Source organism: Myxine glutinosa, chromosome 6 (assembly GCF_964187855.1).
Source record: "Myxine glutinosa chromosome 6, kmMyxGlut1.1, whole genome shotgun sequence".
NCBI lineage: Eukaryota > Metazoa > Chordata > Myxini > Myxiniformes > Myxinidae > Myxine > Myxine glutinosa.
The window spans coordinates 169,819,297-169,963,475 of NC_136266.1; the positions used below are offsets into that span (position 1 = coordinate 169,819,297).

Below are 144,179 nucleotides of genomic sequence, written 5' to 3' on the forward strand. Positions count from 1 at the left end.
CGTCACGGGGAAGGACAACCCGGTGGCGGATTGCCTTTCCCGGGCCGCCGCCCACGCAGTCCACCTCGGCATCGACTATGCCCGGATGGCAGCGGACCAGGCCGCTGACCCCGACGTCCAGGCCTTGCGGACCGCCGTCACGGGCCTCCGCGTCACCGAGGTGGCGTTCGACGGCGCGGGCGCGGCCCTCTTGTGCGACGTCTCCCTCGGGCGTCCTCGCCCCATCGTGCCCGCGGGCTGGCAGCGCCAGGTGTTTGACGCCATCCACGGCCTGTCCCACCCGGGCGCGAGGGCCTCCCAAAGGCTGATCGCCGACAAGTTTGTCTGGCATGGCCTCCGGAAGGCCGTCCGCGGCTGGGCCAGGACGTGCCTCGCGTGCCAGCGCGCCAAGGTGCACCGGCACACCCAGGCCCCGTTGGCCCCGTTCACGGTGCCGGAACGCCGGTTTGACCACGTCCACGTGGACCTGGTGGGACCTCTGCCACCCTCGCGGGGTTTCACCTACGTCCTCACCATGGTGGACCGCACCACCCGGTGGCCGGAGGCCGTGCCCTTGGCGTCGACAACGGCGGCCGATGTCGCGCAGGCTTTCATCACCACCTGGGTCGCCCGGTTCGGCGCCCCCTCAGACATCTCGTCCGACCGCGGCCCCCAGTTCACCTCGGAGCTCTGGGGGGCGGTCGCGCAGGGGCTCGGGGTCCGGCTGCACCGAACCACGGCCTACCACCCCCAGGCTAACGGCCTGTGTGAGCGATTTCACCGCTCATTGAAGGCCGCGCTCCGGGCCACCCTCCGCGACGGCGGCTGGGTTGACAGGCTCCCCTGGGTCCTGCTGGGCCTCCGGATGGCGCCCAAGGAGGACCTGCGTGCATCCGCGGCGGAGTTGGTCTTCGGGCAACCGCTGCGGGTGCCGGGCGAGTTCCTCCCCGACTCCACGGCACCATGGTCCACGGCACAGCAGTGCTCCGCTCTGCAAGAGACCGCCCAGAGGTTCGCCCCGGTGCCAACGGCATGCCACGGGCACCCACCGACGCACATCGCCCTGGAGCTTCACACGGCGGAGTACGTCTTCGTCCGCCACGATGCCCACCGGACACCACTGCGGCCCCCGTACGACGGGCCTTTCCGCGTGCTGGAGACCGGGGCGAAGCACTTCACCCTGGACATCGGCGGTACTCCTGACCGCATTTCGGTAGACCGCCTCAAGCCGGCCCACCTCGACGTGGACCATCCACCGCCAGTGGCCCGACCCCCACGTCGGGGCCGCCCCCCTGCGGGCGGACCCCCGGCACCGCCCAGCCCCGCCGCCACGCCGCCCCCCGGTCCTGCACCCATCCCAGGGGCAGCCAGGGGCATCCCACCTGGCATCCCTGCACCCCGGACGCCACCGATCGCCAGAGGGCGCTTCGGCCGGGTCATTCGTCTGCCCCGCAAACTGGCCCTCCAGGTGCGCGGGAATTCTGGGGGGGCGCGTGTGGCGGACACAAAAGCCCACTGGCGTGGTGACATCATTCCGCGCACCAAGTGGGTGGTGGACACGCCCGAGGGGTAGGCGTGGCCTCATGATATACACCGGGCGCGCAGCCCGGAGCGCGCCAGTGTTACAGTGAGCTCCTGAAATAAAGACGCTTATAAGTTACCGCTTGTCCGCTTCCTCCTTGCTCGCAAGCAGCGCGCGTAACGCCGCGCTTTAACATTAACCATGCTGGGCGGTGTAATGGTTACATTAACCACGCTGGTCGGCGTAATGGTTACATTAACCACGCTGGGCGGCGTAATGGTTACATTAACCACGCTGGGCGGCGTAATGGTTACATTAACCACGCTGGGCGGCGTAATGGTTACATTAACCATGCTGGGCGGTGTAATGGTTACATTAACCACGCTGGGCGGCGTAATGGTTACATTAACCACGCTGAGCGGCGTAATGGTTACATTAACCACGCTGGGTGGCGTAATGGTTACATTAACCACGCTGGGTGGCGTAATGGTTACATTAACCACGCTGGGCGGCGTAATGGTTACATTAACCATGCTGGGCGGCGTAATGGTTACATTAACCATGCTGGGCGGTGTAATGGGTACATTAACCACGCTGGGCGGTGTAATCGTTGCATTAACCACGCTGGGCGGTGTAATGGGTACATTAACCATGCTGGGTGGTGTAATGGGTACATTAACCACGCTGGGCGGCATAATGGTTACATTAACCACACTGGGCGGCGTAATGGTTACATTAACCACGCTGGGCGGCGTAATGGTTACATTAACCACGCTGGGCGGCGTAATGGTTACATTAACCATGCTGGGCGGCGTAATGGTTGCATTAACCATGCTGGGCGGTGTAATGGGTACATTAACCATGCTGCACGGTGTAATGGGTACATTAACCACGCTGGGCGGTGTAATCGTTGCATTACCCACGCTGGGCGGTGTAATGGGTACATTAACCACACTGGGTGGTGTAATGGGTACAGTAACCACGCTGGGCGGTGTAATGGTTACATTAACCACGCTGGGCGTTGTAATGGTTACATTAACCACGCTGGGCGGTATAATCGTTACATTAACCACGCTGGGCGGTATAATGGTTACATTAACCACGCTGGGCGGTGTAATTATTACATTAACCACGCTGGGCGGTGTAATGGTTACTTTAACCACACTGGGCGGTGTAATGGTTACATTAACCACACTGGGCGGTGTAATGGTTACATTAACCACATTGGGCGGTGTAATGGTTACATTAACCACGCAGGGCGGTGTAATGGTTACATTAACCACGCTGGGCGGTGTAATGGTTACATTAAAAACGTTGGGCGGTGTAATGGGTACATTAACCACGCTGGGCGGTGTAATGGGTACATTAACCATGCTGGGCGGTGTCATGGTTACATTAACCACGCTGGGCGGTGTAATGGTTACATTAACCACGCTGGGCGGTGTAATGGTTACATTAACCACGCAGGGCGGTGTAATGGTTACATTAACCACGCTGGGCGGTGTAATGGTTACATTAACCACGCTGGGCAGTCTAATGGGTACATTGAAGGAGCTGCGCTCCAACGCGAGTCGAAAGAATTGACGCGACCAAAGACGGAATTCGTCCGAGTTGCTTTATTGAAACAAAACAGGTCAGGTATTCTCAAAAGCCCGTTTATCGGGCAGCAATATATATACACATTTATGCCCGGGCGTTTGCCCGGGAAAACCGAGACCGGGCATGCCCGAGTGTCAAGGGCGAGTCCTGGAAAGGCGAGTCTGGACATTCCCGGGTGTCCTGGACGCGGCCTGGTAAGTCGAGGCTGGGCGTGCCCGAGCGCTCTGGGCGAGCCCTGGAAAGGCGAGAGCGGGCATGCCCGGACGCTCTGGGCGAGCCCTGGAAAGGCGAGTCTGGACATGCCCGGGCGTCCTGGACGCGGCCTGGCAAGTCGAGGCTGGGCGTGCCCGGGCGCTCTGGGCGAGCCCTGGAAAGGCGAGAGCGGGCATGCCCGGGAAAGACGAGACCGGGCGTGCCCGGGAGGTTCGGGTGTGCCCGGGAACAGCGAGTCCGGGCATGCCCAGGAGAGGCGCGTCTGGGCCCGTCCGGACGAGCCCGGCATGGCGATCGCGCCCTGGCCGCGTCCTGGCAGGTGCAAGGCGATTGTGTACATTCAGCGGGAACCACTACACACGCCCCTCCAGAATCGACCTGCACCGGCAGGGTCCATTTAAGGGGGGTCCGGATGACCCGGCCGAAGCGACCCCTGGAGGGTCGTGGGGGGGGGGGGGGTCCGATCCGGTGGTGGGTGGTCGAGCGGGGGGAACTGTAGACGGGGGGCGGCCTCGCCGCCGAGGAAGGGCCAACCGTGGTGGTCGGTCGACGTCCACGTGCGCCGGTTTGAGGCGGTCCACAGAGATCCGGTCCGGCCGACGTCGACGACGAAGGACCTGTCGCCCCGTCGCAGGACCCGGAAGGGCCCGTCGTACGGCGGCCGGAGTGGCCCCCGGTGCGCGTCATGACGCACAAAGATGTACTCCGCTGTGCGAAGCGCCGGGGGGACGTAGGACTGGGGGCCACCGTGGCGGGACGTTGGCACGGGGGCAAATCGGCGGGCGGCCTCCTGGAGGTCCGAGCGCTGGTGTGCGGCGGACCAGGGACTGGTAGCGTCGGGCACGAACTCGCCCGGGACGCGGAGCGGCTGGCCGTAGACGAGCTCGGCGGCGGACGCCCGGAGGTCCTCCTTGGGGACCGTGCGGAGGCCCAAAAGGACCCACGGCAGCCGGTCGGTCCAACCGTCGTCCTGAAGGCCGGCCATGAGTGCGGCCTTCATGGAGCGGTGTAACCGCTCGCACAACCCGTTGGCTTGGGGGTGGTAGGCCGTGGTGCGGTGCAGCGTGACCCCCAACGAGCGGGCGACCGTGCCCCAAAGTTCGGACGTGAACTGTGGGCCGCGGTCGGACGAGATGTCCGCCGGTGCGCCGAAGCGCGCGACCCAGGTGGCGATGAACGCCTGCGCCACGTCGGCGGTGGTGGTGGAGGTGAGGGGCACGGCCTCCGGCCACCTGGTGGTCCTGTCGACCATGGTGAGCAGGTGGGTGAACCCCCGCGATGGGGGCAGGGGACCCACCAGGTCCACGTTGACGTGGTCGAAACGCCGTGCAGGCACGGTGAAAGGTGCTAGCGGGGCCTGGGTGTGGCGGTGGACCTTGGCCCGCTGGCAGGCCGTGCAGGCGTTGGCCCAGTCGCGGACGTTCCGTCGAAGGCCGTGCCAGACGAAACGCGCCGACTCCAGCTTCTGAGAAGCTTTCCGGCCCGGGTGAGAAAGGCCGTGGATGGAGGCGAAGATGCGGCGCTGCCAGGAAACGGGCACGATGGGGCGAGGCTGGCCCTGGGAGACGTCGCAGAGCAGGACGGTGCCCGCGAAGGGGATGTCGGCCAGGCGGAGGCCCGTGTCCGCCGCCCGGAGGGCCTGCACCGAGGTGTCGGTGGTCTGGTCGGCCGCCATGAGTGCGAAGTCCACGCCGAGGTGGACCGCGTTTGCGCTGGCCCGAGAAAGACAGTCGGCCACGGCGTTGTCTTTGCCGGCGACGTGCTGGATGTCCGTGGTGAATTCCGACACGGCGGTGAGGTGGCGCTGCTGGCGGGCCGACCATGACTCCGTGACTTTGGCCATTGCGTAGACCAACGGCTTGTGGTCGACAAAAGCCGTGAACGGGCGGCCCTCCAGGAGGTGTCGGAAATGGCGAACGGCCAGGAATAGACCGAGCAGCTCGCGGTCGAACGTGCTGTATTTTAACTCGTTCGGCCGGAGCTGCCGGCTGAAAAAAGCGAGTGGCTGCCAAACCCCGTCCACCCATTGTTCATGGACGGCGCCCACCGCGTAGTTGGAGGTGTCCGTAGTGAGGGCGATGGGCGCGTTGAGCACTGGGTGAGCCAGCAGCGTTGCGTCTGCGAGGGCCCGTTTTGTGCTCGCGAAGGCCGCGTCCATGGCCGCGGACCAAACGATGTCATGCTTGGCCGGCTTGCCCCGGAGGGCCTCGTAAAGGGGCCGCATGAGCTGAGCAGCGCGGGGCACGAATCGGTGATAAAAATTCACCATGCCGAGGTACTTTTGTAGGGCCTTGATGGAACGGGGACGCGGGAACGTGGTGATGGCCTCGACCTTGGTCGGCAGTGGCACGGCCCCGGTCTTGGTGATGCGGTGGCCCAAAAAGTCAACGGTCGTCGTGCCGAAGTGGCATTTGGCCGGGTTGACAATTAAGCCGTGCTCGCTGAGGCGACCGAACAGTGTTCGGAGGTGGAGGAGGTGCTCGGCGAGGGACGTGCTGGCGACGAGGATGTCGTCCAGATAGACGAAAAGAAATGGCAGGTCGCGCAGCACGCCGTCCATTAAACGCTGGAACGCCTGGGCCACGTTCTTGAGGCCAAACGGCATCCTCAAAAATTCGAACAGGCCGAACGGCGTGATGACGGCCGTCTTCGGGACGTCGGCCGCCCGGACAGGTACCTGGTGGTATCCCCGTATCAGGTAAATTTTGGAAAATATGACCCGTCCCGCCAAACGGGCGGAAAAGTCCTGCATGTGCAGGATCGGGTACCTGTCGGGGGTGGTAGCGTCGTTGAGGCGGCGGCAGTCGCCACACGGACGCCATCCGCCCCCCGGCTTTGGCACGATGTGCAGTGGTGAGGCCCACGCGCTATTGGAGCGCTGCACGATGCCGAGGTGCTCCAACGCGTCGAACTCGGCCTTTGCCACGGCGAGCTTGGCCGGGTCGAGGCGGCGGGCCCTGGCGGAGACCGGCGGGCCCGTAGTGGGTATGTGGTGCTCGATCCCATGCCGCACTGTGACGGCCGAAAACGTCGGCCGCGTGAGGGCCGGGAATTCCGCGAGCAGGCGAGCGAACACGTTCGCCGTCGGGAGGGCACACGCCAGTTCGGTCGGCGCGGGGCTGCTCATCGTGCACGCCAGGGAGCTGAAGGTCTCGGCGTTGACAAGGCGACGACGTTTGACGTCGACCAGCAGCCCGTGCGCGCAGAGGAAGTCGGCGCCCAGCAAAGCCATGGGGACGCAGGCGGTCACAAAGGTCCACTGAAAGTGCTGGCTGCCGAAGCAGAGGGTGACGTCGCGCGGGCCGAAAGTGCGTATGGCCGAGCCATTAGCAGCGACCAAAGAGGGGCCGCAAACGGCGTCCCGCCTGTCCTGCTCGGAGGCGGGTATGACGCTCAGTTGGGCGCCGGTGTCACAAAGGAAATGCCGCCCGGACGCTTTGTCCCGAATAAAAAGCAAGTTGCCCGAGTGGCCGGCGCTCATGGCTGGGAATGAACGCCGGGCCGGCCGTTTCCCGACTTGCCGAAAGTGCACGCTGGTCGGCACGTCCGAGCCTTGTGTCCGAACCTGGCATGGTAATAACACCACACCTGGTCAGGTGGAGGCCCCGGCCGTCGTGTCGGAAGCGGTTGGCGCGCCGTGGCGGCCGCCAGTTGCACCGGCAGTTCGGCCTCCAACCGCGCAGGGCGCTCGGGCGTCGCCTTGGACGGCGGCAGGCTCCAGGTAGCCGCGCCGATGTGTTGGCCCGTCGAGGAGATCTTATCGGCTTCCCTGGCGAGGGCGCGGGGATCGGTGATCGACGTGCCAGCCAGGGCAAGGCGTACCGGGTGAGGCAGCTGGTGAAGGAACAGCTCGCGGAACAGAAAATCCGGAGAGTGCTCACCGAGCAACGAGAGCATATAGTCCATGCGCTCGGACGGGCGCGTGTCGCCGAGCTCGGGCAGGTCGAGCAGGCGCCGTGCGCGTGCCGCCGGTGAGAGGGCGAAAGCGTCGAGGAGGAGCGTCTTCAACGCGTCATACTTGTCGGCAGCCGGCGGGTGCTCGAGGAGGCTCAGGGCGCGGGCCGCGGTGGCGGAACCGAGCGCTGCCACGACATGGTGGAAGCGGGTGTCGTCCGCGGTGATGCCTCGCAGGGCGAACTGGGAGTCCGCCTGGGCGAACCAAACAGCCGCGTGAGCCTCCCAGAAGGTAGGCAGTTTAAGAGTCACTGCCGTGTCCATGTCGGTAGGTCACCAGTGAAGGAGCTGCGCTCCAACGCGAGTCGAAAGAATTGACGCGACCAAAGACGGAATTCGTCCGAGTTGCTTTATTGAAACAAAACAGCTCAGGTATTCTCAAAAGCCCGTTTATCGGGCAGCAATATATTGTTACATATCGCGGATTAAGATGTTATTTACCGAGCGGTGGTATTGCCGCGACCGTTACAGGATCCCTGACTCACCCGATTCACCCAGAACTTTGGCCGTATCGCACCGCAGCTGCCCAATCTGGGAAAAGACTAAAACGACGAAATGCAAGAGGAAAAGGAATAAAACGAGAAGACGGACAGAAGAGTAATTGGATTTATTATTTACACAAGCAAAAAGGAGCAATCAAGGTTTATTTACAACACATAAGACGCAGGTGACACAGTGCAAATTTTAGCTTACCTACAGACTTAATTAAATACCCAGGGACAGAACAAACAAAACAAACTCACGTACACAAGAAGGGTGGAAAGGCAGGAGGTGGATGGCTGGAGGGAGAGGGAGGTCCAAGGGGGTCCTGTGGTTCAACCGGCGCGTTTAGCAGCCGCCGTTCCTTTTCGGCCCTGCTCCAAACCGCCGTTCAGGCCCCAAGGGGCTGTTGGGTGTTCTTGCTGCTGCGGCCTCTGCTGCGTTCCCAGGACTTGTCTGACTCGTTGGTCCACACCCTCAACTCTTTCTTGGTCCCTCACTCTTTACCACCGACTCCTCACCGCAACCAACGCAACCAACTGACCACCGACTCTACTGACTGACTCTTCACCACTCTCCACTTGACGACCGACTCTCAACCAACTCAGACCAACTCATGACTCACTTCCGTGCGCGCCTTTTATAGCGCCTCCAGCGATTAAGCCGCCGGCGTTTTGGACACGCCCATCGGGGTGCTCACCTCGGCCCTGGTTGGTCGCGCGACCCTCGGGCTCCGCCCTGGATGACGACGGGCGGGCACGCCCCTCTTCCCCTCTATGACGAGGTGGAGACACGCCTTTCTTCCCCGACTCGAGCCTCGTGGTCAATGGCGGTTATTGGAGGGGAGGTAATTGCGAATCGAGGGCTCAGCAATGACGAAAGGGGATGTGATAGGAAATGGAGGTTTTGGGGATGGGAATGAAAGGGGACCTATTCTCTTTCACTGGTGCAATGGAGTACTTCAATTAATGGGAGACACAGCCTTACCCGAGAACACAGAATAAGAGATAACTATCAACAGGGGTATTCTATTACTTGGCTGACGTGTATGCTTGTGGACTAATTATGGGATGCCCTTTCACCTTTACACAGCTCTGGAGGTAGGGGGGCGCAGAATAACCAATAATAATAATAGTACAGCACACAATCAAAAAAAATACAGTCCTCATCTCCGCAACAATATATACACATTTATGCCCGGGCGTTTGCCCGGGAAAACCGAGACCGGGCATGCCCGGGTGTCAAGGGCGAGTCCTGGAAAGGCGAGTCTGGACCTGCCCGGGCGTGTTTGGCTGCGGCCTGGCAAGTCGAGGCTGGGCGTGCCCGGGCGCTCTGGGCGAGCACTGGAAAGGCGATAGCGGGCATGCCCGGGCGCTCTGGGCGAGCACTGGAAAGGCGATAGCGGGCATGCCCGGACGCTCTGGGCGAGCCCTGGAAAGGCGATAGCGGGCATGCCCGGACGCTCTGGGCGTGCCCTGGAAAGGCGATAGCGGGCATGCCCGGACGCTCTGGGCGAGCCCTGGAAAGGCGATAGCGGGCATGCCCGGACGCTCTGGGCGAGCCCTGGAAAGGCGAGAGCGGGCATGCCCGGGAAAGACGAGACCGGGCGTGCCCGGGAGGTTCGGACGTGCCCGGGAACAGCGAGTCCGGGCATGCCCAGGAGAGGCGCGTCTGGGCCCGTCCGGACGAGCCCGGCATGGCGATCGCGCCCTGGCCACGTCCTGGCAGGTGCAAGGCGATTGTGTACATTCAGCGGGAACCGCTACAACATTAACCACGCTGGGCGGTGTAATGGGTACATTAACCACGCTGGGTGGTGTAATGGTTACATTAACCACGCTGGGCGGTGTAATGGTTACATTAAGCACGCTGGGCGGTGTAATGGGTACATTAACCACGCTGGGTGGTGTAATGGTTACATTAACCACGCTGGGTGGTGTAATGGTTACATTAACCACGCTGGGTGGTGTAATGGTTACATTAACCACACAGGGCGGTGTAATGGTTACATTAACCACGCAGGGCGGTGTAATGGTTACATTAACCACACTGGGCGGTGTAATGGTTACTTTAACCACGCTGGGCGGTGTAATGGTTACATTAAGCACGCTGGGCGGTGTAATGGGTACATTAACCACGCTGGGTGGTGTAATGGTTACATTAACCACGCTGGGTGGTGTAATGGTTACATTAACCACGCTGGGTGGTGTAATGGTTACATTAACCACGCTGGGTGGTGTAATGGTTACATTAACCACACAGGGCGGTGTAATGGTTACATTAACCACGCAGGGCGGTATAATGGTTACATTAACGACGCTGGGCGGTGTAATTATTACATTAATCACGCTGGGCGGTGTAATGGTTTACAACGTCCGTTCTGGGTCTGAGTCATATCATAACTAACTGGACGTGACATGTGCTGCTTTGCATGATGCTGAACGCTCATCGTTTGGAAAGAACAGATCACGGACAAACAAACGTCATTGCGCAAGATTTCATGGGCTGAATAACCTCCTTTCCCGTTAAAAATTCCTTGTAAGAGCGGCAAGCGGTCAACTGGTCACATGACCTTTGCATCATCAAGAAATTCCTATTTTTTGCAACTCGTCATAACTTGTAGCCGGCGAAGCCGGTGTTGTGAATGAACGCGTATGTACTAGTACCGACTGCAAAGCCGCAATGAGCCGGCGAAGCCAAAGCCCCTTGCCACTATTTTCCCCATCACTATGGCATCAGTAGGTTAGGTAGTTGGTAGTAGGTAGGTGTAGTAGGTACCGTACCTAGTTCAAAATGACACCATTTGCATTCTGGATGAGATTAAAATTGATAAAATTTACTTCTTGATTAATTCGGTGAATTCCGTCTCAACTTCGGATATTTCCGGCCGTGAAAAACTATCCCCTGCAGCCGCGAGATTTCTAAAAATTAATTCTTCGTCAATGTTAGAATATTTGACGCCGTTTTCAGCGTCCGAAACACGTAATAAGCTTTTTTGAAATATTTTTTCAAATGCTCGAATCTCATTGGTTCCGGTGTTTGGTGACGATTTTCATTGAAGATAACCTGGGCCCGTGCAGGTCGGGGGAACGAGGTTGGTCTTAAAGTATTTTAATTACAAATTAGAGGTGCATAAGATTGTGAATCAAAAAAAGACGGGTGAAACTGAAACAAACTCCGATTGAACTTTTTCGCAATTTTTTATGCACTTCCGCATCCGCAAGATGGCGGCCTCCATGGTGTGATTAGGTGCGTCAAAGCTTGAATTCTCAAAGGATCCAGGAAAATCTGGCTTTTCAACATAATACGTACGCGTTTATTGACAACACCGGCTTCGCCGGCTCTAAATGCAAAAAATGGTGTCCGGAAGTTTTACACAAGGGTTATGTTTAATAGACGCGTTGCTCGCACCGCACATAATGTACGCTACGGAACTGTATGACATTAAACAAGTTCCTTTGGGTTCCTATCTGAGATTAAACATACCTTATACATGAGTTTGCAGGGATCGGGCAAACGGTCAAAATTAATCTAATTTTTAAAACAGCAAGCTCTTCGGTACAAAAATGTACGTATTAAATAGATACTACCTGAGCGGACTGTGCAATTCCGTGAGACCTCAGTCGTAAATACCTTCGTGATCGGTAATAGGTTGATAAAAATCAGTCAGCACTAATATAAGTCGGTAAAGGTCAATCTGTCATCGTAATTATTTATTTTTGCAACAACAACAACAACAACAACAACAACAACATGGCGTTGCGGGCAGCTTGGGTTCGTGCGATGGCGATGATCGACTCGATGCTGCCTGCAAACTTGCAGACGGTTTGGAGACACCCTGCGGGTGAGAACGCTGACGCTTTAGGACTAGAGGAGGGTGATGACAACGCGTTTTATGTTAAGTTGGTGAATGATTTGTGGGTGTCGTTGAAGGTCGTTGTCTCTGCACTCCTCCATACCTGTCTTTGCGAGTTTGTTGATACCTCGAGGAGGAACTCCAGTGTTTCGTACACTAAATGTCGGCGTATTGACTATTGAGACTGAGAGCGACTTGACAGTTGGGAGAAAACGGTTGTCAGTTTCCCCTTTTATCCGAAGTTGGCCGTTCATAACGACATATGTATCACATCAACCACCAGGGATGTGTTCCATTACCAAGCAGATTGTAGAGCTCTCGCCAAGCGGCTTAAGCACTCCAAGGAAGCAGTTTATAAGGAACGGCTGGCTTGGCAAGCGACAGCTAGCTGATTACATCCGCCACCAAACGTTGATGGAGATTATGTTTTCACCCCAATCTGTCTGTCCGTCCGTTTGTGAACAAAATATCTCAAAAAGTTGTGGTTGGATTCGAACGAAAGTTGGCAGAGATGTAGCGTATGTGACGAGAACAATGATTATATTTTGATGAAGATCCGGATTCGGATCCGGCTGGTAGAATTTTTAAAAGTGATTCTTCGCCATTGGAAGATAGGGCCAAAAACTATACATAGCAGGATATCTCAAACAGTTGTGGACGGATTTGGACGAAACATGGTGGACAGGTTGTGTGTGTGACCAGGAAGAATCGATTCAATTTTGGTGAAGATCCGGATCCGGCTAGTAGAATTTTTAAAGTGATTCTTCATCATTCATTGACGTGGCCAAAAATGATACATCGGATGTCTCAAAAAGTTAAGGACGGATTTGGACGAAACTTGGTGGACAGGCTGTGTGTGTGAAAAGGACTCGATTAATCAATTCAGTTTTTCATGCTCTTTCCAATGGCGCAACTCTTATCGCCCACTAATTTCCATCCAAGTAGCCACCCAAAGTTTAGTTCAAGAAAAAAACAAACTTGAGGTCAAACTTCAACGAGAGACATCTTTGACCTCCTCCACCCCCCACTCTTTCCCTGTCTTTTCAACATTCTTCAAAAAAAACCTGAGATTCGAAGGATTTAGATGTATCTCTAGCGGCCATTACGAGGGTTTGTTGCCATTCTCCTCTCACCTGCCCATACGTGGAACTCAGTTTTCATCACTGGATTTGAAAACCTTCAAATCTGTTTATCTTTTTGTTTGTTGAAAAAAAAAAAACATCTAAAAACACCGGAAATTGAGAGATCTTTAATTTTTAGGTCAGGTCAGTCTTTTGGGACTACCACTGGTAACATGTAACCCAGTGCTACCTGCCACATGGTCGGGTTGTCAGCAACTAAATCGACGCCTCTCATTGGCTTTGCTGGTGGGTAGGGTGACTGGGACACTCTGCCAGGACCCAAAACAACACCTGGCAAAGGGTGGATGAGCTCCCGTAGTAAGCCAACCATCCAGTAAAGAAATGGTGTCTCCTAGAAAACACCCATCCGGCATGAACCTGTTCAAGTCATACCAAAGATTTTTAAGATGGTACGTGCTGCTTCCCTGGTGTTGGGCTAGCGGCTAGGGTGCCGGCTTAGGATCCTAGGATCCTGCGTTTGAATCCTGGTCGATCGCTGAATTAACGCCAGGGGGGTTGACTCAGCCTGTCATCCTTCCGAGGTCGGCCAATTGAGTACCAGTTCACTGGTAATTCCCTGTTTGTCGTAAAAGGCGACAAAAAGGGTTGGCGGCAGCAAGGGCATCCGGCCGTAAAACATTGCTTCAAAAAGGGGACCGATAAACAACAACAACCACGGTTCCCGAAAAAGGCCAACCCCCGCTTTGCGGGGAAAAATGGCCTCTAAAAGGTGGTTGGTTTTTTACGTGCTGCTTCCATGTTTGAAAAGGGATAGAGCACTGACGATCCTTTTCAGTTGGCATTCGTGGGGAGGAAGAAATTCCTCTTGAGGAAATGCCGCGCTCGCTGAGTACGGAGAGAAAAGCGGCGCCATTGTTATGATGTTGCTGGTACGCAGAGTATAGCGGGAAGTGACGGTAGTGACGGTACTTCCCCCAAGCTCAGTAGTTGTGTTGAGTGTGCGTGCAGCTCTACTACGAGCTATAGCCCAAGTATATAACAAAAAAATCTCGCAGAGCTGCTCAGTTTAACCTATACTAATATATACCCACTCAACACAAATCCAGTAAATGAGAGGGTGCCCCAGAGGGGCTCGATACACTTCATGTAATTTTACATTAAAATTGCTAAACTATGAAATGGTACTTTTTAATTCTCAATAAAACAACATCATCATCATCGTCTGATGAGATTGATTTCAATGCCGTGAAGCCGTGAACCAGGCTGCTGGCCTGTAATTGAAATTGGAATGTTGTAATTTGGCCGTCATCAGTGCAGCCACTTCCTCCTCAAGTATTTAAGAACTGCCTTTAGAGGCCATTTTCCCCGCAGAGCAGGGGTTGGCCTTTTTTTCGGGCACCTTGGTCCCCTTTCTGAAGCAATGTTTTGCGGCCGGATGCCCTTCCTGCCGCCAGCCCTGTTGGGCGCCTCTTGCGACACACAGGGAATTACCAGTGAACTGGTACTCAATTTGCCGACCTCGGAAGGATGACAGGCTGAGTCAACCCCCCTGGCGTTGATTCAGCGATCGACCGGGATTCGAACCCAGGATCCTAGGCATCCCAAGCCGGCACCCTAACCACTAAGCCAACACCAGGCTCTCTCATAAAGTATTTAAGCACCAAAGTATTTTCATTCATCCATCTATCTTGGCAAATGCTTTTTGTAAAAATAGAATTAAAAAATATTTTTTAGATTGAAATGATGCACAAATTGTTGTTGACATTATATTATTGCTGTGATAGCTTGCTGTAAAATGGAATGACTTTTATACCAAGTATTTCTGCACATTACTAACTTGTTGCCTTCATTCCTCAGGTCCTCAAACTGTGTTCTTCTGGGCACCAATGATGAAATGGGTAAAAGATGGCTGGAAGGGTTCATGGTGAAGGGATAGTGATGGAGGTGCATTTTCTCATGAGAATGGTCTTCAGCAGATGAAGATTATTGAGATAATATACCAGACTAAAGAGCACATACATGCCAAAGATAAAACATTTGAAGGAAAATAAATATTTAAAAGGAAAGTAAACGCAAATCTTTCTTTCTTCTTTTCTACAGGGACTAAAGCTTGTTGAGGAGCTGCAACGGAAATACACGCGTCTAGATAAATACACGAGACAACACCGGACCTGACTTGGGAACAAACAGAGCCAATTAGCTTGCGGAAAGCCACATTACTTTCCAAAAAAACAATTAATGCGGAAGCACTCGGTACCAGGTACAACTTACCATATTTCGCTGTTTGGTATGATTCGGCCCGGGACGAAATTGAATTGGAGCAGACGCTATAACCATGATTCAATTGAGATAAGTTTGCCAACTTTGTTTCATCCAAGAGCTATGTAATAGATATATGTTATATTTTTCCCATGTTTTTGGCTTGTTACCCTCGCCTGAGGGGAGGGTATTGCATTTGACTCCGTTTGTTTCTCTGTTTGTTTGTCTGTCTGTTTGTCCACACAGAATAAATATGATTTTCTCTGCAACAGTCGGTCCGATTGACAGGAAATTTTCACCATCGGTGCAACTCCACCTGTATAATTTTTAAAATAATTATGATGTCATAGGTCACGTGGTATGGGCACCATCTTGGAAAAACCGAAAAACTTTGCACGTCTATTTCCGAAAGCGCTGCATCGAAAAAATTGAGAAATGGCTCATTGTGAAGAACTCTCCATGTGGAATAACATGTTAATGATGATGTCATAGGTGCCTCCATTATGATGTCATAATTCGACAAGTACAAAACTTCATCCGATCAAGATGAAATTTCTTAAGCGTCATCTAGTGATGAATTGGGAGAGAAAAACAAAATGATGACGTCATCGGTCACTTGGTTCGGCCGCCATATTTGATTTAACACAAAAGTCTTTAAAAAAAACACTGAAAGCACGTCCTCTGCAATCTCTGATTGTTCTTTCTAGTTTTATATATTTAATTTGCCTCTAAGCTGTCTCGCCTTGGTTTGCATCTCGGCCTAGCTATAAACTGTCGTTCTAGTGTTTCACAGGCTGGGTGATTCATTGAGTGTGCCGTCCCTTGGATAGACGTTAAACGGGGCACCCCCATCTGCTAGCATTAGTTGGTGGACTTTAAAGATCCCATGGTGTCCTTCACGAAGAGTAGGTGACCTATTGCCAGCACCATAATGAAATTCCTGCCCTGCTCTTACTTCCTCGAACCTCTGGACCTCAGCATCAACTATAAACTTATAATGGGCAGACTATATTAAAGCTGTCTTCCAAAGTAAGTCACAGACTGGGCATCCTTTCTTGTGTGCGAAGTCCTTTTTTGGTAAATCTGAAACTAAATCGGAAACTTTCCCAGCTGGCAAGACTGGCGGAGCCTGGCGGTCCAGAGCCTGGCGGAGTACTGCTGTTCGCTTCCACCACTTCACTTCTATGTTGGGAAAGGGTAAAGCAAAAAAGAAAATTATGTCCCTGGAAGAAGCAAAGATGGCTGCCAGCAGACCACACGGCGTGCACCCTGTGATAGGAGGATGGTCTCGCTCTTAACTTGTGCCCTGCCCCTGCAGTGCTGTTAATCCTCAAGCCACCCACACATTCCTCAGCATGTTTCCAGTCCTCCGATCTCTGGCACACGGACACTCGTAAATTGGCTGCTGAATTTTTGGCCGTACACACAGGCACCTGCTTAAGGTCTCATCTGACCTGAGCTTGTCACTGTCCCCATAAAACTGAGGATCAGCGCTTCTGTACTGAACCAAAATCCACTCCCACAAGTTCCCTGGCGCTCGCCATTAATAGGTGCGGGCTGAAGCACGCCCGTCGTGCCTTGCACTCTGCATCTGCCCTAGGTTATCAACCAGCCCCCCCAGGCCAGTGTGAAACCACTGTAAATAATAATATACTATACAGGGGCGGATCCAGAAATTTTTTAGCGGGGGCTCCCTTGAGGTTAAAATAGTCACAGTTCGCAAAATCTACCACCAAGCCTTATTCAAGTCGATGTATTCGTCTTCCATTTTTTTTTCACTTGACAACATTTCGCTAAAAGATGTAAAATGACAATATTTTACAACAAATCTAAACACTGCGTATAAGGAATTGACACAGAGCTAGAGGAGAAAAGTAACGTGGCTTGGATTAGTTCCTGCATGAAAGAAAAAGATGCGTGCGATTGTCCAATGATGTCTCGCACGACAATCGTGTGACAAACTAGAAGGGCACTCGGTAGGGAGCTTACCTCTGCCAGGTTGAACAGGTTATGTTTTGTATCCCACTGATAAACCGGATCTGGATTCGGACCTGAACCAAAATCGAATCGGCTTCTTTTTGTCGCCTAAGCAACTCGTCCACCAAATTTAGTTATAAAACGTCCACAACCTTTTGAGATATCATGCGTTTTTGAGACATCTTGCTATATATCGTTTTCAGCCCAATCACTCAATGGTGAATAAATCAATTATAAAATTAAATAATTATCGTATCTGGATCCTGATCCGGATCTTCGCCAAAGTCGAATCGATTTGTCCTCGTCACAAACCCAACCTGTTCACCAAGTTTCGTTCGAATCCATCCACAACGTTTTGAAATATCGTACGATGTATTGTTGTTGCCCTATCTCTCCATGGTGAAGAATCGCTTAAAAAAAATTAATAATAATCCTCGTATCCGGATACGGATTCGGATTTTCACAAAATTCAAATCGATTCGTCATTGTCACACACCTGAGCACTAACTGTCCATAACTTTTGAGATATCCTGCTCAAAAACAGACAAGGGTGAAAACACAACCTCCGTCCACCTTCAGTGGTAGAGATAATTCTATTGGGGGAGGCAAATACATACCTCGCCAAATATGTGCGGATATTGCTCTTGTTTGCAGACACACATATCTTTGGTGATATTCCTGTTTAGTATTTGGCAGCAAGAGTTGAAACTCTTCTTTGATTTTGGGGTTTACTTTCCTTTTAATTAGAAGATGAGTGATACAATCAGATATATTTGTTTTTTTCTTAATTCTACACTCTATTTTTAGGGGCTAGTTATAGCCGGTCTGGCTGATCTTGCGCGACCAGCGGACAAGCTTAGTGCTGCACAGTCTGGCGTTTTGACTGCTACCGGTTTGTATTCCTCTCCTTGGTTTCGGAATCCCCTCCACCTGACTCCTGCTTACCTGTTCTCATGCATCGTGTTTGCCTTTTTGTGACTCCATTGTATGTTTGTTACGCTATACGTCCTTGTGTCCCACTTCAATTTCCTTCTACATATCTGCACATTTTAATGCAATTTTATTTTTGTATATATCTGCACTATGTATATATCTATATATCATTTCATGCCTGCCATACTATTGCATTTTTTATTATTCTTTTTTTCCTCCTTCATGCGCAATTAGCTTTTCTTATCCCAGCATGTCTTCAAAAAGTATGCCCAAACTCCAATATTGCTAGTGTACTCTGACATGAAGGTGCAGAGGTAACACACATACCTTTGAGCTGTCTGTGCAGGTTTCGATTTCCGAACGGACTATACACTGTCGATTTGGTGCTTCGCAGGCAGGGCGTTGCATCGCAGTGTGCCGTTCCTTGGATGGGCATTATACTGGGTGTCTCGTCTGATAGCATTGGTCGATAAAGATCACATGGTGTCTTTTGCGAAGAGTAGGCGAGATTTTGCTGGCACCCTGAAGAAATTCCAAATCCTATTGGGAAAGCCAAGGCAAATCACCCATTGTAATTCTTGCCATCATCATTCGATATCTCGTTTTTTAGCCTTTTGGTCCCCTTGTCATCTTGGCCTGCTTCACTTTCCAATCTGAGCACATGCTCATGATACTGCTCTTCCAGATTAAAATCCATGCATATGCAGTCGTGATTTGTTTGTTAAATATTACGAACCTGTTTATGAGTGGAGCCTTATCCTATTGTATAACCGTCATTGAGCCTTATTGTATAAATCTTCCACAAGGCATCTGTGAGTGTTTTATCCGCTCGACTGTAATGATATGCAGGGGATGTTAATACGGCATCTTTGTAATGACGTAAAATCGCCCAAGATTGCTCGGCACGCATGCACAGAATCCCCTAGTAACAAGTTCAACGGGGTGGCCCTGCACGTATTTCATGCCTGCCAGATAAGGATTGTAGCCTGGAACGACAGCAAAACTTTTAAAGAATTGCAAAATACTTGGAAATGCATTTGCAAGAAAGGGGTGCCTCTTCACAACAAAAGATTTGGAGAACTTCCCGATCAATTTGTCCAAACAGATGATGTGCACCCATGATACGCCGAAGGTTAGCAGACATGCAGTGCACGTTCTACGAAAATCTTCATCGCATCTCCCCTTGTTGACAAGAAACTCCCCATCGCATCTCTCCATCGCATCCTCCCAACATGCTTGTTGACATGAAGTGTAGGATTGAGGTGGGAGTGGGGCATGTCTGATGTATGGGCAGTTTATGCCATTATAAATATATATTTTTTGTTTGTTTCCGGGGCCACAAAATAAATTGTACTATAATTTTTTCAGCTGTTGGTGAAAGGAGAAGTGCATGGCGTGTGTGGCATGTGCATGAATTACAGATGTTGTGCTTGTACCGGCAGGTTAAAAGTGCCCGGCGAGCAGTACCGAGCCAGTTTAAACACACACAGTGCATGCGCAAAATGCCTTATTTAGCATTCCTACTTCATTTCATAAGTGCTGTTTTGCAAATTTCCTTTAAAAAAAAATAATATACAGGGTGTTCCAAAAAGGACAACTTTGGTTGTTAATATATATTTAATACTACAAATGATATTGTTGCGGATCTCGAGCCCGTCGACGTACAAAGGGGGGTTAGACCCTTTTCCCCCTCGGGCCTTCGAGTCCACAAAGCCGCTCCCCACTTTGCACTAGTGGGGGGCGGATTGCTGAGCAATTCCAGCCGCCAACCCCGTAAAGAGCGTGCGGAAGGGTCTCTGGTCAAATACCCAAGTACCTTCTATACACACGCCGCCACGAGGACGGGGGCTGGACCTCGCACGAGTCACGCTGGTCTGATACGCCCGAGTGGTTTGCGTGTCACGTGACTCGTGCCGTTAATTATTATGAACCCGATCGAGCGGTTTTATTTCGTACAATGTGAGGCCAATGGTGATAAAGACTTGAACGGCCAAATGGAAGCAAAGAACACAGGTTTATTTATAAATGTACAATGATCAGAGCAAAGAAGGGACACAGGGTAGAAACTTAATGTCCTTAACCTGATTCCCTAGACAAGGGCCCTCTCACTCACGCGGGGAAAGGAAGGAAGAGAAGAGAACGCGCTCAAGTACGGTCGTTTGTGCAGTTCGCCCCGGACAGCTCGTTGGGCGTTCCTTGAGGATGTTCGCGGTACCGACGTCGGCCTCCAGTCGTGCACGCACGGGAATCCGCTCAGCGTGTCCCGAAGGTAACGAGGCAAACGCGCACGTGCAGGGAGCCCAGGAAGGGAGATCGTTGGAGTCTCGGGCCCCGGGAGAGATCGTCCTGCGAAAGCGCTTATAACAGGGGCAGAGAGCAGGGGCAGAACGCAGACTACAGGGAGAGCGATGAGAGCTTCTTTCGTTCGGGGGCAGGGAGAGTTTGTGCTTCGACCTCGAGAGCTCAGAGACAGGGAGAGAGTCGCGCTGGGAGCTTGGCCACGGAGAGAGCTGGGAGCTGGCCACGGAGAGAGCTGGGAGCTGGCCACGGAGAGAGCTGGGAGCTGGCCACGGAGAGAGCTGGGAGCTGGCCACGGAGAGAGCTGGGAGCTGGCCACGGAGAGAGCTGGGAGCTGGCCACGGAGAGAGCTGGGAGCTGGCCACGGAGAGAGCTGGGAGCTGGCCACGGAGAGAGCTGGGAGCTGGCCACGGAGAGAGCTGGGAGCTGGCCACGGAGAGAGCGAGTTCGGGGACCCGGGGCCGGGTTTTATAGCCCCCCCCCCAGAGACCCACCAGAATGTTCCAAGCACCTCCCCCCAGGCCGCCGTTGCTGGCCACTCCCCTTTAGCTCCCATTGGCTACTTGCCGCTTACCGGCCACTCCACTTTAGCTCCTCCCTCGGGCCTCCCAGACTTGTTCCAGGCCCTAGCACATGGCATTCAAGCCCAATGAGGCCGACACTTACTTGCCTGCATCAACGCATACTAATACAGGAAAGGAGACGATACTTAACATTGAATAAGAAATAACAACTAAGCGAGGCTACATGTTGTGGTGCAACTAACAAAGAGGGGGTTTCCCTTTATTTCTCAAAACCACAACAATATTTAGTACCACAAATTCAAGATCAGATTAAAGATGGCCGACTGATGGCCATTTTGTTACTTAATCGTGTCCCCAACCATTTATCGGACATGCATGGACCTATTTTATTCAAACTTGGCACAAAAACAATACATCAATATACAGTCACGTGAAAAAGTAAGTACACCCCATGTAAAGTTTTGACTTTTTCAACATATTTCAACATACAGCTATTTGATCTTCATTTTAACAATATTGATAGATAAAGGTGATATAATATTAAAATATCATGAAACATTTACATTTTGTAGTCCATTGTATAATTTAAATAAACATCAATGCAAATTTCGCATGTGGAAAAAGTAAGTATACCCTTGGCTCTAATAGGTGGTATTGCCCCCCTTTGGCAAAAACAACCTCAAGTAGGCATTTCTTATAACTGTCTATCAGTCTCTGACATCGACTGGGAGAAATTTTTGCCCACTCCTCCATGCAGAATTATTTCAGCTGTGCGATGTTTGAGGGGTTTCTTGCATGCACAGCTCATTTCAAATCCCCACACAACATCTCGATGGGATTTAGATCCTGGCTTTGACTTGGCCATTCCAGAACCCTCCATTTCTTTCTTTTCAGCCATTCCTTGGTGGATTTACTGGTATGTTTAGGGTCATTGTCATGTTGCAAGGTCCACCTTCGGTTGAGCTTCAACTTTCCGACAGATGGCCTCACATTATCCTCAAGCACCCTCTGGTACAATGAAGAATTCATAGTGGATTTTATGATGGTGAGCTGCCCAGGCCCTGATGCAGCAAAGCTGCCCCAAACCATAATATTTCCACCACCATGCTTTACAGTTAGTATCAGGTTCTTGTGGTCAAATGCTGTCTTTGGTTTTCGCCAAACATGTCTTCTGGTACTGTGGCCAAATAGCTCTACCTTTGACTCATCTGTCCAGAGCACATTGTTCCAGAAGTGGCAGTCTTTGCCTAGGTGTTCATTGGCAAACTTTAGTCTTGCCCTGATGTTCTTTCTGGACAGCAAAGGTTTCCTCCTGGCACACCTCCCATGCAGATCAAATTTGTGCAGCCTCTTTGTAATGGTAGACTCGTGCACTTTGACATCAACAGTGGCAAGAGCTACCTGTAGGTCCTGTGATGACATTCTGGGGTTCTTAGAGACTTATTTCAGCATCTTGCGGTCTGCTCTCGGGCTGAACTTGCTGGGGCGGCCTGGCCTGAACAAGTTGGCCGTTTGGAATCTTCTCCACTTGTCGATGATCTCGCGGACAGTCGAATGATTGATTTAAAATTGTTTGGAGATCTTTTTAAATCCCTTCCCAGACTCGTAGGCATCTATAACCTTCTTTCTGAAGGCCTCAGAGAGCTCTTTTGATCTAGGCATGGTGACGCCGCACACTTCAACAACAAAGAGCAAACCAAACTAAATGTCTGAGGTTTAAATAAGACAGGTTCCTCCAAGATCCTCTCTAATGATTTTCTAATCATTTGCACCTGAGCTGGTGCTCCTGATTCTAATTTTAGGTATTTGAAGTAGTGATAAATGTAGGGGTGTACTTACTTTTTCCACATGCGAAATTTGCATTTATGTTTATTTAAATTATACAATGGACTACAAAATGTAAATGTTTCATGATATTTGTTATATTATATCACCTTTATCTGTCAATATTGTTGAAATGAAGATCAAATAGCTGTATGTTGAAATATGTTGAAAAAATCAAAACTTTACATGGGGTGTACTTACTTTTCACGTGACTGTACATGTGCAGAAGATTTTGTTTTGTAATCCAACCAAAGATGGCCGACTGGGGGACTTTAACTCCATACAGCAAAATTAATAAAACCATGTGTCTATAACATTTTATGTCTTTTTCTCCTTGTTTGCATGTTTAAATTTTATTTTTCGATTATTTTTCCTTCTCCTTTTTAATCTTGAAATGCCAGGGTAATTGTCTTTTGCTTGCATTAAATTTGCATCAACCATTTGTTTATTCTGTCTCCGATTTTGTATCCTTATCCCTCCCCAGGTGTTGTCTGGTCTCGGTATTCACTCGTCATCATTCCCATTAACTACAATCTATTTGCTGTTAACTGCTTCCTCGCCTGTGCTGGGGGCACTCAGTTGACCCGCATCTGGAGGTAACTCTGTTTGAATGCAAGTTTTTCCTAAATTGTCCCATGGGCACAGTGAATCAGGGCATTCAAATGTTATTGTCTCTTGGTAGGTTTTATAGCAGTTTGACACCTTTATTACTTCCACCATCGAATGTGGATGGAAATTGTTTTCACCCCTGTCTGTTTGTCCGTCTGTGAGCAGGATGTCTCAAAAAGTTACGGATGGATTCGGACTAAACTTAATGGACAGGTTTGGTTTGTGACAAGAACGAATTGATTAGATTTTGGTGAAGATCCAAATCCGGAGATGAGATTTTAAAAAGTGATTCTTCTCCATTGAGTGATCGGGCTAAAACCCATGTGCATCGCAATATCTCAAAATGTTGTGGACGGATTTGGACAAAACTTGGTGGCCAGGTTGGGTATGTGACAAGGACGAATCTATTCAATTATGAAGATCTGAATACCGATCCTGATACAATGATTTTTTTAAAAAATTTTCAATTGATTCTTCACCATTGAGTGATAGGACAAAAACGATTTTCTCAGATGATATTTCAAAAAGTTATGGACAAGTTATGACTGGGTGGATGAGTTGGTTAGGTGACGAGAACAAGCCGATTACATTTTTAGGTGTTTATATTATACTTCCTCTATGCTAAATCTCAGGATGCCATTGTAAAACAGCAGTGCACATGTGCAAGGTGATGTCATCAGAGCAGTGTCGTAAGAGCACCAATAACATGGTTACACAACCAACCCGCACTAGCGTGCACTTCCCCTTTCTGAAGTGCTTGTCATCGCCGGTCCCACAATTAGCACACCATTTCCTCTTCCCAGTATTTTCCTCCTTTTTTCAAACGGATGCACCCTCACATCTGAAAATGGATCTAAACTTGTCGTGACTCGTCCGAGAGTTCTCATGTACTGAACGAGAGTTCACAATCTTCTCTGTGTCTATGTATTGCTTTTATCACTATCTATTTGCCTTTTTTTTTTTTAGAATGTCTGTTTACTTGTGTGTTTCAGGCACAATCAGAGTTTGAAGAATCAGGAAGAGCAATGATATTGCCAGACTACCACGGCTCTCTTATGACTTCAATCTCTTGTGTGTTATTTGTTCTGTTACGCAGAGTACTGTAAAAAGTAGGTCTGAATTTTGTGCACAGTAAGAGATAAACACAAATAGTTTTATGGTGTGATAAAGAAGGAAACGAATGTAAAAGAAAGGAGGGTTTGGATGGGATAAAAGGAAAATCTCTTGCTGTGCACAGTGGGATTTATCACAGCTCTATACAGTTATTTGATGTACAAAAATGGCAATGCTGTAACTTTAAACATACATAATAAAGTTGTTCTGAATAATTATTCATATGTTTGAGGATGAGACTTTGACGGTGACAAGAATATTCTTGACGGCTGTTTTTGTTAGGATGGTAGTAAGGCAGGGGTCGATCACTCGGACAGTAGTTACACATCATATATGGTCTCCCTGGAAAGGTAGTAGCAGCATAAACAATTGATAGGTTTAAATTGGAATGGGATAGGTATCTATAGGAATTTGGGAATAGAGAAGTACATGGATATTATCAGTTTGGATGGGTGATGTTATACTACACGAGCGGATACCCGGCATTGCCCAGTCTATTTTTTTTGTGAGGGCCTAAAACACTTCCTCACACCCACTAAGGAATAGGGCCACGGATCATTTAATATTTCCTTTCACATCGCTACAAAGGCTGTGTGTTGCTGAATCGCTACAGAGTGATTTAGAAAAATCCAACTTTTTTTTTCCCAAATTTTTTTTGGCCTAAAACACTCACTGACACTCACTCAAAGTTTAACAAAGATCCGTTCAGCCATCTCTGACAATAATGGCAACACACACACACAAACGGCTCTTTTAGAGTAACCTATACATGTTAGTGATTTTTATGTCGGTGAGAGGGTCTTCTCAAACATTTGTGCTGTTGCTGTTTGTTCATTCGTTACACTGAAACCACCTTCACCCACAACTTCCCCAAAAAGAAATTGCGTTTTTTTTTTTTTGTAATGCTAGCGTATCAACAAGGCGATGGTCTGGCATTGCTAAAACCAAAGAAAAATAGAACGGAACACGGCAGAGCACATTACCTCCACCAGGATAAAGAGTTTACGTTTTGTATCCCACTGATAGGCCAGATATGAATATGAATGATCGTTTTAAGGCCATTTTTTCCCCGCTAGGGCAGGGGTTAGCCTTGTGGGCCCCATGACCTCATGGTTCCCTTTTTGAGGCAATGTTTTTATGGCCGGATGCCCTTCTTGACGCCAACCCTTAGTCACCTCTTACAATGCGCAGGGATATGGTGAACCTATTCTACATCGGGGTATACACCGGGATCATTCATCCCAGCAAACTGGTACACAATTTGCCGACCTCATGAGGATGACAAGGTGAGTCACCCCCCCCCCCTCCCCCCCCCCTGGCGTTAATTCAGCGATCGACTGGGATTCAAACTCAGGATCCTAGGATCCCAAGCCAGCACTCTAAGCGCTAAGCCAACACCAGGCTCTGGTCTGAATCTGGAAACCAAAATCTAATCAGCTTGTTCTTGTCACCTACCCAACTCATCCACCAAATTTTGTCATAATTCGTTCATAACTGTTTGAAATATCATGCTATATATCATTTATGGCCGTGTGTCTCAATGGTGAAAAATCACCTAAATAATTAACCAATTGTAGTATCTGGATCTTAACCAAAATGTAATTAATTTGTCCATGTCACGCACCCAGTCTGTCCAGCAAATTTCATCCGAATCTGTCCATAACCCTTTGAGATATCCTGACAGACAGAGCCAAAGCAACAGACAGGGTGAAAATACACCCTCAGTCGGTGGCAGAGGTAACAACAAAAGTTGGCTGATTGACCTGTCGACCACAGTGTAGCAGCTGACACAGTTTTGTTTGTTGTGGGAGAGGGAGAGGGGGTTCTGTGTCAGACTGCAGCTTCAGGCAAAACTTATCATGGAGTTTTGGAGCAGGAGCAGCATGGCAATGGCTTTGAAAAAAGGGTCTGCTGCATCACTTGTATAAAATGACACTGAAATGTCTGCTATGAGGTAACATCATAAGCCTTTAAAAGCCATACGTTTTATTCTCAATCATTTTCATAACTACCAAGACTGATAAAGATGCCAGAATATATCGCTAAAGTACCAAATTGGGAGATTGCAAAATCGCCAAAATGTACTTCTTTCTTTCTTCAGCCAGGCTAGTACAATAATGGCTCAAGCGATTACAATGATCGTAGTGCAAGGAAGCGACATCGTCTCTGGGGTATTGCACTCGCACCACACCATTTTCAAAGAATTCAAACTTGTTTGCCAATCAGCAGTTATTAGTCACCTACCGGTGTACACCGGAGGAGACTATAGGTTTGCACGCCGTCCCTCCGTCCGTCAGTCCGTCACGCAAAGAACAGTTCTCTGGACTTTTTTTTTCTAAACGCTTAATGCTAATGATTTCAAACTTGGTACATCGTTTCCTCATGATAAGTTACAGATCAAGTTCGAACTTCACGACGTTTCGATCATTTTTGACAAAGTTATGGCACTTTGAACTTTGGGAATTCTGATAATTCTGATGATCCTTAACTCAGTGCCATTTTACGTTTTAATTTCCTTTAAAAAAGATTTTCTCTGCAATAATAGGACCGATTGAGATCGAATTTTCACCATAGAAGGGACTCGGTCTGTAGAATATTTTAATGTTAATTATGACGTCACAGGTCACGTGGTTCGGCCACCATATTGTTCTCGGCTGAACAGATCAAGGCCAAACTTTGCAGGCAGAATCACATACCCATGACAAACAAAAGAGTCAGCGAACATGACGTCATGCGTCACATGGTTTCAGAGTTATGACGTTTTTAAGCATGAACCTTTAAAACTGAGCTCCTCCCTCATTTTTGATCCAATCAAGGGGAAACTTCACAGATCTGTTCAGCATGTCAGTCTACTAAAATGTCCTTTTGGAATTTGCGATAAGGCGCGTGGTTTGGCAGATATCGTTAATTAAACGAATATATTTTAAAAATGGATATCTCTTGTTTATTCTAGAGTTCTCCTCAAGCCGCACCGCACGCCCTCAGCCTCGTCTCGCGAATGTCAAGAGCGCGACAGCTCGCACTGACCGGAGTGGCGGAGCCAAGCCGAGCAACATATATATATATATATGCACATCGATCATTGATCGTGAACCGGAAAATATAATAAATTACTGATATTTAGCGACTCAAAAGGTTCTTTATCAACAACTTCTTTTCTCGTGCTTCTGCTGACCTGTCTGCAAGGTGTATAAATCGACGTCCCGAGTGCGAATCACAGGTGAGCCCGTCCTGAGGTAATTAGCGATTGGGAACGATTCAGAACCTGTGGATAAATAACCCTTGGTAATTTCCCCAACAGTTTTCCGGACGACAGACTGCCGGTCGGGGACATGTATTGCAGCGCAATACTCAGAATGCTTGTTCATGTAGCTGTTTGCACACACGCAGGGGAAACTCTGCCGTAATAAACTCTGCCATGGATTTCAAGGTAAATGCGGTATGCATAATTTACAAAGGAAAAGGGCCCAGAAGAAACAGGACTATTAACTCTCCCACCCTCCCTTCCCAAAACCCCAAAACGATTCACAAAAAAGAAAGAAAACCATGTCAGAATAGAATCCCACAAAACAACCAGGTAAGGTAGAAATGACACTAATCTTTTTACGGATTACCATCATGACATCTTTTTTGGTATAGGTGACTGACGCAGTCGGAAATTGGATGAAGACATCTACGTGGGAGGGAGTAGTAGCTTTGTAGTGTGGGTTGGTGTAATTGTGTATTATATTTGTTGTGTGATTGAGACGGAAAAAATGTCAAAGGATGTCGCAATGTTGATCTGTAAAAGGAGTGTGGTGTCGTATTGCAGTGACATTCCCTCCCTCCTTGTTTGGAGATTTCATCGCAACATTGTATATAAATATATATTTGTTTTGTGCTTTGTATATAATGTAACACCATGGTGATGTCCCTGTTCCTGCCCCTGCATGCTCTTCCTATCCTGACCCATGCTCCTTGGTCCTTGGAACATTTGTGTTCAGAAAAGAAGTTCATTTATGGAGAAAACAGCTTTTTGTAGGACATTAATGAAAGGAAACACTGTTGGCGGACTCACTGTGAAATCGTTTTCTTTTTTTAAGCCCATAATCAACTGGAGAGCGTTCAATTGGTACTTGATAATAGTTGTATGGGCAGTCACCAAGTTAACAAACAAATATTAGAATACAGGAGAGGTAAAATATTTATTTCTAACATTAATTCACCCTTTGACTGTTACTTATGACAACACAAAGAGTGTACCCCATGAATGATGAACTGGCAAATGGGCATTAAGTGCACAGACAGCAAGTGATAAATCCATAAAAGGTAACATTGAACAAGACAAATAAATAAATACGAATCAAACAAATATTGTTCTTGTAACGACACAGTAGTTTTGCCACCATCATTATCCTATCTTTAAAATAACACTTTCTTCATTCACCATCTGTGCATTTTGCTTAATGGTCCTTTGGGTAATATACCTACCAGTACCGGAAAATGGAAATAACATGAACAGCATAATCAAATGTGAATGGTTAAAGCAATGTAAATGTCTAACGCAGGACTTCAGATTTAAATTTTGTTTCGTTTTCGTCTGACTGTCTGCACACATTTCCATTTAGCTCTGTCTTTTTCTCTCACTCCAAGTGGTCATCATCTCCTAACATGCAAACAGATTTTATCCCGAGGATATGCATGGATTGTCAGGCTGGTGTGAGTGCTTAAGGAAGCTGCGACACTATCACAGCCACATTGAGCACTAACATCCAGAAGCTTTGTCACCTGTATTAAAGTCAAAACATCGCCGACTCAACATTGCAATTCATGATACCAATGGTTCGGGTTCACCAATAGGTAAACGTTACCCTCGTTGATACGCATGGAGCTACCATGCCACAATATACAGGTAGTGGACAAAAAATGGAAACACCAGGATAAATGGAAACTCCACCAAGCAACGGTGTGGCCCATGTGTTAATAAGCAAATAACATCCCAGCATGCTTAGGGTTATATATAAAGATGCTGCACAGGCCTGGTTGCTTATAATTATGGCTGCAAGGGGGAGACACCTCAATGCCCCCATCCACAGAGCTCATGTGGTCGCTCAATGGTTCGATGAGCACAAGACTGATGTTATACATATGTCCTGGCCTTCTCAGTCACCAGATCTGAACCCAATTGAGCATTTATGGGATATTCTGGAACAACGCCCCAGACAGCATTTTCCACCTCCATCAACCAGGTGTGATTTTATTGACTTTTTCGTGGAAGAATGGTGCCGCATCCCTCCTGCAGAATTCCAGACGCTGGTGGACTCCATGCCACTGCACATACAGGCCGTACGTGGTGGCCCAACACCCCATTAAGTGACTTTACATTGGTGTTTCAATTTTTTGTCCTTGACCTGTAGTTTTCAGATTTGAATCCCCTTAAAATCCTAACATCTTATGTGTGCCTGCCAATCTTGGAGTCAGCTCGTTTGCTAGTGAGACTGCACACTCAATATCAAACTAGCTGACCCCAAGAGTGGCAGCCACTTGCCTCCCTTCCACCACACAGGTGGATGTTACCACTTCGTTCTTCAATTCTCCAGTGTTGACAGGATAGCTCAAAGTGAGATTGATTTTTGAGTTGCCCACTTTAGGTACAATCCCCGACAGGATATGATCTGACTAAATAATTCTGGTCGTCTTTGGGGAAGCTTTGCATGGTAGAATACCTTGTCTGCTAGCATTTACTCGTGGCAGTTAGCGATCCCATAGAACCATCCGGAATGAATTTGAAATTACGTGCTGGCATGACAACAACCAGACTGGAAATGGGCACTGCCCGGGTGGATTACCCCTCAGACAAATCTTGATAACGAAATTCAAAATCTGATGCAACAATGATCGTTCTAATTTGCGAGGGCTAGGCAAGACAGGTTCAGGTAAGAATACACCTATTAAATAATCTTTAAAAGAATACTTTTATTGTTGCATTCTTTGTGATAGTAACTTGTGGGCTCTTACTCCTTTGTCCTCACCCTTCATTGGTAAGCATCTGAAAGTGTTGAAAGTAATAAATAAATAAAAATCAAGTGATAGCTGGCCTTTTTTTTTTTTTTTTTTTTTTCAACTGATTTGATGAGCTGACATTTTACCTTTATCTTCTCAAATGATTATAAAAAGAAATGTAACATGACCAAATTGAGATCAAAATAATTTGTGATGCGATATATTATTATAAAATTAAGGAAATTCAACACATGAAAAACAAAACATTTTCTTAGCAAGCACAAGGCCTGAGCCCTGCTCTGGCTTCTTCACTGGAATGCACAGTTGAGGGGACAATGCCACACGTAACCCCTGACCCCTCACCCCCTGCCGGCACCAGCCCTGCTTTCACGGCTCCGTACACCTCCTTGGCTAAGCATGTAAAAGCTTCTTCCACACCTTGGCCTGACAATGCTGAGGCTTCGGCATAGGGCAATCCCTGAGCAGTGGCGTAGGCCTCAGCTTCTTGTCTGCTCACCTAAAGATGTGTAAGAGAAAGACATTCTTATTATTCATAAAAAATCATCAGTAATTACTTATGACGTCACACTACAAAGGTGGTAAAATGCAACATGAACGTGATATAAAAGAAAATGGCAAATGTTAAAAGTAAAAAAAATCCAACAACTAACCACCAACATACGATACCTGTTGAAAAATTGCCATTCGGACATTTATATGTGGAATTCCTGCAGAAACATTTTATCATCTATGAGGAAATAATTTAGTATCCACATAAAAGGTGATGGAACAGAGAAAGGTACACTGTCTCTCTGGAAACATCGCAAAATTTAAACCACCAATTTATTTTCACAATCAACCACTGGAGAAAAGGTGCACGCTCTCAAACTTTGGGCTTCATCATCAGCCACAACCTCTCCTGGGCAGACCATATATCGAAGTTAGTCCCCAAAAAAATGACCTATAAGCTGCGGGGCATCCTTCGACATATCAAGTCCTTCCATGTTAAATCTGAACTTATCCCCATCGACAATGCCTTTGTGTGCAGCTTAATAAAGTGCTCTCCCTTTGTATGTTTACTAAACACGTGGCTCACCTGGATGCCGTAACATTCAAAACTCTCAATATACAGACTTGGCATTTAATATGGAATATCTTTTTTTTCTTGACTTGGCTTTACTTTCTGAACTCAGTATATCAATCTGGTGAGTTTCTTTTACCCTTCGGTGATGTCTTTGTTGAAAGAACCATGTCACTGATTGTCTTTCGCAGCAAGAAGTCAATAACAGGATTATATCACAGGTGGCGTGACAAAATGTAAGGACAGGTACATTTGACGATTGGCTTCACAATCAGGTATATAAAGGTTGTTGCGTTCTGTATTAGTGGAAAACAACTGCTGCACGTCCACAAAAGTTATTGCCGCTTCCTCTGGAGATGGTCCGTCAACTTGACAATGCTGTTTGTCACGGAGTGGTGGCTTTACGAAATTCTGGCATGAAACAGCGTGCTATTGCTCGCCAGTATGGTATCACTCAAGGTCAGGTGTCAAAGATCCTGAAACGAAATGCTCAGAGGGGTGTCCCTACTCCAATACCGAGACCAGGACGTCCACGCAGAACAACAAGGAGAGATGATCGCCAGCTGCACCGGTTAGTCCGCAATGGCCATACCAAGTCAGCTAATCGGCTTAGGGCTGACTGGCAGCAACTGACAAATGTGCCTGTATCCAGAAGGCTAGTCAACCAACGACTGGTTCAAGCAGGCTATCGTGCCAGGCGTCCCCTGAGAAAGCCACGCCTGACCAGACAACACAGCCAGCGCCGATTCCAGTGGACCAGAGAGCACCGTCAATGGCAGCCAGGACACTGGAATCACGTGACCTTCAGTGACGAGTCTAGATTTCTAGTCTATCGTAAAGATGGCCGCGTACGAGTGCGCAGACAAGTGCATGAAGCCCACAACAAAGATTGTATAGTGCCAAGAGTCCAAGCTGGAGGTGGTGGGGTGACCGTTTGGGCTGCTTTTCATGCAGGGGGCAAAACTGACCTGGTTGTTCTGAATAGAAACCTGAACCAGTTCAAGTACAGGGTCATTCTGGAAGAAACATTGCTTCCATTTGCTCGTGCAGCCTTTCGAGGAAACTTTGTCTTCCAAGATGACAATGCACGGCCTCATCGTGCTCGCATGATCCAACACTTTCTTGCTGACCGTGGTGTAGAGCATATGGATTGGCCTGCCATGTCCCCAGATATGAATCCAATAGAGAACTTGTGGGCAGAATTAACGCGTCAAATCGACCACTTGGACCAGCAGCCGACCTCTGTGCATGAATTGCAGCAGGCTATTGTCACTGCATGGCAAGCGATTCCTGTCCAAACCTTGGCAAATCTCGTGAACAGCATGCCTCGACGTGTACGTGCTCTCCTGAATGCTCGTGGGGGTTACACGAAGTACTGAACTGTAATTTTACTGTCCGTAATCCCAGTCATAATTTAGCTTTTGTTTTTGTTGAATTTTTTTTTGGCTAATGTGCAAAATAAAGAAATACTTCTGGAAAACGTACAGAAGTTTAACACAGTACTGTCCGTGAATTGAGTTCGATATCGGTTTACATCACTTTCAAGGATCAATTTATTTGCTTCGAAATGTCAAATGTGGTTTTTGTTTCTTTTAAAGGTCACATTAACAAAATCTAGAATAATTTCAACATAATTCCAATGAACTTTTGGTTCTAAGTCATCTTGAAAAGTAAGTTCACCCCCACAAAAAAAATATTCCATATTAAATGCCAAGTCTGTAATTGGTGTCTTCCACAAATAAGCAGAAGCGCAAGGCCTGCTGCTCTCATTGCAGACGGGTTCATGGATTTTCTGATTTCTAAAACCTCTCCTTTGGTTTGGCTCACTGGACCTTTTCATCCCACAATGGTCCCCTTCCTACCCCCGTCTCCCCTACGTCACACAGGTTTCTCCAGTAACCCCTGCCTTGTGAAATTCCCAAAATCCAGGCTTACTGGTTGGATCCCCAGCCTCACATCTGGCTGAGCCGTGGAAACCAAGGCCTTCAAGATCATTGGAATCCCTACGATGAAGCTGAGTCTATGGCCCATAGGCTAATCTCTTCGCCATCACAGACAGGTTGATGGTCCTTCTGTCTTTTAGCACCTCCTTTCTGGTCTTGCACCTTGCACCCTCTGCTCTTTCCGTGCGTTGTGCCCCCACACCCTCCAGGTTTCTACAGGGCTCACATGGTCCGCCATCAACCCCCTTCTCGTGAAACTGCCTAAATCCAGGATCACTGTTCACCTCCACTCATTTGTTCCTCTTCTTTCCCACCTGTGGAATCAACTTCGACATCCTCTTCAATCTCATTCTTCCACGTATTCAAGACGGCTGTTCACTACCATCTCAGATAGTCCCCAATCCAAAACCATGTTCTTTTCTACCTTTGTTAACCCCACCACCCCACACCAATCCCTTCTTCCAAATTTCCAGTTTTCCCTACTGGGAGTTTCCCTCTGTATCCATCTTGTTAATCCCATGCATCCATCTTGTTAATCCCATGCATCCTCCCTTACCCGCATTAATCTCCAACACCATAGTTTGGTCCGCCTCCCCCTGGTTTGGCGTTCTACCCTGCTGTTACTATTTCCCTTACTCTCCACTGTTCCTTTTGTCCTGTTGCTTCCTGATCCGTTAGGTGTACTAGTACTAGCCCTTCCATGAGCCTCAACGATGCATAAAAATAAAAAGATGGGCGATTTTTTTTTTTGGAAAACTTGATGGAATCAAATGAAACTTGCATGTGCAAAACTTCAAGGTCCCTCATTAATCCCTGGAAGGTGCAGCTTCATAGGTCAAATCCTCTCGGAGAAGTATATGATACATACATACTTGCTCCATTACATATGGATTGGCTTATGTTGTGTGTGTGTGTGTGTGTATATATATATACGTATATATACGTATATATATATATATATATATATATATATATATATATATATATATATATATATATATATATATATATATATACGGTATATATATATATATATATATATATATATATATATATATATATATATATATATATATAAATAAAACACTGTGTGTGTGTGTGTGTGTGTAATGTTACCGATAGACTCCTAAACGGAGAGGCTTACGTGCTTGATATTTGGCATAGACATGGCCATTGAGCCTGGGATGAACATGGCCGAACTCAAAATATTTGACGATCCATATTTTTTATTCATATTTACCTCAGCGCATTTCAGCGCACGGAATTAACGGAATCAGGGCAGGTGGGCGCTGATTCGCTCAGAGCGATCACGTGATGACGCTATGAAACGCTATGAACGCTATGACGCTATGAACGCTATGAACGATATGATGAACGCTATGACGCTATGACGCTATGAAACGCTATGACGCTATGAAACGCTATGAACGCTATGAACGCTATGACGCTATGAACGCTATGACGCTATGAAAAAAAAAATCGCTATGACGCTATGAAACGCTATGAACGCTATGACGCTATGACGCTATAAACGCTATGACGCTATGACGCTATGAAAAAAAAAAATCGCTCGCTTTACCAAGGGGCTCGCTCTCCCCCCGTTCCCCTCCCCTCCCCTTCCCCCTCCCCCTCCCCTCCCCCGCCCGGCAATGCCGGGTACTTCTGCTAGTCGTCCATAAGGATGGCTTGATATGGCATGGTGGCATGGAGCTATCGTCCATAAGGATGGCTTAATATGGCATGGTGGCATGGAGCTATCATCCGTAAGAATAGCTTGATATGGCATCGTGGCATGGAGCTATCGTCCATAAGGATGGCTTGATATGGCATGGTGGCATGGAGCTATCGTCCATATTAAAGGATGGCTTGATATAGCATGGTGGCATGGAGCTATCATCCATAAGAATAGCTTGATGTGGCATGGAGCTATCGTTCATAAGGATGGCTTTATACGGCATGCCTGGCATGGTGTCATGGAGCTATCGTCCATAAGGATGGCTTGATATAGCACGGTGGCATGGAGCTATCATCCATAAGAATAGCTTGATATGGCATGGTGGCATGGAGCTATCATCCCTAAGGATGGCTTGATATGGCACGGTGGCATGGAGCTATCGTCCATAAGAATAGCTTGATATGGCATGGTGGCATGGAGCTATCACCCCTAAGGATTGCTCGATATGGCATGGTGGCATGGAGCTATCATCCATAAGAATAGCTTGATATGGCATGGTGGCATGGAGCTATCATCCTCAAAGGATGGCTTGATATGGCACGGTGGCATGGGGCTATCATCGCGAAGGATGGCTTGATATGGCACGGTGGCATGGAGCTATCGTCCCTAAGGATGGCTTGATATGGCACGGTGGCATGGAGCTATCGTCCATAAGGATGGCTTGATATAGCATGGTTGCATGGAGCTATCGTCCAGAAGGATGGCTTGACATGGCACGATTGGCACGGTGGCATGGAGCTATCATCCCTAAGGATGGCTTGATATGGCACGGTGGCATGGAGCTATCATCCTTAAGGATGGCTTGATATAGCACCGTGGCATGGAGCTATCATCCCTAAGTATGGCTTGATGTGGCATGGAGCTGTCGTCCATAAGGATGGCTTGATATGGCACGGTGGCATGGAGCTATCGTCCCGAAGGATGGCTTGATATGGCACGGTGGCATGGAGCTATCGTCCATAAGGATGGCTTGATATGGCATGGTGACATGGAGCTATCATCCATTAGGATGGCTTGATATGGCACAGTGGCATGGAGCTATCATCCCTAAGGATGGCTTGATATAGCATGGTGGCATCCACCTCTCGTCCATTAGGATAGCTTGATATGGCATGGTGGCATGGAGCTATCATCGCTAAGGATGGCTTGATATGGCACGGTGGCATGGAGCTATCATCCCGAAGGATGGCTTGATATGGCACGGTGGCATGGAGCTATCATCGCTGAGGATGGCTTGATATGGCACGGTGGCATGGAGCTATCATCCCTAAGGATGGCTTGATATGGTACGGTGGCATGGAGCTGTCATCCCTAAGGATGGCTTGATATGGCATGGTGGCATGGAGCTATCATCCCTAAGGATAGCTTGATATGGCACGGTGGCATGGAGCTATCGTCCCTAAGGATGGCTTGATATGGCACGGTGGCATGGAGCTATCGTCCCTAAGGATGGCTGGATATGGTACGGTGGCATGGAGCTATCATCCCTAAGGATGGCTTGATATGGCACGGTGGCATGGAGCTATCGTCCCTAAGGATGGCTTGATATGGTACGGTGGCATGGAGCTGTCATCCCTAAGGATGGCTTGATATGGTACGGTGGCATGGAGCTATCATCCCTAAGGATGGCTTGATATGGCACGGTGGCATGGAGCTATCATCCCTAAGGATGGCTTAATATGGCATGGTGGCATGGAGCTATCTATATCTATCTATAATTCCAGTAATCTCTGTGTGTATGTTTGTATGTTTGTATGTTTGTATGTTTGTATGTCTGTGACCGCTGTTTCTCGACAACCACGGGTCCGATATACTTGAAACTTGCCAGGTATATTGCTGGGGACCCGAGGATGTGCCTTTTCAAGGTTTGAAATTAATCGGACAAGTAGTTACCGAGCTATGGCGATTTAGCCGTTCGCCGTTCGCTTTGGCGTTGCGAATGGACCAAACCATTTCATGTAAATAGAGGGGGGGGTTCTGTGGTCGTTGCGAATGGACCAAACCATTTCATGTAAATAGAGGGGGGGGGGATTGTCACTGTACTCGCAAGCCGTTCGCCGTTCGCTTTGGCGTTGCGAATGGACCAAAACATTTCATGGACCAAACCATTTCATGTAAATAGAGGGGGGGGGGGGGGATTGTCACCGTACTCGCACCCACGTACCCACGTACCCACGTACGGGCATTGCACCCACGTACGGGCATGCCCTAGTATATATAAAACACAGTTTGTGTGTGTGTGTGTGTGTGTGTGTGTGTGTGTGTGTGTGTGTGTGTGTGTGTGTGTAATGTTACCGATAGACTCCTAAACGGAGAGGCTTACGTGCTTGATATTTGGCATAAACATGGCCATGAGCCTGGGACGAACATGGCCGAACTCAAAATATTTGACGATCCATATTTTTTATTCATATTTACCTCAGCGCATTTCAGCGCACGGAATCAACGGAATCAGAGCAGGTGGGCGCTGATTCGCTCAGAGCGATCACGTGATGACGCGATGACGCTATGAACGCTATGACGCTATGACAAAAAAAATCGCTATGACGCTATGAACGCTATGACGCTATGAACGATATGACGCTATGATGCTATGAAACGCTATGAAGCTATGAACGATATGACGCTATGACGCTATGACGCTATGAAAAAAAAAACGCTATGAAACGCTGTGAACGCTATGACGCTATGAACGATATGAACGCTATGACGATATGACGCTATGAAAAAAAAAATCGCTATGACGCTATGAAACGCTATGAACGCTATGACGCTATGAACGATATGAACGCTATGACGCTATGAACGCTATGACGCTATGAAAAAAAAAATCACTATAACGCTATGAAACGCTATGAACGCTATGACGCTATAAACGCTATGACGCTATGACGCTATGAAAAAAAAAAATCGCTCGCTTTACCAAGGGGCTCACTCTCCCCCCGTTCCCCTCCCCTCCCCTTCCCCCTCCCCCTCCCCTCCCCCGCCCGGCAATGCCGGGTACTTCTGCTAGTATATATATATTGTTACGGATCTCGGGGGTCGGCGCTCCCCTTATCAAGGGGGGATTAATCCCCTTGTCCTTTAAGCTGGCCGTCCCGAGTCCTGGAGCTGTGACGTCACTTCCGGTCAGCACTGAATAGGGTGGTAGGCCAAATTGTTCCTATTACCTAATTACCAGCGCCTTCCGGGAAGCGAGGAAATGAGCCCCGCCCGAGCCGCGGCGTTAGTGGATACGCCGAGCGAAGCGAGCCGCGACTCAGGCCGTTAACAATGACTAACCCGATTCTGAGCGGTTTCTAATCGTGCCACAGGTACTCAATGGAAAGAAAGGACGGATGCGATCGGATTAGGGAAAAACCAAGAAAGAACAAGGTAAATTTATTTTCAACCAAAAAGAAGAGGAACGGAAAGAATGTACAAGAAGAAGAAGAAGAAGCAGGATACAGGGCAGGCTTAACTACACAGTCTTAACTTACGACCCCGGACAAACACACACTCACACGGGATTGTAGCTGGTAGGGTGGAAGGTCCAGGTAGTTGGTCCAGGCGATGAGGTCCAGCCTCCAGGTGAGGCTCCGGTTCCGTGGGCGAAAACCCGGCAGGCAGCTTCGCGCGTATCGTTCACCCGCGAGCGGACCTTACATATAGCGGGGGGAGGCTCGTGTCCTTCAATAAAGCGCCTTTTGTAATCGAGCTCGTATACAATGCGCTCTCCCAACAAGTCCTTCCAAAGAAGCCCATTTGCCAGCGTGCGCAGTCCTCAAGTCCTTCGCGCAAGAAGTCCCCGAAAGAAGTTCGTAAAAGGGCTTTGCGCTCACGCTTATATATCGCGCTTCAAGATCACTACGCACTTCATCAAGCCACGCCCGCCAGTGATATTTCATCAGCCCTGGTTGGCTGGTGGGGGCTTACCGGCCACGCCTTTGATGACTAGTTGACAGGCCACACCTTGTCCTTGGCGCTCCGCCCCCTTCTTCCTCGAGCCGACCGCATGGTCAATGGCGGCGCCTGTGCGAACGCTAACCAAGGCGCGTAACAGAATTTGGAGAGAGGTCGCAAAATGAACAAAAGGGCCTACTCCTTATTTGATTGATGCAACGCAGATTCAACTATTGGAAACACGGCCTTATCTAAAACACATAATAAGGAAATAACTGAGTTCCTATGGTGGCCTACGTGTTGCTTGTGGACTAACTAAGGGTGCTACCTTTAACCTTTACTGTCATATTTACAAGTGATTATTATTTACAAAAGTGTGGGTTCTAAAACCGCAACAATATATTATTTATATATATATATATATATATATATATATATATATATATATATATATATATATATATATATATATATATATATACATATATATATATATATATATATATATATATATATATATATATATATATATATATATATATATATATATATATATATATATATCGTTATGTCGGTGGGGTAGAAGAAGATCTAGAGTCAGGTAGATCTGAATGGGTAACATGCTTCGTCTGTTGCGATAGGGAATCTACCTGTAATAAGTTCTATGTTAGTCTGGTTTGTCGGGTAAGAGTATCCTGTGAACATACCAGGATGTTCGAGTGTTAGATAGTGTAGGGATCAAGATAAACCCTTGTGTGTCACACCTGGTAATCAAACCTTTGTCCCTTATGGCAACGCACACCTGTAAACACTTAGATAGGCCCTTTATTGCACACAGTAATTAAATTCCCTTCCCTGACAATGACTTTGGAAGAAAACGAACAGGAAACCAGGACAGGACACCGCCGATGATGGCTGCCGCCGGTCGCATCACGAACTTGCATAGCAACATGCCCAGGAGGCCTGTGATTGGTCAGCGCAGTAGGCGCGAACCTCCAGCCAACCAGTGCAGGAGGCGCGAAGACGCAACAAAGAAGGAGGTTGTTCATTGGAGGGAAGTCGCTGGAAGGTTCGGTGGCTGGCGGGAAGCTACGCCATACTGATTGGGGAGCACGCCAAGACCGACATCACAGGCCAGGCCATAAAAGGGGGCGCTGCACGACATTCGTGCGCTTGGCTCAGAGAAGCAGCTCTCTTGGGTTTTATTAGCGGTGCAGTCGCATTCCTCCCTGTGGCTTTCTTCATCAAGACGCTGTTCTCTCTCCTGTCTCTCCTCGCGGTGGACCTCCTGTGGAGATCGCTGGCAGTGCTTTGGGCCGTGTGGTGCTTTTAGGGCGTTGGACGCGTGGTCCTTGGAGCGGTGCTTTGGAGCTTGGAGCGAGGGACCTCGTGGTGTGCCGCTGAACAGACGAGGCCGGGGCGAGCGGATCGCACGAAGCCTGGTGGCGCACGAGCGGGGGCCGGACACCAGCTGCATTGGTCGACGGACGCAAGACGACAAGACAGATAAGGACGCACCATTTCACAAATACACGACGAATGTGTTTCTTTGGTAACTCATTCCCTCGTCTCGTATCTGCAGTCTGGTGTGTGGGATCCCAATTTAGAATTAGAATTAGTATCGCGTTTACCTGTCCCTACCTTTTATTTTAATAAACCCTTGTATTATTTTCTCATTCCCTTCCACTCTGGTATCCGTTCGAGTTCGTTCCCCTTCCACAGTTACGAGCTCCCGCTTCTTCTTCTGCCCTTCTCCCCTTCCCGCGTTTGATAGCACAATCCGTATTGATCGTCGCCTCAGTTAAAGCCGTTCTGGTCTTCCGCGGTCCCTGGTATTAACCGGAAGGGTCCGCGCGACAACTGGTAGTCAGGAGTGGGATTGAACCCTGAGTAAATTTGGTGTCAAGGAGTGTGGAGAATTTGGATGAAAATTTTTCGTAGTCTGAGGCGATAAATTTGCATCGGTGCGCGGGACACGAACAGCGCGTCAGTTAAAATTTAAATTTTATTCCTTGTAAGAGCCGCGCGGGGTAGCGCCCTCCTCTTTACGGATGGAAGAGGTAAGCAAGATGGAAGAAGGGATGGAAGATGCGGGAAGCATTGGGAGTGAGTCGGAAGTAGTGGGGGTAGAGAGCAGTGGTGGAGCTTCCCCCGCCGTTGGGACGGCCCCGATAACCGACCAGATTTTGGATCGATTGCTTCGGGAGATGAGGGCTCAGAGTGAGCAGAGTGAGCGATTGGGAAATCAAATGAAGGGAATGAGTGATAAAATGGATGGGTTGAAGGGAGAGATGGAGGGAATGAAAAATGAACGAAAAGGAGAGATGGGAGAAATGAAAAATGAATTGAAGGGAATAGACAATGACATGAAGGGAATGAAAGGGGAAATGAAGGGAGACTTGAAGCGAATGATTAACAAAATGGATGCCGGGACGAGTGAGTTGGAGGAAGAACGAAAGAATGGTGCCGATGGGGCCCAGGAGCCGGGAATGGCAATTAAATCAAATTTACAGGTGAATGTGGAGTGCCAGGAGGTAAATGGAGGATGTTTCCCACATGCTGGCCTGGAGGTTTATCGGGACCGCGTGGATGCCACAACGCCTCAACAGGGGGATGAATTTGGAGTGGTGCAGCATGAGGGCGGTTGTGCAGTGCAACAGGGGGTAGAGTTATTGGGGGTCTGTGTGATAGAGCCGGACCGGGTATTTATTGGGAAAGGCCTGTCGGGGCCAGAAATGATTGGTGATGGGGATGATGATGAGAATGATGTGACACAGCGGCTGGAGACCTGGGACAGTCCCGTGGAGGTAGAGTTTGACCAGGCCCAAAGGAGCTTGGGGGAGGAGGTGAGTCGCTCTGAGGAGGCGGTTGAGGTGACCGAGGGGACCCTCACCATGCACTGCGGTTTGGCAACAGAGGCTCCGAAATTGAAGAACCAGTTGGGGGAGTGTGTTGGCTCTGGGCTGGATTTGGACAGAGAGGGATCGGGAGATCGAGCCTCTGGAAATTTGGTCCCCGTAGGGAATTTGGACTAGCTGCAGGGAGGGGCAGAACAACCTGTGGTAGAGGTTGTTACCTGCAGCTGCGGTTTGGGATGGGAAATCAAAATTTCTAAAAGGAAATTTAAAGTTAAATTAAAATTGGAAAATGATTTGGCACAGCCGTGGTTGGATTTGCTCCCCCGGCTGTGGAATTTGGACAGGGGGAGGTCAATGGGGATGGCCTCGGGCAAAAGTTGCTCCTTTAAAAATTTGGGGATGCCAGCCAGCTGGGGGGCTGTGCTGGCGAGATTTGAATGTGGGGTCCAGCCATGGGTGTCGTGATACGACCTGGGCCCCATAGGGGTCTGGTGGAGTGTGGCGTCCCTTGTCCGTCGGGGCGCCGCCCGAGCGGGTGGCTCGGGCCGACAGAGTCACCGGACCCTGGTGGGGGTTAAGACCTCCGGGGGGGTCCGAGGTGGTTTCTCAAGCCTGGGATGGCATGTATTGAGGACCACTAGGGGGAGGTGTTGTGGGTCGCGCTTTGGTGGTGGCATCGCGGACAGCCAACTTGGGCCTGATGTGGTGACCACCCGGGCATGCGGCCTGACACCCTCTCCCTGAGACTCTGGGACAGCCAGCATGTGGTGACCTGCCATGCTGTGCTGGGCTATGGACGCGGGTCAAACCGAATGGACAGGAATGGGATAGCCCACCGGACAACCATTGGGGCATCTGTGGAACGTGATGGTGTGAGAGTGACCTTCCACAGATGTTCCGTTATGATTTATGGACTCTCAGTTTGGGAAGAGAGCCATGGGAATGTGATCGGGAATGTGTAACGAGCCGAGCATAGGGGCTATGCTCGGTTGGCATGTGTATGGCAAAGCATCTTTCTTTGGTGGGTTTAGTAAAATGTGAAAAATGTTTGGCATGGGTAATCTGAGGGTTAGATGAAAATTTGAAGGTGGATTTTGTTAGGAGAAATGGTGGTCACTGCACAGTGACACCATTATTGATCGAGGTGTGCTAGACCAAAGTGTGGGAGGCTGTGATAAAATTGATAGGGTAGCAGGACACAGCCTTCAACTGGTCGCGGGGGCGACTGTGCTGATATTTGGGACGCGGAATCATGGGGATGTAGTTGTGTGGTCTGAGGGTCAACGTGGTGCTATGGTGTCCGAGGTGTGTGGACCATGTCTTCTGGGGGGGTCTCCTGGTGAAGCATGGCTGTTGACTGGACCTTGGTGTGGTCAAGTGTGGGTGGGCACTGGGGGCTGCATGTGGTCGGACTGGGGGATGATGTGGAGGTGCAGGGGACGTGGCTGTAGGGATGCCACGCACTGCGACCGTGCCCCCCAGGGCCGAGGTTGTGCGTGCGGTAGTGTTGTTGGCAGCAGGTGCTCACCACATTGGCCAGCTGGGGCTGGTGCAGCTGTGTTCCTCGTAGGGGGGCCGAAGGATGGATAGTGGGTCGCACCCTTATGGACACTCATGGGCCATGTTGGCGTTTCGACTGCTCGGCTTGTCCCGATGACCCTTGCACGGTAGAGGTGCAGAGCTGTCGTGGCCACAGGTAGTTGTGTAGTGATAATCACCGTTGGATGCGGATCCACATGCCTGCCAGTATAGTGGGGACAAAAGAGGAATTTGGAAGAATTTGGTAGGCCCAATGATAAATTTTGGGATTTTGTGGTTGGATGGCACTTTGGACCTGACCAACCGCAGTTACCTGTACATCAAGGTAGAGGTAAGGCCTGGATGCGTACTGTCCCAAACTTCAGGACTTGCTTATGTAAATTTGGGGACATGTAATTTGGAGTTGGGAGGCGGGTGCGAGTGATGACATGGTCAGTGAGGGGGATGGATTGTGTGCCACAGAGTTTTGTAGGTGGCGTTTGTGTTAGTGTTGTGGTTATGTGTTTTCATGTGGTTGTGGAGAATGGAAACTGAGAATGAGTGGTGATTATTGTGTTTTGGAAATGTGTAATGATTCAACTGTGAACGGGGATTTCACATAAGGCAGGCCATGGCAACTCTTGTAACATCTCTTTGGTACCATCTTATCTGAAACGTGTGAGAATTGAATGGCAGCGGGGGAGGAAATGTGTTTTGGGATCTTGTGGGTGGGGAAGGTGTGTGTGTCCGCAGGTACAGATCAAGCTCGGAGGTTCGATGCCTGCGACCCCCCTCTGCGGCAATTACCCTTGGCAGCCAGTGGTATCTGGAAATTGGAGCTCGTCGGTGGAGGGTCTGGTTGGGCGCCGTGGGGTAAAGGAGACCCCCGGCGTCCTGTGGAGCTGCGCGGAAGCAGGAGGCCAGGAAGGAGCCTGGGGTGTGGAGACCCTCACCGGTGGGGTAACGGCGGAAAGGGCTGTTGGGCTGTCACGGGGCCAAGAGGTAAAGGGGGGGGGGGGGCAATGAACTTGTAAGTCGGTTGACTTGTTTTGGGACTGCGGGCACCACAGCCGAAGCGCCCCCCACCATCTTAGTGTGTGGTACCTCCCCGCTGCCTAGTTGCGACATGCACACACGAATGACATCAATGCCATGGTCCTGCAGGGGGGGGGGGGGGGGGGGGGAGGGGGGGAACTTTTATGTCGCCAAGGAACTTTAAGCAGAAACCGAAAAACTTTTGCCAATGAACTTTAAGCAGAACCTGTTGGGGACCTATACAAGAACAGGTGAATAGAAAAAAAATCTTATTCTGCTGTTTTCTTTCCGTTAAGGTGTATTTAAGCCTTTCACCAAGTGAAAAAGACAAATATGAGAGGGAACACTTTTGTATGTGCCTCATACTAATTTTCACCATCCAAATAATTTCCCCACCTTCATAAAGAAATTACATCTTTTTCTTCTTTCCCACTCTCCTTTATACCAAACCCATGTTTTCTGCTGTGCAATAATGCCAGCTTTAATGCCAGCAATTGCCAGCTGGCATTATTGCTGGCATTATTGCCAGCTGGCATTATTGCTGGCATTATTGCTGGCAGCAACTGCCAGCTGGCATTATTGCTGGCATTATTGCTGGCATTATTGCTGGCTGCAATTGCCAGCTGGCATTATTGCTGGCATTATTGCCAGCTGGCATTATTTCTGGCAGCAATTGCCAGCTGGCAGCTGGCTGCCAATTGCCAGCTTTAATGCCAGCAATAATGCCAGCTTGCCAGCAATAATGCCAGCTTTCATCAGATCAGGTTCTCAGTCCAGATTCAGATCCCAGTGCATCGTTGCTAGCTGGGCCTATTTTTCCAGTGCTGCACGATAGCGACAAAGGTACGCGTGGGGTGCTGATGGTTTGGTGTGCAGACATACCAACATGGCGTAAAATGAAACGATGAAAACACATTGGCTGAGAAAGAAGGAAAATCGTGTGAGGATGTACAGAAAGTGAACGCAAGTGTTTCGTAAGGATAACGGATAATTCCAAGCAAGGAATATGAGAGAATCAGGGGCACCAACCTGCCTCTCTTCTGCTTTGTCAGCCTTGTGACCGAGGAGCAGGAGCAATGGCCGTCCGGGTTGTCCGTGCATCCGTGCCTCTGCGAGCCATCTTGGGCACGATTCGAATGTTGCTCTGGAAGTCACATCGAACACGAGAATCCCCCCAACAGAGCTGCGGTAGTATGACTGGGTGATGGAACTGGGGTAATGGAGAAGGGTCGAGTGAAAAGGAAAACAATATCTCCAGTGCAAACACACAATCATCTGTTGTCAATATGTCCTATAAGAACATCTAGTATGAATGGAGAACACCACTGATCCAAAGAACAACAGCAATCCTTACTATACACCGATCCATTTAAACGCCTGCATCTCCTCCGCCGAACGCTGATGGCCCTCAGCAATGGTGGTGGCATTCCGTGAGCGGTCGACCAAATACATGCATACAGTATTCACAATCGTTGTGCCTTCCATTTCAGTTTCCCCTTCAGTGTAAAGGAAGAATCATCAAATATATATCGCAAGGTTGCAGCCGATAGCTGTCACGGACGGGCCTTCAGAAGGCTATAGCACTGTAAGGGCCTCAGGCTTTTGGCCTACAGGCCTCAAATGGCTTCTTTCTCTGAAGCGATCGTGTTGTTGTGAAGGTAATATGTGAAAATAATATGTTGAACACCACCTCCGTGTTTTTTTCCTTGTCCGAAGTGATCGTGTTGTTGTTGTTGTTGTTGTGAAAGTAATATGTGAAGATAATATGTTGAGGTAATATTAATTTTTTCCCAGATCGAGCCTGTTATGCACGTATTTATCCGACCACTCACGGAAGGGTGCCCTTGATATCGCCATCGCTGGGGGGTCATCTGCACTCTTCAGAGGGGATACAGGCATTCAGTGTGTGTGTGTGTGTGTGTGTGTGTGTGTGTGTGTTCGTTTTGGGGTTTGCTTGTTTGTCATGCTACTCCTCCTACAGTTCTGGGCTGATTACATCCACATTTGCTACATAGGATCAGCAGGACCCTAATTAGTGTATATGGGTGTTTTTATCTTTGCCGGTGGTCTTAGGGGGGCTGGTGTGGGACGCTATTTCTCTATGTAAATGTGTATCATGTAGCGCCCCCTCCAGGTGGGAGAGGGTATTACAAGTCCCATCCTTTATACTACAGTATTCCTGTCCGCACGTTTTTCAGTGCAGTGAGGGGTTTTGAATTATAGGCAATAGGTATGTTTTTGTTTCATGCACGTAACCCGGGTTATCCTTATTTTATTTTCGGGAGCGAGTTGTCAGTTGCCCATACACGGCCCAAGTAAAGGTATGCCTCAGAAGAACGTGTTTTAAGGTATGTATCAGTAGAATGTGTTGCACGCTTGGACCAAGATTGCCCATAGGGCAGGTACTCAGCTATGGTTTGATAAGCAAGAGTTCAACTGAGATGAGATCCTGAGTGAGGAGATTACCCAATACAGGTCCCTTGTGTTTTGACAGATCCATCACCCATCCTAGCGTTGGTGTTGCTGTTTATGTCAAGAACTCCATTCCTCACTGTGCATTGCCCACACTAACCTGTCCTAGCCCTCCGGATTACCTCTGCATACTTACACAGTACTTCTCCAACAACAATAACAACAACAACAACAGCCATTTTATGACTATTTCCCCTTTTTTCTCATTGGTTTGGTCCAACGATGGCATTCCTTCAAACGGATCTATCCATTGCGTCAATTTTGTCCATACCCAAACATTCCTTATCTTTCTTGACAGTTGGCATCCATGTCTAAGAGGGCGTCCTCTCAGCTTCCTTCCTTCTACGACAACCCGCATTGCTTTCCTTACACCTTCATATTCTGACTTTTGTTGCACATTCCCAGGTTCTTCTTCACTAGTATTGAATTTTAATCTCTTCCTGATTTCTGAGCTCAGAATTCTTTCTTTCAGAGACAATCCATTAGTATCATTCTCATCTCTATTTTTCTCCACTCTTTTTACATCTTATATCCACATTTCCCACGTTTTGCTTCCATATTGTATATCAATACTGGTCTGGAACAGATTTTATAAACTCTAACTTTTACAGGTAATGGAATATGTTTCTGTGCTTCGTGATGCCACAGAGTTGTCTCCACACTCGACTCACTTTATTCTGCATCTGACAGCTACTTATACTCCTCCTGGTGCCTCCATTTTGTCTCCAAGGTAACAGAAACGTTTGTCATTTTGTAAATTAAAGTATGAGCTCAGAAGCATTTATTTTTGTTCATATTTTTCTTGAAATAAATGATCCTCACATACTTTACACGTAAAATTTCTGCTTTTGTCGACAAATTTACTGGGATTAATTCATTTCAGATGAAGTCTGTGGCTGCTGGTTGCATAATTGCCGGGAGTGTGGTTGAGCCGCTGATGGAGTGCCCCCTGTTAGTTACAACAGGAATTTTGAATTTGGCCGGGGTTATGGCAGTAGCTCACGTACTCTTTGCGAAGGACTCCGTGTGATCTTTAACCGCCACCAATTAATGCTGGCAGGTAGGACTTAAAGGTGAATATGCATACATCTAGGCCATCATGCCAGCCTCCATTTCTTTCCAAAGAAACCAGTGCACCTCTTGTGACACCATTTCTAACACTGCTTGCATTGAATCAAATTCCTTCTTTTTTCCACAAATTGAACAAAGCCATTGTCCACTTCCTTTTCTTTCTCCTTCTTCGCCACTCTCTTTTGTTTTATAAATTTCTTTATTCACTATTATTTTATATATGTTGTAACTATATAAATTATATATGTACCACTATTATATATGTAATATATTATATATATTACATATATACGTATATATTATATATAATACGTACATTACGTATATTACATATTACGTATATTACGTATATTACATATTACGTATATTACATATTACGTGTATTACGTATATTACATATTACGTGTATTACGTATATTACATATTACGTATATTACATATTATGTATATTACATATTACATATATTACGTATATTACATATTGCGTGTATTACGTATATTACATATTACGTATATTACATATTACGTATATTACATATATTACATATTACGTATATTACATATTACGTATATTACATATTACGTGTATTACGTATATTACATATTACGTATATTACATATTACATATATTACATATTACGTATATTACATATTACGTGTATTACGTATATTACATATTACATATATTACATATTACGTATATTACATATTACATATATTACGTATATTACATATTGCGTGTATTACGTATATTACATATTACGTATATTACATATTACGTATATTACATATTACGTGTATTACGTATATTACATATTACGTATATTACATATTACGTATATTACATATTACGTATATTACATATTACGTATATTACATATTACGTGTATTACGTATATTACATATTACGTATATTACATATTACGTATATTACATATTACATATATTACGTATATTACATATTGCGTGTATTACGTATATTACATATTACGTATATTACATATTACGTATATTACATATTACGTGTATTACGTATATTACATATTACGTATATTACATATTACGTATATTACATATTACGTATATTACATATTATGTATATTACATATTACGTATATTACATATTACGTATATTACATATTACGTGTATTACATATTACGTATATTACGTATATTACGTATATTACATATATTACGTATATTACGTATATTACATACTAGCAGAAGTACCCGGCATTGCCGGGCGGGGGAGGGGGGGGAGGGGGAGGGGGAAGCGGAGGGGAGGGGAACGGGGGGGAGGGGAGGAGAGGGGGGGGAGGGGAGAAGAGGGGGGGGAGGGGAGAAGAGGGGGGGAGGGGAGAAGAGGGGGGGAGGGGAGGAGAAGAGGGGAAGGGGAGGGGGGAGGGGAGGGGGGGAAGGGGTAGGGGGGAGGGGGAAAAGGGAGGAGGAGGGGGAAAAGGGAGGGGGAGGGGGAAAAAGGGAGGGGGAGGGGAGAAGGGGAGGGGGTAGGGTGGAGGGGGAAGGAAGGGGGAGGGGAGGACGGAAGCTCTGACGCTCGGAAGCTCGGAGGACGGGGGCTTCTGCTTCTGCTGCTAATCCCTCCCCCTCCCCCTCCTCCCTCGCACAAATTACACCGTGAAGGCCCAATGGCCATGTCTATGCCACAAATCAAGTATGTGAGCGAGTCGGGCGCACTGAATTGAAAATATATAGAACGCTCATACTCCGTGAAAAGTGAAGCCAACTGGCGGCGGGGATGGAACATCACGTGATCGCTCTGAGCGAATCAGCGCGCTGCTCTGCCACGGGTCAGAATCCGTGTATAATATCCTCGCTGAAAAAAAATCTATGTGAAACATGCTACTATCTATGCTAAATCATGCTAAATGCTAATCATGCTAAAATCTATGCTACTTACTGTGAGTTTATGGCAGCAAGGAACATCACGTGATCGCTCTGAGCGAATCAGCGCGCTGCTCTGCCACCGGTCAGAATATTCCTCGCTGAAATGCGCTGAGGTAAAAATATGGTAAAAAAATATTATGAAATTTTTTTTTTTAGGTCAGCCATGTCCTTCCCAGGCTCAATGGCCATGTCTGTGCCAAATATCAAGTACGTGAGCCTCTCCGTTTAGGAGTCTATCGGTAACATTACACACACACACACACACACAAACTGTGTTTTATATATAGATTACGTGTATTACGTATATTACATATTACGTATATTACATATTATGTATATTACATATTACGTATAATACGCATATTACGTATATATTATATATGTATATATTATATATTACATATATATTATATATGTAATTGTATATGTAATTTATATATTTACCACTTCAACTATTATTTTATAAATGTTGCATTTTTTTCATTGTAAAATTACTTTTGCTTCTTTTTCACTTTAAGCATTTAATACTAAGTCATCAGTGTACAATAACTCACATGGGAAATGTAACCTTTCATTCTTCTTCAATTCTTCCATCATCTTTATAGACAGTAGAGGACTTAAAACTGATCCCTGGAATAATTCTTTCTTGACATCATAATTTTATCAGATCCAAAGTTGGTTTTTATCATACAGACTTGGCATTTAATATGGAATATTTTTTTTGTGGGGGTGAACTTACTTTTCAAGATGTCTTAGAACCAAAAGTTCATTGGAATTATGTTGAAATTGTTCCAGATTTTGTTAATGTGACCTTTAAAAGTAACAAAAACCACATTTGACATTTCGAAACAAATAAATTGATCCTTGAAAGTGATGTAAACTGATATCGATCTCAATTCACAGACAGTACTGTGTTAAACTTCTGTACGTTTTCCAGAAGTATCTCTTTATTTTGCACATTAGCCAAAAATTTTTTTTACAAAAACAAAAGTTAAATTACGACTGGGATTACGGACAGTAAAATTACAGTTCAGTACTTCGTGTAACCCTCACGAGCATTCAGCAGAGCACGTACATGTCGAGGCATGCTGTTCACGAGATTTGCCAAGGTTTGGACAGGAATCGCTTGCCATGCAGTGACAATAGCCTGCTGCAATTCATGCACAGAGGTCGGCTGCTGGTCCAAGTGGTCGATTTGGCGCGTTAATTCTGCCCACAAGTTGTCTATCGGATTCATATCCGGGGACATGGCAGGCCACTCCATATGCTCTACACCACGGTCAGCAAGAAAGTGTTGGATCATGCGAGCACGATGAGGCCGTGCATTGTCATCTTGGAAGACAAAGTTTTCTCGAAAGGCTGCACGAGCAAATGGAAGCAATGTTTCTTCCAGAATGGCCCTGTACTTGAACTGGTTCAGGTTTCCATTCAGAACAACCAGGTCAGTTTTGCCCCCTGCATGAAAAGCAGCCCAAACGGTCACCCCACCACCTCCAGCTTGGACTCTTGGCACTATACAATCTTTGTTGTAGGCTTCATGCACTGGTCTGCGCACTCGGACTCGGCCATCTTGACGATAGACCAGAAATCTAGACTCGTCACTGAAGATCACGTGATTCCAGTGTCCTGGCTGCCATTGGCAGTGCTCTCTGGCCCACTGCAATCAGTGCTGGCGGTGTTGTCTGGTCAGGCGTGGCTTTCTCAGGGGACGCCTGGCACGATAGCCTGCTTGAACCAGTCGTTGGTTGACTAGCCTTCTGGATACAGGCCCATTTGTCAGTTGCTGCCACTCAGCCCTAAGCCGATTAGCTGACTTGGTACGACCATTGCGGACTAACCGGTGCAGCTGGCGATCATCCCTCCTTGTGGTTCTGCGGGGACGTCCTGGCCTCGGTATTGGAGTAGGGACACCCCTCTGAGCATTTCGTTTCAGGATGTTTGACACCTGACCTTGAGTGATGCCATACTGCCGAGCAATAGCACGCTGTTTCATGCAGTAATTTCGTAAAGCCACCACTCCATGAGAAACAGCATTGTCGAGTTGACGGACCATCTCCAGAGGAAGCGGCAATAACTTTTGGAGACGTGCAGCAGTTGTTTTCCACTAATAGAGAACGCAGCAACCCTTGTATACCCGACTGTGAAGCCAATCATCAAATGCACCTGTCCGTACATTTTGCCACGCCACCTGTGATATAATCCTGTTGTTGACTTCTTGCTGCGACAGACAATCAGTGACATGGTTCTTTTAACAAATAAATCACCAAAGTGTAAAAGAAACTCACCAGATTGATATACTGAGTTAAGAAAGTAAACCCAAGTCAAGAAAAAAAATATATTCCATATTAAATGCCAAGTCTGTAGTTCTTGATTAATTTTATACATTCCCGTAACTATTTTTTTAAATATTAGGGGTTAACAAGGGGAGATGCAAAAAAAAGGGCAAAATGGAGAAGATTGTCATGGGGCCCGCAAGGCTAACCCCCGCTCTGCCAGGGAAAATGGCCTTAAAATGCCTGTTGTTGTTGTTGTTGTTGTTGTTGTTGTATTCACGTAACTATTTTTCCAATTTCTTCAGGCATGAGTTTCCTTCTGAGAGCCCATTTAACAACTTTTCTTGATAAATCGATCATAAGCTGTTTCTAGGTCAACAAAAACATGATACAGTTTCATTGACTTTGCCAAATACTTATCTTGGCATTGCCTCAAAAGAAAAGTCACTGCTCATGTTTAATTCGTTTAACTCCTCTGCAAGATGAACACAACAAGAGTGGAATTGCTTTGCAGTGCAATGTCCCCTACTGGTCCCAATGAATGTTCTTGTGTGGAACGGTTACCACTGGAACAGTTTCGGACCATATCACAAAGGTGGCCTCCAAAGCTAGTGACAGACTGGGCATCTTCCATTGTTCGAAGTCATTCTTTGAAAAAACAATCAGAGTAACTCACAGCCGATATAAGGCCTTCGTCCATAGCTCAACCCGAGTACCCAAACATCATCTATTTATCTCCTATTATCTGTGGAATCAAAGAAGTCTCAATATTATTGGCATCATTATTAAAGTAAAACACCTGTTCACCCCCATCTCTTATCTTCCCCCATCCCAAACCTTGATCTTTTCTACCCCCGTTAATTCACCCCAGATCCACTTTTTTGAAATACCGACTTCTTTCCTGGAAGTCCTAGCAGTATCCTTGTGTTTTATACTTCTCCCACCTCCCACCCTCCTTCCCATCATCTCTTCCCACGCCTCCTCCCCCAAGCCCTCTCCCTGCCACAGATCTCCCGATGTCCCTACTCTCAAATGTTGTGCTTGTGTGCTTCCCCCTCTCTCCCCATCTTGTCTACCGCTCCCATTATTATATGTTTTACTTGTCCGTTTTTTTTTTTTTTTTTGTGTGTGATTAATGTTAGCTCTTACACGAGCCCCGATCTTGTATACAAAAAAATAACAATAATAATCTCCTCTAATTCAGCCGAACACAAGGCCTGATGCTCTTGAAATTTAGAAAATCAGTGGAATTTCTTGATACTGCATCTGCTCCTGTCTACCTCCTGCTCTCTCAAGCTCTAAAAACCCTCCCCTACAACTATTACCCATGATCTTCTCTAACCACTTTCTTTTTAAACTCCCACAATTCAGGTTTACCGTGCACATGAGCTCTTTTGTTACTCGTTTCCCCCGGATGTTGAGCTGCCTCCCTGACACTGCTCAATGTCATTCTCCCCTCTGTTTTCAAGCCGGCAGCACACAGCAACCTCACGTCACCCCATCACTTTCCATATATTTTCTACCCAAAATAATCTCACTTATCCTAACCCATCCTTCTTCTTGCATCTTAACCTCCCGTCGTCCCTTGCTGTCTCGTCTTTTCCTGTGTGTTAATTCACCTCGTCTGGTGTCTCCCAACTATCCTCCAACTGCTCGTTCGTTGCCTATCTTGTATCAAAAAAATTGAAAACATGCCAATGAGGAATAAAATTACAGAAAGAGTTACTTTACACTGGAATGGGAGATTTTTAAATTTTAAATTACCGAAATCTCTCTTGCCCAGCTGTATCCCACAATTGCAGTTTGACCCTTTTTCCAGGCTCGAGCTCCAAGAGACGAGAGAAAAAGTCGACTCCAACAGTTGGGTCTGACACCTGTTGACAGAGGAAGGAACAATTCGGCAAGACAAGAAATACATCTCGATATATTTGAGGATGAATCTAAAGTCAGGATGAGAAATAAGGTGAAAAATGGAAGGAAGTCAAAGAGTATAGTTCAGCAAGGTAAAACAACATTTGCAGGATATCCTGTTAGGGGTCATATATTTATTTTGTGTCCATGGGAAGGAAAGGAAAGGTGAGTTTAGATCAGTGTGTACATGGTACATATAGTGGTCAGGGCTTTTCCAAGTATCACCAAATCCTGAGCCATGATCTTTATTTATTACCGCCATTAACCCTTTCTAACCAATCGCCATTAACTCTGGGGGAGAATGGGGTTACCAGATGGTCCTTTCGGAGAGAGAGTGAGAGTGGATTGAAAGACATATTTCAGGTGTTTGAGCAGCTTGTGATTTTGTCAAGGTCTGAAGAGAGGGAAGAGACCTGCCTGTCTTAAGGATAATATCATGGCAGAGGGTGGAGTAATCAGCAAAGAGATAAAGAGGATTTTCCAGAACCTCAGGAAATAAGACTGCACCCAGAACACTGCCTTGGGGGCACTGCAGCCTTGACAGGGATGAAAGGATTCCTTTGAGAGCCACACGTTGGCTAGGAGAGGAAGTCGGTAGGCCACGTGTGGAGTTGGCCTTGGGTGTCATAGGCAGAGAGATTGGAGAGAAAGACAGCATTTCAGACTGTATCAAAAGCACATCCAGAGAGACAGCTCTGATCTCATGTCTGACATTGAGGGCCTCCATCCATCCAGTGAGACAGCTCTGATCTCATGGCTGACATTGAGGGCCTCCATCCATCCAGAGAGATGGCTGTGATCTCATATCTGACATTGAGGGCCTCCATCCATCCAGAGAGACAGCTCTGATCTCATATCTGACATTGAGGGCCTCCATCCATCCAGAGAGATGGCTCTGATCTCAAGTCTGACACTGAGGGCCTCCATCCATCCAGAGATATGGCTCTGATCTCATGTCTGACATTGAGGGCCTCCATCCATCCAGAGAGATGGCTCTGATCTCATGTCTGACATTGAGGGCCTCCATCCATCCAGAGAGATGGCTCTGATCTCAGGTCTGACATTGAGGGCCTCCATCCATCCAGAGAGATGGCTCTGATCTCAGGTCTGACATTGAGGGCCTCCATCCATCCAGAGAGATGGCTCTGATCTCATGTCTGACATTGAGGGCCTCCATCCATTGTTGGGAGAGTATAAATCAGCATCTGCAAGGTCAGACTGAAACCAAGCTGTGATCTGAAATGAGGTTGTTGGAGAAGAGGAAGGATTTCATATCAACTGTGATGATGGATTCCATGACTATGCTGATGATGGGAAGTAAGCTGATACATCTGTCGATTTCAAAGCAGATGGAAAATGATGTGGGACAAATGGTAGGGTGAAAAGGCAGGGAGAGGATGTGTAAAAGCAGCAGAGCAGAATTTTAGAACACGTGAGCTGATAACATCCAGATCAGTTGCAGACTCAGAGTCGAGGATTGAATAAACCTTCTCCACCTTCTCAGATGCAAAAGACAGAGTCCAGGAGCAGTTGGGTATGATAGGGCAGGATGGGTACCAAGAGTGAGGGGTTGGGGGGACAAGATTTGGAAGCAAACACAGAATTGAGGCATTCGGCCTTCTCACGAGCGGAATAGGCTGTGATGCAATTTGAATAGGGGGAAGGGATGGAAGGAGAGCATATTCCAGAGACGGACTTAACAAGGCGCCACCCGGTTTTAGAGGAGGGAGACGAGTTTGAAAGTTCATTTTTGAGGTTAGACAAATATTGTTTTCTGGATCTCCTGCGAGTGGGCACACACTTGTTGCGGACTTTTTGGAATGCACCTAGATTGCCTTCGGTTGGATTTGCCTTCCAGGAAGAGAAGGCAAGTTCTTTCAGAGCAACTACCTCAACACAGGATTCAGTGTACCATGGGTGGAAAGAAGGGTAGGATAATTGAAGACGAGATGGAATGAATCTGTGCATGAGAGCGAGCAGGTTTCTGTTGAAGAATTTCCAGGCTGAGTAAACATCAGGGGCAGTAGATATGGGAGACCAGTCCTGAAGAGAGATGGCTGCTTGCAGTTCTTGCCAATTTGCCTCAGTTAACTGCCAGGCCAAACTCGCCGACTTTGAGGCAGCTTCTGAAAATAGCCAGAGCGATGTTGACTTTCACAAGCATATGATCAGATGAACCAGTTGGAGCAGAGGAAGAGCAGGAGACGTTTTCAGGGAAGTTTTTCATCACCAGGTCCAGAAGGGAGGATTTGCCATCGAGATTAATCCGGGTTGGAATGTTCACAGCTTACATCGGTCCCATGGAGTCACAGAAGTCCTTTGCTGAAGCGCCACGGCTGGTGAGAGAGGAACCCACACCCAGCCAAATTGCATGATGACAATTGAAATCACCACATATGAGGAAGAGAGAGTTGGGATGTATGGTTAAAAGTTTGTCCATGTTGTCTGAGAGAGATGTAGATGGAGTCGTCACTGTTTGGAGGACAGTACAATACACAGACGAACAAGAGGTGGAAGCGGAGGGTAAGTCTCAGCCAGAGGTCCTCATGGGAGACGGAAGGTGTAAGATCAGTACAACTGCAGTGAGAAATGGAGTCATTGATGTAAAGTGCAACTCCACCACTGCGGTGTGGTTCATGCCTATCAAATCAGAGCAGACAATAACCGGGGAAAGACACTAAGGAGTCAGGGACATCTTGTGGGAGGAAGGATTATGTTGAACCGATGATGTCTGGTTTAACGGCAGTGGCCTAGATTGAGAGATGTCAGGTTAGAGCGGAGACCTTGGATCATTGAGGACCACACAATTAGAGACAGGGAGGTGGAGGTGTTGGGAGGGTGCAGGATGGGGGATGAGGGTTAAGGTTTGTGGGGGCAGGATGAGGCTTTAGGGGGGAGGAGGGGTGGAGTGGGGTGCGTGGGAAGGTTTGAGTGTATGGGGTTTGTGGGAAGGTTTGTGTGTATGGGGTGTCGGGGAGGGTTTGAGAGGGTGGTGTGAGGGGGAATTATTTAGGGGATGGGATGAGGGGAGGCATTGAGAGGGTGGGGTGAGGAGGGATGCAGAAAGGGGGGACATGAAGCTATGAGGATGCTTATTCTGATTCAAAATTCCAAACTTTGACAAACAGAGATAAAGATGATGGGATGGGAGACAAGATCACTTGGAGGGGTGGAGGGCCAGACCAAAAGATCATTTAAGGCATGTAAAAATATTGTGCTGTATGTGCGGGGGATGGTTGGTGGACCAAGCACTTAGCTGACAAACAGCTCTGCAAAATAATCCTCGTGAAGAAGAAGAAGAGACATATACCGTGGTGGAGAAAGAAAGCACTTGTGACATTTCTGAAGGCGATTCACAGGTTGAAATGCATTTTTTAAATGAATTTAATGCATTAAAAGGAAGAAGAAGCGTTTATATTTAATGTAGATTCCGTTTGGACAAGAGGGGGGGGGGGGGGGGGGTGTAAAACCAGAAACAGAATGGAAATTCAAGTGGGAATGACAATCGTTATGGAGTGAAAAAGGATAATGTTAAAGAGGTAGAAGCAAGATACCCGGGAAGAAGGAAGCAAAACGAGGAACACGGAGGAACGGGAAATTCAAATTCAAATTCACATTTTCTATCCGAGGAAAGGTTGTGTTAGGCCTGGAACAACACAAAACGAATTAACATGAAATATTCCATGGGATACAACAGCACCACCTAGCCGAAGACACAACAACGCAAATACATGACAAATCCGGTTCGGAAAAGTCAGCTTTAGTGGGGCGGAAATGAGCAGCAGCTAAGATTTTCAAATATTGGTTTCTTTTGTGAGTTGGCGCACCATCATGACCAACCTATCACTTCTGGATGTTGTGGAGACCAATGCTCGGAATACTCTTCGCAAAATTAACCGAAAGACTAGACGTGCAGTGTTTGCTCAATCTTGCTGCAGACAAATATGCTGCAGACAAGACCTTTGATCAGTATTCCAGCATTACTCATTTCGTTGGCCTTGCTCTCAACCCTTCCTAGAATCCAGTTACCCTTTGCTGTTAATGGAAGAAGTTATTTTGGTTTTTTTCTCTCAGTTGTAGAATCATCTGACAGTGTCAATCCAATCCTACTCTTCTTTCCACCATTACAAGATAGTAGGACACTGCTCTACAAAAAGTGTTTGTTTCCTCCGCCACCGAAGGTGGATGGAGGTTCGGTTTTCATCCCTGTCCGTCTGTTTGTCTGTGAACAAGATATCTCAAAAAGTTGTGGACGGATTCGGATGAAACTTGGGGGACAAGTTTCATATGTGACAAGGAAGAAATGTTTCAATTTTTGGGAAGATCCGGATTCGGATCAGATAATTTTTTAAGTGCTTCTTCATCACTGAATGATCGGGATAAAAACGATATATAGCACGATATCTCAAAAGGTTGTGGACGGATTCGGATGAAACTTGGTGGACCTGTTGGGTGTCTGACAAGACCGAATGAGCAGCAGCTAAAGTGGATCGGGCGAAATCGGGCGAAAAGATCGAGAGATCGGGTGGATGAGTGGATGATGGATGGATCGGGATCGGGTGGATGATCGGGTGGATGACTTGGTGGATGAGTTGGTTCGGTGACAAGAACAAGCTGATTAGATTCTGGTTCAGGTCCTAATCCAGATACGGCCTATCGGTGGGATACAAAACATAAACTGTTCACCTGGCGGAGGTGTGCTCTCCACTGAGTGCTGTTCTAGTTTCTTCTGCACTTGCATGGAAGGTGGTGGATGCTGCAGGTTGCTGAATCATGGCTGATTAGGCTGAACAAATTTTAAACTTCCAAAAAAGTTCTAAAACCACACTGGATTTCAAAGTTTAATATAGAATGTGGTAAAATCATCTAAAGCACCTTGACATAGGTATTTCGAAACGTGGCGAAATGTGATGAAGTACAATGTTGTTTTTATTGCACAGCTTACTGAATCTGCAATACAAATAAGGGAAACACACCTGCACAAACCTTCCCTCTGTGAAGCGACGAAGCAGTGAAGATTTGCCCACAGTTGAGTCTCCCACCAGGATTATTCGAAACTGGTATAACCAGATTGCCTCCATATCTGTTGTGATAGAATGATGTTACTGAAAAGCCACCGCAATGGAACAATCACGTAAAGGCAGCGATGCTTGTTTGAAGTTCCCTTTCTTTAAAACTCCCCAAAGATTGCTCGTTCAACAACAAGCTGCAAACTAGAACGGCACTCGGTAGAGAGCATACCTCCGCCAGGTGAACAGTTTATGTTTTGTATCCCAGAGTAGACCAGAAAATCACAATACTGAACAATCACATTTAATCAAAATCATCCGTCGACAACTTTTTGAGATATCCTGCTTTGTATCGTTTTTGGCCCGATATTCCAATGGTGAAGAATCACTTAAAATATTCTACGAGCTGGATCCGGATCCGGATCTTCACCAAAATTGAATCGATTCTTCCTAGTCAGACACACAACCTTTCCAACAAGTTTCGTCCAAATCCATCCATAACTTTTTGAGATATCCTGCTATGTATCGTTTTTGGCCCAATCCCCCAATGGTGAAGAATCACTTACAAAAATTCGAGTAGCCGGATGCGGATCCGGATCTTCACCAAAATTGAATCGATTCTTCCTAGTCAGACACACAACCTTTCCAACAAGTTTCGTCCAAATCCATCCATAACTTTTTGAGATATCCTGCTATGTATCGTTTTTGGCCCCATCTCCCAATGGTGAAGAATCACTTAGAATATTCTACGAGCTGGATCCGGATCCAGATCTTCACCAAAATTGAATCGATTCTTCCTAGTCAGACACACAACCTTTCCAACAAGTTTCGTCCAAATCCATCCATAACTTTTTGAGATATCCTGCTATGTATCGTTTTTGGCCCAATCCCCCAATGGTGAAGAATCATTTAAAAAATTCGAGTAGCCGAATCCGAATGTGGATCTTCACCAAAATCTAATAGTTTCGTCCTTGTCACATACGCTACATTTCTGCCAAATTTCGTCCGAATCCGTTCACAACTCTTTGAGATATTTTGTTCACAAACAATCAGACAAACAGGGGTGAAAACATAACCTCCATCCACCTTTGGTGGCGCAGGTAAAATGGAAGTGTTGTAGGAAGAGACCTTACCATTTAATATACCTTACCGAAGTAGGTGAACTAACGCTGGCACCATGACCAAACTCCTGCCCTGGGAAGGCAATGGCAAACCACCCAGAATAACCCTTGCCGATAAACTGCTTCAGCAGCAACAACGCTGTATGAAGAATATGGTATATTGTGGCGGACACGAAAGCACTGACGCGGTGACATCACCCCGCACACCAAGTGGGGATGGGCCTGGGCCCTGGGGCCACGCCAGGGAGAGAGGCGTGGCCTCACGATATACGCGGAGCGCGCAGCCCTGAGCAGCTTAGTGCTGCAGTTTGAGTACTTTGAATAAAGACTCTTTTATGAACCGCGTTGTCCGCTTGCTCTTTGCGTAAGCATTAGCGTGCGCAGCATCGCGCTTCATATGGTGACCTCGACGTTGGATCTGCCGTAGCGATCCTTCCGAACACGACGCCATTGCAATGGCCAACGACAAGGCAATGGCGATTAAACTTCCCGAATTTTGGGAGGCCCAGGCCGAAGTCTGGTTCGTTCAAGCCGAAGCCCAATTTCAGCTTCGGCGCCTCACCAACGACGACCTGCGCTACTGCCACGTCGTCGCCTCCCTCGGGCCCGGCACGGCCGCTCGAGTTGTGTCCGTCCTTCGCCACCCACCGGACGGCCACAAGTACGAGGCACTCAAGCGACTACTCCTAGCCACGTTCGGCCTCACGGACGACGCACGGGCCGACCGCCTCCTGGATCTCCCCGAGCTCGGCGACACGCGCCCGTCGGTCAGAATGGACCATATGCTGTCACTGTTGGGTGACGAAGCCCCCGGTTCTCTATTCCGGGCGCTTTTCCGTCGCCAACTTCCAGCGCAGGTTCGCCTCGCGTTGGCCGGGACCGGGCTAACGGAACCCCGAGCATTGGCGGCCGAGGCGGACAAGTACTTCGCCGCTTCGGACACGCGGGCGAGAGTCGGCGTGGCCGTCACGGCCCTCGTGGCTGATGCTGCTAATGCTGCTGATGCTGCTGTTCCACAGCATCAGCTTATACAGCATACGCAGCATGCTGATACGCACCTCGTGACCGCCGCCACGCCCCGCCCACCGCCGCGGCGAAAACCGCCACCGCGGGGAAACCCGCCAACTCCACCGGCCTGGCGGAGCCAGCCGCGCTCCTCCAGCTCCACCACCTGGTGCTGGTTCCACGCCAAGTTTGGCCACGAGGCTCGGCAATGTCATCCGCCATGCTCCTTCAACAGGTCGGGAAACGCCCGGGCCGGCACTCAATAGTGGCGATGAGCGCCGGCCGTTCGAGCAGCCTGCTGTTCATAACGGACACCTCATCCGGGCACCGTTACCTGTGCGACACGGGAGCGCAGGTGAGTGTCGTTCCCGCCGGCACGTCAGACAAGCACGCCGCGGGCGGGGGCCCAGCGCTGCTTGCCGCGAACGGGACGCCCATCCGTACGTACGGAAAACGCTGCCTCTCCCTGCGGTTCGGAGGGCAGGTTTTCCGATGGACGTTCGTCACCGCCGACGTGCCCATGGCACTGCTTGGCGCGGACTTCCTGTGCGCTAATGGGCTCCTGGTCGACGTAAAGCGCAGACGTCTTGTCCAGGCCGAGACGTTCAGCTCGCTCGCTTGTGCGCTGCCCAGCTCGTCGAGCAGCTCAACGAGCGGCTTGCCAAGCGGTTTGCCGAACGGTTCGGTTCCGGCCACGTTGGTCTGTACGCTTCCGGCAGCGGACGCATTCACTCGCCGGCTTCCCGGCCCTCACGCGGCCCACCTTCTCGGTGGGGGCCGTCAAGCACGGGGTGGCCCATCACATCCCCACCGTCGGGCCACCGGTCTACGCCCGGGCACGCCGCCTCGAGCCGACGAAGCTGGCGGTGGCAAAAGCGGCGTTCGCTACCCTGGAGCGACTCGGCATCGTTCGGCGCTCAGAGAGCGCTTGGGCGTCGCCGCTGCACATCGTGCCGAAGCCCGGCGGGGGATGGCGACCGTGCGGGGACTATCGCCGTCTCAATGACGCCACCACCCCCGACCGCTACCCCGTCCCCCACATTCAGGACTTTTCCGCCCGTTTGGCGGGCATGTCCTTCTTCTCGAAGGTGGACCTCATACGCGGCTACCATCAGGTCCCCGTCAGGCCGGAGGACGTCCCGAAGACGGCGGTCATCACGCCATTTGGACTCTTCGAGTTCCTGCGGATGCCCTTCGGTCTGAAGAATGCGGCTCAGGCGTTCCAGCGACTGATGGACAGCGTCCTGCGCGACTTGGATTTTGTCTACGTCTACCTGGACGATATCCTCGTCGCCAGCGCGTCCCGCGAAGAGCACCTACGCCACCTCCGCACGCTCTTCGAACGCCTGGGCCAGCATGGCCTGATTGTGAACCCCGCAAAGTGCCGGTTCGGCGCCGCCATAATCGATTTTCTGGGGCACCGTGTCACCAGGCACGGAGCCGTCCCCCTGCCGGCCAAGGTGGAGGCGGTGAAGGGGTTTCCGCGCCCCCGCACGATCAGAGGGCTGCAGGAGTTCCTGGGCATGGTGAACTTTTACCATCGGTTCCTGCCCCGTATCGCCCAGCTCCTGCGCCCCCTGCACGAAGCTCTCCGAGGTAAGCCGGGCAAAGGCGACGTTACCTGGACCGAGCAGATGGACACGGCGTTCACGGGCGCGAAGCTCGCCTTGGCTAACGCCACCATGCTCGCGCACCCGGCACCCGATGCACCTATCGCCCTCACCACCGACGCCTCGGACTACGCGGTGGGCGCGGTGCACGAGCAATGGGTGCGTGGAGCTTGGCAACCGCTGGCGTTCTTTAGCCGGCAGCTTCGCCCGCCCGAACGCCGTTACAGTACCTTCGACCGCGAGTTGCTCGGGCTTCACTTGGCGGTCAGGCACTTCTGCCATCTGCTCGAGGGCCGTGCGTTCACGGCCTTCGTCGACCACAAGCCGCTGATCTTCGCGATGGGCAAGGTCACCGAGCCGTGGTCGGCCCGGCAGCAGCGTCACCTCTCGGCCGTGTCCGAGTACACGACGGACATCCGGCACGTCGCGGGGAAGGACAACCCGGTGGCGGATTGCCTTTCCCGGGCCGTCGCCCACGCAGTCCACCTCGGCATCGACTATGCCCGGATGGCAGCGGACCAGGCCGCTGACCCCGACGTCCAGGCCTTGCGGACCGCCGTCACGGGCCTCCGTGTCACCGAGGTGCCGTTCGACGGCGCAGGCGCAGCCCTCTTGTGCGACGTCTCCCTCGGGCGTCCTCGCCCCATCGTGCCCGCGGGCTGGCAGCGCCAGGTGTTTGACGCCATCCACGGCCTGTCCCACCCGGGCGCGAGGGCCTCCCAAAGGTTGATCGCCGACAAGTTCGTCTGGCATGGCCTCCGGAAGGCCGTCCGCGGCTGGGCCAGGACGTGCCTCGCGTGCCAGCGCGCCAAGGTGCACCGGCACACCCAGGCCCCGTTGGCCCCGTTCACGGTGCTGGAACGCCGGTTTGACCACGTCCACGTGGACCTGGTGGGACCTCTGCCCCCCTCGCGGGGTTTCACCCATGTCCTCACCATGGTGGACCGCACCACCCGGTGGCCGGAGGCCGTGCCCTTGGCGTCGACGACGGCGGCGGATGTCGCGCAGGCTTTCATCGCCACCTGGGTCACCCGGTTCGGCGCCCCCTCAGACATCTCGTCCGACCGTGGCCCCCATTTCACCTCGGAGCTCTGGGGGGCGGTCGCGCAGGGGCTCGGGGTCCGGCTGCACCGAACCACGGCATACCACCCCCAGGCTAACGGCCTGTGTGAGCGATTTCACCGCTCATTGAAGGCCGCGCTCCGGGCCACCCTCCGCGATGGCGGCTGGGTCGACAGGCTCCCCTGGGTCCTGCTGGGCCTCCGGACGGCGCCCAAGGAGGACCTGCGCGCATCCGCGGCGGAGTTGGTCTTCGGGCAACCGCTGCGGGTGCCGGGCAAGTTCCTCCCCGACTCCACGGCACCATGGTCCGCGGCACAGCAGCGCTCCGCTCTGCAAGAGACCGCCCAGAGGTTCGCCCCGGTGCCAACGGCATGCTACGGGCACCCACCGACGCACGTCGCCCCGGAGCTTCGCACGGCGGAGTACGTCTTTGTCCGTCACGATGCCCACCGGACACCACTGCGGCCCCCGTACGACGGGCCTTTCCGCGTGCTGGAGACCGGGGCGAAGCACTTCACCCTGGACATCGGCGGTACTCCTGACCGCGTTTCTGTAGACCGCCTCAAGCCGGCCCACCTCGACGTGGACCATCCACCGCCAGTGGCCCGACCCCCGCGTCGGGGCCGCCCCCCTGCGGGCGGACCCCGGCACCGCCCAGCCCCGCCGCCACGCCGCCCCCCGGTCCTGCTGCCGGAGGCATCCCAGATGGCATCCCTGCATCCCAGACGCCGCCAGTCGCCAGGGGGCGCTTCGGCCGGGTCATCCGTTTGCCCCGCAAACTGACCCTTCAGGTGCGCGGGGATTCTGGGGGGGCGCGTGTGGCGGACACGAAAGCACTGACGCGGTGACATCACCCCGCACACCAAGTGGGGATGGGCCACGCCAGGGAGAGAGGCGTGGCCTCACGATATACGCGGAGCGCGCAGCCCTGAGCAGCTTAGTGCTGCAGTTTGAGTACTTTGAATAAAGACTCTTTTATGAACCGCGTTGTCCGCTTGCTCTTTGCGTAAGCATTAGCGTGCGCAGCATCGCGCTTTAATATCAATATATATATACGTTGTTATGGTCACATGACCGTACCTGCCCATTACCTGCATGGCGGTTAGTGGTTTAAACCCAAGTGCCGCTCCAAATCCTCCCTCCCAGATTTAGCCTCGCGATTCCGAAGGGCAGCTTGGTGTTAACTAATGGTGCCTTGTCTCCCAAATTCCCAACTACCCACATATAATATGGGAGAATCGTTTGCATGAAACACAAACCGATTGCAACCCACATACACAAAGGAGTGACGACGCACCAGTGCTTTGCGAACAACATTGAGGAAAGCCCGAACTTTCTTGACAATGTCTGGTTTTCTGATGATGCCCATATCCTTCTTTACGGGGATGTCAGCTACAACTGAAGGATCAATATCTGAAGGACAATGTCTACAGAGGAAGGCCACAATCCATTGAAGAACTCAAAGCAACAATTATCAATGAAATTCAAATGTGGGGAGCATGTCCTTTATGCGCAGTTGGTCCGGGTCTATTTAAGGTAATCTGTGCCAAAAGTTGTGCCATCTTTTTTTGTTTTGTTTTCTTCAATAGAAGATCGAGGCTCGTGTAAGAGCTAAAGATCACAAAAAGATCACATTGATCACAAAAAGACAAACTTACACATAAAACACATGACAAAGGAAGCGGGAGAACAAGATGGAGACCAGGGACATCTGGATATCTGTGGGAGGGAGGGCTTGGGGGGAGGAGGAGGGGGGGGGGAGGTGGGAGTGGGAGAGGTAAAAAAAAACACATGGACACTGCTAGGACTTCCAGGATAGAAGTCGGTATTTCAAAAAGGTGTATCTGGGTGAATTAGTGGGGGTAGAAAAGATCGAGGTTTTGTATGGGGGAACATAAGAGATGGTGGTGAACAGCTGTTTTGACGACCTGGAGGGAGGAGTGAGATTCAAGAGAGTGAGGGAGTTTATTCCAGAGGCGGGGTTGCCAGAGGCGGGGGAGGATGTGTGGGGAGGGGAGAGGAGGGTGCATGGGGAGGTGAGGAGAGAGGAGGGTGCGTGGGGAGGGGAGAGGAGGGTGTGTGGGGAAAAGACAGAACGGTATGTGGGGAGGGGGAGGAGGATGTGTGGGGAGGGGGGAGGGGCGAGGAGGATGTGTGGGGAGAGGAGGGTGTGTGGGGAAGTGAGAGGAGGATGTGTGGGGAGAGGAGGGTGTGTGGGGAAGTGAGAGGAGGATGTGTGGGGAGAGGAGGGTGTGTGGGGAAGTGAGAGGAGGGTGTGTGGGGAGAGGAGGGTGTGTGGGGAAGTGAGAGGAGGATGTGTGGGGAGAGGAGGGTGTGTGGGGAAGTGAGAGGAGGGTGTGTGGGGAGGTGAGATCTGCTTCATGAGAATAAATCAAAAATCAACTTTAGTATTTTAATCATCTAGTATATTGTCCTTTTATATAAAAAAAAATATTGTTAAGTAAAACAAGGGAGAAATGGAGGTGTAAAAGAAAGCAGTTGTCAAACCGTTTCCCTTTTGCCCCATTGATTTCAATGTTAAATTGGGGTTATCCCAAAACTCTCATTTTCATACTACTGGTATGTACATACAACCTGAACAAATTCCAAATTCCTGAACTCTCAGCCAAGTATCCTGTGTCGGAGTGATGATTGCCCAGGATTGTAACCCTTTCCAAAGGAACTGCTTCGGCACATCCGATGCTCTGTAAAAGAGTATGGTGGATGAAAACATGAATTATGCAACATCCTCAGTTACATCAGATTTCATTTCGTTTATGCAGAATATGAATGTGCGCAAGAGTGATTGTAACAGCAGTAAACTTTTTACGGCGTAGCCCATCGGGCAGAGCCGTCAAGAACAGTGTTTGTTCGTCTCTATGTATGTATTTATGTATGTATGTCCCCTCAAACGTATACCAATCAGAGCTTAGGATCTGGTCACATGACATGGTGATGTGATTACGTCTGATGTCATTACGGCGGTACAGCGGCTGACTCTTCACGCACCGCCATTTTGATTTATATGCCGTTTATGCCAAACATATCGTCGAACCTGTCATATAATCACAATCGCCATGCTCTACCTTTACGCTTTTCATTCAGTGTGAAACACAAACAAACCGATTGTTAAAACGACCATCAAATAGCGAAAGCATCGGCGTTATGGCTCTTCCAACAAAACCGTACGTCCCCAACCCTTGTGGGGTATAATCTAGATTACAGTAGATCTTCGCTCAGTTCTGTAAGTAAAACTTACCTCACGGATGTCGGGATTCTTTCAAATTTCTTAGTTTAATGTTATAAGCAGCATTAGCGACTGTTTAAAAAGCTAATCATGTGTGTTTGTGGTTTATAATCTTTTACAAGCCCGGCTACGCCGCTGTTCGACTTTTGGTCTTGTTTTTATTTAAAGAAGCCATTTAAGCAGATCCTTCTCGGATAATATAATGGACTAACACACAAAAGGATGTATAATGGTGACATCTGATTGCAAAAAGTTTATAAACGTGGAATGGTAACGTTTGTTTGCAAACATTTAAATTGGCCTCTAAACTAGCTTATTGTATGATGTAAATCTTACTTCACTTCACTTCACTTCAGTCTTAATCCTCTGCACACCACATGAAGAAAAATCAGCCATCACTTTTTAAATAAAATTTCAATATTAAATAATTCACACAAATGTAAGCTATTATTTTTTGTAATAAATTAATTTGAGGAGTTGTTGTCGTGTTCAGGGTGAATAACACCGCCTCTGAAAGGATGGACTGAACAGGCGTTAACTCCCTCAGACTGTGTCAATTATTGCGGACTTCACGCTCATGCGCGGGGACGGAGGAGAATCATGGGAACCTTTAAGCTTTAATAACCAAACGGGTTTATACCCGAACAAAACAAAATAACTGGAGATGAATTCAACAATAACTATATACAATGAGGTAAAATAAATCTAAAGAAAACCAAGGAGCCTCATATCGGACACAAGCACAGCCAGGGAAAGGGATGAAATTGCGTGATTTATGAATTTGAGGAGTTGGGTGGTAGCGTGGTAGCTCCACTCCTCTTGTGGTAGTGGTGTAGGGGAGGATGGCCGCAGAGCAGGTGATGTGATTGGCAGGACGATGGGCAGGATGATGAGACAGAGGACGATGAAGAGGAGATGAGGATATGAGCAGGACGATGAATAGGCAGCAGGCAGACGAACACAAACACAGGTAATCTGAACCAAAATCGAATCAGCTTGCTCTTGTCGCCTAACCAACTCAACCACCTAGTTGTCATAATCTGTCCATAACTTTTTGATATACCATGCTATATATCAGTTTTAGCCCCATCACTCAATGGTGAAGAATCACTGAAAATTATCTGATCCGGATCCGGATTCAAATCTTCATTCAAATTGAATCAAGTCTTCCTTGTGACACACCCAACCTGTCCACCAACTTTCGTCCGAATCTTTCCGCAACTTTTTGAGATATCCTGCTATATGTCGGTTTTAGCCCCATCTATCCCCCAATAGTGAAGAATCACTTGATAAATTCTTGGAGCCAGATCCGGATTCGAACCTTCAGCAAAATCTAACAATTTCATCAGTGTCACATACCCAACATCACCACCAAATTTCGTCCGAATCTGTGCACAACTTTTTGAGATATCCTGTTCACAAATAGATAGACAGACAGGGGTGAAAACATAACCACCGCCCATCGGCAGAGGTAATGACAGATAACGGAATGCAGGACATTAATTAAAAGGTCAGAAGGCATGACGGTTTTAAACACACACACACACACACACACACACACACACACACACACACACACACACACACACACACACACACACACACACACATGAGGATAGATCAACAGTGTCTATCTCGACATAATAGTGCCGCATATCTAATATCACATTTAATTACTTACTGCTTATGCTAAACATTCACAAAGGAAATAACTATGCGAAATTAAACAACTTCCCCATATAAGTCATTTACACAACACCATGTCAGGGGTTTGAGACCAATCAAACAACCTTAGTTAAGAAAGCCCACCGTAGCACCAATACAGGCCGCGAGAAGCCTTTCGGTTGCCAAGCAAGATAACAGATCGGGAGGCTTTGAAAAGGAGGAACAGGGTGAAAAAACAAGCAATCCAGAATGACCAGTCTGTTGGAGCTCTGATATTTTTGAGAAATCACCCGAGAAGAGGAAATGAAATACAGGACATGTGGATTGTGGAGCTGTTAGGAGTTCCAAACGATACCGAGTTATCGAGAAGGGGGGACGGGGGACGACGACAATGTCTATGTTGTGGAGAGTCTAAATGGAGACTATTATCATAAAACTGTACATGGATCAAGGATGCTAGATTCAAGACGGTTCAGGATATATACCTGAAGGGTGAGTCAGTCACATGGGAAGGAACGACGACTGTTCCTGAAGAAGTTGCTCACAAGGATGAGGGGGGCATGTGGATGTGGATGTGGACGTGGAATCTACACAAAGACATAGATCCAGTGGTGGATTTGTCTTGGGGTCCCGTCGCTGTTAATTGTAGTGAGTCTGGTTGAGCTTCAGACACAGGAAGCTGTAACCCAGACGCTGTAGTAGAAACTACACAAAGAGACATGCCAAGGGAATCCATCGAGAGGTAGCAGAGCAGCCTCAGGATAACGAATCCTCTAGTGGCCCAGGCAGTCGCATGCCTGAACCAGATCATAACCAATGACACTTACTGCTAGTGATGAGGACAATGAACACGTTACCATACGACGGAGCACCCACTCAACAGTCGACGTCAAAAGTAGTCCGGATCACCTTCCCAGATTAATAGTTGGTCAAGCGATGAGGGCGGATGTCAATCCGAGTGTGCTGGATAATAAAAGCCAAACACAGTTTTTGGCCAAAATACAGCCTTACTCTGATTGAATGTATGATACATCGCGAATCATGGTGTCTTTCCGTGCGTTTGTCTGTCGCCAATTTACGGCAGCCGCTCTCCTCGTTGCATTTGAAAAGCTGCGTACGAAAGCAAAGCTCAACATTCACTTTTTTATTGTCTCTTCCAGTAATCTTTAAAATCAACTTGGACATCTGGATTAATGTAAATTTAATACAGATCTTCATGAAGCAACACACAATTTACAACAGCTATATTTTGCCCTCTTTTTAGACAAATTCAACCGCCGCCGCCCGATGTTGCACAACCATTTCGTGGTGAGCGGTATAAGAAGCTCAGAGCTTTGGCTCTGAGTGAAACCAACAGTGCAGCTCAATTAATCTTTTTTAAGTTTCTGAAATAATTTAAATTGATAGGTTAGCTTAAACCTCCCCCGTCACCGGGGATGGATACTTTTGCTAGTTATATGATAACGTTGCGGTAAAAAATGACAATATTCAATCAAGGAAGTACGAGGGTAAATCAAAAAGTAAAGGCAATTTTTTTGCACACGTATTGCCTTTACCTTTTGATTTACCCTCGTATAAGAGCTGTAGGTCACCCCGAATGCAACGTGTACTGTATATAGTAAAGTCCCGAGCCCGTTGAATTGATGGTCCGATCTTTGATCTTTGGGGTCTTGAGTTCGAGCCACTGTCGTGCTGTTAAATAACACCAAGTGGGTTGACTGAGCCTGTGATCCTTCTAAGGTTCACAAAATGAGTACCAGCTACTGCAAACAGGGGGCACTGCATCAGCGGCACAGCCATGCTCACAGCAATGATGCAACCAGCAGCCATTAGCAACATCTTCCATCCTCTATTGACTTACAATTACATTTTGTTGCATCGTAAATAAGTTTGTAAATAGGTTTGTACAAAGAGACCACGTGACACTGCTGTCATCCTGCGGTTTAGCCATTTTGTGTAAAATGTTAGTGCAGCCGAATTGTCTGTTATTTTGCTTTATCAACTTTTTGTTTCATGTGTATTTTGTTATTACCCTCGCCAGAGGAGAGAGTATTGCATTTGGGTCCATTTGTCTGTTTGCCCGCACATAATGTGCTAACGTAGGCCACATACGCCATCTAGTGGTAGCCAGCAGTACACGTCATCATTTTTCAACCAAGTACCTATATAAAGTATGCACAATTAGAATGTGAGTACGTCTACAAAATACGTACTGTAAAACCACGCAAAACAAATCCGGGCAAGGGTCTGCAATCTTTGATTGCTCCTTCTGTTTCAATGATGTAATGATTATAAACCAACTCTTGTCGTAGCCAAGAAACTCTAAAAACTCAAGGATTTGCAGTTAAATCTACATGTACTCGGTGAGTATACTATTTCACTATTTTTTATACTATTTTTAAGTCGGTGTAGGATATTTAATACAAATATTTAGATATTTTGAATGTAATTATTGGCATTTATATGTTGACCGAAGCATTTCAACCTTTTAAACGAATTTCTTTTGTTTTTATTGATTCACCAATGCAAATAGATAATCGATTTCTTTTTCTGTCTGTACAATGTATTTGTTACTATGTGAAATTATTTATATTGTAAACTTGACATTATTAGTCCTTGGACTACAGTCATGTACATTATTTCTTTTTTTAATTTATTCTAATAAAACCGAATTGATTGATTGATTGATTGATTGATTGAGCACCAAATGTACTTTCATTTTCAATGTGTTAACATAAAAACAAATACTACAACCCTCCAGGTGGCAGTTGGGGGGTAAGAAAGAGATATTTCACATTAAGGTGTTTCAAAATCGAAGTTCAGCGTACATGACAAATTCATATAAACTGTTCCTTAATTTCACTGTGTGGCGGACACGATGGCTCGCTGGCGCAGTGACATAATTCCGCGCACCAGTGGGTCTCAGCCACGCCCCAGGTGAGGCGTGGCCTCCGGATATACACGCGGGCTCGCAGCCCCGAGCACGGCAGTGCTGAAGAGGGAGCATCGAATAAAGAGCTCGACCTAACCTAAAGCGTTGTGGCCTACCTTTGTTTAACGTGTGTGCCCAGCACGACACTGGTGACCCCCACTGGTTCAGCCGTTGCTGTCTCCCGAACGCGCCATGGCCATCAACGCTGTCGCGATAAAGCTCCCGGAGTTCTGGGAAGCGCAGGCCGACACCTGGTTTCTACAGGCCGAGGCCCAATTCCAGCTCCGGGGCGTCATGGCGGACGACACGAGGTTCTTTTACGTGGTTGCTGCCCTTGGATCCGGCACGGCCGCCCGAGTCGTGTCCTTCCTCCGGCACCCGCCGGACGAGGGCAAGTACGCGGCGCTCAAGCGACTTCTCCTCGACACGTTTGGCCTCACAGAGGCCGACCGCGCTGACCGTCTTTTGGACCTTCCCGTCCTCGGCGACACACGACCGTCCGCCCGCATGGATTACATGCTGTCCCTGCTCGGCGACGGCCGCGCGGATTTCCTTTTCCGTGCTCTCTTCCTCCGCCAGCTACCTGTACAGGTACGGCTCGCGCTGGCCGGTTCGACCATTACGGAACCGCGCGCCCTGGCCAGGGAGGCGGACAAGTTTTTCGCAGCCCACGACGCACGGCCGGCATATAGCATGGCTGTCGTGGATCCCGGCGCCGCGCACGGCGCGAGTGGTTCGGATCGCCACGTGGCATGGCGTTCGGATCCTCCCGAACACGGCGCAGGTTGTTCGGATCCGCGCGTGGCCGCCGCCACACCCCGCCCCCCATCGTCGTCACAACTGGCGCAACAACCACCACCGGGCCAGACCTGGTGCCACTTCCATACCAGGTTCGGCTACAAGGCCAGGTCCTGCCGCCCGCCTTGTACTTTTGGCAGGTCGGGAAACGGCCAGGCCGGCGCTCGCTTCCTGCCATGAGCGTCGGCCATACGGGCAGCCTTCTGTTCATAACAGACACCTCCTCGGGTCGTCGCTTCCTGTGGGTCCTGCCCTGCATCGCCCAGCTCCTCCCTGCCTCCGCGTCCGACAAGCAAGCTGAGGGCCGGGACCCTGCTTTGCTTGCCGCCAACGGCACGCCCATCCGCACGTTCGGGAAGCGTTGTCTCTCACTGCCGTTCGGGGGGCAGCGCTTTCAGTGGTCGTTCGTTACCGCTAGTGTCCCCATGGGCCTACTCGGAGCGGACTTCCTCTGTGCGCATGGGCTGTTGGTGGACGTGAGGCACAGACGCCTTGTCCAAGCCGAAACCTTCAGCTCGCTTGCTTGCGCGCTGAGCAGTTCATTGAGCAGCTCCCTGGGCGGCTCACCGAGCGGCTCGCCAAGTGGCTTGCTGAGCGGTTCGGTCCCGGCGAGGTTGGTCTGCACGCTTCCGGCAGCGGACGTGTTTACCCGCCTCCTCGCCAGTTTCCCGGCCCTCACGCGGCCCACCTTCTTGGCGGTGGCCGTCAAGCACGGGGTGGAGCATCACATCCCCACCGTCGGGCCACCGGTCTACGCCCGGGCGCGCCGCCTCGACCCGGCGAAGCTCGCCATGGTGCAGGAGGAGTTCGCCACGCTGGAGCGACTGGGCATCGTCCGGCGCTCCAACAGCGCATGGGCATCGCCGTTGCACATTGTGCCCAAGACCGGCGGCGGATGGCGGTCGTGCGGAGACTACCGCCACCTCAACGATGCCACCACCCCCGACCGCTACCCGGTCCCTCACATCCAGGACCTTTCCACCCGGTTGGTGAAAATGTCCCTCTTCTCCAAGGTGGACCTCATCCGCAGATACCACCAGGTCCCCATCAGGCCGGAGGACATACCGAAGACGGCCGTCATCACACCATTCGGCCTCTTCGAGTTTCTGCGGATGCCCTTCGGGTTGAAGAATGCGGCCCAGGCGTTCCAGCGGCTTATGGACAGCGTCTTGCGCAACTTGGACTTCGTGTACGTCTACCTGGATGACATCCTCGTTGCAAGCGCGTCCCGTGAGGAGCACCTCCGCCATCTCCGCATGCTCTTCGAACGCGTGGGCCGGCATGGCCTGATCATCAACCCCGCCAAGTGCCGGTTCGGCGTCACCGAAATCGACTTTTTGGGGCACCGCGTCATCAGGCACGGGGCCATCCCCTTACCGGCCAAGGTGGAGGCGGTCAGGGGTTTTCCGCGCCCCCACACGATCAAAGGGCTCCAGGAGTTCCTGGGCATGGTGAACTTTTATCACCGTTTCCTGCCCCGCATCGCCCAGCTCCTGCGCCCCCTGCACGAGGCCGTCCGGGGGAAGCCGGGCAAAGGCGACATTGCCTGGACCGAGCAGATGGACGTGGCGTTCGCGGGTGCGAAGCTCTCCTTGGCTAACGCCACCATGCTCACGCACCCGGCGCCCGATGCACCGATCGCCCTCACCACCGACGCATCGGACTACGTGGTGGGCGCGGTGCACGAGCAATGGGTGAAGGGAGCTTGGCAGCCGCTGGCGTTTTTTAGCCGGCAGCTCCGCCCGCACGAACGGCGGTACAGTACCTTCGACCGCGAGCTGCTTGGGCTCCACCTGGCGGTCCGGCACTTCCGCCATCTGCTCGAGGGCCGCCCGTTCGCGGCCTTCGTCGACCACAAGCCCCTGGTCTTCGGGATGGCCAAGGTCGCCGAGCCTTGTTCGGCCCGGCAGCAGCGTCACCTCTCGGCCGTGTCCGAGTACACGACGGACATCCGGCACGTCGCGGGGAAGGACAACCCAGTGGCGGATTGCCTTTCCCGGTCTGTCGCCCACGCGGTCCACCTTGGGATCGACTATGCTCGGATGGCGGCGGACCAGTCCGCCGACACTGCCGTCCAGGCTTTTCGGACCGCCGTCACGGGCCTCCGCGTTACCTGAGGTGCGGTTCGACGGCGCGGGCACAGCCCTCTTGTGCGACGTCTCCCTCGGCCGGCCTCGCCCCATCGTGCCGGCTGGCTGGCAGCGCCGGGTTTTCGACGCCATCCACGGCCTGTCCCACCCGGGCACGAAGGCCTCCCAGAAGCTGGTCGCCGACAAGTTCGTCTGGCATGGCCTCCGGAAGGCCGTCCGCGATTGGGCCAGGACGTGCCTCGCGTGCCAGCGCGCGAAGGTTCACCGCCACACCCAGGCCCCGTTGGCCCCGTTTACTGTGCCCGAACGTCGGTTTGACCACGTTCACGTGGACTTCGTGGGACCTCTGCCCCCCTCGCGGGGTTTCACCCACGTCCTCACCATGGTGGACCGCACCACCCGGTGGCCGGTGGCCGTGCCTTTGGCAGCAACGACAGTGGCAGACGTCGCGCAGGCGTTCATCGCCACTTGGGTTGCCCGGTTCGGCACCCCCTCGGACATCTCGTCCGACCGCGGCCCCCAGTTCACCTCGGAGCTCTGTGGGGCTGTAGCGCGGGGGCTCGGCATCCAGCTGCACCGCACCACGGCCTACCACCCCCAGGCCAACGGCCTGTGCGAGCGCTTCCATCGCGCCATGAAGGCCGCGCTCCGGGCCAGCCTCCGCGACGGCGGCTGGGTCGACAGGCTCCCCTGGGTCCTGCCGGGCCTCAGGACGGCGCCCAAGGACGACCTGCGCGCATCCGCGGCGGAGTTGGTCTTCGGACAACCGCTGCGGGTGCCGGGCGAGTTCCTCCCCGACTCCACAGCACCATGGTCCGCAGCGCAGCAGCGCTCCGCCCTGCAGGAGACCGCCCGGAGGTTCGCCCCGGTGCCGACGGCGCACCACGGTTGCCCACCAACGCACGTCGCCCCGGAGCTTCGCACGGCGGAGTACGTGTTCACCCGCCACGACGCCCACCGGACACCGCTGCGACCCCGTACGACGGGCCCTTCCGCGTGCTGGAGACCGGGGCGAAGCATTTCACCCTGGACATCGGCAGTACTCCTGACCGCGTCTCCATGGACCACCTCAAGCCGGCCCACCTCGACTTGGACCACCCCCCGCCAGCGGCTCTGCCCCCGCGTTGGGGCCGCCCCCCGGCGGGCGGACCCCCGGCACCGCCCAACCCCGCCGTCACGCCACCCCCCTGCCCTGCACCCATCCCAGATGGCATCCCGGCACCCCAGACACCCCCAGCCGCCAGGGGGCGCTTCGGCCGGGTCATCCGGTTGCCCCGCAAGCTGACCCTTCAGGTGCGCGGGAATTCTGGGGGGGCGCGTGTGGCGGACACGATGGCTCGCTGGCGCAGTGACATAAATCCGCGCACCAGTGGGTCTCGGCCACGCCCCAGGTGAGGCGTGGCCTCCGGATATACACGCGGGCTCGCAGCCCCGAGCACGGCAGTGCTGACGAGTGAGCATCGAATAAAGAGCTCGACCTAACCTAAAGCGTTGTGGCCTACCTTTGTTTAACGTGTGTGCCCAGCACCACAACTGATTATTTATTAATTGCATCGATTGCTCATTAGATTCATTGGTGCTCTTTGTTCATTGATTGTTTGTAATTCAAAAGTCAAAGGAAGAGTTGCATAGAAGAGTGCTGGAATGGCCAGATAGCTTGCATGTGGCAGGGATTGAAGGTTAATGCTAAAAATATAGAGGTAATGGTGTAAGACTGGTATAGAGAGAGTGAAGATTGTAGATGTAAGGGGTGGAGAGCGGACAACTAGAGGAAGCGGGAGATTGGGAAGCAGATATCCAGGATAGAGTAAAGGCAGCAAGGGCAGAATGGAAGGAGGTCAGTGTAGTCATCTGTGATGGAAGGATACCAAGAAGATTGAAGATCAAAATGTACAAGACAGTGCAGAAAGTGCAGAAAGTGCAGAAACATGGATTTTGAGAAAAGGGGAAGACCTCAAACATCCGGGGCCTTCGCTCAAACTTGACTGATCTCTCCATACAGGTTGCTTCTGACAAACCAGACGTGATCTGCTTAACAGAAACTTTCCTCCTTCATGATGTCTCTGATTCCTTGGTATCTCTCCCAGGTTACTCCCTCCTCCGGTATGATAGACCTGAGCCTCGTCCTGGAGGGGGGGGGTTGCTATCTTTATAAAAAAAACTCTCTTTCTCACTCGCCCTGCACTGCCCTCTCTCCACCTCACCCCCAGGAATACCTTTGGCTATGGCTTCCCCTTCACTCCCACCTTTTGTTCATATGTGTGTTGTACCGTCCACCAAACAGTGATGACTCCATCTACATCTCGCTGTCTGATAACATGGACCAACTTCTATATACCCATCCCAACTCTCTCTTCCTCATATGTGGTGATTTCAATTGTCACCATGCCAGTTGGCTGGGTGTGGGTACCTCTCTCACCAGCCATGGCTCTTCAGCAAAGGACTTCTGTGACTCACTGGGACTGACGCAATCTGTCAATTTCCCGACCTGGATCTCAATCAACGGAGCATCTTCTCTTCTGGACTTGGTTATGACTAACTTCCCTGAAAATGTCTGCTGCTCTTCTTCTGCTCCAATCGGCTCATCTGACCATGTGCTTGTTAAAGTGGACATCTCTCTGACCATTCTCAGAGAGCCTCCTCAGCATCGACGAGGCTGGCATTTCACTCAGGCCAACTGGCATGGTCTTCAAGCAGCCATCAATCATCTGGACTGGTCTCCCATCTCTACCGCCTCTGACATCAACTCATCCTGGGAATTCTTCCAAAGTAAACTGCTCTCTCTCATGCACAGATTTATCCCATCTCGTCTTCAGTTGTCATACCCTTCCTCCCGTCCATGGTACACGGAATCTTGTGGTGAGGCTATTGCCCAGAAACAACTTGCTTTCGTCTCCTGGAAAGCAAATCGAATGGCAGGAAATCTCATTTCCTTTCACAAAGCCCGAAACAAGTGTGTGTCCACCCTCAGGAGAGCCAGGAAACAATATCTCTCCGTTCTCAGGACAGAACTCTCTTATCTGTCTCCCTCTTCCAAATCCTGGTGGTGTCTGGTCAAATCTGTTTCTGGCGTTTGATCCCCCTCCATCCCCTCCCTCACCTCAAACGGCCACACGGCTGACTCCGCGCGTGAAAAAGCTGAATGCCTCAACTCTGTGTTTGCCTCTAAATCTTGTGTCCCAAACCATCCCTCTCTGTACCCACCGTACCCAGTCGTACCCAGCTGCTCCTGGACTCTGTGTCCTTTCCTCCTGACAAGGTGGAAAAGTTTCTGTCAACCCTCGACTCTGATTCTGCAACTGGACCTGACGGCATCAGCCCACGGGTCCTAAAATCTTGTTCTTCCGCTCTTTCACTCCCTCTCTCTGTTCTCTTCACACTCTCTTTTGCTCAAGGTCATCTGCCATCTGCTTGGAAATCTGCCAACATCACCGCTTGCACAAAAAAGGTGCAAAAACAGATCCCAGCAACTACAGACCAATCAGCCTTCTCTCAATTATCAGTAAAGTCATGGAATCCATCATTGCTTCAGATATGAAATCTTTCCTCTTCTCCAATGGCTTGATCTCTGATCATCAATTTGGTTTCAGACCTGGTCACTCTACTCTGGACATGCTGCTACTGCTTTCTCAGCAATGGATGGAGGTCCTCAATGCCAAACAGGAAATTAGAGCTGTCTCCCTTGACATATCACGTGCCTTCGATACGGTCTGGCACCCCGCTCTGCTCACCAAACTCTCCTCTGTTGGTATCCATGGAAATCTCCACGCATGCCTGGCGGACTTCCTCTCTAGCCGTAGTCAACGTGTGGCCCTGAATGGGTTTCTCTCATCTCCTCTTCCTGTTCAGGCTGGAGTTCCCCAAGGCAGTGTTCTGGGCCCTGTGCTTTTTCTGGTCTTCATCAATGATCTCTCCGACTCTCTTGAAAATCCTCTCTATCTCTTTGCTGATGACTCTACTCTCTGTCGCTCCATTCTTCATCCCTCAGATTGGCAGTCTGCAGCCTCCTCACTCTCTGCAGACCTGGACAAAATCACAGACTGGGCAAACAAGTGGAACATGTCTTTCAATCCTGACAAATCTCACACTCTTACGATGTCTCTCCGAAAAGACCGACTGGACAACCCTCCCATCTACTTTCTGAATAATCCTCTCCAAGAAGTTCTGTCACTCAAACTTTTGGGTCTCACTATCTGCCATGATCTTTCCTGGGAAAACCACATTTCAAATCTGGGCTCCAAACCCAGTCGCCGACTGCGCATCCTCCGTCGTGCGAAGTCCTTCCTTGGCACACCTGAGCTCCTCACCACGTACAAGGCTTTCATCCGCAGCTCAATGGAATACTGCTCTCCCCTCTGGGCTGGTGCTCCTGCCTCACACCTAGCTCGTCTTCACGCTGTTGAAAGCAAAGCATTCAGAATCATTGGAATCTCCCGCGATGAAGCTAACTCCAAGGGCCTCTCACTCACTCACCGCAGGCAGGTTGGTGGTCTTTCCGTCTTCTACCGACTCCTTTCTGGCCTTGCCCCCCCAACTCTCTCTGGGCTCTATCCCGCAAATATTCCTACAGGTCGCACAAGATCTGCCTGCAACCCTCTTATGGTTAAACTGCCAAAATCAAGACTCTCTGCTCACCTTCACTCCTTCATTCCTCTTTTCTCTCGCCTCTGGAACAAACTCCCTCACTCTCTTCAATCCCACTCCTCCCTCCAGGTCTTTAAAACAGCTGTTCACCACCATCTCTTATCTTCCCCCATCCAAAACCGTGATCTTTTCTATCCCCGATAATTTCACCCCAATTCCACTTTTTGAAATACCTACTTCTGTCCTGGAAGTCCTTGGTGTCCTTGTGTTTTATACTCCTCCCCCCCCCCCCTTCCCACGCCTCCTCCCCCCAAGCCCTCTCCCTCCCACACATCTCCCTGCTCTTAAATGTTGTGTGCTCTCAAGTGTTTGTGTGCTTCCCATTCTCTTGTCTTCCGCTCCCTCTTTTTATATATTTTGTTTGTCTGGTTGATTTGTTTGTGAAGTAAATGTCAGCTCTTTCACGAGCCTCGATTCAGTATACAAAAAAAACAAAAAAAAAGAGGAATTCCTGCAGAAGACAGAGAGGAGAATACTTCGGTGGATTCTCAGCATCACAAAGAGAGCGGTTGAGGAATGATGAGATAGTAAAAAGAGCTGGAGTTGTATCACAGAAAGGATTAGAGAGACTAGGGTGAAGTGGGTTGCACACGTGATTTAAAAAAATGATGAAGGACCAATCAAGAAAGCATGGAATGAGCCGATTAGAGGGAAAAGATCAAGGGGAAGACTGATATTAATGTGGTGGGAGGTAGTGGAAAGATTTGGAGAGTGTGGGATTGAGAGAGGACCCAGGTAACACAACACCGTTGGGCCAACGTTGGAGCAACGTCAGCACTTTCGTTGGACCAACGGTGTTGTGTTAGCCTGGGAAGATACGGAGGACAGAGGGGGATGGAGAAGGCGGATCCAAGTGGGCGACCCCAAACTGTTGGAATTAAAGTGAAGAAGAGTAGTAGATGTTATATGTAACAGAAAATTATATTAGCCACAGATTAAACATGGCTACATTGGATGAGTCTCCAATTAAATAGGGTTTCAGGTTATCTCAAAGGTTGTCCTGTGTGTAACAACTCAACGGCATTGAAACGGAAATTCAGACTGAGTTTTGTTTCTCCTGATCTCTATTCGTCATGCTGTTCATGCCGTTACACGTGGATAACACGAAAAAACGTTCTGCCTTGTTCAGCCATCGGCAATCTATATAATAATCTCTGCCAGTCTGAAACTTTATCCATTCAGGGCAGAGCTTGGCTTACTGCTCTGACTCCACCCACAATTGTAACCTGAAAACAAAAAGGACATCATACATCCATCATTTTGATTGTTACTTATTGGCATCAGGCTTCAGGCCTAGGGGCTTAGGCCTCAGGCCTCTGGTGTATGTATATTTGAAGACTGAACAATATGCATCTTCCATCATGAAAGAAAGGTACTGTTGTGGGGGATGACCCTTTGTGGGGTAAAACTGCTTAGCATAGTTCAGTTACCCCTTGATTTTTGGTTACAATAAGCATAACGTAATACTAATTGTGAGGTTAGACCTGCGTCGCTACAATGTTACTTGTAGACAGATGTTTGTTTTCCCTGCCCTCCAGTTGTTTTTCTCCTGAACTCCTGGCTGTGTGTTTTTGTGTTCTTTTCCTCTGTTTAAATGTTCTTCAAAAAGTGCACACAAGAGCCTTGGGAGGTAGTGGAACCCTAAGTGGAACTCCCCACCCCCACATTCCCCCTCCCCACAATTCCCCCCCCCCCCTCCCGGCTTTAAGAAGGTCCAAAATAACCCGGCCTGATTAGGGTTTAAACGCATTAAACCTTTATTTATATTTAATTATATATTTTAACACTGTGGAACACAAATCGGCTTCATAATACTTCCAGGAATCATGCTATATATGGATTTATAACATGAGGACGTGGCATGTGAGAAGGTATCAATAAAGCCTCCATCTCCTAAACTGCAACTCAGCATCGTCTTATTCGTGTACTAGGTGGAGTACCCGTCCCAAGCGATGGGAAAAGTTTGAGTTAATCTATCAAATTAAATAATATTTCATTGGCTTTAAAAATATCAATTGTGTTGCACTCTTGGTTTCACTCAGAAACAAGGCTCTCATATACAGTACTTATACCGCCCACCACAAAATGGTGGTGCAACATCGGGCCGCGGAGGTTTGATTTGTCCAAAAAGAGGGCAAAATATCTTGGTTGTGAAATAAAATCCGGCATCAACATAACTCATGCCTGTACTCCTGTCATTTCAAAAGTGAATATTGAGCTTTTCAAACGCAGTTCGGGAAGCGGCCGCCATAAACGGGAGACGGACAAACCCACTGGCAGACGCATGGTTTACAATATATAATAGATGACTTGTATTCCAAGGAACGTCAACACAGAAAGAGAGCATTTGGTCCATCAAGTATGTACAATAGTTGCCAACCTATGACTTTTTTCCTATACAGTCAAAGCTTGTGGAAGAGCTGGAACACGAAACAGAGCAGGATGCAACAGGACATAAGAAACAGTAGTGAGAGGGTGGGAACCAAGTGGTGTTGAAGAACAAAATAAAGGGAGAATTGGACAAAAAATGGGCTAGGGAGGAATGGATTGGACAGGATGGATACAGAAGAAAACTTATTTCCCCTTCCACCAAATCTTCCATATCCCCCTCTCTCTCCCTCCCCTTCCCCCCCCCCCCCCCCCCATTCTCCCTTCTCCCCCACTCCCCACAGTCCCACACTCCTCTCTCTACATGCCCGTGCACTACGCTTTTTAAACGGCTTTAATTTACTTTTCATGTTTTTTTATTGCTTTCGCTCAGGACCAGCGGTCGTTTTTACACGACCCACGGGACTCAAATGCAAGAGAGAGAAAAGGCAAGAAGAAGGCAAGAGAGAGCAAGAGAAGGCAAGAGAGAAAATGTTGGTCCGATTGTCCTTTTATTGGACCGTCTCGTGACGTCATCTGTGCCTCTCCACCAATGCCAGCAGATCACCACTGCATGCTCAGCTCTCCACCAATCCACACGCAGGCCCCTTCTGACATCATCAGTTGAACCTTGCCAATCAACGAGTTGCTTCCTCCGAGTCCTTCCTTCACCAATCAGCGAGTCCCTTCCTACCCCGGCCTTCCCGTTGGTCAACTCCCGCCCAATCACTGTCCTGGGCGTGGCTCTCGGCCTGCCTGAGCTATGTATGCCTGCCAAGTCGGGTTTGTCAGCCCTAGTGTTTGATGCCTGGCTTCCGGTTGGTTTTTTATTGTTATTTCGTGCCGTTTAATGGCAATGCTAACTAGTGTCTATGGTGCGGTGTCATAAAGGACAAAGGATAGATCACGGAGGTTTGACTAACAAGTTAGTAGTTAACATAATTCCTATACTAGTTAACATGCCCCATTCCTTGTAATGGGGACAAAGATACACCTTAATCCGACATTCGGGCTAGACATTTCCTCTACTTATTACATGGTGGTGGTTCTTCTTCTTCTTCACGACAGTCGGAGCATGTTACCAACACAAATCTACCTGGTCTAAAGTATCTCTACCCCACCGACATAACAATATTATAGCAAATCGATGCGGTATATTAGAGATTCAAATAAATGTGTAAAATTACTGTAACGGGTGGGGAACATCAAAATTATATACTAAACAATAATATATGTATATGTATATATGTACATATATATATATATATATATATATATATATATATATATTGCATGCACACACATATATATATGTATATATATATATATATATATATATATATATATATTGCATGCACACACATATATATATGTATATATATATATATATATATATATATATATATATACATATATATATATATATATATATATATATATATATATATATATATACATATATACATATATATATATATATATACATATATACATATATATATATATATATATATATATATATATATATATATATACACACATATACTGTATATATATATATATATACACACATATATATTGTATGCACACACATATACTGTATATATATATATATATATATATATATATACACACATATATATTGTATGCACACACATATACTGTATATATATATATATATATACACACATATATATTGTATGCACACACCACACATATATATTGTATGCACACACACACATATATATTGTATGCACACACACACACACACATATATATATATATATATATATATATATATATATATATATATATATATATATATATACGTATATATAATTATATATATATATATATATATATATATATATATATAATTATATATATATATATATACATACATATATATATGTTGCATGCACACATATGAATACACACACACACACACATATATACATATATACACCTTTTCAATAAACACTGTTGCACTCCTGCGATTTTATTTACCGGCGTGTCTGCCAATGTGATATCATGTAATCACATGACGATGCTGTGTCATTAAGTGAATCGGTGCTTTTAGCGTACCTTGTAAAAAGAGAGACTCAAACGGGGAATGAGAGGGGATACAAAGACAGAAGGACAGCAAGAGAGGACTGGCGGACAGCGTGAGGATGGACAAACGGACCGAGCGAGAACGAAAGATAAAGCGAGATCCGCTCTCTTCCTCCTTGGTGCTGAAACCGTCCCTCCAGTGCGGCTCGCGTGACGTCAGCACGGAGAGAACAGTGTTGTCCGACGTCATTTCGTGCAATGCAACATTTATACATTTTTCGTTAAAAATGTTTTTTCTTTGCCTCGAATGAATAAAGTACGGCATTTTAGGAAGTGGGATGGTGTGTTAAAGGAATAAAGGAATCATGCTCAATGAATGATTTATTTATTTATTATCCTCATTTATAACACTCAAACGATGTGGAATTACGTTACCGTACACCGTTAGTGGTTAAACATGTGACTGAGAAAATGGCACAATGCATGGAATGGTATGATAAAGAGAAATGGTGACGATTATAGGTGAGGAGACGAAGAGTAAGAGGAGAACACGTGGGTAAATACAATAACAACCTGCAGACATTTCCTATTTGGAGGTTTATATAGCTACTTGCAGCCAATATGATACAAGCATTAAGTTTACAACAGATTGGAGGTTAATTTATCGATCAAGCGACCGTTGCTTCTTTGGTCAGAATATTACACAAGGCTGATGAATTAAAGGTCACATTTTGCTCCTTTAATACAAGAAATAGATGCATAGACACATTTTTGGAAGGAATCCATAGCAGATTCTCATGAATCATCCATTGTCCATCATTTTGGAGTTTAGACCATCTATTGTTCTACCAATCCATTGTCCATCTGTTTGGAGTTAAAGACCATCTATTGTTCTACCAATCCATTGTCCATCTGTTTCGACCATCTATTGTTCTACCAATCCATTGTCCATCTGTTTGAAGTTTAGACCATCGATTGTTCTACCAATCCATTGTCCATCTGTTTAGAGTTTAGACCATCCATTGTTCTACCAATACATTGTCCATCTTTTTGAAGTTTAGACCATCGATTGTTCTACCAATCCATTGTCCATCTGTTTAGAGTTTAGACCATCCATTGTTCTACCAATACATTGTCAATATTTTTGAAGTTTAGACCATCCATTGTTCTACCAGTCCATTGTCCATCTGTTTAGAGTTTAGACCATCGATTGTTCGACCAATACATTGTCCATCTTTTTGAAGTTTAGACCATCGATTGTTCTACCAATCCATTGTCCATCTGTTTAGAGTTTAGACCATCCATTGTTCTACCAGTCCATTGTCCATCTGTTTAGAGTTTAGACCATCGATTGTTCGACCAATACATTGTCCATCTGTTTAGAGATCAGACCATCTGTTGTTCTACCAATCCATTGTCCATATGTTTAGACTTTAGACCATCTATTGTTCTACCAATCCATTGTCCATCTGTTTGATGTTTAGACCATCGATTGTTCTACCAATCTATTGTCAATCTGTTTAGAGTTTAGACCATCCATTATTCTACCAATACATTGTCCATCTGTTTGAAGTTAAGACCATCCATTGTTCTACCAATCCATTGTCCATCTGTTTAGAGTTTACACCATCCATTGTTCTACCAATACATTGTCCATCTTTTTGAAGTTCAGACCATCCATTGTTCTACCAATCCATTGTCCATCTGTTTGAAGTTTAGACCATCGATTGTTCTACCAATCCATTGTCCATCTGTTTAGAGTTTAGACCATCGATTGTTCTACCAATACATTGTCCATCTTTTTGAAGTTTAGACCATCGATTGTTCTACCAATCCATTGTCCATCTGTTTAGAGTTTAGACCATCCATTGTTCTACCAATACATTGTCAATATTTTTGAAGTTTAGACCATCCATTGTTCTACCAGTCCATTGTCCATCTGTTTAGAGTTTAGACCATCGATTGTTCGACCAATACATTGTCCATCTGTTTAGAGATCAGACCATCTGTTGTTCTACCAATCCATTGTCCATATGTTTAGACTTTAGACCATCTATTGTTCTACCAATCCATTGTCCATCTGTTTGATGTTTAGACCATCGATTGTTCTACCAATCTATTGTCAATCTGTTTAGAGTTTAGACCATCCATTATTCTACCAATACATTGTCCATCTGTTTGAAGTTAAGACCATCCATTGTTCTACCAATCCATTGTCCATCTGTTTAGAGTTTACACCATCCATTGTTCTACCAATACATTGTCCATCTTTTTGAAGTTTAGATCATCCATTGTTCAACCAATACATTGTCAATATTTTTGAAGTTTAGACCATCCATTGTTCTGCCAATACATTGTCCATCTTCTTGAAGTTTAGACCATCCATTGTTCTACCAATACATTGTCTGTCGATCTTCTTGAAGTTTAGACCATCCATTGTGTCTACCAATACATTGTCAATATTTTTGAAGTTTAGACCATCCATTGTTCTGCCAATACATTGTCCATCTTCTTGAAGTTTAGACCATCCATTGTTCTGCCAATACATTGTCCATCTTCTTGAAGTTTAGACCATCCATTGTTCTGCCAATACATTGTCCATCTGTTTAGAGTTTACACCATCCATTGTTCTACCAATACATTGTCCATCTTTTTGAAGTTTAGACTATCCATTGTTCTACCAATACATTGTCAATATTTTTGAAGTTTAGACCATCCATTGTTCTGCCAATACATTGTCCATCTGTTTCGACCATCTGTTGTTCTACCAATACATTGTCCATCTTTTTGAAGTTTAGACCATCGATTGTTCTACCAATACAGTGTCAATTTTTTTGAAGTTTAGACCATCTATTGTTCTACCAATCCATTGTCCATCTGTTTGAAGTTTAGACCATCGATTGTTCTACCAATCCATTGTCCATCTGTTTAGAGTTCAGACCATCCATTGTTCTACCAATACATTGTCCATCTGTTTGAAGTTAAGACGATCCATTGTTCTACCAATACATTGTCCATCTTTTTGAAGTTTAGACCATCTATTGTTCTGCCAATACATTGCCCATCTGTTTGGAGTTTACACCATCCACTGTTCTACCAATGCATTGTCCATCTTTTTGAAGTTTAGACCATCCATTGTTCTACCAATACATTGTCAATATTTTTGAAGTTTCGACCATCTATTTTTCTACCAATATATTGTCCATCTTTTTGAAGTTTAGACCATCGATTGTTCTACCAATCCATTGTCCATCTGTTTAGAGTTTAGACCATCCATTGTTCTACCAATACATTGTCAATATTTTTGAAGTTCAGACCATCCATTGTTCTACCAATCCATTGTCCATCTTTTTGAAGTTTAGACCATCGATTGTTCTACCAGTCCATTGTCCATCTGTTTAGAGTTTAGACCACCCATTGTTCGACCAATACATTGTCCATCTCTCTTTAGAGATCAGACCATCTGTTGTTCTACCAATCCATTGTCCATATGTTTAGACTTTAGACCATCTATTGTTCTACCAATCCATTATCCATCTGTTTGATGTTTAGACCATCGATTGTTCTGCCAATACATTGTCCATCTGTTTAGAGTTTACACCATCCATTGTTCTACCAATACATTGTCCATCAAAGTCTAGGCTCTCTGCTCACCTTCACTCTTTCATTCCCCTTTTCTCCCGCCTCTGGAACAAACTCCCCCACTCCCTTCAATCCCACTTCTCCCTCCAGGTCTTTAAAACAGCTGTTCACCACCATCTCTTATCTTCCCCCATCGAAAACCTTGATCTTTTCTACCCCCGGTAATTCACCGCAGAGTCCTTGCAGTGTTCATATGTTTTTATTCCTCTCCCACCTCCCCCCAAGTCCTCCCGATGTCCCTGCTCTCAAATATTGTGTTTGTGTCCTTCCCCCTCTCTCCCCATCTTGTCTGCCGCTCCCCTTGTTTTTTGTGTTTTGTGCGTCGGTTTATCTTTTTGTGTGATTAATGTTAGCTCTTTCACGAGCCTCGATCTTGTATACAAAAAATTAAAAAAAATTAAAAATTTTAAAAAAATCAAAAGAAAATCCATTGTTCTACCAATACATTGTCAATATTTTTGAAGTTTAGACCATCCATTGTTCTGCCAATACATTGTCCATCTTCTTGAAGTTTAGACCATCCATTGTTCTACCAATACATTGTCTGTCGATCTTCTTGAAGTTTAGACCATCCATTGTGTCTACCAATACATTGTCAATATTTTTGAAGTTTAGACCATCCATTGTTCTGCCAATACATTGTCCATCTTCTTGAAGTTTAGACCATCCATTGTTCTGCCAATACATTGTCCATCTTCTTGAAGTTTAGACCATCCATTGTTCTGCCAATACATTGTCAATATTTTTGAAGTTTAGACCATCCATTGTTCTGCCAATACATTGTCCATCTTTTTGAAGTTTAGACCATCCATTGTTCTACCAATACAGTCAATATTTTTGAAGTTTAGACCATCCATTGTTCTGCCAATACATTGTCCATCTTCTTGAAGTTTAGACCATCCATTGTCTACCAATACATTGTCTGTCGATCTTCTTGAAGTTTAGACCATCCATTGTGTCTACCAATACATTGTCAATATTTTTGAAGTTTAGACCATCCATTGTTCTGCCACTACATTGTCCATCTTCTTGAAGTTTACACCATCCATTGTTCTACCAATACATTGTCGATCTTCTTGAAGTTTAGACCATCCATTGTCTCTACCAATACATTGTCAATATTTTTGAAGTTTAGACCATCCATTGTTCTGCCAATACATTGTCCATCTTCTTGAAGTTTAGACCATCCATTGTTTTGCCAATACATTGTCCATCTTCTTGAAGTTAAGACAATCCATTATCCATCTGTTTAGAGTTTAGACCATCCATTGTTCTACCAATACATTGTCCATCTGTGAGATACATACATGGCAGATTTGTGAGAATACATACATGGTAAATTTGAGAGATACATACATGGCAGATTTGTGAGATACATACGTGCTTATTGGTCAGATACATACATGGCGGATTTGTGAGATACATACATGGTATATTTGTGAGACACATGTGGTGGATTTGAGAGATACATAAATGGCGGATTTGAGAGATACATACATGGCGGATTTGTGAGAAACCTATGTGGTGGATTTGTGAGATATATACATGGCAGATTTGTGAGATACATACGTGGTATATATGAGAGATACATACATGGTGAATTTGTGAGATACATATGTGGTGGATTTGTGAGATACATATGTGGTATTGTGGTATATATGAGAGATACATATGTTGTGAATTTGTGAGATACATATGTGGTGGATTTGTGAGATACATATGTGGTGGATTTGAGAGATACATATGTGGTGAATTTGTGAGATACATATGTGGTGGATTTGTGAGATACATATGTGGTGGATTTGAGAGATACATACATGGCGGATTTGTGAGATACATACGTGGTATATTTGTGAGACACATGTGGTGGATTTGAGAGATACATACATGGCGGATTTGTGAGAACCTACGTGGTGTATTTGAGAGATACATACATGGCAGATTTGTGAGATACATACATGGTATATATGAGAGATACATGTGTGGTAGATTTTTGAGATGCATATGTGGCGGATTTGTAAGCCTATGACATGCAAGAAAAGGTATACATTTATTTCAAGAATTGTACACTTACATATCTAATAATTAAATAAAGAAAATTTGTCAGATGTCTGTCTGTCTGTTAGCGTTTTTTTTTTTTTGCAAAGACCGCTGGGCCGCCAACCACTAAATTTGGCACACAGACCAAGTCCGACCTGGGGATTGCCCGAAAGGTATTTTCATCCACCACCTCAGCCTTTAAAGACCCTGAAGACCGCTAAGACCACCTTGTTTAGATGCTTGAGAGATAAGTTTACATGCTTGTGGTAGTTCATATGCAGCATTTGGCTGGTGGTTGCATCATTTTCTGGGGGCGCGGATGTGTCGTTGATGCAATGCCCTCCCCACCCCCATTACCAGTCAGGTGTTACTCATTTTACCGACCTTGGAAGGATGACAGGCTGAGTCAACCCACCTGGTGTAAATTTATAAGCGTGGCAGGGGCTTAATCTCAGGACCCTGACATCTCAAGCCAGCCACCTTAACCGTTAAGCAAACACCAGGATATTACAGACTTCAGAAAATACTTTTTGCATGCTTGAGAGATAAAACCCCTTAAGGCCCTTTAAAACCCCAAATACCATTTAAACTCCTAAGAACCTTTAATGCGTTTAAAACCCTGAATACCCTCAAGAACCACAGGACCCCAAATCATAGATCCATAAGACCCCAAATACCTGTATGTCCCCAAAGACCTCGAAAATCCGTAAGACCCCTTTATCCACTGGCATCGCCTCAAATCCCAAGAAGAAAAAGACATAAAATGTCATCGGCCCCGTGGTTTTAGTAATTGTGCTGTACGGAGTTAAAGGCCGGCAGTCGGCCATCTTTGGTCGGATTACAAAACAAAATCTTCTGCAAATGTATACTCTCATGTATTATCTTTTTGCCAAGTTTCAACAAAATCGGTCCATGCATGTCCGAGAAATGGTTGGGGATGTAGTCAATATCGGTTTTTTTTACAACTAAAATGGCCGCCAGTCTTCCAGTCGGCCATCTTTGATCAGATCGCAAAATAAAGTGAGGAGCACATGGACCATCTGTGTATCACACCGTGTATGATACAACATCAAAGTGTATTAAATAACCGTTCCCCAGTTTTTTATAAAGGCAGTAATTATATTAGTTCATGGTGGAGGCGATAACTCGCCTAATTTTCATGCGAAGGATATTGTGGGATCTTTAACGTCCTCCAACTAACGCTGGCAGACAGGGCACCCACTTTAACGTCCATCTGAGGAGGAGTTGCCACACAAATGACGCAGACGTGTGCAGATAGACACAATCCGTGTGCACGTGCAGTCAGACATTGCCTTCTCGTTTTGGATCGCTTCTCGTTTGGACCTCCCCCTCTCGTTTTGGATGCCATAGCGGATGGTCGTGGACCGACATTTCCTTCTTGCGTTGGACCCCCTTCTCGTTTGGATTCCTTCTCGTTCTGGACCCCTCTTGCCCTGGACTTACCTTGCGTTCTTAACCCTGGACCCTTGCTCATTGGGCGACGACGGACGGTGGAGAGACGGTGGAGCGCTGACGATTCTCCTCCCCTATGTTCACGTGCGAGCGACGAGCGTACAAGCAAGGCTTGCCGCTGCAGCGTAGCTGGCCGAGCAGTGTGCGAACAGGGCGCGTCGAGGCCTGGTTCGCACCAACGACCGGACAGCCTTCTTCCCGCCAACTCCGGAGCCACGACGGGACTACGTGCTTCGAGCCTGACGATCCCTGACACCCCATCCGATTGAGATAAGCCCACACACACACGCACGGCCCTTAATTTTTAAAATATATTCTCCTTTGTTTGTTTTAGACGTCTGGTGTGGGAGCGCTCCATTTTAGAATCATAGTTATTTAACCGGCGCGTTTCATTGTTCTCGGGTTCCGTTAATAAACCTATTATTTTTGTACATCCGCCTCGGTTTGAGTTAATTTGCAGGGTGAAGACGCCTGCGTGGAGCCCATACAGGTCAGTCGGTATTCTTCTTCCTCCTCGTGTATCATCCGCCATCAATTTGAGTTGAACGCCTCCATAACGCTCGTTTCCAGCCGTGGCTCACTCTCGGTCCTAACTGAGAGCAGTCACACGACAATATATACTACATCCGCAATATCCGGTATTTTAACCAATTTCAATGGTTGCTATAATACAGAAAAGCATGTAGAATCATACTAACGTAATCATAAGACTTTAACCCAACGAACAAAAAAAATACCTATTTTACAAATAAAAAAAGAACTACTAACTACAAAAAAAAAATAAAATACCCCCCAGACCTCCATTTTTTAGTCGTGAACAAACTTTGGTACATCACAGGTGAAAAAGGTTGTGGTTTAGTTACATCAAAATAGTGTGTGTAGTTTCAGAGGAAAAATCAATGTCCTATTTTGGGGAGCAACCCCCCCTTTAACAACATTAGACCCGGATTTTTTTTAATGCCGTGAATAAACTTTGGTACATCACGGGTGATGAACGGAACGTTGTTGTCAAGTTTCATTGGAATTGTATGTGTGGTTTCTGAGAAGAGAGCAAATACCTATTTTGGGGGGGTCAAACCTAGATCCACTTTGACCCCTGGTAGACCTCATTTTTTTAAAATGCCGTGAACAAACTTGTCATAACATACCAAATATAATTTGCGCCAAGTTTGGTCGCAATCCCATCAGCGGTTTCAGAGAAGAAGTTTCAAGTGTTTTCGGACAGACTGACGGACAGACGACGCGCCATTGCATAAGCTCTCCTGAACTATATTCCAGGTGAGCTAAAAAAAATAGTGTCTTCTATGATGATTAGAAAGAATGTTAAGAATTGTTTTTTTGTATACCATGCCCATTATCGTGGAGGAGCTGGAACATAGAACAGATCTCTAAGTAACAGAACAAAACGAAAGGGTTGAGGAACAAATAGAGAGAGACTTCGAAGATAAGGGACATGGAGGAAATGAGGTCTATGGGAGGACGCATGGGATGACCAAGATGGATACAGCCGCAAATAACCCTGAGGAAGGAAAAACTGGAGATTTGGAGAGATGTGGGCTTGAGGAGTTGGGGTTAATGAGGGAAGTGTATATATATTATGGGGAAGTGGATAGCAAGTATGTTTAACTTCCTCTTGTCGATAAACGGCCACACTTGTGAATCATAGCAAACAGTGGGAGGGAGGATCACCAAAAGGTATCTGTCCTGCCCTCGGACCGGTCTTTACAGGCTTTGAATCTGCATCCAGCTATGAACTGTCACGTCCTGGTAATTCATAGGCAGGGCGATGTAAAGCCGTCTGCCATCACAGTGGTCATTGGTGGATGTTAAAGATCCATCAGTATCCATCTTGTTACCTTGCACTCACGAAGCAAAGACAATTATTTAATTTTTCTAAGTGATTCTTCACCATCGAGAGATCGGGTGAAAAGCGATATGTAACATGATATTTAAAAAAGTTTTGGACGAGTTATGACGAAACCTGGTGGATGAGTTGGTTAGGTAACAAGAACAAGCCGATTAGATTTTGGTTCAAGTCCGAATCCAGATCCAGCCTGTCAGTGCGATACAAAACAAACTGTTCAGCCTGGCGGAGGTGTGCGCTCTTAGGCCAGTAATAATGTGACTTTATCTCACACTAATTGCAACATAAGCAAACTCAGCTGATTTGTGTATCCTCAATATGTCCTGAATGAGGAAAAAAAAGTGTTAAAGAATTGCATGGGTGGAAAGTTTTGAAAAATGCATAAATATGATCCTACCAAAAACCGATTTTTAGCCCTTTCTGTTAGATTTGACTATGCTGTATTTTTTTCCTTGAAGCAAAAAAACATACAGAATATCAGTGATGAGAATTTATTATGATCACATCATCACACTGATCAACAGCTGTATCCTGAAATTCAAACTATAGTTTTGGATTAGTCTTTTATAGTTGTGTAGGAAGCGGCATTTTCAGACGATTAAAGTTGGCTAAATTAGTTTTTTTTTTTTTTTTTTGCATACAGAATCGAGGCGCGTGAAAGAGCTAACATTTATCACACAAACAAATCAAATAGACAAACAAAATATATCAAAAGAGGGAGCGGTAGACAAGATGGGGAGAGGAGGGGAAGCACATAAACACAACATTTGAGAGCAAGGACATCTGGAGATCTGTGGGGGGGAGAGGGCTTGGGGGGAGGAGGCGTGGGAAGGGGGAGGGCGGGTGGGAGAAGTATGAAATACAAGGACACCAAGGACTTCCAGGAAGGAAGTTGGTATTTCAAAAAAGTGGATTTGGGGTGAAATGAGCGGGGATAGAAAAGATCAAGGTTTTGGATGGGGGAAGATAAGAGATGGTGGCGAACAGCTGTTTTAAAGACTTGGAGGGAGGAGTGGGATTGAAGAGTGAGGGAGTTTGTTCCAGAGGTGGGAGAAAAGAGCAATGAAGGTGAGCAGAGAGTCTTGATTTTGGCAGTTTAACCATAAGAGGGTTGCAGGCAGATCTTGTGCGACCTGAAGGAATATTTGGGGGACAGAGCCCAGAGAGAGCTGGGGGGGCAAGGCAGGAGAGGATTCGGTAGAAAACGGAAAGACCACCAACCTGCCTACGGTGAGTGAGTGAAAGGCCCTTGGAGTTAGCTTCATCGCGGGAGATTCCAATGATTCTGAACGCTTTGGTTTCAACAGCGTGAAGACGAGCGAGGTGTGAGGCAGGAGCACCAGCCCAGAAGGGAGAGCAGTATTCCATTGAGCTGCAGATGAAAGCCTTGTATGTGGTGAGGAGCTCAGGTGTGCCAAGGAAGGACTTCACACGACGGAGGATGCCCAGTCGGCGACTGGCTTTGGAGGCCAGATTTGAAATGTGGTTTTCCCAGGAAAGATCATGGCAGACAGTGAGACCCAAAAGCTTGAGTGACAGAACTTCTTGGAGAGGATTATTCAGAAAGTGGATGGGAGGGTTGTCCAGTCAGTCTTTTCGGAGAGACATCGTAAGAGTGTGAGATTTGTCAGGATTGAAAGACATGTTCCACTTGTTTGGGTCAGTGACAGAACTTGGGATGATGACCTTGGGAACAAGTGACAGAACTTGGGATGATGAAGCCCAATGTTTGGGTCAAAGTTATGGATATCATTGTATGCCTGAGGTTACAAGTTTTCAGATTATCTTAGTATTGTTACGTTTGTGGGGGTAGGTGATGAAATACCATAGTGGAGATAGAACTGTGTAGGGTAGCATGGACCGCGTGCAAGTATTAAACCAATCTCGTTGTATTTAAGTAGAAAAACTGTGAGCTTAAGATCGTTTATGTGTCTTCACATGGGGGGTGGAGCTCATGTTAACTAGGTAGGGTTAAGATTAGTTTCCCTGGTATGTGATTCCCTCCTGTGGTTTATCCTGATGTTTTAATAACATCGGCCATAAAAAAAAACCCTCGTTACGTCTTCAAACAACAACAACCGACATAACTGCTAACAGAAACCCGAACATTCCCGAGCAGACAAAACCCCGTCTCCAATGAATCGCAATCGACATGAAAGCCCGCAAACATGAACACGATAGGAAAAAGGCCCCGGCCAGTAGAGGCGGAGAACCGGTGGGCGGTCAAGAGGGTCGTGAGGTCCCGCCCCCGAAGTGCATGATTGGTCGGGGTGACGTCAGGGCTGGAAGGTTCGAGGAGGAGAAGTGATAGAATCGCATTCTCTTTCGGGCTGGCTTTCGGCTGGGGTGGTTGCTTCGTCTCGTGTGCGCTTGAGAAGAGAACTGTTCGGAGCTCAGACCCTTTGCGATGTTCGAACCAGGGGTTTGATGCTGGTGTTTTTTGGGGATTGACTGACAAGACTGACTGTCTTGTTCCTCCTACAACCCTCCCCATTTGCATCTTCCTTTAGGTACATGCATCTCCAAATGTTTATACACAATACAATGTATATATATATATATATATATATATATATATATATATATATATATATATATATATATATATATATATGTATATATATATATATATATGTATATATATATATATATATATATATATATATATGTATATATAAATATATATATATATAAAAGAGAGGCTGAGTATGGCAGAGGATGATGTGGTTGAGCTTGAAAGTGGTTGGATGTCAATAAAAGATAGTCTGTTGGGAGCCGTTGGTGAGGTATGTGGATGGACAAAAGGACCACCGAGGCACTCGGAAACATGGTGGTGGGATGATGAAGTTGGAAAGAGGATTGACACGAGAAGAGGAAGAAGTTCAAGGAGTGGCAGAAGGTGAAGGGTACGGGGGCAGAAAAGGCAGAGCATGAAAATTATAAGGCAGCCAAGAAGGCTGCAAAGAAAGAGGGTGCAAAGGCAGGAGGCATGGAGGGAAATGTTAGGAGAACGCTTGGATTCGGAAGAGGGTCAGAGAGCCGCATTTGGGATTGCAAAGCAGATAGCGAAAGAGAGGTGCGATGTGATGGGGGTGAGTTGCTTGAAGGATGAAGTGGGACAAATCGTTGTGGACCCAGATGGAATTAAAGGAAGATGGCAAAGATATATGGAAATGCTGTTGAATACAGAGAATGAATGGGATGGCAACATAGAGAGTAACCCAGTTTTAGGACCGGCAGAGAAGATAACTGAGAAGGAAGTTGAGGAAGCGATAAAAGCAATGAAGAGTAGAAAAGCATGAGGGCCGATGGGAGTTGTGGGAGATATGTTGAAGGCAGCAGGAAGTTGGGGTGTGAAGAGAATGACAGAGATCTGTAATCTGGTGTTGAAAGAAGGCCGCATTCCAGTGGATTGGGAACTGAGTACCCTCGTCCCTCGATACAAGGGGAAAGGTGACCCACTGGACTGTGGCTTGTATCGAGCGATAAAGTTATTGGAGCATGGAATAAAAGGTATTGGGAAGGTTGTTGGAGAGGACAAGGAAGAAAGTGAAGATCGACGAAATGCAGTTTGGATTTATGCCAGGAAGAGGAACGACAGACGTGCTTTTTATTGTAAAGCAGTTGCAGGAGAAGTACATGGAGAAGAGGAAGACGTTGTTTCTTGGGTTTGTTGATCTGGAGAAAGCATTCGATCGGGTTCCACGCAAAGTAGTGACATGGGCATTGAGGAAGTTATGAGTGGAGGAATGGTTGATCAGAGTAGTGATGGCAATGTACAAGAGCACACACAGCTGTAAGGATGAAGGACAGGAACAGTGCGAGTTTGAGGTGAAGGTGGGAGTGCATCAGGGGTCGGTACCAAGTCCACTGCTATTTGTAGCTGTGATGGAGGTGCTGGCTCGGAATGTAAAGGAGGGTTTACCGTGGGAGTTGTTTGTGCACATGATCTGTTGATTGCAGAAAGTATGGATGGACTGAAGGAAAAGATGAACAAGTGGTAGGAATGTATGTAGACAAAAGGTCTGAAGGTGAATATCGGAAAGACGAAGATGATGGCAAGTGGTAAAGCATGTGGTGAGGTGGAAAGAACTGGGAAGTGGCCGTGTGCAGGAAGGGTGTCGGAGTGAATTCCATTCAATGGACAATGTGCGCAAAGTGGGTTAATCAAAAATGTTGTGGTCTGAGAGGGTCATTAACCAGTGTGGCAGCTGCATTCAAGTGTAAGGTGTGCACAGAGGGAGCTGCAGATGGAGGAAATGTTGAGTTGGATCTTGGAGACGGCATGAAGCTGGAAGGTGTGTAAACATTTTGTTACCTAGGAGATATGTTGAATGAAGGTGGATCAGACTCTGCAACGCTTGCTCGAGAGATGTGCATGGAAGAAGTTTCAGGAACTGAGTGGCATGCTGACGAGGAGGGGAGTGTCGTTGAAGCTGAAGGGAAAGGTGTGTGTTGCATGTGTGAGAAGTGTTATGATTTATGGGGTTATGATTTATGGGGTTATGATTTATGGGAGCGAGACATGGGTAATGAACGTAGAGCAGCAACGAAGGCTGGAAAGGGTGGAAATGCGAATGGTTCAGTGGATGTGTGGAGTCTCGTTGAGAGAGAGGAAGACAGATGATGGGAATAGAGCCTGTGACGGATGCTGTGAAGAGGAACAGGTTGAGATGGTTTGGTCATGTGTTGAGGAAGGATGAAAGTGACTGGTTGAGAAGAGTGATGGAAATGAATGTAGAAGGAAGTAGAGGACAGGGAAGACCGAAAGAAGACTTGGCTAAAGGTGGTGAAAGGAGAAATGCGGGCAAGGGGGTTAACAAGGAGATGCAGAAAATAGGGCAAAATGGAGAAGATCGTCATGGGGCCCGCAAGACTAAATCTCGCTCTCGCAGGGAAAATGGCCTTAAAATGCCTGTTGTTGTATATATAAAAGGACTTCCCAAAATTGATAATTCCCCCCCCCAAAAATCATAATCTTTCAGAATGGAATGCTGCATGCCATTGAAAATAACGCCATGCCAATGGATCACCCTGCAGTTGTCTCCCATTGGATGTGACTGCTCGTGGGGTAAGGAGTAGTAATCTTCTGGACCTCATACTCGCTGGCATAAAGTATTCCAATATTCAATCCTATTCATCCATGCAGGTCATTTTCTTGGAAACACTCACTTTTGTCGTTTTTGAAAGAAATCTTATTGATCACAACATATAATTTTGAGGTTTCTTCCAAAGATAAAGGAAGAGGATGTGCAATACCAGCTGCCACCAAAGGTGGACTATTTCCACCATACACATCTGCTCCATTACAGATAAACCAGCAGAGCACCAGCACGACAGGCGATCTTGTTCCCAGCATGCAACACGCCGATTCTGGCATGCTGTACCGTTATTTGGGCAGTGCATAGGCAACCGACAGCTCGCTCCCGAAAATAAAACAAAACCAACATGAGTTATGTGCATGAAGCCAAACATGCCTACTGCTTCCAATTCAAAACCCCTCACTGCAAAACATGGGGACAGAATACTGTCTGCAAAGCATGGAACTTGTAATACCTTCTACCACCAGGGTGTTACACGATACACATTTACAGAGAATTTGCATCGCACCTCTCCCTCACCTTCACCCTGAAAACACCCTTCTACACTAATTGGAGTCATGGTGATCCTATGTAGCAAATCTGGATGCAATTGGCCAGAACTGCAGAACACACACATGATACAGATAAACAGACAGAAAATGGGGCACAGGAACATTAGCTACAAGGGGGAAAGCACTAGCTTAGAAAGGGCGGAGGAAGGGGTAGCATTAGCATCAGAAGGGTTGGGATTAGTATTTTATTACATACTAGTATAAAGCTCGTCAAAAGTGACGGGTTGGAACAGTTTATTAAACGGTGCCTGAAGTCTGGAGCCTGGGCCGAGTGTGCTCCTATCTTTATTTATTGGACATACCACAGGTGTAAATGAACACAGTTTACTCTGCGCGTTGCACCAGGACGATTGAAACTTGTATTTACTGTGAATTAAATAAAAAAGCCACTTCTGTACACAGATCTTGAGGCTCGGTTTGCAAGCCACCATCTACAATTCCAATATGAGACATAATTACTCTTCTTTTGTCTCTTCAGTCTTTTGGGTCATTTGAGTCCTCCAGGTATTTTAGGTCATGAATCTTTGGGTCCTCGACGTTTGGGTTCCTCAGGTGTTTAGGGTATTTTTTTTTAAGATCGTTTGTATCTTCGGGTTCTTTCAGGGTCTTGGGGTATTTTCAGTCTTTTGGGTCTTCAGAGTCCTTGGTCTTATCCGATGGAGACAGTGTGCTCCTTGGTCTTTTATCATGTTCAAAGATTGCCCATTAAAAACCCTCAAACCCCACCTCAAGTGCTACTCAAAGCCTTTAAAAACCTACCCGTATGAAGGGAAACAGAAATCACACAAATACACACGAAGGTAGATAATTCAACCTTTGGAAACCCACATAGAGATAACCAACGACACACCTGGATGCACTGTCTAACATTCACTGTAGACCAGAAATATCCTAGTATATTTCACACCAATGAAAGCCATTTTGTACTGGCTACCTCCCTGAATATTGCTGGAGAAGGCACTGGCAAACTACTCAGTGTGTCGTCAAGATGGGTTTGGCAGTCCCAACAATGGAAGAGTAAAGGGGCAATACCCCTGGGTGCTCACCTGATAGAATAAAGCAGTGCACTACACCACCTAAAGGTATTTTAAACAGTATCACAGCAATTAAAACCAAATTCAATGGTTATGAGGAGACAGAGCAGTATGCAGCACCATACGAATGCATACTAATGTAATCATAAGACTAACAAGAAAACCAAAAAAACCAAAAAAACGATTTCACACCGTTTTTTTTTCCTAATGCTGTGAACAAACTTTGGTACATAATAGGTGATGAAGCTTCAGATCAGGTTTCATCAAACTTGTGTAGTTTTGGAGAAGAGCAAATACCTATTTTAGGGGGTCAAACCACCACATGCACCTTCCCTCCTCTCTTACCCTGATTTATTTAATGCCGTGAACAGACTTTGGTACATCATGGGTGATGAAGATTGTGATCAAATGTCATAGAAAGTGTGTGTGTGTGTTTCAGAGAAGAGAGCAAATACCTATTTGGAAGGGGGGGCTGGGGAGGGGGAGTGTATGGGGGAGCGGGAGGGTCAAACCTGGACCCCCGGTTGGACCCCCTCCACCTCCCCCTGGGCTCCGATCATTTTTTGTAATGCCTTGAACAAAGTTGAGTTCCAACATACCAATTATCATTTTAGCCAAATTTGGTCACAATTGCATCAGCAGTATCAGAGAAGCTGGAAGTGTTGACGGACAAGATGCGCCATCCCACAAGCTCCCTGGAACTACATTGCAGGTGAGCAAAAAATGGAACGGGTATTGCTAGTTACTACAATAGGTTGGCAGGATGGCCGAGAGGAACACACACTCCCCTCTAAGCTGTCTCGCCTAGGTTTGAATCCTGACCAAGCTGTAAACTGTCATTCCAGTGTTTAATAGGCAGGGTGATTCATCAATGCATGTGCCATCCTGTCTGCCGGCATTAGTTGGTAGAGGTTAAATAGCTCATGGTGTCCTTCCTGAAGAGCAGGCAAGCTGTCACCAGTAACATGGAGAAAAAAAAAAAAAAAAAAAAATCAAATACTGGGAAGGCAATCACCCAGTATAGATAGGCCTTACCAATAAACTGCTTCGGCAGCACCGACACTCTAGAATTCAGAGACATTGTGGGTAGAATCTTTATTTCCAATTGCTCCACCCTCAAATGCTGAAGACGTCCAACAATAGAATAAGAGACTACATACACAATAAACACAAAATTCAAATAGCAATTACAACATTAGGGAATTTGCTTGCCAGAAGAGCGATTCAGGATTCAGGATGCCATACCAATGACCCCACAAGCAAGGCGTGCTCCAGCATTTCCAGTCTTGAGGCTTTCATCATTGTCACCTTTCCCCAAATCATCTGGAGATGCATGTACCTAGAGGGAGATGCAAAAGAGTGGGTGCAGGAGGAACAAAACCGTCAGTACATCGGACATGTAAGTAAACAGCCACCTGCTTTAAAAAAAAACAAAAAAACAAAAAAAAACAAAAAACTTCCCTCCACCACCTCACAAAGCCTGCTTTGGTCGGATTATGGGGGGGGGGGGGGGGGGGGGAACAAAATATTAAAGTCTGTTGCTGCAAATTAAAAAGTAACACGTCGTGTATGGGCCTACAAATGCTTAAAAGCACAATTAATGTACAAGGCGTCTGCACAACTATTTGAGAGGAGAGGTACACTCAGGCAAAATGCAAGTTTTATGGCAATGCATTACTCGCCTTTGTAAAGGATAGTATCAGCGAGGAATTAAACTGGATTTTATCAAATGGAAGCTCACTGTGCATGTTAACTGCCGTCGGAAGGGAATTTGAATGGAAGGGTCATCGCAGCCTCCACCAAGTACACACACAGATAGGTGGAGCAATATCACACATTCAGAAAAAACAAGCGTTACGCCTAGGTCCCCCGTCGGTGACGTGATGCGAGTTGACAAAGTGGAAGCCGCAAGGCGGCCATCTTGGATTTTGACATGGCGACCCAATTTTCAACAGGGTTCTTCCTTATGCCTAGATACACCCACACACCAGATTAGAAGTTGGTACTTCGCTTATTTTTCAAGATATTCAGCTCACAAGGTTCAGACATACATGGCAGCGGCCATCTTGGATTTTGACGTGGGTTGCACCCACACACCAAATTCGAATACGGTCCTTCACTGACGCACGCAAGGGAAAACCATAGTCCCCCTTTCGCTCCGCGGTGCGACGGTGGACAGCAACAACAACAACATGCATTTTAAAGGCAATTTTCCCTGCTACAAAGGTCGAAAATGGTGATGACCATAGTCTCCAAAAATGTCCAATGAGGTTGAAAAGATTTATAACCAGCAAATTACACAATTTGTCAAGAAGTTCACAGCACAAGGCCTACAGATTGAACTAGAACAGCACTCAGTAGAGAGCATACCTCCACCTGGCTGGCCACATCACTCAATGGTGAAGAATCACTTAAAAAATTATACAAGCTGGATCCGAATTTTCACCAAAATTTAATCGATTCTTCGTCACACACAACCTGTCCAACAAGTTTCGTCCAAATCCGGCCACACCTTTTTGAGATATCCTGCTATGCATCGTTTTTGGCTTCATCTCCCCAATGGTGAAGATTCAATGACAAAAATTCTAGTAGCCACATCCGAATCCGGATCTTCACCAAAATGTAATCATTTCGTCCTTTGCTACATCTCTGCCAAGTTTCGCCCGAATCTGTCCACAACTTTGAGATATTTTGTTCACAAAACATGGACAGAAAGACAAACAGACAGGGTGAAAAAATAACCTCCATCCTTTGGTGGCGGAGGCAATTAGAATGGCAATCTGCAGAGCGCAAACTCCGCCAGGCTGAACAGTTTACGTTTTGTATCCCACCGATAGGCTGGATCTGGACCTTAACCAAAATCCAATCGTAGTATTGTCATCTAACCAAGTCACAAGTTTTGTAATACTTCGTCCACAACCTTTTGAAATATAATGATATATTGTTTTTGGCCCCATCTCTTAATGGTAAAGCATCATTAAAAAAAATTCTCAGATCCGGTCTTCACCAACATCTAATCCATTAATCCGTGACAACCAACCTGTCCATCAAATTTCGTCCGAATCCATACGAAACCTTTTGAGACAAGTTCAAACAAAAGACAGACCGACGCAAAAACAATCTCCAGCCACCTTTGGTGGTGGAGGTAAAAAAGGAAAAAAAGTTACTTCAAAGAAAATGTGAGCCATAAAAATTTGGTGAAGAACTTGCTTTAGAAAAGATTCATACTTGTCATACTTTAATATTCATTTCCTTAGTATCTCTCCCCAGGTTACTCCCTCCTCTGGTATGATAGACCTGAGCCTCGTCCTGGAGGTGGGGTTGTTATCTTTATCAAAAACTCACTTGCCCTGCACTGCCCTCTCTCCACCTCACCCCCAAGAATACCTCTGGCTTCGGCTTCCCCTTCGCTCCCACCTTTTGTTCATGTGTGTTGTACCATCCACCAAACAGTGATGACTCCATCTACATCTCGCTGTCTGATAATATGGACCAACTTCTATGTACTCATCCCAACTCTCTCTTCCTCATATGTGGTGATTTAAATTGTCACCATGCCAGTTGGCTGGGTGCGAGTACCTCTTACCAGCCATGGCTAACCAGCAAAGGACTTCTGCGACTCACTGGGACTGACAATCTGTCAATTTCCCGACCCGGATCTCAGTCAACGGAGCATCTTCTCTTCTGGACTTGGTTATGAGTCTTATGACTAACTTCCCTGAAAATGTCTGCTGCTCTTCTTCTGCTCCAATCGGCTCATCTGATCATGTGCTTGTTAAAGTGGACATATCTCTGACCATTCTCAGGGAGCCTCCTCAGCGTCGACGAGTCTGGCATTTCACTCAGGCCAACTGGCACGGTCTTCAAGCAGCCATCAATCATCTGGACTGGTCTCATCTCTACCGCCTCTGACATCAACTCATCCTGGGAATTCTTCCAAAGTAAATTGCTCTCTCTCATGCACAGATTTATCCCATCTCGTCTTCAGTTGTCATACCCTTCCTCCCATCCATGGTACACAGAATCTTGTGGTGAGGCTGTTGCCCAGAAACAACTTACCTTCGTCTCCTGGAAAGCAAATCCAACGGAAAGAAATCTCATTTCCTTTCACAAAGCCCGAAACAAGTGTGTGTCCACCCTCAGGAGAGCCAGGAAACAATATCTCTCCGTTCTCAAGACCGAACTCTTATCTGTCTCCCTCTTCCAAATCCTGGTGGCGTCTGGTCAAATCTGTTTCTGGTGTTTGTTCCCCCTCCATCCCCTCCCTTACCTCAAACGGCTACACAGCTGACCCCGCACGTGAAAAAGCTGAGTGCCTCAACTCTGTGTTTGCCTCTAAATCTTGTGTCCCATCCCCATCTCTCTGTACCCACCGTACCCAGTCGAACCCAACTGCTCCTGGACTCTGTTCTTTCCTCCTGACAAGGTGGAAAAGTTTGTCAACCCTAGACTCTGATTCTGCAACTGGACCTGACGGCATCAGCCCATTGGTCCTAAAATCCTGTTCTTCCGCTCTTTCACTCGCTCTGTTCTCTTCACCCTCTTTTGCTCAAGGTCATCTGCCATCTGCTTGGAAATCAGCCAACATCACCGCTTTGCACAAAAAAGGTGCAAAAACAGATCCTAGCAACTACAGACCAATCAGCCTTCTCCCAATTATCAGCAAAGTCATGGAATCCATCATTGCTTCGGATATGAAATCTTTCCTCTTCTTCAATGGCTTGATCTCTGATCATCAATTTGGTTTCAGACCAGGTCACTACTCTGGACATGCTGCTTCTGCTTTCTCAACAATGAATGTAGGTCCTCGATGCCGAACAGGAAATTAGAGCCATCTCCCTTGACATATCACGTGCCTTCGATACGGCCTGGCACCCCGCTCTGCTCACCAAACTCTCCTCCTTTGGTATCCATGGAAATCTCCACGCATGGCGGGCGGACTTTCTCTTTAGTCGTAGTCAACGTGTGGCCCTGAATGGGTTTCTTTCATCTCCTCTTCCTGTTCAGGCTGGAGTTCCCCAAGGCAGTGTTCTGGGCCCTGTGCTTTTTCTGGTCTTCATCAATGACCTCTCCGACTCTCTTGAAAATCCTCTATCTCTTTGTTGATGACTCCACTCTCTGCCGCTCCATTCCTCATCCCTCAGATCGACAGTCTGCAGCCTCCTCACTCTGCAGACCTGGACAAAATCACAGACTGGGCAAACAAGTGGAACATGTCTTTCAATCCTGACAAATCTCACTCTTACGATGTCTCTCCGAAAACACCGACTAGACAACCCTCCCACCCACTTTCTGAATAATCCTCTCCAAGAAGTTCTGTCACTCAAGCTTTTGGGTCTCCCAAAAGACAACATTTCAAATCTGGCCTCCAAAGCCAGTCACCGACTGGGCATCCTCCGTCGTGCGAAGTCCTTCCTTGGCACACCTGAGCTCCTCACCACAAAAGGCTTTCTTCCGCAGCTCAATGTAATACTGCTCTCCCCTCTGGGCTGGTGCTCCGGCCTCACACCTAGCTTGTCTTCACGCTGTTGAAACCAAAGCGTTCAGAATCATTGGAATGTCCCGCGATGAAGCTACCTCCGAGGGCCTTTCACTTACTCACCGCAGGCAGGTTTGGTGGTCTTTGTCTTCTACCGACTCCTCTCCGGCCTTTTTCCTCCAGCTCTCTCTGGGCTCTGTCCCCCAAATATTCTTGCAGGTCGCACAAGATCTGCCTGCACCCCCATATGGTTAAACTGCCAAAATCAAGACTCTCTGCTCACATTCACTCCTTCATTCCTCTTTTCTTCTGCCTCTGGAACAAACTCCCTCACTCTCTTCAATCCCACTCCTCACTCAAGGTCTTTAAAACAGCTGTTCACCACCATTTCTCATCTTCCCCCATCCAAAACCTTGATCTTTTCTACCCCTGCTAATTTCACCCCAAATCCACTTTTTTGAAACACCAACTTCTTTCCTGGAAGTCCTTGGTGTGCTCGTGTTTATACTTCTCCCACCCCCACACTTTCCACTGACAGCAGAGTTGAAAGATAGCAAAAAAATTCCATCCGCAATGACTAAAAAAAAAAAAATATATATAAATCATTTTTGCCTCTCGTCACCCAAAGCCATGGGACATGAACTGGGGGTCAAAATGTTACATTTTTGTCCAAATACACTAAATCCAACATAATGCTTAGTCTTCAATTTTCAACCGAGGCAATGAATACTGCATAAACTGGCTCAAACTTAAAAAATAAACCAAACTGCAGAGATTTAAATTCATGTTACAAACCACAAGTGTTCGCCCAATTACAGAATTTGGGCCCGTAAGGGAGACCATCTTGTCCGAGATTTTCACTTGTGCAATTCCAGCACAATCTGCTTCAATGTTTCCAAGATCACCAACGTGTCTAGTTTAGGAGAAAGATAAATAAATAATTAATTACATCATTTTGGTGCAGCGTGTTGGGTGCATACAAGATGCGCCTTGTGAACCCTCCATCTTAACCATTAAGCAAAGTGCAGCATCTATGTTCATCCTTTTCTACAGCAATAAAACTTGAATAAAAGTCGCATTTTGGCCTCACAGGAGCAACTCAAGGTGAATTTTTAACTCGCACTGGGCAGCAGATTGCAGATAAGATACAACATGACATTGCAAACAAACGAGACCGCATACTTCCACCAGGCCGAACAGTTTACGTTTTGAAGCCGATAGGCCCGATCTGGATCCGTCCCTCCAACATCTAATCGGCTTGTTCTTGTCACTCACACAACTCCTCAATCCATGCACAACTTTGAGACGTCATTGTGTGCATAATCTTTGGCCCCACATCTCAACGGTGGAGAAACAAACAAACAAAAAGCATCTCCATCCACCTTTGGTGGCAGAGGTAACAATTCGCTTTACCTGACATCATCTGTCGGACCTCCATGTTTACAGCCGCCAGGATTGAAGTGAGGACCAGCAGACACACAGCCTGCAAAATGAACAAAAACATCAAAATCCGACTTGCACATTACATACAAGCGAGGGGGGGGGGGGGGGGGGCGAATGCATGAGCACAATGGGGAATGGCGAATTTGTGAATGTCACGGATGCAAACCCTCACGTCATTTCCTCATTTTGCATTAAACTCAATCCCTCTATATTTTCATTCCAATCACAAATTAATATTACTAGGGCATTGCCCGTACTATATCTATATCTAAAATTATATCCCCCCCCCTCTATTTACATGAAATGGTTTGGTCCAAAGCGAACGGCTTGCGAGTACGGTGACAATCCCCCCCCTCTATTTACATGAAATGGTTTGGTCCAAAGCGAACGGCTTCCGGAGTTTGGTAAAGAAATCGCCATCGCGTGCACAAACGCGCAGGAAAGCGAATGAATCGCAAATTCGTTTTTATTAGTTTTAAAACATAGTTTAACGCCAACATAGTTTGCAAACGTGAAATAAATGAATACGCTCTCAAATGTGCCATCCGAGGCAGAGTGTGTCCGCCACGTTCGGCACACGCGATAGTTCGCTGCTCTGATTGGTTGAATCGTTTTTTGGACATAGCTCGGTAAGTAATTGTCCGATTAATATGAAACCTTGAAAAGGCACATCCTCGGGTCCCCAGCAATATACCTGGCAAGTTAAAAGTATATCGGACCCGTGGTTGTCGAGAAACAGCGGTCACAGACAAACGTACAGACGTACAGACAGAGATTACTGGAATTATAGATAGATGCCATTAATATTAACAAAATAATGTTACAAACACTCGAGGTAAACCAACATCCCCATTCTGACATAAGCAATACAGACGAATCTGCCAGTGAGAACGGGCGGATACGTAACATCGTACGGATCGGAAACTCAAAATCATAATTGTATCGAGAGATCAAACCAGCGAATGTCTCTGCCAAACCTGTGAATGTGTGCACATGCGGATGGGAAGCAGCTTCGTACAGTTCAAAAGAACAAATCGTAATTGTATCGAGGAATACATGAAACCCCCCCCCCCCCACCCACCTTCGGACACCCGCTGGGAGCCCAAAACGTTCTACAGAAGGTTTGGCAGGGACAGCCCCAAAACCGAGTAGTTCGAGGATGGACGAACACTCCTGTTTTATAATATAGATTTGGCAATGGAATTCTCGGCAATAAACTTAAAATATATCAGGTATTCAACACAGTCTGGACATGGATCAGGTATTCGACAGTCGGGAACACTGCTCTGCTCAAGCTCACCACGTGGCATTTTAAGGAATATTGATACTTGGGCTGACTGTTTAGTGTTTATTGCTCTCAAATGAACCAGCTCCACCCTTTACCCTCATCGCTGACACTGGTGCTTCAAGGAAGTGTCTTGGACTCAATATTGTTCATCTACATCAACAAGTTCTTCGATGCTCATGGAGGGAGGTGCAGACACATCGTCCTCTATTTGCAGATTACTTCACATTGTGGAACAGCAACGTATCCCACTGACGGACAAGACAGCAGCTGCATCACTACCGATATGGAACAGATAAGATATTTTGTCTGAGAAGTATTTTTGCTTAGGTTATTTTGGAGTATTTATCCGACAAACTCAGTGGGTCCAGATATTCGGCCGGCCGTATGTCCGCCCGTCCTTTATCATTTGACGAAAACATCTCAAACTACCCGACCAATTATGGACCAAATTAGGTACGATGCATCAGGATGGCAAGGTCCCTTGGGGATGTACTCCCCATCCGGATACACCCCCTATCAAGGAGGTAAAAGGAGAGTTTGCCCCAAATATTGGCATTTTATTCAAAAATCTTCTCAAAAAATGCTTGACAGACCCAGACCAAACTCGCCACGAAGCGTCAGGACCATGTCCTATTGTCCTAACCACAAGTTGTGCTCCTCAGGGGCATATCTCCCCCCCCCCCCCCCGGAAAGGGGGCAATCTCCCCGAACCCCTAATTTTCCTTTAAACATCTCCACATCTTCCCGAGTCATATGGACTAAATTTGGTGCAATGCATTCGGACAGCAAGGTCTCAAAGGGTTGTGCTCCCCATATGGATCTGCTCATGTAAAGGCAGTAAAAGGGGTTTTACCCTAAATATTGGCATTTCATTCAAAATTATTTTTAGAAACTGACAACTGGAACCAGACCAAACTGGCCATGCGCTAACCTCAAGTTGTGCGCCCCATGATATTCACCAAAACACATTTTCCTCACAAACTACATGACTGATATGGACTTTTTTTTATTGACTGCCGACATTTTTTGTATACAATGCTCAGACTCATGGAGGAGCTAGATTGCTGGAACATAGTACGGATCAGAACATTTATAACAGAACAAAAAAAATAGCAGAAATGGGAGGGGGGGGGGGGGGGTGAGGGCCAAATAGAGGAAGGACTGGAAAAAATGGTTGTGGGCAGGAATGAGGGGTAGAGGAGGATGCAAAAAAGTGGTCGACAAGATCGATACAAAAGCAAACACGAGACTTCGAAGGTCGTGGGCATGGGGAAGGGGGTGAGCTGCGGGTAGAAAAGATAACCGTTTTAGATTGGGGATGATTCGAGATGGTGGTGAACAGTCGGCTTGAAAATTGAGGGAAGAGTGAGATTGAAGAGAATGAGGAAGTTGGTTCCATAGGTGGGGAGAAGAAGAAGAAGAAGAAAAACATTTTTCAATCCTGAGAAATCCGTCCTACCTAGTCGCCCAAGAAGTCCAAATATCAACACAGCGGTGTTAACTTTTTTGACATCGTTACCCCTCAAGGTATTAAATAAAACTACAATTTTCCCTTCAATGAAAAAAGAAAGAAAAAAGCCTAATGGTTAAATACACATGTACAGTAAAGGACTCAAAATGGAGGGAGATTTGCTCTTGCAATACGTGTCCCCCTACTGGTCCCATTGAATGTTCTTGTTCTGAGCACCCAGAAATTGTGAGCCATATACAGCAGAACAAATAGATTTAGATATTCAAAGCTACAGAACAAGTTGCAGTTTCTGCAACTCATAATAAAACCATGTACCAGGTTTCCTTCGACCATGTTAAAGGGAATGGGGAAAAAAAAGTCTGGAAAACCACAGGTGGGACGGAAAGACGGACGGAGAGCAAATCTATACTATAGTCCCCCTCAGGTGAAACATATAAGGTACAAATAAAAATCCCAACGCAACAGGTAGACGAATTCGCCGTTATAATCAAATATTTGTCCCTTGCCACAAACTGGTTACAAAAGAATTCCGATATTTATTTATTGCTCAACAGACAAAGCAGGTGAAGTCCGGACAGACCGTTGGTGTTGTCTCCAAACTGGTGAACATGGAACCCGTGCTTTCCAGGAGCAAGATGCTTCACCTCGCCAGAGAGCTCGACCGCGCTCTGCAAACAGCACCGACGCTCGAAAACACAACACAACACAACCAAAGTCCAAACCCCAATGGAAGATACAGCGACAAAGACGCCCTGAAACCGAGAAAACAAAACAAAAACTACCGACATCCTCAACCAGCGAAGGAAAATGGCGCCTCTTACCCCTTCAGCATCGTCTTGTACCATATAAATATTGCCGGTCACATCCGAATCTCCCCGCAACACACAAACGGCACGACGAACCATGGTGACGACCACGAACAGCGACGACCTCTCTGTTAACGGCTTTTACGTCACGACAGCGAACCCAGAAGTGTTTACAAAATGGCGGACTAGGTAACGAGGCTGTAAAGTGTAAAGTCTGTATTTATAATTACAAAACTCCCAAATAAAATGCACGTGAATTGAACAAGGATGAATTTATAAACACAGACACATTCGCGGGTTTATAAAAATGTTTGCACCGCACATTAATAATTTATCTTATTTAAACTATAACCTACGTGAAAGTACGATAGAGTTATTTCGTACCTTATAGTTAAAATATTGTAATTTAATGACACCAATATAATATGCATCTTAAAGTAAATGATATGGCAGAGGTAGGATGGGCCAAACCAAATAGCCTGCTTCTGTGATAAAGTTTCACCTAATAAGTTAGACGGTGTATTGAGTATCAGGTTTAGGTAATTTTGTCATATATATTTTTTATTATCCCGATTATTCAGATGTTCTCCACCAGGTATATTTGGGTGGAAGCATAACTCGTTTTATACCATACTCGTCGTTATGGTGTGTCTTTTATTTAATTCCTGGGGAGGTCGTATGACGTCACTGCATTCACCGGGGCGGTGTAAGTGTATTATGTATACGAGTTTGACGCGCGTTCCGTCACCACGTTTCTTGAAGAGCGCTTGCAAAGTGGCTTAAGCATTGAGGCAAACACTCCATACAAAAGCGTTGATAAGGATCGGCTAGTTTGGTAAGTGCCAGCTCCTTCCTTGGTAAACTCAACACTCCCTCGGATTGACTATCATGGCTGAATGTTGAAATCAATGCGCCACCATCTTGAGACCCCAACGTAGCGACTGAACGCACAGTTCGTACCGAGCGTGCCGTGTATTTGACGTTTTAAAAATCGATCGCCCCAAGTCTGCAAAGAAATGTTCTTAATAATCATTTACAAACGATCGGCGATCAAATTGTTTTTGAACGGCTGTTATTACATGAAAATGGCATGTTTTAACTCAAGCGAGCACGCAAACGGAACGGAGCGCTTCGCACCGCTTAATAACATGGCGGTATCCAATGTGTCTTTTTCAGTTTTTTAAATTCGATCCTTTTGTGATAACAACTTCCCCAAGCGAATGTATTGTGTTCGCAGAGGCTACATACAGAGTACGAGGAAGAGGGAGCGAAAGATTAACAAGAGCCAGAATTGCTTTGTATTACATGTCCCCTAGCAGTGCCAACAAGTTTGTTTTTATTTTTAAATAAATTTTAAGAATATATGAAACGCCTTGAAACTCAAACTTGTTCTGTACCTTATCATAATAAAGCCATATACCAAGTTTCATTGGAATATGTCAAAGAGTATTGGGAAAAAGTCTGGAAAACCCACCCATATGTGACATTTCCGAAGTCCAAAAAGGGCATAACGCCATGAAAAATTGATGAAACGCCCCGAAGCTCAAACTTGTTCTGTACCTTATAATAATAAAGCCATATACCAAGTTTCAGTGGAATATGTCAAAGGGTATTGGGAAAAACGGACCCATATGTGACATTTCCTAAGTCCAAAAAGGGCATAACTCCATGAAAAATTGATGAAACGCCCCGAAGCTCAAACTTGTTTTGAACCTTATCATAATAAAGCCATATACCAAGTTTCAGTGGAATATGTCAAAGGGTATTGGGAAAAACGGACCCATATGTGACATTTCCTAAGTCCAAAAAGGGCATAACTCCATGAAAAATTGATGAAACGCCCCGAAGCTCAAACTTGTTTTGAACCTTATCATAATAAAGCCATATACCAAGTTTCAGTGGTATATGTTAAAAGGTAAGGGGAAAAGGTCTAGAAAACCACAGTTGTAACGGACAGACAGACGGAAAGCAAATCTATAGTCCTCTGGCTATGGGACCAATGAAAGGGAAGTTAGAAGAGGGAGGCTTCTTTCTATGCATCTTCCACCGTGCATTTTGGGGAGGTGGAGGGGATTTGCATGTTTTAAAGAATGAATATGAAAAGTAGAAGTAACAAGAAAGAACAATCAGAGATTGCAGACCCTCTCCAGGAAAGTGTCTGTGTGGTGTATTTTGTGATCGGTTCAAGCATTACATACTTGTCTAATTATGACATCATAATGAAGGCACCGATGACATCATGATGAATATATGTTGTTCCCCATGGGGAGTACTTGACAATGAGCCATGTTTACATTTTTTTCCATGTAGCGTTTTGGAGATATTTAGGTGCAAAGTTCTTCGGTTTTTCCAAGATGGCGCCCTACCACGTGACATATGACATCATAATTATCATTAAAAATGTACAGGAAGAGGCGTTCCAACAGTGAAAATTTTGTGTCAATCAGACCAACGGTTGAAGAGAATAGCATACTCACGTTCTGTGCGGACAAACAAACAATAAACTAGAACGGCACCCGGTAGAGAGCATACCTCCGCCTGGTTGGCCATATCACTCAATGGTGAAGAATAACTTTTAAAATTCTACTAGCTGGATCCGGATCTTCACCAAAATTGAATCTATTCTTCCTTGTCACACACACAACCTGTGCAACAAGTTTCGTCCAAATCCGTCCATAACTCTTTGAGATATCCCGCTATGTATCGTTTTTGGCCCGATCTCCCAATGGTGCAAAAACACTAAAAAAAATTCAGATGCAGATCCGAATCTTCACCAATTCTTAATCAAATCTTCCTTGTCACACACTCAACCACTCCACCAAGTTTTGTTTGAATCTGTCGACAACTTTTTGAGATACCGTGCTGTAAAGGTAACCAACCACAAATCCGGGAACCTTGGGACGGACAGAAAGGTTGCTGGTTTTAGGATAAAAGACCAATTAGTCAGGTTCACTATGTTTTTTCGTTCAAAATTTTTGGAGATTAGCAAAACTATACATTTTTGGAATATTCAAAGCATGAGGAATCCAAAAATTAATGTTGGCATTTGCGTAGACACCTTTGTGAAAATGACACTCAGGACAGTGATGATCTGTAAAAGCATATTCCTGAACGGTATAGACCTAGTAGATCCTGTGTATAGGACTTATAGTTCAATCTGATACTAACAAGGCTGCTTTCTTGCTTTATAAACCCATACCTTTATAAACCCATACTAACAAGGCTTTATAAACCCATAGTGCAGCCTCCTCACTCTCTGAAGACTTGGACAAAATCACAGACTGGTCAAACAAGTGGAACATGTCTTTCAATCCTGACAAATCTCACACTCTGACTATGTCTCTCCGAAAAGATCGACTGGAAAACCCTCCCATCTACTTTCTCAACAATCCTCTCCAAGAAGTTCTGTCGCTCAAGCTTTTGGGTCTCACGATCTGCCATGATCTTTCTTGGGAAAACCACATTTCCAAGCTGGCCTCCAAAGCCAGTCGCCGACTGGGCATCCTCCGTCGTGCGAAGTCCTTCCTCGGCACACCTGAGCTCCTCACCACATACAAGGCTTTCATCCGCAGCTCAATGGAATACTGTTCTCCCCTATGGGCCGGTGCTCCTGCCTCACACCTAGCTCGGCTTCACGCTGTTGAAACCAAACCTTTCAGAATTATTGGAATCTCCCGCGATGAAGCTAACTCTGAGGGCCTTTCACTCACTCACCGCAGGCAGGTAGGTGGTCTTTCTGTCTTCTACCGACTCCTCTCCGGCCTTGCACCCCCAGCTCTCTCTGTGCTCTGTCCCCCAAATATTCCTACAGGTCGCACAAGATCTGCCAGCAACCCTCTGATGGTTAAACTGCCGAAATCTCAGCTCTCTGCTCACCTTCCCTCTTTCATTCCTCTTTTCTCCCGCCTCTGGAACAAACTCCCTCACTCCCTTCAATCCCACCCCTCCCTCCAGGTCTTTAAAACAGCTGTTCACCACCATCTCTTATCTTCCCCCATCCAAAACCTTGATCTTTTCTACCCTCGCTAATTCACCCCAGATCCACCTTGTTTGAAATTCCAACTTCTTTCCTGGAAGTCCTGGCAGTGTCCATATGTTTTATACCTCTCCCACCGCCCCCTTCCCATGCCCCCCCCCCCCAAAGCCCTCGCCCTCTCTCAGATCTCTCGATGTCTCCATGTCTCTCGGTCCCTGCTCTCAAATGTTGTGTTTGTGTCCTTCCCCCTCTCTCCCCATCTTGTCTACCGCTCCCGATGTTATATGTTTTATGTGTCGGTTTGTCTTTCTGTGTGATTAATGTTCGCTCTTTCACGAGCCTCGATCTTGTATACAAAAAAAAACAAAAAAAAAACCTATAACTTCAAAGGACTTGCAATATCATGTATTATGTAATAGTTATATCACAAATATAAAGACAATGGTTTTTAATTACCTTTGTTTGTTGCTTTTATATAATCCTGAGCACGATTTTGAGGCCTTTATTGGATTCCTTGACCCCAAAAACATAGGATTAGCATATTTAATTAAGCTTCCAGGTTGACTAGAAGCCGAGATAGCACAAAATATGTATTTTATGGCGGCCATTTTGAAAATCCAAAATGGAGGCCATGCAGGTGTCTGCAAATGCCAACATTGATTTTCGGATTCTCCATACTCTGATGATTCCAAAAATGTATAGTTTTGCTAATCTCCCAAATTTTTGAACGAAATTATATTTGTTAACATAGTGAACCTGACTAAATATAATTAAACGGTTTTGGACTGTTTTTGGCAATAAAACAAATATGTATACATTTTAATGGATTATATACACGTACTAATTGACCCTGCAAACATAAAATGTCGATGGGAAATGCAGTCAGCCAACGAGAGGGATGGCGCAACCCATCACAGCACTTGGTAAACAGCACCTGAACGTTCGCCATCTCACCTGGAATAAAATAGGCAAACAAACGTAGCTAATGATATAATTAATGACAATAGGTTTCGTGGGAAGTATGAATATTTTAGCTTATGTACGCCATTATCAACCTTGCATCCAACGGAATGTTTTCACTCCATCGGTGCCGTGTCATACCTTGTCTAAATCGGTACGTTGGGTTTGTGCAATTAAACGCGTATTAAACATCAACTTGGGTACATCACTGTCTACATAGAATTTCAACATTTTCATCCTTTTGCTTCCTTGCATCATAAATGGGGGATGTACCGACGCCATACCGAACACTTAGCGCCTTGATTGATGCAACTTTTTCGAGTTTCCTTAACAATTACACATTCTTCACTGTGCTTAGTGATACACTACATGGCCAAAAATATGCGGACACTCATTCTAATTAGTGGATTCGGCTGTTTCAGCCACACCCATTGCTGACAGATATACGTATATATATATATATATATATATAATCAAGCACACAGACATGCAATCTCCATAGACAAACATTGGTAGAATGGGCCATACTGAAGAGCTCTGTGACTTTCAACGTGGCACCGTCACAGGATGCCACCTTTCCAACAAGTCAGTTCGTCAAATTTCTGCCCTGCTAGAGCTGCCTGGTCAAATGTAAGTGCTGTTATTGTGAAGTGGAAACGTCTAAGAGCAACAACAGATCAGCCGTGAAGTAGTAGGCCACACAAGCTCACAGAGTGGGACCGCCGAGTGCTGAAGCGCATAAAAATCGTCTGTCCTAGGTTGCAACACTCACTACCGAGTTCCAAACTGCCTCTGGAAGCAACGTCAGCACAACAACTGTTCATCGGGAGCTTCATGAAATGGGTTTCCATGGCCGAGCAGCCGCACACAAGCCTAAGATCATCATGCACAATGCCAAGCGTCAGCTGCAGTGGTGTAACGCTCGCCGCCATTGGACTCTGGAGCAGTACAAACGCGTTCTCTGGAGTTATGAATCACGCTTCACAATCTGGAAGTCCGACGGACGAATCTGGGTTTGGCGGATGCCAGGAGAACGCTACCTGCCCGAATGCATAGTGCAAACTGTAAAGTTTGGTGGAAGAGGAATAATGGCCTGCGGATGTTTTTCATGGTTCGGGCTGGGCCCCTTAGTTCCAGTGAAGGGAAATCTTAATGCGACAGCATACAATGACATTCTAGACCAGTGGTTCCCAACTTTTTTTCTGTCGTTTCCCCCTTCAACCAGTTCAACCGTCCAGATTTCCCCCCACCCCTCCCCCCTATATATATATATATATATATATATATATATATATATATTGGTATCTGTAATCTGGTTCTCCAACCTAATGAGCGGACAACATGACGTCATCGCCATGCACGTCCGCCTTGCCTGCAAAGTTCCAGAGGAACCATCTAGCAGTGCGTCATTACGGATTATAAATACAGATACTGTCACAAGTGCATGCAAAACTCACAGTTACCGACCTGGTTTCACCCTTGTTGGGGCTTCATCAGGGCAACGCAGTGAGGCTTTCCATACACTTGTAACTCTGTGACCCTTTCGGTTTTTATATCAGTCACTATGCGACCTTCATATCATCAGTGGAGAACCGCGGGGCTCCACGGGTGTCCTACCGTGCCTGGCGCCGCTATTCTCTCAAACTTCCGGGAGTAGGTGCTGGTGCCAGGTCGACTCCATATGATGAGTGGATACCAGAGATAACGTCACCGCGTGGCAGGCGGTGCGTATCGCTCCCAGCAAGGTGCAGCAGCAGCTGTATGGGACACCTTGCTGGCGGTTCTCCACTGATGATATGAAGGTCGCATAGTGACTGATATAAAAACCGAAAGGGTCACAGAGTTACAAGTGTATGGAAAGCCTCACTGCATTGCCCTGATGAAGCCCCAACAAGGGCAAAACCAGGTCGGTAACTGTGAGTTTTGCATGCACTTGTGACAGTATCTGTATTTATAATCCGTAATGACGCACTGCTAGATGGTTCCTCTGGAACTTTGCAGGCAAGGCGGACGTGCATGGCGATGACGTCATGTTGTCCGCTCATTAGGTTGGAGAACCAGATTACAGATACCATTATTAGTAACTCCCAACCGCAACCAGGTCGACTCCATATGATGAGTGGATACCAGAGATAACGTCACCGCATGGCAGGCGGTGCGTATCGCTCCCAGCAAGGTGCAGCAGCAGCTGTATGGGACACCTTGCTGGCGGTTCTCCACTGATGATATGAAGGTCGCATAGTGACTGATATATATATATATATATATATATATATATATATATATATATATTTTGTAACGATTTTGAGAAGTGTGTAACGAATTTGAGAAGTGTAACGGTTTTGGAGGAAGTGTAACGAATGTGGAAACGTTACAATGTGAACGTTACAAAAGTATGGTAACATCCTCGTAATGTAAATAATGGTCGCAGCCGTCGTCCTAGTTAATTCCATGAAACTTACACGCAGGTCACGATATATCTTTTAAATAGTGTATTTCCTTATTCCATGTAGGCTAAATATGTGTTTCCCACTAGATTGACTTTGCATTGTATCAAACAAAATAAGCGTAGGCCCTTCCAATTTCCCCAAAACCTCCTTTCCAATTGCCTTCCGCATTTTGGGCGGTTTTCTTCAACCGCCATTGCCCATGTGCTTTGAGTCGGAGAAGAAAGGCGTGTCTCCACCTCGTCATAAGAGGGAAGGAGTGAACCGGCCCTAACAGCCAATCAGCACCGCGGTGAGCGACCCGGTAGGCGTGCCCTCGGAGCCGGCGGCTTAATTCCACCCGAGGTGATAAAAGCGACTGTAAGGGACTGCTTTATCAGATGACTTGGGAGATGACCCTGGGAGATGAGCAAAGAGGCTGCACCAAGAGGAGCGGTGAGATGCGAAACGCTCCAAGCCAAAGAGGAGAGGTACTCGGCAAGCGAACCAGCTTTGGAGAGACGCGCTGAAAGGAGGGAGACGGCTCCACCCCAAGAAGAGGAGCAGGTGTGCCGAACCAGCGCGTGACGTCTACCGCAGCGGATACACGACGGAGGGTTTCCCGCCAAAACCGCGAGGAATTGCGAGCTGCGGCCTCCCGACTTTGCCTCCCTCTCAAGCAATCCACCTCAAGCCCTACCTGCCTGCATTATCCCCTGTGTAAGTGTGAACGTCCTGTCCTGCTCGTTGTCTTGGGGCTAAGTAAAAATGAATAGTGTAAGTTAACGATTCGCTGTGTTACTGCTTCTTCCATCCATTGCTTGTGTGTGTATAATAAATCTGTTCTTCCTCCGTATTCTTCTTCTTCTTCTTTTCCTTCTCTTTCGGTCGCTTTAGAGATTTCCCGATTGAATATCTGTGGGGCGATCTGGTCAACGTCGGGTGGAATCGGGTTCTAATCGGGGAGTAACTGTTCGGACGCGGTTAAATACACCACCGCTCGGTCAATATAACATCTAAAGCCGCGTCTGTAACAATATATATATATATATATATATATACGTAGTGTGTTCAAAAAGTATCCGACCTTTATTTTTCGTGCGTAAAAAAGAAGAAGCTAGGGAGGCGTTGATTGGTGCACGTATGTAGGCGATCCTAATGCACACGCGTGAATTTTTTCCCACCTGCAGAAGCTGTCATTCGACGGCAGACCGCCGATGAGTGAGGACATGTAAGTGAGCGCCGTCGGATTTTCGTTTTTGACAAAATGACGGAAAAACTTGAACAACGCTACTGCATCAAATTTTGTGTAAAGCTTGGCGATTCCCAAGTGGAAACGATCCGCAAGATTCAACACCGTTCATTCCATTATTTTGGGCTTCAGGAGAATATCAGCGAAGTTCGTACCAAAGCTGCTAACGATTGAGCAGAAGCAACTACGTTTGGAGATCGCACAGGACATGCTGGAGACTGTGAACAGCGATACCAGCTTCCTCAACACAGTGATCACTGGCGATGAGTCCTGGGTTTATGGGTACGACCCAGAAATCAAGTTGCAGTCATCACAATGGAAGCATCCAACATCCCCGAGGCCAAAAAACACAAAATTTGATGCAGTAGCGTTGTTCAAGTTTTTCCGTCATTTTGTCAAAAACGAAAATCCGACGGCGCTCGCTTACATGTCCTCACTCATCGGCGGTCTGCCGTCGAATGACAGCTTCTGCAGGTGGGAAAAAATTCACGCGTGTGCATTAGGATCGCCTACATACGTGCACCAATCAACGCCTCCCTAGCTTCTTTTTTTTTTTTACACACGAAAAATAAAGGTCGGATACTTTTTGAACACAGTAGTATGTATATATATATATATATATATATATATATATATATATATATATATATATATATATATATATATATATTTATATATATATATATATATATATATATATAGATATAAATATAATGAACAAGGAAAAAAGTAGCCAAAACACAAAATTTATTTGCTTAATAACATAAATAATATAATAAATAACGTAAAAATATAGCAACACACACACACTCCTACACATACATACAAACCTACACACACACAGAGATATACATGTACTCACACATACAAATCTTATTAAAATTTTTTTATTGTATATACATTTTTATTTACCGACAATCTTAGAAATGTTTATGTTAAGTAAAAAGTCGAAGAACAAAATAATTAAAGATTTGAGATTTATTCACGAAAGCACAATATTACACGAATGCTAATATTGTATTTCCCTTGGAATAAGTTTCCCCCCTGGAATCCTAAAATTTCCCCCCAGAGTTTGGTGGAGGAGGAAATTTCCTCCCAGGGGGAAATTTCCCCCAGGTTGAGAAATGCTGTTCTAGACCATTGTGTGCTTCCAACTTTGTGGCAACAGTTTGGGGAAGGCCCTTTCCTGTTTAAGCATGACAATGTCCCCGTGCACAAAGTGAGGTTCATACAGAAATGGTTTGTCGAGATCGGTGTGGAAGAACTTGACTGGCCTGCACAGAGCCCTGACCTTAACCCCATCGAACACCTTTGGGATGAATTGGAACGCCGACTGCGAACCAGGCTGAATTGCCCAACATCAGTGCCTGACCTCACTAATGCTCTTGTGGCTGAATGGAAGCAAATCCCCGCAGCAATGTTCCAACATCTACTGGAAAGCCTTCCCCGAAGAGTGGAGGCTGTTATAGCAGCAAAGGGAGGGACCAACTCCATTTTAATGCCCATGATTTTGGAATGAGATGTTTGACGAGCACATACGGGTGCGATGTTCAGGTGTCCACATACTTTGGCAATGGAGTGTAAGTGTTTCCTTTTTATACTTCCTCCACCTCCAGTAGTTGCTGATATATTTTTCATTACAGCAAAATGGCCACTGTAAAAAACAAAAAAGCAGCTCGACATAGAGAAGAGATGCCTGAAGCCCTGTATAGTAATTCCTCACATAACACGCCTTCGTTATTTAGCCGCTTATGAATTTAGGACCACTTTTCATACAACGCAAACATTTTCGTTATCATCCTGTTGTGGGGGTCATGTTGCTGCATAACACTACCCAGTGGATTACTATTACACTGTAATACTCTGTACATGTACATCTGTGGTCACCTAGGATCCAGATGCAGTCAGATATGTAACATGGCTTATTTGAGTTAACACCGAGTCTGTGTCCTTTGATATAAGCATCTGAAACACACCCGGCAGTCACTCCCCGACGCCGGAACGAGTCGAGATGGGCCCCAGGATGCTGGGCGGTGTGTGGGTGCATCAAAACCTCCGCGAAATTTAGGCCGTAATATATTGTGCATCCTTCGACACCATGACTGGTAAGGGATCAACAAGTGATACTGGTGCTTCTGGGCCAAAGGAACAAAGGAAGGCTATTTATACCTCCCCCAACCCCTCCCCCCTCACATGCCTCCGCCCCCCAAGCCCTCTCCCTCCCACAGATCTCCCGATGTCCCTGCTCTCAAATGTTGTACTTGTGTGCTTCCCTCTCTCTCCCCATCTTGTCTCCTGCTCCCTTTATCTTGTGTTTTATGTGTCAGTTTGTCTTTTTGTGATTAATGTTAGCTCTTACACGAGCCTCGATCTTGTATACAAAAAAAAGGGAAAAAAAGAAAGTGAAATATTGGAAGTAAAATTTGGAGATGATAAAAAAGTCGAGATGATGCAAAATGTATCACACAATAGTTAGTTATAATATGTAAACACAATAATTAGTTAGTTATTTGAATGCCCAGATCTTGGATGGACTTCCGGTGGTTGGTTTTTGAGCGCAAGGATGGGACGGAAATGTGGCCTTGAGGTGCTTAAACGCTCGGGGTGTGCTATGCTCGCTTTGGAGTAATTTATCCTGTACAGTTCTGGATTGAATACACAGCCCTTGGAAGAAACCCGCCTCCTGGTCCTTTGGTTCATCTATTTATATGTAACATCAACGAACATAAAACAGGTGTTATAATGTCATAATATTTTGTCCAACTACTGCAAAACGGAGGGTTTTCAAATTGCCAGAAAGGCTATTTGTGTTCTGCAGCATTCAAGTATTTAACTCAATTGAAATTAAAAAAAGACTTTAAAGGTCGTAGAAAAAAAATAATCCCGAAGTTTACCGCCGTTGATGCATCGTCTTTTACACCACCCGATGTACCACGTTACATTAGTTTTTCATGCCTATTGTTTGTGTCCTTTATGATGTCCTCAAAAACCAAGTTCCCTGCTTGGAATGACTTTCAATTTTGTTTCACTCCGCTTCCGGTCAATTCCGCTTGCGGTCTTGCCGGCCAGGTTTCGTTTATTCGCAGCTGTCCACGCTCTCCATCGAAATCGAAGTTAAGTAATTGTTCCCATTTGTATTTTCGTTATAACTGTATTTATTTTATGGTGTGTGTACGTATATTGTGTCCCGAGGAAGATTTTCGGTGCAAATCTCTCATACCTGTATAGAAAATCGTGTTAATTCGTGTCGTATCTTTTGAGGCCTTGTACAGTGTACAACCTTGGGGCTTTGTTTTTCTCTCAGCGGTCCGTCGTTTGTGCTCCAATAACTTTCGTTCTCTGCTTTTCCCAGTCTTTTCACCCCATAGCCTACTTCCTTGTGTAAATCTCAACTAAAAAAAAAACTAAAAAAAACATTTCCTTCTCTGTTCGTATTCTTTGTTCTCATTCGTTTATTCGTTCTTCGACCACGTGTTTCTCCCCCAATTCCCCAGATAGTTTTCACTGTTATTAACCTTCAATGTTTACACTTTCCCCTCAAGTTCTGTATTCCGTCGTATATTATAACACCTTTTTCTTCTTCTTCTTTAAAAGGCTGCTTTCGACTTGCTCACCAATTCAACTCACCAATTCATCCCCAAAAAAAATTCCATCTCTTACAGTGCCTTTTTTCTACATTCCCTAAACTCTCCTGCACTCCATCCTCCATCCAGCGTCCTTAAACGTATTTTTGACTCGAAGGTCACAAGAAACTCATTTTGCAATAAATGTTCGTTTCCCATTAATCGTACACTTTCTAAAATCCAATCTCACCCCTCCCCTCCAAATCTTCCCCATAACCCCTCCCCTCCACATCTTCCCCATCACCACTCCCCTCCAAATCTTCCCCATCACCCCTCCCCTCCAAATCTTCCCCATCACCCATCCCTTTCAAATCTTCCCCCTTTCCCCTCCCAATCCTCCCCATCACCCATCCCTTTCAAATCTCCCCCCTTGCCCCCTCCCTCCTAAACTACCCCCTCGCCCCTCCCCTCCAAATCTCCCCCATATCCCATCCCTTTCAAATCCCTCCCCTTGTCCCTTCCCTCCTAAACTCCCCCCTCACCCCTCCCCTTCAAATCTCCCCACCCTCATTTCTTCTCAATTTCCCCCCTCTCACTCCCCCTCCTCAAAGCGTCCTCCCCGCTTCTTCCCCCTTCCAACTCTCACCTCCATCTCCCCCAACCTTCTGCCTCGCTCTTCCCCCTCCTCAAATAACATCTCATTGTGCCTCACCCAATCATCATCAAACCTTTTGTCCGCCCCATCCTTCCCTTTCTCCGAGCTATTCTGAAATCTCTGACACACCTTCAACAGCTCTCCCTACCTCTTCCACATCTTACCCTACCCCTCCTCCCCCCTGTTCTGTATCCGTGCTCCCCCTTCCTCTTCATTAACGGTATGGACCTCAAACATCCGGGGACTTCGTTCAAACTTAACCGATCTCTCCATACAGGTTGCTTCTCTCAAACCAGACGTGATCTGTTTAACAGAAACTTTCCTCCTTCATGATGTCTCTGATTCCTTAGTATCTCTCCCGGGTAACTCCCTCCTCCGGTATGATAGACCTGAGCCTCGTCCTGGAGGTGGGGTTGCTATCTTTATCAAAAACTCTCTTCCTCACTCGCCCTGCGCTGCACTCTCTCCACCTCACCCCCAGGAATACCTCTGGCTACGGCTTCCCCTTCGCTCCCACCTCTTGTTCATATGTGTGTTGTACCGTCCACCAAACAGTGATGACTTCATCTACATCTCGCTGTCTGATAATATGGACCAACTTCTATCTACTCATCCCAACTCTCTCTTCCTCATATGTGGTGATTTCAATTGTCACCATGCCAGTTGGCTGGGTGTGGGTACCTCTCTCACCAGCCATGGCTCCTCAGCAAAGGACTTCTGCGACTCACTGGGACTGACACAATCTGTCAATTTCCCGACACGGATCTCAGTCAACGGAGCATCTTCTCTTCTGGACTTGGTTATGACTAACTTCCCTGAAAATGTCTGCTGCTCTTCTTCTGCTCCAATCGGATCATCTGATCATGTGCTTGTTAAAGTGGACATCTCTCTGACCATTCTCAGGGAGTCTGCTCAGCGTCGACGAGTCTGGCATTTCACTCAGGCCAACTGGCACGGTCTTCAAGCAGCCATCAATCATCTGGACTGGTCTCCCATCTCGACCACCTCCGACATCAACTCATCCTGGGAATTCTTCCAAAGTAAATTGCTCTCTCTAATGCACAGATTTATCCCATCTCGTCTTCAGTTGTCATACCCTTCCTCCCGTCCATGGTACACGGAATCTTGTGGTGAGGCTGTTGCCCAGAAACAACTTGCCTTCGTCTCCTGGAAAGCAAATCCAAAGGAAGGAAATCTCATTTCCTTTGACAAAGCCCGAAACAAGTGCGTGTCCACCCTCAGGAGAGCCAGGAAACAATATCTCTCCGTTCTCAAGACCGAACTCTCTTATCTGTCTCCCTCTTCCAAATCCTGGTGGCGTCTGGTCAAATCTGTTTCTGGTGTTTGTTCCCCCTCCATCCCCTCCCTTACCTCAAACGGCTACACAGCTGACTCCGCACGTGAAAAAGCTGAATGCCTCAACTCTGTGTTTGCCTCTAAATCTTGTGTCCCAAACCCATCCCTCTCTGTACCCACCATACCCAGTCGTACCCAGCTGCTCCTGGACTCTGTGTCCTTTCCTCCTGACAAGGTGGAAAAGTTTCTGTCAACCCTCGACTCTGATTCTGCAACTGGACCTGACGGCATCAGCCCACGGGTCCTAAAATCCCGTTCTTCCGCTCATTCACTCCCTCTCTCTGTTCTCTTCACCCTCTCTTTTGCTCAAGGTCAACTGCCATCTGCTTGGAAATCAGCCAACATCACCGCTTTGCACAAAAAAGGTGCAAAAACAGATCCTAGCAACTACAGACCAATCAGCCTTCTCCCAATTATCAGCAAAGTCATGGAATCCATCATTGCTTCGGATATGAAATCTTTCCTCTTCTCCAATGGCTTGATCTCTGATCATCAATTTGGTTTCAGACCAGGTCACTCTACTCTGGACATGCTGCTTCTGCTGTCTCAACAATGGATGGAGGTCCTCAATGCCAAACAGGAAATTAGAGCGGTCTCCCTCGACATATCACGTGCCTTCGATACGGTCTGGCACCCCGCTCTGCTCACCAAACTCTCCTCCTTTGGTATCCATGGAAATCTCCACGCATGGCTGGCGGACTTCCTCTCTAGTCGTAGTCAACGTGTGGCCCTGAATGGGTTTCTCTCATCTCCTCTTCCTGTTCAGGCTGGAGTTCCCCAAGGCAGTGTTCTGGGCCCTGTGCTTTTTCTGGTCTTCATCAATGATCTCTCTGACTCTCTTGAAAATCCTCTCTATCTCTTTGCTGATGACTCCACTCTCTGCCGCTCCATTCCTCATCCCTCAGATCGGCAGTCTGCAGCCTCCTCTCTCTGCAGACATGGACAAAATCACAGACTGGGCAAACAAGTGGAACATGTCTTTCAATCCTGACAAATCTCACACTCTTACGATGTCTCTCCGAAAAGACCGACTGGACAACCCTCCCATCTACTTTCTGAATAATCCTCTCCAAGAAGTTCTGTCACTCAAGCTTTTGGGTCTCACTATCTGCCATGATCTTTCCTGGGAAAACCACATTTCCAAGCTGGCCTCCAAAGCCAGTCGCCGACTGGGCATCCTCCGTCGTGCGAAGTCCTTCCTTGGCACACCTGAGCTCCTCACCACATACAAGGCTTTCATCCGCAGCTCAATGGAGTACTGCTCTCCCCTCTGGGCTGGTGCTCCTGCCTCACACCTAGCTCGTCTTCACGCTGTTGAAACCAAAGCGTTCAGAATCATTGGAATCTCCCGCGATGACGCTATCTCCGAGGGCCTTTCACTTAATCACCGCAGGCAGGTTGGTGGTCTTTCCGTCTTCTACCGACTCCTCTCCGGCCTTGCTCCCCCAGCTCTCTCTGGGCTCTGTCCCCCAAATATTCCTGCAGGTCGCACAAGATCTGCCTGCAACCCTCTTATGGTTAAACTGCCAAAATCAAGACTCTCTGCTCACCTTCACTCCTTCATTCCTCTTTTCTCCCGCCTCTGGAACAAACTCCCTCACTCTCTTCAATCCCACTCCTCCCTCCAGGTCTTTAAAACGGCTGTTCACCACCATCTCTTATCTTCCCCAATCCAAAACCTTGATCTTTTCTACCCCTGCTAATTTCACCCCAAATCCACTTTTTTGAGGTGACTTTTGACTTCTTTCCTGGAAGTCCTTGGTGTCCTTGCGTTTTATACCTATCCTGCCTCCCCCCAGGCCCTCTCCCTCCAAAAACATCTCCCGATGTCCCTGCTCTCAAATGTTGTGTTTGTGTGCTTCCTCCCCTTCTCTACCCATCTTGTCGTCCGCTCCCCTTTTTATATACTTTGTTTGCTTGTTTGTTTGATAAATGTTAGCTCTTTCACAAGCCTCGACTCTGTATACAAAAAAAACCCAAAAAAACCTCCCAGACAGGAAGACATAGTACAAGTATTATCTCACTCCTCTCTGCGCATGCGCGATCGGGACAAATTCAGAGCCAAGGTATGGTAAAACGACAGGTTTGTTTTCAGATTTGTGTTGAAAATACAACATTCAATTGAGATAAAGTTGCTCCTTGCTCATAAATTTACGCTTGCAGACAGGACAGGCAGACAGAGACATGACACAATTTCTTAACCGCACTTTTCGCTTTGCACGCATGTGGTAAATATCACTTGTTGCCTTGTAAACTGACATCATTCATCCTCATAAGTGTGGATGCAGTGCAAATTTAATCTGCTTAATATAGTGTAAATCAGTGCTTCTCAACTCGTTTCAGCCCACAGACCACCTCCTTTTTGAGACATGATAAAAAAAAAAGGGTGGACAACAAGTAGTGTCCCATATGCATGATTGCAAATTCGTCATGGTACACATGCAGTTGCGGCCAAAAATATTGGCACCCTTGCACTTTTTTCAAATAATGCACAATTTCTTCCAGAAAATTGTTGAAATGAAAAGAATCTTTTGGTATCCACATTTGTATTTCTTTGGTTTACAGTGAATGAATGAATGAATGAATGAATGATCGTTTTTAAGGCCATTTTCCCCGCTAGAGCGGGGGTTAGCCTTGCGGGCCCCAGGATAATCATGGTTCCCTGTTTGAGGAAATGTTTTATGGCCGGATGCCTTTCCTGACGCCAACCCTTAGTCGCCTCTTACGATGCGCAGGGATACGGTGTACCGATTCTAAACCGGGGTACACACCGGGATCATTCTTTGGTTTACAGTGAAACAAACAAACAAAAAAAAAAGGCTGAAAAAATTACTAAATCTTAGCTTATTCCACACAAATCCGAAAATGGCCTGGACAATATTATTGGCACCTTTTAGAAGTTGTTAGAAATAAATAGATTTCAAGCAGGTGATTCTCCTTTACTTTGGAATTGAACTCACCTGTGGTGAGTTTCAGGTGTCTACGATATAAAAATCACTCATTTAACCAGTTTGAATAGAGAAAAGGAGTCATTCTGCTGTTTTGTGTCACTGTGTACCGCAATGAGCATGGAGAAAAGAAAGAAAACCAGAGAATTATCTGAGGACGTCAGACACAAGATTGTAGCCAAGCATGGACAATCTCAAGGCTACAAGTCCATCTCCAGAGACCTTGATGTTCCTATGTCCATCGTACGCAATGTTATCTGGAAGTTTAAGGCCCATGGCACTGCAGTCCACCTCCCTGGATGTGGCCGCAAGAGAAAACTTGATCGAAGATTGCAGGGAAGGATTGTTCGAATGGTGGAGAAAGCACCTCGATCATCTGCCAAGCAGATTCAAGCTGACCTTCAGACACAAGGTATGACAATTTCAACTCTCAACATCCGTCACCAACTCAATGAAAGGGGGTTCTATGGTAGGAGACCCAGGAGGACCCCACTGCTGAGAGAGGAGAGACTGAAGAAAGCCCGACTGGAGTTTTCCAAAACACACCTGAACAAGCCAAAATCCTTCTGGGAGAATATCCTGTGGGCAGATGAGACCAAATTAGAGCTTTTTGGTAAAGCACATCTTCTCGATGCTTACAGAAAACAAAATGAAGCCTTCAAAGAAAAGAACACCTTCCCTACAGTCAAACATGGAGGAGGTTCAGTGATGTTTTGGGGTTGCTGTGCTGCCTCTGGCACTGGGTACCTTGAATGTGTGCATGACATCATGAAATCAGGAGATTACCAAGGTATTCTGGAGCGCAATGTTCAACCCAGCGTCAGAAAGCTGGGTCATCCGTCAAAGGTCATGGGTCTTGCAAGAGGACAATGACTCCAAACACAATTCAAAAAGCACCGAGGAATGGTTCAAGACAAATCGCTGGACTGTTCTGAAGTGGCCAGCAATGAGTCCAGATCTAAATCCCATTGAACACCTGTGGGGAGATCTCAAAACAGCAGTTGGGAGAAGGTACCCTTCAAATCTGGGAGAACTGGAGCAGTTTGCACAAGAAGAGTGGGTCAAACTCCCAGTGGAGAGGTGTAGGAAGCTCAATCATAGCTATAGGAAGCGCTTGACTGCAGTTATTTTGTCCAAAGGCTGTGCCCCACACTCCCCACACTCGAGAGTGGGAGGGGAGGGGTAGGGTGGGTATTCCATGGTAACCAGGATATTCCAATGGGAGGTTGAGGACTTGGGATTTGGGAGGAGGGTTTGTGAGAGTGGAGAGGCATGGGGGGAAGTTGACTTGGTCACATTTTAAATTGCGCAGATGCCTCGCCGCTCCCTGCTAGTCTTATATATAGTAGGATATGTCATTTGTAACCAAAGACAATTTGAAGAAATATTATTTATCTTGTTTGGCAGCAAATCTATGATTTTGTTTCAATATAAATTATTTGTTAGACAGGACAACATATACAGAATAATAATCCAGCTCCCACCAGATCTCAGTTTCCTTTCGTTCCAGCATACCTAAAGGACATGGAAGGGTTTCTCTCAGCTGATGATAACTTGCTACCAAAGGTGGTCAATTGGATGTATACAGTACTATGTAGTGAGAAAGCAGAAGTTAGCTCAGAAATAGCTGCAACCTGCCTTCCACTAAGGTGATAACCAGTCTGACAAAATGGAATGACCTGTGAAGTGGTACAAAATATTTTCCATAGAGGCAGGAACATTTCGAAATCGAAGTATTCAGAGGATGCTGCCTTGAGGGACACCAGACTCCATTTGAAAGGTAGGATAATGGACACGAGACTCCATTTGAAGGGTAGGATAATGGACACCATGCTGCTCGAGTGCACGGTGGAAATCGACGTACCTGTTACGAGTACATGGGATACTATTGGTGGACACTTTATGAAGCAGATATGACTCCTTGCAGTATCAAAAGTTAGCGAGAGAGCGAGTGAGAGAGACACCGCGCTGACCTCTTGTATGAGATGGCAAGATAATGGCAAGGGTCGATTGGCCACGTGGAAACCTAGCTGGTGCTCCGAGTCAAGGTTAGGAAGAGAATAAACTTGAAATTGGGAGAAACAGTGGATTGCTCACTACGCCTAAGAAAGTTAGAAGCCTGGGTGGTAGTTGAGGTGATTTATACTTACATCTTTCTTGTAATAAAGTTAATATTTGCATTTTTCATGATGACAGGAGACAACGTTCTGCGAATAACTTACAGAAGAAAAAAAAAGAAAGCAAAGCAGGAACAGAAGCCCAGATTTTGAGGACAAAGGAACTGATGCAATCACAGCCTGTCATAGACAGGTACAATGGGCGTTAACTAACGTTCACCCCACTTTGCAAGTTACTTCTGATCATCCTCAAAAAATGTTTTGTTTAAAGGCCACAAATATAATAATTGTTTCTTGTTTAACATGGTCCCCTTTAAAATTTTATACAGAACTTGGAGCCAAATTAATCTCGAGTCTATCACGTCATTAAATGCAAGTTGGTCCTTTTTCAGCAATCACATCTAAAGAAGGCTGAAATATTTTCTCCATAAATGGCCATAACTTGACTTTTATTCACATCAATACTTTGTACTTGCACGATCACAAAGGTGAACTGGTTTATCCATGCTCTTCAAAAATGGCAGTCCAGGTCGTGATCAATCTCTTACGTGAATGGTTTGGTGGCTATTTTTGGTTTATTATTAACCATTTTTTAAAAATTAAAAATATAGCCACCTTCAAATTACAAAAAAAATAATCGTACTATTTGTCACGTGCGTGTTTGACTTGCATGCCCTCGAGGGGGAAAAAAAAAACTTGAAAATTGGGGATTATACTTGGGATATGCCAAGAGAGGTGTAAAAAAAAACAAGGTGTAAAAAAACAAACAGTCACCAGGGTGGGGTGGGAAGGGCACAACTTTTCTGTGTAAATGTATACCGTACCACGCCACCTGGTGGTGGTGGAGAGTATTACAAGTAAGCGGTGATGAAGACCTGCAATTTTTCATTGTACACATGGCTTTACTGCAGTAACCTCTGCCAGAAGGAGGGGGGTATTGCTCTCCCATAGGGAACGGGCATTTTTAATATCGACACAATTCATGGCCTAATGGCGTTTTTATATAAACAAGAAGCACCACAGAACAAGCTAAAAGTTTAATGAAGTAGACAAATAAACACCAATTATTACACTTATTTCTCAAAGTTCTGTCAACGTCAAAATTGTAAACAATCAACACTTTTCCATTAGTGCTTTTTTGTTAAAACTAACGTTGTTTGCCATATTTCTATGCCACAAATTATGCCTCCCCTGTGCATCACTGACTTTTCCCTTTTAAATAAACACTGAAATGAACCTCCAATTTAATTGCAGCCAAAGATTTTCTTCTCAATGAACGTCCCCACCAATCCTGGTACAACTGCACCCCACCTGTTGAAACAGTTTGTTTGTTTGTTTTTCACCGTTTTTCCATCTTCACTTTTGGTGGCTTAAGAAAAGTTCTCTCCTTGCGTTTTTCTTTCTGGCGTTCTCCTGATTTGTTCTTTTTGCCTTTTGACTGAAAACTCCTCCAACTATCGACACGTCCATCTCGACTGGCCTGCAAAAAAAATAATCAAACAACCAACAACAAACAAACAAAAAAACAGGACATGAGGGTAGTAAGCAAAAAGGCATTGCATCATCACAAGCTAGCTTAAAAAAATGTAAGACTCCTTCACCTTATGCTGCACCAAAAAAAAAAAGTCAACAAGAGGGATTGAGAGGGAGGAGGATAGAATTGGGAGAGAGGGAGAAGAGAAAGAGAAAATGATGTGAAAAGAAGAGAAAAAAAAACAGAGAAGAAGAGAAAAACAAAACAATTACAACCACATTGCACGTCTGGATAGCATCAGCTCACGTCCTAAAAACCTGCTCTGCTGCTCTTGCACATCTCTCTGCCCTTTTTTCCCTGTCATTTACTCTAGGCCATCTTCCATCTGTTTGGAAATCCACCAACATCACTGCATTCCATAGACAAGACGCAAAAATGTATCCCCTTAACTACAGACCAATCAGCTTACGTCCAATCGTCAGCAAGGTGATGGAATCCAATCCATCATCGCAGATGATTTGAAATTCTTCCTTTTCTCCAACAACCCCATCTCAGATCACCAATTTGGATTCAAACCAAGTCACTCGACCTTGCACATGCTGCTGAAACTCACCTGGCAATGGATGGAGGCCGTCAATGTCAGACATGGGATCAGGGCCGTCTCTTTAGACATATCCTGTGCTTTTGATATAGTCTGCCATCCTGCCTTGCTCGCAAAACTCTCTGCCTATGGCATCCAAAGCAAACTCCACACATGGCTTCCTGACTTCCTCTCCTAGCTAAAGTGTGGCTCTCAATGGAATCCTTTCATCTCCCCTCCCTGTCAAGGCTGGAGTGCCCCAAGGCAGTGTTCTGGGTCCAGTCCTATTTGTGATCTCCATCAATGATTTCTCAGATTCTCTGGAAAATCGGCTTTATCTATTTACTGAGGACTTCACCATCTGTAGTGCCATTCCTCATCCTTCAGACAGGTAGGGTGCAGCCTCTTCCCTCTCTTCAGACCCTGACAAAAATCACAAGCTGGTCACTTGGAATGTCTTTCAATCCTGACAAATCTCACAATATCACCATCTCTCTCTGAAAGAACCACCTGGCAACCCCCTCACCCCCCCTCCCCCAATCTACTTTCTTAGCAATCCTCTTGAGGAAGTTCAGTCATTCAAACTCCTGGGTCTTACTATCAGCCATGACCTTTATTGGGCAAGCCACATTTCAAAGTTGCCTGGTGTTGGCTTAGCGGTTAGGGTGTTGGCTTGGAATCCTAGGATCCTGGGTTTGAATCATGGTCGATCGTTTAATTAACGCCAGGGGGGTTGACTCAGCCTGTCATCCTTCCAAGGTCGACAAATTGAGTACCAGCATCCGGCCATAAAACATTGCTTCAAAAAGGGGACCATGGTGCCCGAAAAAGACCAAACACCTGCTCTGCGGGGGGAAATGGCCTCTAAAGGTGGTTCCACATTTCAAAGTTGGCCTACAAAGCCAGCTGCCGACTGGGCATTCTCCTTCATACAAAGTCCTTCCTCAGCACACACCTGTACTCCTATCCACCGATAAGGCCATTATGCACAGCTTGATGGAGTAATACTCTAACCTCTGGGCTGGATCTCCTGCCTCAAACCCTGATCAACTTGACACTGTGGAAACCAAGGCCTTCAAGATCATTGGCATTTCCCACGCTGAAGCTGATTAGGGAATCTATTGCTGAGACTCTGAAAATTTTCAAATCCCTGCACCACAAAACTACAAGGGGAGAGATGGCAAACTGCTCAGCACAACCCCCGGCGAGTACGTGACCGGAGCGAGGTTTGCAAATAGAGACAAAGAGAACAGTAACAAATCACAGAACACATACAGTCACGTGAAAAAGTAAGTACACCCCATGTAAAGTTTTGACTTTTTCCACATATTTCAACATACAGCTATTTGATCTTCATTTCAACAATATTGACAGATAAAGGTGATATTTAATATAACAAATATCATGAAACATTTACATTTTGTAGTCCATTGTATAATTTAAATAAACGTAAATGCATATTTTGCATGTGGAAAAAGTAAGTACACCCCGACATTTATCACTACTTCAAATACCTAAAATTAGAATCAGGTGCACCAGCTCAGGTGCAAATGATTAGAACATCGTTAGAGAGGATCTTGGAGGAGCCTGTCTTATTTAAACCTCAGACATTTAGTTTGGTTTGCTCTTTGTTGAAGAAGTGTGCGGCGTCACCATGCCTAGATCAAAAGAGCTCTCTGAGGCCTTCAGAAAGAAGGTTGTAGATGCCTACGAGTCTGGGAAGGGATTTAAAAAGATCTCCAAACAATTTGAAATCAATCATTCGAATGTCCGGAACATCATCTACAAGTGGAGAAGATTCCAAACAACTGCCAACTTGTTCAGGCCAGGCCGCCCCAGCAAGTTCAGCCCGAGAGCAGACCGCAAGATGCTGAAAGAAGACTCTAAGAAACCCAGAATGTCATCACGGGACATCCAGGTAGCTCTTGCCACTGTTGATGTCAAAGTGCACGAGTCTACCATTAGAAAGAGGCGACACAAATTTGATCTACATGGGAGGTGTGCCAGGAGGAAACCTTTGCTGTCCAGAAAGAACATCAGGGCAATACTAAAGTTTGCCAATGAACACCTCGGCAAAGACAAGCACTTCTGGAACAATGTGCTCTGGACAGATGAGTCAAAGGTAGAGCTATTTGGCCACAGTACTAGAAGACATGTTTGGTGAAAACCAAAGACAGCATTTGACCACAAGAACCTGATACCAACTGTAAAGCATGGTGGTGGAAATATTATGGTTTGGCGCAGCTTTGCTGCATCAGGGCCTGGGCGCAGCTCACCATCATAGAATCCACTATGAAATCTTCATTGTACCAGAGGGTGCTTGAGGATAATGTGAGGCCATCTGTCGGAAAGTTGAAGCTCAACCGATGGTGGACCTTGCAACATGACAATGACCCTAAACACACCAGTAAATCCACCAAGGAATGGCTGAAAAGAAAGAAATGGAGGGTTCTGGAATGGCCAAGTCAAAGCCCGGATCTAAATCCCATCGAGATGTTGTGGGGGGATTTGAAACGAGCTGTGCATGCAAGAAACCCCTCAAACATCGCACAGCTGAAAGAATTCTGCATGGAGGAGTGGGCAAAAATTTCTCCCAGTCGATGTCAGAGACTGGTAGACAGTTATAAGAAACGCCAACTTGAGGTTGTTTCTGCCAAAGGGGGGCAATACCACCTATTAGAGCCAAGGGTGTACTTACTTTTTCCACATGTGAAATTTGCATTTATGTTTATTTAAATTATACAATGGACTACAAAATGTAAATGTTTCATGATATTTGTTATATTATATCACCTTTATCTATCAATATTGTTGAAATGAAGATCAAATACCTGTATGTTGAAATATGTTGAAAAAGTCCAAACTTTACATGGGGTGTACTTACTTTTTCACGTGACTGTATATACTTCAATTTAAATAAAATTATTTCAAAGGTCGTTAAAAAAAAAAAAAAAAAACGATTCTGGAATTTTAGGGCGACAGAAGCAGTCTTATACACCCCGCCGTACATGTCCAAGTACGGCGTACAACATGTCCAAGTACAACATGTCCAAGTACTGCTAAACAAAAAGGTTTTGGAAGTGAAAAGAAACCGATTTGTGTTCTACAGTAATATATATATATATATATATATATATATATATATATATATATATATATATATATATATATATATATATATATATATATATATATATATTGTGATGCAGTGGTAAAGAATGCTCTCCCAGAGAAGAAGGGAAGTCGGAAGTGGAATGCAAGAGCAGAGGTGGACGAGATGGAGGAGCGATTTCAACAGGAGGAGGGGGCATGGGGATGGTACAGCACGGGAAGCATGGCTTGGGGTGGATGAAGCATGAGCGATGGGGAAAGGCATGTGTGAAAGAGAGGAGGAAGATGGTTGAGAGAGAGAGAGGTGAGAAGAAAGGAGGAGGAGGGGAGATATGTGAAAGCAGTCGGTCAGGCACAGCAAGGTGCTTGGACTAGGTGGGAAGGTGTGCGGGTGAGGATGTTGAAGTGGCAAGAGATTTGGAGGATGGAGCCAAAATTGTTGAATTTCCTGTTGCGGGCAACGTATGATGTGCTTCCGTCACTAGTAAACTTGAGATTGTGGGGGTTGTTGCAGGAGGAGAGATGTTATTTGTGTGGAGGTGTGGGAACGGTGCAGCATGCACTGAGTGCATGCTCAGTAGCATTGGCAGCAGGAAGATACAGGTGACGACATGATCAGGTGCTGGCGGTGGTGGTGCAGATGGTGCAACAAGAGGTGCTGAGGTCGAGAGAGAGAGAAGAGTGGAGAAGGAGACTGATGGGGGAGAGGTGTGGTTTGTCAAGGAGGGCCAAGTGGTAAGAGGTGGAAAGAGGAGGTGGAAAGCAAGAGGGCTGTCAGATGCTTTTGATTGGCAGGTGGTGGCAGACCTAAAGCCACAATTGGTATTCCCAGAGGAGATCTGTGTGACAAGGTTGCGGCCTGACATTGTCATTTGGTCAGGTGCAACAAGACAGGTCCATCTTAGGGGAAGTGTCTGTACCTTGGGAAGAGAACATGGAGGAGGTGCATGAGAGGAAGAGAGGAAAGTACAGTGAGCTGGAGGCAGAGCGCCGAGAGAAGGGTTGGGGAGTTTCGTGTCAGCCATTTGAGGTGGGGTGTAGAGGGTATATTGGCAATTCCTTTTCTGCATTTTCTGATCGGCTTGGAGTGTGTGGGACAGAAAGAAGGAGGGTGTGTGACAAGGTGGCCCAGGTTGCCTTGAAAGGCTCATTTTGGATTTGGAGGAAGTTTATGGAGGCACGTCGAACGGTGTAGGTTGAGATTACGGAATAGAAATGGAGGTGTGTGTGTGTGTGTGTGTGTGTGTGTGTGTGTGTGTGTGTGTGTGTGTGTGTGTGTGTGTGTGTGTTGCAGGAGTGGGTCATGAGAGGGTGTGGTTTTGCATGAATGGTTTTGCATGTTTGCATGAGTGGTGCATGTTGGTAAGGGTAGGTGGTTGGTTGTGTGTGTTTTGTTTTTTGTTTGTTTGTTTTTGTTACTATTATTATTTCTTATTTTGTGTATGTGAGTGAGTGAGTGAGTGGGTGAGAGTGTGTGTTTTTGCATGAATGAATTTTTGCATGAGTGTGTTTGTTTTTGTATGTTGAGTGGTGTAGGTTGTAAGGGGTAGGTGGTTGGTTGGTGTCATGTGTGTATGTGTGTGGATGTGTGTATGAATGATCTGGGGTGTTTTGTTGGTGAGTGGTGAAGGGTATAAAGGTGGGTGTTTGAGTGTCCACCATGTTTGTTTGGTGCTGTGGATTCTGGATGTGGAGGTGTTGCTGTTGTATTCTGCGTTCGCACTGGCTGGGGGTGGGGGTATGCACGCATCCAGGTGTAGTTGCTGCATGTGGATGTGTATGTGCCCCTGCTGGCCCACCTTAGCTGACCGTATCGAGGTTGAATGGCCGAAACGGGATGATGCTGAGGACCTCGACTGAGGACCCGGTCAGTGCGGCACACTTGTGACCAGGTGTGTTTTGAACATGTGTGTGTGTGTGTATCTATATATATATATATATATATATATATAAATAAAAATAATAAAGATAGTAAAAGTGGAAAAAAAATAATAATTTATCACCGTAAAAATATTTTTTACCACCGCAATTTTTTACCACCAGAATTTACCACCGTTGACGCAGTGTATATTACACCACGTTATCTAACATGTCACATTAGTTCTTCGTGCCTGTGTTCTTTATGACGTCCTTAAAAGCAGTAAGTATCTTGTTTGGAATGATTTGCAATTTTCTTTAACTGTCAGAAAGGGGGAGACAGTAAAAAAAATTATCTCGTTCCCCCTGGCGCATGTGCAGTCAGGACAAATTCAGAGAAACTGTTGAATGGCAAACTTGTCTTCCGATTCATGTTGAAAATATAACATTTAATTTAAATAAGTCGTCCCTCAATCATAAACTGATGTTTACAGACAGATGGATGGATGGACATTAACCAATTGCTTAACCCTGACTTTCGCTTCACATGTGTGGGAGAACAACATACAAAGTGCAGTAGTTCAAAAGGGGATGGTGAGGAGGGTTGGGATAACAACACACCTCAAAATTTTTCTCCCATTCTTTTTCTTTCTTTGTTCTCTCATCCTCTGCCAGCTCTTCCTCCCTCTGCCGCTTTCTGATAACAAGTACATGTTGCAATGCATTCAAATATGCTGATAGTAATTTAGTGAACATCAAACCAAATTCGATTGAGTGGATGGATTTCACGATAAAAAGTCCCTTGTGTAATGAAAGGAGTGTGAAGGGTGTGGGGGAAGGGGGGGGGGGGAGGGGGGAAGTGAGGGGAAATCAAAATTTGTGGCAATTCATTTGAAGGGTTGTGGGAAGGGAGTTGGATATATGTAATTGTATATCCCTCAGAAACAGTCCAACCAATTATTTCAACATATGAACCCGCACCAATTGCAATATATCTATATATCTATCTATCTATATGTATATGTATATATATCTATATATATATATATATACAGTCACGTGAACAAGTAATTACACCCCATGTAAAGTTTTGACTTTTTCAACATATTTCAACATACAGCTATTTGATCTTCATTTCAACAATATTGATAGAAAAAGGTGATATAATATAACAAATATCATGAAACATTTACATTTTGTAGTCCATTGTATAATTTAAATAAACATGAATGCAAATTTCACATGTGGAAAAAGTAAGTACACCCATGGCTCTAATAGGTGGTATTGCCCCCTTTGGCAGAAACAACCTCAAGTAGGCGTTTCTTATAACTGTCTAACAGTCTCTGACATCGACTGGGAGAAATTTTTGCCCACTCCGCCATGCAGAATTCTTTCAGTTGTGCGATGTTTGAGGGGTTTCTTGCATGCACAGCTCGTTTCAAATCCCCCCACAACATCTCGATGGGATTTAGATCCGGGCTTTGACTTGGCCATTCCAGAACCCTCCATTTCTTTCTTTTCAGCCATTCCTTGGTGGATTTACTGGTATGTTTAGGGTCATTGTCATGTTACAAGGTCCACCTTCGGTTGAGCTTCAACTTTCCGACAGATGGCCTCACATTATCCTCAAGCACCCTGTGGTACAATGAAGAATTCATAGTGGATTCTATGATGGTGAGCTGCCCAGGCCCTAATGCAGCAAAGCTGCCCCAAACCATAATATTTTCACCACCATGCTTTACAGTTGGTATTAGGTTCTTGTGGTCAAATGCTGTCTTTGGTTTTCGCCAAACATGTCTTCTGGTACTGTGGCCAAATAGCTCTACCTTTGACTCATCTGTCCAGAGCACATTGTTCCAGAAGTGCTGGTCTTTGCCTCGGTGTTCATTGGCAAACTTTAGTCTTGCCCTGATGTTCTTTCTGGACAGCAAAGGTTTCCTCCTGGCACACCTCCCATGTAGATCAAACTTGTGCAGCCTCTTTCTAATGGTAGACTCATGCACTTTGACATCAACAGTGGCAAGAGCTACCTGTAGGTCCCGTGATGACATTCTGGGGTCCTTAGAGACTTCTTTCAGCATCTTGCGGTCTGCTCTCGGGCTGAAGTTGCTGGGGCGGGCCTGGTCTGAACAAGTTGGCAGTTGTTTGGAATCTTCTCCACTTGTAGATGATCTTCCGGACAGTCGAATGATTGATTTCAAATAGTTTGGAGATCTTTTTACATCCCTTCCCAGACTCGTAGGCATCTATAACCTTCTTTCTGAAGGCCTCAGAGAGCTCTTTTCATCGAGGCATGGTGATGCCGCACACTTCAACAACAAAGGGCAAACCAAACTAAATGTCTGAGGTTGAAATAAGACAGGTTCCTCCAAGATCCTCTCTAACGATGTTCTAATCATTTGCACCTGAGGTGGTGCACCTGATTATAATTTTAGGTATTTGAAGTAGTGATAAATGTAGGGGTGTACTTACTTTTTCCACATGCGAAATTTGCATTTATGTTTATTTAAATTATACAATGGACTACAAAATGTAAATGTTTCCTGATATTTGTTATATTATATCACCTTTATCTATCAATATTGTTGAAATGAAGATCAAATGTCTTTCAAATCAAAATGAAGATCAAATGCTGTATGATGAAATATGTTGAAAAAGACAAAACTTTACATGGGGTGTACTTACTTTTTCACGTGACTATCGATGTGTGTATATATATATATATATATATATATATATATATATATATATATATATATATATATATATATATATATATATATATACATATATATATATATATAGTCGGATTATTTATATATATAAATAATAGGAAGAAATTAAATAAGTAGCGGACGTAGCTTCAAGATGGTCGATCTTTTATTGACAAGCTTTCGACAAAACAGGTCTACTTCTGTTTTATTGACAAGCTTTGTCAATAAAACTTTTATTGACAAGCTTTCGACAAAACAGGTCTTCTTCTCAATCTTCCTCGAAACGAAAACGAAATCAACGAAAGTTTTGTTTAAATTGAGGAAGGCTGAGAATAACTGTTTGGTCGAAAGCTTGTCTGAAAATAAATGATGGACGTCTTGAAGCTACATCCACGACTTATTCAATTTCTTCCGATTATTTATTTAATGCAAATGAGGTACCCTGCTCATATTGTGGAGTTTCTGCTATTTCTCAGTTATATACACATATATATATATACTAGCAGAGGTACCCGGCTTTGCACGGGAGTGGGAGGAGGAGGGGAGGGGGAAGAGGAGGGGAGGGGAACGGGGGGGAGGGGGGAGGGGGAAGCGGGGGAGGAGGAGGGGAGGGGGAAGAGGAGGGGAGGGGAATGGGGGGGGAGGGGGAAGGGGGGGGAGGGGGGGAGGGAAGGGTGCGGGGGTGCCCAGGGGAAGAAGGGCCCCTCCCCTCCCCCTCCCCCCCCTTTCCCCTCCCCCCCCTCCCCTCCCCCTTCCCCCCTCCCCTTCCCCCCCCCCCCTCCCATCCCCTTCCCCCTCGTTCCCCTCCCCTTCTCTTCCCCCTCCCCTCCTCCTCCCCCTTCACACCAGGGGGGTTGACTCAGCCTGTCATCCCACCGAGGTCGGAAGTCGGAACTCATTGTCGTCAAATAAATGTAGCCTGTATGTTTCACTCTTTGTCACATGCCGTTGGTCCCATGTCAATCGGATGAAGTTGAAAAATTAACGTTACGAAGGTTCTCTGGGACGTACTGATTCCGAATAATGAAGTTGAAAAATTAACGTTCCGAAATACGCTAATTACGCTAACAGAAGCGCTGGAGGGAGCACTGCGCTCCCTCCCTTAGATTCCCTCCCTCTTCTGCTAGCGCTAATTACGCGTAACACACTAATTTTAAAACCCGAAGTTGTTTTAATTTTAAGGTGTGCTGTAGTCAGAAGCGCTAGAAGCGCTGCGCTCCCTCCCTTCGAATCCCTCTCTCTTCTGCTAGTGCTAATAATACGCTAATTTTAAAACCCGAAATTTTTTAAATGTTTATGTCTCCGTGACATTCCTGGGACCATCCCGAGTCGAACAGTACTTTCCGCTCGCAAATCCGTCCACGGGTTCTCGAGATCTTAGAGATCATAGATAGAGGCCAACTCTACTTTATATATATAGATACCGTGGGACCCCGCTATTCGTGGGGGATACATTCCTGGAAATCCACGAATTGCAAAACGGCGAATAGTGGGGCATTGTTTCAATGGAAAAAGGGGAGATAGGTTCCCGAGTCGCGAAAATCCGAGAATAGAGGGGACCAAATCGCGAATGGCGAGGCAAATCCCGAGAATGTCGACGATAATCTGCGAAGGCCGATGAAAATCCCATCAATGTATGCCGCGGCATTGTTTCAATGGGGAAATGGGGGAGAGTTATAGGTTCCGGGTGGTTCCTGATTCATAGAGGAATATTTTTTTAAGTTTAAAATGTTTTCGACCACAAATGCACACAATTACAGCTTCATCAAAAATAGTTACAAATTAAAAAAAAACAACTACAACACCAGGTACCATTTCCAATTTATTGAAGGAATGCGCTCACAGTTTATTAAAAGTGCTTAACCATACTGTACCGTGAAAGCAAACAAAACAACACCATCATGTACCATTTAAAAATTTTATTTTACAAACACACACAACTTTCAAATGATGATGATGATGGTGATGAATTAAAATCCAATGAATTCCTCGAACTTTTATGGTGACCCAAATGATGGTGCAGCAAAATCGTGCACCAAGGGAGAGCCAGGAGAGGTAGGAGAAGGTGAGGATGCTGGTGAGGACACTGAGAGGAAGGCAGGATAGAATGTTTATGGTCCTGAGGTGTTGGGAGCAGAGCTGAAGAAATGGGTAATGGAGAGCTGCTTGACACATTGCCCAACATTTCGATGCAGCTCTTTGTACGGGAGTAGCACATCATCCAAGCCCCTCTTGAACTTGAGGTACCTCTCCACGACTGGGTTAACGTCTTGCACCCTGTCGACAATCACCCGCATGTCCTGCAGCAACTCACCCAGGAACTGGTCTGTGAGGTTGGACCACGGCACCTCTTCCTCATCACTGCCCGCCTTCTCCCCCTCCTCCTCGGAAACCTTTGGAATGGCATTCAACTCGTCCTCGATGAGCAGTCCCTCGTCTGCATGTTGTCCTCGATCCATATTCTGAGAGTCTTCTCCATCCTTTCCATGTGGACATTCCGGAAATGGGTGACCACCTTCGTACCCGATACAGTGCTCGCTGAAAATTTCTCACGAATCGCCTTCTCCTTCTTCCGTATGTAGCGAACAGTAGATTCATTGATGCCGTCATGCCTGCCAACAGAGACGGCATTCTCTCCTCTCGAAAGCCAGTCGAGCAGCTCCACTTTCTGGCTCAGGCTCATCACTTTCTTCTGCCTCTTGGTAGTCAACGCATCTCCAGCACGGGTCTTGCGCTTGGGAGCCATGATTGAACGATGAGCAGAGCGAGAGTCAAAAACACAGGTAAAAGCAATGGGACGAGAACAATGATTGAGATTGAGGACACAATCAGAATATGTAGGATTGCGAGCATTGTGGGTGGTTGCCAGAGGTACTCTGCCCATTGTTTGTGGAGGATGTTATCAGATGATGCCATATTGAGCCCATTTGCTAATTTCAATAATAGATTTATGAAGCATTTGCATTCTATAACTCTTGGAGGATCACTTGTTTTCGTCGCTGATGGAACATCCCCCGAAGCATTTTCATTGTGTAGGATGTCTGATGATGCTTTATTATAAATTTCAAACTGTAATCGATTTAATGAAGTGTTTGCATTATATAATTCGCGGAGTTGACTTGTTTATACATCTGGTGGGATATCCCGCGAAGCTCGCTTATCGTGCCGCAAAAATTCACGGCCGCGAAAGCCATGAAAACACAAAGCACACAGCAGTGAATGTACAAGCAGGTCATGCTCGTGGCTCGTATAAGTGTTTTTGTGTACGTCCAGCTGCTTTATGCATGGCTCATGAAAATGTTTATAAATTTGTCTCAATGAAAAATCGGCTCGTGAAATTTTTTTTTGCGCCCCTGAAAAACCATGAATTCGCGGAACATAACCGTGAATAGGGGGGGGGGAAACCCCGTGATTTCGTGGAAAACAGCCGCGAACAGAAACAAAACTGTCAATTTGAGGAACAATTTTCTGTGAAAAGAGAAACATATCGCATTTTATCAACCATGAATATGCAGATTCCACGAATAGCGGGGTCCGACTGTATATCCATCGCTTTATACCCACAAACCTCTGTGACATTCAAAAGGCCTTTTCAGGAAGTTGGACCCCAAAATGACAAAGTTCAAGATGTCCCCCAAATATAATACCAAGTAATCACAATGCATCACCAAATAAAGGTAGAATGACAATCTAAAGATATGGTGACATTTTTACTCAAGATATTCAATAGAAAAAGTAAAATGCACTGGATTAGGCCTTCTCAGCCATTTATGAAAAATCAAGGTCATTATCCTTTCAAAAAATTACTGCTGTTAGAAGGATCAAAGCATATTTTCACCAAATAAATAGCATCAACCATTTAGGCGTTATAAGAGCGAGTGTTCATTTACCTCTCGTGCATATCTCTTGCATCTCTTTGCCTTCGGCTCACTTCGAGGTCAGCAAAAAGCTTCATCGTCTGTTTGTTGACGGCCACACGATACTGGAAGCAAAAAGGTGCAGCGGACATGACAATGGTCCATAAAGACCCTTGGTCCAATAGTCTTGATCATTTTATTTACCAGCTGTCTTGTAAACCAAAGCATTCTTTGGAACCACATGCACATTTTATAATCGAAAATAATTTGCAAACAAAGTTAAAAGCTCATGGCAGGAGCTCAAAAATAAACTCACAGCTTCTTGACTTTGTTCCTCTGGCACCATTTGTGGCTTTCCTTCCTTCTTCAGTTGCTTCTTTCTTTCTTTTATCTGTGTTTTAGGGAAGAGAATAAACAAATGTTAATGGAATCAATCCATTTTGTTGATCAATTTAGTCATTCACATGTACTCGGCAACTGATCTTCAGCGTGCATATCTGTGACAGCTCCTGCAGATGAAAACAGAAACTCAGAATGTGGCCAGTGTACCAGGATACCAGCAGACAATGGCCGATTATTTTAACAATGTAATGCGGGATCTTTAAAATCTACAAGTGAATTGGGCTCCAGCATCCTTTCAACCCTTTGTTTACGAGCAGGATTTAAAAAGCTCCAGGCATGGGGTATTTGTTTGCATCTGAGAACCGCAATACTTTTTTTGCCGATTGTAAAGTTGTACGCTTGTTAAATACCGTTGGTTTCATTCAGCTGACCTTTTGTTGTTTCAGAGGCTATTCCAGAAGTTTGCTCTCGTACAAGTATGAATGTTACAATAATCAAACATCGGTGTTGTCAAATGCTTATACAAAGATGGTGCATATAAATCAGGAGGCGCGTGGTTGCTGTGTGTGCACTCATTCTGCAGTAGCCAATTGAGTGGCTGACTCAGTGCGGAGGTGAGTCCCATGAAGATGACTCGAGCACAGGTGAGTCCCATGAAGATGAGTCTAGCACAGGCGAGTCCCATGAAGATGACTCTAGCACAGGCGAGTCCCATGAATATGACTCTAGCACAGGCGAGTCCCATGAAGATGACTCCAGCACAGGCGAGTCCCATGAAGATGACTCCAGCACAGGCGAGTCCGATGAAGATTACTCCAGCACAGGCGAGTCCCATGAAGATGACTCCAGCACAGGCGAGTCCCATGAAGATAACTCCAGCACAGGCGAGTCCCATGAAGATGAGTCTAGCACAGGCGAGTCCCATGAAGATGACTCTAGCACAGGCGAGTCCCATGAATATGACTCTAGCACAGGCGAGTCCCATGAAGATGACTCCAGCACAGGCGAGTCCCATGAAGATGACTCCAGCACAGGCGAGTCCCATGAAGACTCCAGCACAGGCGAGTCCCATGAAGATGACTCCAGCACAGGCGAGTCCGATGAAGATTACTCCAGCACAGGCGAGTCCCATGAAGATGACTCCAGCACAGGCGAGTCCCATGAAGATGACTCCAGCACAGGTGAGTCCCATAAAGATGACGCCAGCACAGGTGAGTCCCATGAAGATGACTCCAGCACAGGTGAGTTCCATGAAGATGACTCCAGCACAGCAGGATACCCAGTAGATACAACTGACTAACAAACTTT

The 144,179-nt window shown here is 46.6% G+C and overlaps 4 protein-coding genes across 5 annotated transcripts in view; 1 reads left to right on the forward strand and 3 right to left on the reverse strand.

Annotated features, from left to right (window-relative positions):
• The first annotated feature begins 11,444 nt into the window (after positions 1-11,444).
• MPC2 (mitochondrial pyruvate carrier 2) lies at positions 11,445-24,442 on the forward strand. Its single transcript, XM_068097974.2, has 5 exons — positions 11,445-11,591; positions 14,543-14,583; positions 17,729-17,813; positions 22,985-23,096; positions 24,102-24,442. Exons 1-5 carry the CDS (start codon positions 11,501-11,503, stop codon positions 24,136-24,138), a joined length of 366 nt encoding a protein of 121 aa, XP_067954075.1. The 5' UTR covers positions 11,445-11,500; the 3' UTR covers positions 24,139-24,442.
• Positions 24,443-30,324: 5,882 nt separating this feature from the next.
• Positions 30,325-83,691, reverse strand: LOC137412687 (ras-related protein Rab-39B-like). 2 transcript variants are annotated; one of them, XM_068097973.2, is made up of 6 exons: positions 83,524-83,691; positions 66,291-66,400; positions 58,865-58,971; positions 53,742-53,851; positions 45,286-45,466; positions 30,325-30,721 (listed from the first exon to the last, which is right to left on the reverse strand). In XM_068097973.2, exons 3-6 carry the CDS (start codon positions 58,967-58,969, stop codon positions 30,476-30,478), a joined length of 642 nt encoding a protein of 213 aa, XP_067954074.1. In that variant the 5' UTR covers positions 58,970-58,971; positions 66,291-66,400; positions 83,524-83,691; the 3' UTR covers positions 30,325-30,475. The 2 variants fall into 2 exon arrangements, with proteins under 2 accessions (XP_067954074.1, XP_078637002.1); XM_078780876.1 differs by lacking the exons at positions 66,291-66,400; positions 83,524-83,691 and having other exon boundaries at positions 58,865-59,002.
• Positions 83,692-100,272: 16,581 nt separating this feature from the next.
• On the reverse strand, positions 100,273-109,894 carry SOD1 (superoxide dismutase 1). The gene is made up of 5 exons (XM_068097972.2): positions 109,699-109,894; positions 109,458-109,545; positions 106,089-106,158; positions 105,471-105,588; positions 100,273-100,535 (listed from the first exon to the last, which is right to left on the reverse strand). Exons 1-5 carry the CDS (start codon positions 109,780-109,782, stop codon positions 100,428-100,430), a joined length of 468 nt encoding a protein of 155 aa, XP_067954073.2. The 5' UTR covers positions 109,783-109,894; the 3' UTR covers positions 100,273-100,427.
• Positions 109,895-129,958: 20,064 nt separating this feature from the next.
• DNAJC8 (DnaJ heat shock protein family (Hsp40) member C8) overlaps positions 129,959-144,179 on the reverse strand; it is a 92,961-nt gene continuing 78,740 nt past the window's right edge. The window contains exons 6-9 of the mRNA XM_068097969.2: positions 142,846-142,920; positions 142,563-142,654; positions 136,580-136,655; positions 129,959-130,416 (exon numbers count right to left, since the gene is read on the reverse strand). Of these exons, the coding sequence (XP_067954070.1) occupies positions 130,276-130,416; positions 136,580-136,655; positions 142,563-142,654; positions 142,846-142,920 (384 nt within the window). The 3' untranslated portion in view covers positions 129,959-130,275. The remainder of the gene's footprint in view (positions 130,417-136,579; positions 136,656-142,562; positions 142,655-142,845; positions 142,921-144,179) is intronic.

What these genes read in the sequence shown, in the direction of transcription:
- MPC2 (XM_068097974.2), top strand. Translation starts at nt 11,501, where the DNA reads ATGGCGTTGCGGGCAGCTTGGGTTCGTGCGATGGCGATGATCGACTCG. An exon ending in GGTTTGGAGACACCCTGCGG is followed by an intron (nt 11,592 to 14,542) that starts GTGAGAACGCTG and finishes TTCATTCCTCAG; the next exon opens with GTCCTCAAACTGTGTTCTTC. An exon ending in GGGCACCAATGATGAAATGG is followed by an intron (nt 14,584 to 17,728) that starts GTAAAAGATGGC and finishes CTCTATTTTTAG; the next exon opens with GGGCTAGTTATAGCCGGTCT.
- SOD1 (XM_068097972.2), bottom strand. Translation starts at nt 109,782, where the DNA reads ATGGTTCGTCGTGCCGTTTGTGTGTTGCGGGGAGATTCGGATGTGACC. An exon ending in TACAAGACGATGCTGAAGGG is followed by an intron (nt 109,546 to 109,698) that starts GTAAGAGGCGCC and finishes TGCTGTTTGCAG; the next exon opens with AGCGCGGTCGAGCTCTCTGG. An exon ending in GGTCCGACAGATGATGTCAG is followed by an intron (nt 105,589 to 106,088) that starts GTAAAGCGAATT and finishes CTCCTAAACTAG; the next exon opens with ACACGTTGGTGATCTTGGAA.
- LOC137412687 (XM_068097973.2), bottom strand. Translation starts at nt 58,969, where the DNA reads ATGGAGGCAATCTGGTTATACCAGTTTCGAATAATCCTGGTGGGAGAC. An exon ending in GCTGGGCAAGAGAGATTTCG is followed by an intron (nt 45,467 to 53,741) that starts GTAATTTAAAAT and finishes CCATTACCCCAG; the next exon opens with TTCCATCACCCAGTCATACT. An exon ending in ACAAAGCAGAAGAGAGGCAG is followed by an intron (nt 30,722 to 45,285) that starts GTTGGTGCCCCT and finishes ACACATCTTTAG; the next exon opens with GTGAGCAGACAAGAAGCTGA.